Source organism: Argopecten irradians, chromosome 4 (assembly GCF_041381155.1).
Source record: "Argopecten irradians isolate NY chromosome 4, Ai_NY, whole genome shotgun sequence".
NCBI lineage: Eukaryota > Metazoa > Mollusca > Bivalvia > Pectinida > Pectinidae > Argopecten > Argopecten irradians.
This window is the reverse complement of record NC_091137.1, coordinates 16,337,721-16,459,616: the sequence shown is the minus strand read 5'-3', so window position 1 is coordinate 16,459,616 and position 121,896 is coordinate 16,337,721. Positions and strand designations below refer to the sequence as shown.

Genomic DNA, 121,896 nt, shown 5'->3' with positions numbered 1-121,896 from the left:
TAATTAGTTATGCAATATAACAGACTAGTAAGCCACTAAAACTTTTTTGAAGTTTTCTCAGTTTTAATGGGTACATAATCCAGTGATTCTGCCTGTGTCTGGGACTACAAAAGTCCATAGCCAATTATGGGCAAAAGCCCCTAACACAGGCGAATCCTAGATTCGCACCCAATAAAACTGGAAAAAGAGAGTAAAGCTTGCCTTAGTATCATCATGATCGTGATTTAACAAAAAAGATTCATATAATAAGAGGATTTTTTTTTAAGTTATGTTCAAGTACACCTAAAATGTGATATATAGGCATACATAAATTACTAGTTTAAACTGGGACTTAAACCTTAAAAGTACTTCTCCATTTAGACTGGCATCACATATCTCAGCTGTAAATTAAAACAGATAGATTTGATTTATATCTTGACATTTTATTGTCATCATTCTCCAATCTACATTTGCTTGCCTTGGTACAATGAAGGGTGCCTTTATACCAATTATAACAGTTAACCAATGGATGAAACATAGAATTTACAAACATCAAGACAGATATCTGGACCTGAGGGGCGAAAATAACTGTCCACCCTGAAACTATTAAGTTACTGTAGTGTTAACATAACACATAGTGGTAACCCTGACAATGTTACTATAAAGGTACCATTCTATTAACACATAGTGGTAGCCCTGACAATGTTACTATAAAGGTACCATACTGTTAACACATAGTGGTAGCCCTGACAATGTTACTATAAAGGTACCATACTCTTAACATATAGTGGTAGCCCTGACAATGTTACTATAAAGGTACCGTACTCTTAACATATAGTGGTAACCCTCACAATGTTACTATAAAGGTACCATACTGTTAACATATAGTGGTAACCCTGACAATGTTACTATAAAGGTACCGTACTCTTAACATATAGTGGTAACCCTGACAATGTTACTATAAAGGTACCATAATGTTAACACATAGTGGTAACCCTGACAATGTTACTATAAAGGTACCATACTGTTAACACATAGAAGTAACCCTGACAATGTTACTATAAAGGTACCATACTGTTAACACATAGAAGTAACCCTGACAATGTTACTATAAAGGTACCGTACTCTTAACATATAGTGGTAACCCTGACAATGTTACTATAAAGGTACCATACTGTTAACATATAGTGGTAACCCTGACAATGTTACTATAAAGGTACCATACTGTTAACATATAGTGGTAACCCTGACAATGTTACTATAAAGGTACCATACTGTTAACATATAGTGGTAACCCTGACAATGTTACTATAAAGGTACCATACTGTTAACATATAGAAGTAACCCTGACAATGTTACTATAAAGGTACCGTACTCTTAACATATAGTGGTAACCCTGACAATGTTACTATAAAGGTACCGTACTGTTAACACATATTGGTAACCCTGACAATGTTACTATAAAGGTACCATACTGTTAACACATATTGGTAACCCTGACAATGTTACTATAAAGGTACCATAATGTTAACACATATTGGTAACCCTGACAATGTTACTATAAAGGTACCATAATGTTAACATATAGTGGTAACCCTGACAATGTTACTATAAAGGTACCATAATGTTAACACATAGTGGTAACCCTGACAATGTTACTATAAAGGTACCATACTGTACAATAGGTACCCTGACAATGTTACTAAAGGTACCTACTGTTAACACATATTGGTAACCCTGACAATGTTACTATAAAGGTACCATACTGTTAACACATATTGGTAACCCTGACAATGTTACTATAAAGGTACCATAATGTTAACACATATTGGTAACCCTGACAATGTTACTATAAAGGTACCATAATGTTAACATATAGTGGTAACCCTGACAATGTTACTATAAAGGTACCGTACTGTTAACATATAGTGGTAACCCTGACAATGTTACTATAAAGGTACCGTACTGTTAACACATAGTGGTAACCCTGACAATGTTACTATAAAGGTACCTACTGTTAACATATATGGTAACCCTGACAATGTTACTATAAAGGTACCATACTGTTAACACATATTGGTAACCCTGACAATGTTACTATAAAGGTACCATAATGTTAACACATATTGGTAACCCTGACAATGTTACTATAAAGGTACCATAATGTTAACACATATTGGTAACCCTGACAATGTTACTATAAAGGTACCATATTGTTAACATATAGTGGTAACCCTGACAATGTTACTATAAAGGTACCATACTGTTAACATATAGTGGTAACCCTGACAATGTTACTATAAAGGTACCATACTGTTAACATATAGTGGTAACCCTGACAATGTTACTATAAAGGTACCATACTGTTAACATATAGTGGTAACCCTGACAATGTTACTATAGAGGTACCATACTGTTAACAATAGTGGTAACCCTGACAATGTTACTATAAAGGTACCATACTGTTAACACATAGAAGTAACCCTGACAATGTTACTATAAAGGTACCATACTGTTAACACATAGTGGTAACCCTGACAATGTTACTATAAAGGTACCATACTGTTAACACATAGTGGTAACCCTGACAATGTTACTATAAAGGTACCATACTGTTAACATATAGTGGTAACCCTGACAATGTTACTATAAAGGTACCGTACTCTTAACATATAGTGGTAACCCTGACAATGTTACTATAAAGGTACCATACTGTTAACACATAGTGGTAACCCTGACAATGTTACTATAAAGGTACCATACTGTTAACACATAGTGGTAACCCTGACAATGTTACTATAAAGGTACCATACTCTTAACATATAGTGGTAGCCCTGACAATGTTACTATAAAGGTACCATACTCTTAACATATAGTGGTAACCCTGACAATGTTACTATAAAGGTACCATACTGTTAACATATAGTGGTAACCCTGACAATGTTACTATAAAGGTACCGTACTCTTAACATATAGTGGTAACCCTGACAATGTTACTATAAAGGTACCATAATGTTAACACATAGTGGTAACCCTGACAATGTTACTATAAAGGTACCATACTGTTAACACATAGAAGTAACCCTGACAATGTTACTATAAAGGTACCGTACTCTTAACATATAGTGGTAGCCCTGACAATGTTACTATAAAGGTACCATACTGTTAACATATAGTGGTAACCCTGACAATGTTACTATAAAGGTACCATACTGTTAACATATAGAAGTAACCCTGACAATGTTACTATAAAGGTACCGTACTCTTAACATATAGTGGTAACCCTGACAATGTTACTATAAAGGTACCGTACTGTTAACACATATTGGTAACCCTGACAATGTTACTATAAAGGTACCATACTGTTAACACATAGTGGTAACCCTGACAATGTTACTATAAAGGTACCATACTGTTAACACATAGTGGTAACCCTGACAATGTTACTATAAAGGTACCATACTGTTAACATATAGTGGTAACCCTGACAATGTTACTATAAAGGTACCATACTGTTAACATATAGTGGTAACCCTGACAATGTTACTATAAAGGTACCGTACTCTTAACATATAGTGGTAACCCTGACAATGTTACTATAAAGGTACCGTACTGTTAACACATATTGGTAACCCTGACAATGTTACTATAAAGGTACCATACTGTTAACACATATGGTAACCCTGACAATGTTACTATAAAGGTACCATATGTTAACACATATTGGTAACCCTGACAATGTTACTATAAAGGTACCATATGTTAACATATAGTGGTAACCCTGACAATGTTACTATAAAGGTACCGTACTGTTAACATATAGGAACCCTGATAATCCCTGACAATGTTACTATAAAGGTACCTACTGTTAACATATAGTGGTACCCTGACAATGTTACTATAAAGGTACCTACTGTTAACACATAGTGGTAACCCTGACAATGTTACTATAGAGGTACCATACTGTTAACATATAGTGGTAACCCTGACAATGTTACTATAAAGGTACCATACTGTTAACACATAGAAGTAACCCTGACAATGTTACTATAAAGGTACCATACTCTTAACATATAGTGGTAACCCTGACAATGTTACTATAAAGGTACCATAATGTTAACACATATCGGTAACCCTGACAATGTTACTATAAAGGTACCATACTGTTAACATATAGTGGTAACCCTGACAATGTTACTATAAAGGTACTGTACTGTTAACATATAGTGGTAACCCTGTCAATGTTACTATAGAGGTACCATACTGTTAACATATAGTGGTAACCCTGACAATGTTACTATAAAGGTACCATACTGTTAACACATAGAAGTAACCCTGACAATGTTACTATAAAGGTACCATACTGTTAACACATAGTGGTAACCCTGACAATGTTACTATAAAGGTACCATACTGTTAACATATAGTGGTAGCCCTGACAATGTTACTATAAAGGTACCATACTGTTAACACATAGAAGTAACCCTGACAATGTTACTATAAAGGTACTGTACTGTTAACATATAGTGGTAACCCTGACAATGTTACTATAAAGGTACTGTACTGTTAACACATAGTGGTAACCCTGACAATGTTACTATAAAGGTACTGTACTGTCAACACATAGTGGTAACCCTGACAATGTTACTATAAAGGTACCATACTGTTAACATATAGTGGTAACCCTGACAATGCTACTATAAAGGTACCATACTGTTAACACATATTGGTAACCCTGACAATGTTACTATAAAGGTACCGTACTGTTAACATATAGTGGTAACCCTGACAATTCTACTATACCCTGACAATGTTACTATAAAGATACCGTACTGTTAACATATAGTGGTAGCCCTGACAATGTTACTATAAAGGTACCATACTGTTAACATATAGTGGTAACCCTGACAATGTTACTATAAAGGTACCGTACTGTTAACATATAGTGGTAACCCTGACAATGTTACTATAAAGGTACCGTACTGTTAACATATAGTGGTAACCCTGACAATGTTACTATAAAGGTACCATACTGTTAACACATAGAAGTAACCCTGACAATGTTTCTATAAAGGTACCATACTGTAAACATATAGTGGTAACCCTGACTGTTAACACATAGTGGTAACCCTGACAATGTTACTATAAAGGTACTGTACTGTCAACACATAGTGGTAACCCTGACAATGTTACTATAAAGGTACCATACTGTTAACATATAGTGGTAACCCTGACAATGCTACTATAAAGGTACCATACTGTTAACACATATTGGTAACCCTGACAATGTTACTATAAAGGTACCGTACTGTTAACATATAGTGGTAACCCTGACAATTCTACTATACCCTGACAATGTTACTATAAAGATACCGTACTGTTAACATATAGTGGTAGCCCTGACAATGTTACTATAAAGGTACCATACTGTTAACATATAGTGGTAACCCTGACAATGTTACTATAAAGGTACCATACTGTTAACACATAGAAGTAACCCTGACAATGTTTCTATAAAGGTACCATACTGTAAACATATAGTGGTAACCCTGACAATGTTACCATATAGGTACCATACTGTTAACATAAATATTAAGTTGTAAAGCAGTTCAGTCGTTTTCTTCTCAAAGATTTTCACTTGAAAATTGCATTTTTATATCTAGTATTAAGATTTCATATATGTGCGGAAATTTGATAGAACTAAAGCTGAAATTTGAGAGAACTATAGAAGTTATGTTCAGAAAATATAACGCTGTTATGATAATTTTGTACATAGTAAAGAAGTTATCACTAGTTCTTATAAACATAAAATACCATGGTAAACAAACAATAAAACGACTGGTACAACATGATTCCAGGACAATTAATACCAACCCCGGGTATAAAAGGACAACAGCTTGGTGGCACAGGATTCCAAGGTAACTAGAAGGTCCACAATGATTTACATAATGACATGGAAACCTAACGATAGGTCAAGGTAACATAACAATAGGTCCAGGTAACACAATCGCAGGATTGAGAAGCCAAGTGATACGTTCGGGAAACTTAATGATGATAAACTCCGCAAAGTAGCTGCCACTACTCTCGCACTTAAAACAAGTCAGTATATACATAATAAATCACACCACTCACATCTCTGTCACACAACACTTAACAACTGTCAGCCCAGTACAGTATCACTGTACAATAACATCATGAACGCCATCAGAGAATGTCTTTATATATGGGACATTCAATGACAGGATTCATCTCCATTTAACACCAACCGACGTCCTAGCACAACTAGGACCCTCTACAAACACCATTGTCCATAATACCACTAACACCACTGGAGAATGTTCAACTAGGACATTCCATAACAGAAAATTGTCTTGTAAATTCCATTAGATCATGAATTCAATAAAATCAACATTTGTTTAAGCCAGCAATGGTCTTTAGTAATCCTCAGCGTCACATTATTGTCTTCAGTAAAACTTTGTATTGGTTTGAGGTGTCGGCTGAAACGAAGAATGAGAAGAATTAGGAACAAAGGCAGTGAGATAAAAGCTATCACATCCAATGTGACATATATCTACAATCACAGGCTGATTCTGTGAAGGGTCTCTAAAGTAGATACATATATCTCAATCAGAGCACAAATTTCTGGCAGGTCAGCACAATGCTTGACAAGTACTGATCACACTTATCTTTGACTACGGTTCAGATATCTCTTGCAGCTTGGCAGACTCATGTTTGATGATTTTTCTATAAAGAAATGCCTTACATTACTGAATTTTATTTTCAACAATAGAACTGTAAGCTTATGGTTAACTAATATTAATCCTGGGTAATCCTCCATGAAGACCATGGCAATGACCAATACTCAAATTTTATTTATACAGTATTACTTTTGACATTTTTTCTGGTAACCATGGCAACCAAAATGACATTTTTGTCATCCTTCAAAATCCCTAATAATAGTAATTTTAAGTTTAATCAGACAATATATAAATCGTAACCAATCAGAAGTCTCTGTTTTGTTTCCATGGTAACAAATACCTGGTGTTTAAACCATGTGATTACCAATTTGAACAAAATCAACAAAGACTAACAAGTTACATTGGCCATATCTAAAGCCTATATATGTATACTGACCTGGTTTCCATCACATGGCTTCAAAAATTTTCTATAGAATAAAAATTATCTACACATGGCTCCAAACATAAGTGTAAAGTTTCATTAAATTGATTCAGTAGTTAAGGAGAAATTGTCGAGACAAGATTAGTGGACACCAGACAAACCGAGTGTTTCCAGTAAACAATGCTCCTAACACCATGTTTCATAGTATAACACTTACATTTGATAGCTTCAACACAAAATCTTGACTGATCTACCAAATTCCCCACAACCTGAAAATACAATAAATCAAACATAGTACAGGACAAAATTGGCATAAATATCAACTTGAACAGAGTTGCATTATACTAATTTAAGGCACAAAATATCACATACATAAGAGTACGGTATGTGAATTTAAATACAAAATATCTGTATATCCTTAGACTAGATTTAGTGTTTCTGATTTTATAATTTCTATGACACATTGGCCAAATTTATATTGAAATGTATAAACAGCAAGACCGATAGAGTTGTATATCTGTTTTTCAGTATTATTGTAGCATTAAGTACAGCAAGGCCAAGCTAGTTGCAATCTGGTTTTCACAGTGGTATAATGTCATATCAGACTACAGAGTATAGAGAAGAACCTACCTCGTCCGTTACCAGGATGTAAATCTCGGATGGACCCTGGCAGTAAAGTTCAGCTATTTGCTCTGGCCCCACACTGTATAGTGCTGCCAATTTACAAGTCAATTCATGGCTACAGAGACTCTCCATGTAGAGGGCGTGGTACACTGAACAAGAAAATAAGATCATCACTACTTCATGGTACATTGAACAAGAACATAAGATTATCACTACTTCATGGTACACTTAACAAGAAAATAAGATCATCACTACTTCATGGTACACTGAACAAGAACATAAGATTATCACTACTTCATGGTACACTGAACAAGAAAATAAGATCATCACTACTTCATGGTACACTAAACAAGAAAATAAGATTATCACTACTTCATGGTACACTGAACAAAAACATAAGATCATCACTACTTCATGGTACACTAAACAAAAACATAAGATCATCACTACTTCATGGTACACTTAACAAGAAAATAAGATTATCACTACTTCATGGCACACTGAACAAGAACATAAGATCATCACTACTTCATGGTACACTGAACAAGAACATAAGATCATCACTACTTCATGGTACACTAAACAAAAACATAAGATCATCACTACTTCATGGTACACTTAACAAGAAAATAAGATTATCACTACATCATGGCACACTGAACAAGAAAATAAGATCATCACTACTTCATGGTACACTGAACAAGAAAATAAGATTATCACTACTTCATGGTACACTAAACAAAAACATAAGATCATCACTACTTCATGGTACACTGAACAAGAACATAAGATCATCACTACTTCATGGTACACTGAACAAGAAAATAAGATTATCACTACTTCATGGTACACTGAACAAGAACATAAGATCATCACTACTTCATGGTACACTGAACAAGAACATAAGATCATCACTACTTCATGGTACACTGAACAAGAACATTAGATTATCACTACTTCATGGCACACTGAACAAGAAAATAAGATTATCACTACTTCATGGTACACTAAACAAAAACATAAGATTATCACTACTTCATGGTACACTGAACAAAAACATAAGATTATCACTACTTCATGGCACACTGAACAAGAAAATAAGATTATCACTACTTCATGGTACACTGAACAAGAACATAAGATCATCACTACTTCATGGTACACTGAAAAAGGACATAAGATCATCACTACTTCATGGTACACTGAACAAGAACATAAGATTATCACTACTTCATGGCACACTGAACAAGAAAATAAGATTATCACTACTTCATGGTACACTAAACAAGAACATAAGATCATCACTACTTCATGGTACACTAAACAAGAACATAAGATTATCACTACTTCATGGTACAGTGAACAAGAACATAAGATTATCACTACTTCATGGTACACTGAACAAAAACATAAGATCATCACTACTTCATGGTACAATAACAAGAACATAAGATTATCACTACTTCATGGTACAGTGAACAAGAACATAAGATTATCACTACTTCATGGTACACTGAACAAGAAAATAAGATTATCACTACTTCATGGTACACTGAACAAGAACATAAGATTATCACTACTTCATGGCACAATGAACAAGAACATAAGATCATCACTACTTCATGGTACACTAAACAAAAACATAAGATCATCACTTCTTCATGGTACAGTGAACAAGAACATAAGATTATCACTACTTCATGGTACACTGAACAAAAACATAAGATCATCACTACTTCATGGTACAATAACAAGAACATAAGATTATCACTACTTCATGGTACAGTGAACAAGAACATAAGATTATCACTACTTCATGGTACACTGAACAAGAAAATAAGATTATCACCTCTTCATGGTACACTGAACAAGAAAATAAGATTATCACTACTTCATGGTACACTAAACAAGAAAATAAGATCATCACTACTTCATGGTACATTGAACAAGAAAATAAGATTATCACTACTTCATGGTACACTGAACAAGAACATAAGATTATCACTACTTCATGGTACACTAAACAAAAACATAAGATCATCACTACTTCATGGTACACTGAACAAGAACATAAGATTATCACTACTTCATGGTACACTGAACAAGAAAATAAGATTATCACTACTTCATGGCACACTGAACAAGAAAATAAGATTATCACTACTTCATGGCACACTGAACAAGAAAATAAGATTATCACTACTTCATGGTACACTAAACAAAAACATAAGATTATCACTACTTCATGGTACACTGAACAAAAACATAAGATTATCACTACTTCATGCCACACTGTAAAAGAAAATAAGATTATCACTACTTCATGGTACACTGAACAAGAAAATAAGATTATCACTACTTCATGGCACAGTGAACAAGAAAATAAGATTATCACTACTTCATGGTACACTGAACAAGAAAATAAGATTATCACTACTTCATGGTACACTAAACAAGAACATAAGATTATCACTACTTCATGGTACACTAAACAAGAAAATAAGATCATCACTACTTCATGGTACATTGAACAAGAAAATAAGATTATCACTACTTCATGGTACACTGAACAAGAAAATAAGATTATCACTACTTCATGGTACACCAAGCACAAAACAAAAGACACATGGATCTTAACAGTCACCAGAGTTCAATTTTTGCGTTTTAGTTGTATATAAAATGATAATTTGACATGTTAAATGTTAAATTACAGTTTGTATACAACAGTTATTTCCCTTTGCTCTGGAATTAACTTTATATATTATATGGATTAATTAAGTTTATATTTTTGTTGTTTGTTTGTTTTATTAAAGGTTTTTGAAATTTTTAGACTGATTTATGTAAGTGACTGTATTATTCTTATCATGTATGCAAATGTTACAGTACTATGTATAGATTATGCTAATGAGTAGTTTAGGGGTTGCGACTGACCAATCAGGATTATCCCCTAGAGGGGGTCACCGTTATTGACCATAGCTTGAGGCAGTGTTCCACGTAGGAGGTGGCTGTCATTTTTTCTAAGCACCCACCCACCATCCCCTGCGTCACCATTGTACTTTTTATGGATTCCATTTTCTGTCTTATGTTTATCTCATGTTCATTACTGTCTGTATTTTCTTTTTGTTATGGGCTACTCACTCTTTAGGCGTTTATGGTTTAGTTCCAGCTTTTAATATTTGGTAACTTATACATTAGTTTTTTAATTTTAATTCCCTGGCTTTTAATTCCAGGGGAATTTTTACCCCCAATAAATCAGTTACACATACATTATATTTTCAAGAATACTTTGAGTCAAGAAGTTTCTCTGGCTCCTAGTACAGAGTCAAACTTTTTCTCATGTCTTCTTTTACGCTAACACTAGAGTCAAGTTGCTTCTTCACACTTCTGGGGAGTCAAGCTTCTTCTCTATATATGCTTAGCCATCTCTTTTATACGTAAAGTCAAGTTGCTTCCCTGAAGTTCGGCAGGGTCAAGCTTCTTCTTTATGTAGTTCTATATTTAGAGTCAAGTCGCTTCTCTAAAGTTTCGACAGGGTCAAGCCTCTTCTCTATTTATTATTTTAGTTATGTAAGAGTATGTTATGTATATAGCTATGTATTGAGTGAGTAGCCCCTGATCGCCAAAATTTATGTTCACTTTAGTAATAAACAGGTAAACTGTTGATTGCGTTTTTGTTGTATATAAAATCATGCTAATATGATATGATATCTCTTGGTTGTTGAGAAGAACTTGTTTGAAGTTTTGACATATTTGAACCCTGTGAACTTCAATAAAGGTCAAGAACATTCATTCCAAGAAACATATATATAGAACCTCTTCATCCCTATCAGGTCTTTGGGCTTCATTGTAATTGACCAATAGATAGCCAGGCCTCATGCTCACACCAGGCTTCATATGTACCCATTCAATGTCAGAGCAAATGTATGAGCATACATTATACAAAATGCAAAGTCACATGCAGTACCCGGGTGATTATTGACAACTGGTGAACCATCAATTGAAAAAAAAGTCATTTAAGTTTAGCATATGACTGGCTTGTAGTTTAAGGTCATAGATTTGAACAAATAGGATATCTTATCATCCACACATGATACAATGTTAAAGGGACAATTCAGTCTAAGAGTACACCAGTACATAAAAATTTGCACATACATCAGAAACAAACCGGTTCTTATGGAAGTTAGATTAGTTGATTTTACTGTGATATGCCAGAAAAGCCCACTATAGTTCAAACCACTTACTGTCCGCCATTACACATAGTGGTCGGATGTCTAGTATGCCGAACACTGGCCCTTGTCAGTGTGGTAAAGAATTTTTGTCTAGAGCAACTCATATCGCTCTTACAGTAGTGTGTTTACCTTATTAAATGCTTGTTCTTGTCTAAAAAATAATTTCAACTCCTCAGCGGTTATGTATTGAATTTGTTTAACGTGCATGACTTTGGCTTGGGTATGGGTAAAGAGTACACATTGTACATGCTTAATCGTATTGATCAACGATTTGGAATTACAACGGTATCAATCAAAATACTTAATAATGTCATGAAATTTGTCAATATTTCTTGTTGCAATGTATGTTTCATAAGAAATGTAGAACAATCTATTTATGTCATATTTTGCTTCGTGGTTATGTAACAGAAATTAGCCTCACTGAATTGTCCCTTTAACAAATAGTCACTGAATATCTTTATATAGAAAAAGTTGTTTAAAACATATTAATAACCTTGTTTTTCATGACCTTAGATGAAGGTCAGGATTACATATTTAATAAACAAAGCAAATAGTCCTAAATCTCAGCATAAAGTTACAAGCCTTCACCTTAACATGCTCTATGCCTATTACCAGGTAATAATAATGATTAAGAAGTTCAAATTGAACATTGTTTAAAACACGATTTACAATACATGATACAACTGAAGGCAAAACAGAGATTTTATCTTGGGAGTCCTACCTATAAGTATTTGTATATAAAAGTGCAATAAAGACATCAAATAATTATGTCATGATTAAATGATCATATAGATATCTTTTCTACTTCAATTATAGCAATATTCTGTATTTACCTGAATCACTTTCTTGGCATACAAATATAGTCAATCTTGGTCGGACAGCTCTGGAATTTAAAAACAACACTCATAAATATAGGATTAGCTTTATATATGGTATAAATATTCATATACTTGTTATTATTTTTCAATTAAGATTTTAACAGTTTTTATTATTTCATCACATTCATGTAAATTGTGCTACTTACTTGTCTTGTAATGCGTTATTTAGCCGGATTCCATCAACAATCCCGCAAATTTGAATTAGATCATCCCGAGATAGCCGTAAAATGTCAGCCCCTTTAACAAACACAATTCATTTTTGAGATTAAAATCAATAATGAATATATATATATATATATAAACATAGATTTTTGAAGGAACAGACAAACAAAAATAAAAAATACAGACTACAAACAAATTGTAGATTAGTACAGTGAATCCTGAAAAAGTAAACGGACACACTCTGTGTTTCATCAATGACACACTGGACGAATGAGTTATTGACCACTTCACAAAGTCTGTGTCTAGTGACCTGCTGGTTACCATGGCAACAAAACCTTAAACATTTACACATGGTTTATAACATTTCTGTCTACGGTTCACAGGTTTAAGAGTTGTTCGGTTAAAATTGGTAGATGACAGACAGGACAGCTGCACACATCCAGACAAGGTAATTTCAGTATACTCCCCTTCCCAAAAAATTGTGCCATATCAAAATCTCAAATGTAAACCAGGTGGCAACAACAGAAGAATGTTTACATGAACAAAAACTGATATACATCAGACACTCTTGTTCAGCATGAAGAACTTTAGAGTAAAGTGTCAGTAATGTAATACAAAGTAGTCTCAGAGTATTACCTGAAAAGTTTTGGAATACACGGCTGTAGTTGAAAAATCTGTTAGCTTGTAGCCAAGCAGTCACTTGATTGGCTGTTGCCTCGGCAGAGAGCGCCCCCTGGAGGAGAGAAAATAATTAAAAGTAGCACGACAGTAATTCAATGGAATACTCTTATTTGACTGCAAATTAATTATATGTTATAATACCTGGTATATATGATATGAAGTCCCTGTTTATCACTAATACAGTCTGTTGTCAGTTCTGGCCAGCCTTCATATCACATGTACATGTATTATACCAATACACTTATAACTCAGATTCAGATTACATGAAGATTTATTATTCTCAATAACTTCTTTTTTTGAGGATTGACTGTATTACGTAATAAATTAAAAATTCTCAAAGAACTTTCATTTTTGAGGTTCTTATGTCAATTTTTTAATCACATTCATTCAAATGCATTACAAACTTCTTTTTTCAACTAAAATCAGTCATTAAAGTTTTTACAGAAGAGTACTGACCGGTGATGATAATGTGTCTATTGGACTGTCTGAAGAGTTACGATTATGAGATATCTGAACTAGGCCGTCCCCAGGGTTATCTCCGGTATGGTTAGGGGTAGAGTTGGTGGAGGCGGGACCAACCGTCCGTAATGGGGAATGACCAATGACTGTGACCGCCGGAGACCTGTAACATCGACGGAAGATATGTATAATAATGTAAATTAAGCATTTAATTGTTCATTAAAGACTATTTCAAACACTGTATCCTTGTGCTTTCTCTAAAGACAGCACTCCTCATGAAATTAATACACACAAATCATGTTGATCCCAGGTTGTGTTTCCTCTTCATAAGAAAGTCTATATCTCAGTTACATGTATCTCCACCATAAGTACAGATCACGTCTAATGTACTGTGTAGCACATTGAACTAGAGAAAGACAACATAGATCACACTTTTTAACTGTGTAACAGTTTAAAGAAATCAGCTTTGAGTATGTGATTAGTAGCTCAGAATAAATATGATCCAAACTTGAAAATGTAGATAGCTATCTAAAACTATTGAGTAACATCAAGATCAGAGAAACACTGAGCCAGAGAAATAGAACAGATATTGCATTTGACGTACCACATGGTCCCGTGTTAAGAAAAGTCTGAGCTAGAGAAAGTGAATTTGACTTACCGTGTTGCACTGAGTTCAGAGAAACTCTGAGCCAGACTTGAGAATGTGGATGGAGACTTCACCCCTATTGTTGCTGTGCTTGCTAACACCTGCTCCAGTGGAACCTAGAAATGTTACACAAAATCAGAAAAATATACTCTAGTGTCACAATCTCAAACTCTTTAGTCAGAGAATCCTTTGATTTAGGCATAACATTTTAAGTTGAAAAAAAATGCATTTAAAATTAATGTCTTTCCTTTGGTCAGCTGTTTAGGGAATCAAAACATGAGGTTTGAGTGCATGTTTATATAATTTATATAAAGGGAAGGTGAGGAGGATGTAACCTCTATTTGACAGTGTATATATTCTGGTAATGTAACATATAACTAACCTCTGTCAGCACTGTACACTCATAGGAAGGCTGGAACTTCTCCTGGAAATCAGAAACATGAAACAACATTTTACATGTACCATTAGTTTGTATAATCACATCACATCCTAGACAGGTAAATTACAGCTGGGAATCTCTTAACACTCATTTCCTGTATCCTAATCAATGAATTGCAAAGTCACCCAAAGTGTTACTTAGTTAAATATTTTCTAAATATATTAATGATTAGTCATCCGAAGTGTTACTTAGTTAAACATTTTCTAAATGTTTTTACCATAAACTAAACTGAAAATAGTACTTCCCCTTCAGTTAACAACCCTTCAAGTTTTTTTCACATTTTTCTTTCCTCAAGAATCTTAAAACTTTGACCCAAAACAAGTCACACATTGAAATGACAATCTTTAGGATTTATTTACCATTTTACCTAAATAAACTTAAGTACAATAGTTGTACTGAGAAAAAAAAATGGTAACTTTTTTTTCTTTAAAAACACAAATTGTCTAAACTTAATTAAACTGAGCATTGTTTTTTCCTTTTCTTTAGTATAAACTTTCTTTTGTTGCAGACAAGCAAATTCGTGGAGTTTCCATCCCCCGCTTTCAGGATATATTGTAGGTAAACATTATTGAGTTTAGGTTTAACTTTGGTTGAAACATGAAAAAATAAACTGAAGTCTTATTCGGAAGTAAGATGTGTAAAATAATGTCCGCTAAAAGTGACTATTAAACTTGGCTGAGCTCTTAAGGCATTTAACTTTGATATTAACTTTTTTTAAGAAAATCGGTTTACATTTGTTACAATTATTGCACAGGGAATTGCAGAAAATGACGTTTTTAGTACATCAAAGGGCCATAACTCCACTACATAATGTCAGCCAAATTTTGTTAATATTTATATGAGTTATTGCAGGGAAATGGGAGAAAATGACTTTTTTTATTAAATCAAAGGGCCATAACTCTGCTAATTAAGATCTACCAAAAGTGGGGACCGAACTTGGCTAAGCCCTTAAGGCATTTAACTTTGTTACCAAGTTTTAACGATATTAGATTTAACATTTGTTAGTTATTACACAGAAACTGCAGAAAAATAACATTTGTAGTAAATTAAAGGGCCATAACTCTGATAAAAAACATCCGTTGAAAGAGTTGATCGAACCTGGCAAGGCACTTAAGGCATTTAACTTGTTACCAAGTTTGAAGAAAATCAGTTGATATTTATTACAGTTATTGTACGGAAGTGGCATAAACTGACTTTTTTTATTTAAGCAAAGGGCCATAACTCCGCTAAATAAGGCACGTTGAAAGTCGCATTTGAACTTGGCCGAGTTCTTAAGGCATTTAACCTTGTTACTAAGTTTGAAGAAAATCGGTTTATGTTTGTTACACTTATTGCACGGAAATGGCAGAAAATGATGTTTTTAGTAATTCAAAGGGCCATAACTCCGCTAAATAGGGTCTATCGACAGTCGCCATCGAACTTGGCCAAGCCCTTAAGGCATTTAACCTTGTAACCTAGTTTGAAGAAAATCGGTTACATTTGTTACAGTTATTGCACGGAAACAAAGTGTGATAGACAGACGGACAGACCCAAATTAATATCCCCCGTTTCGGAGAAAGCGGGGGATAATAAAACAACTGAATTTCTTTACCATATTAACGTCATTAGCCCACACTAACAGACTAGTAATGAAATAATTATATAAAAAATATATTTCAATCAATTGTTAAATGGCAAAGAAAAGAATATGTAACAAACAGCATTACTCACCTTTTCTATTTCGGACATTTTTTCCATCTTCTCTCTGTCTCGTTTGTGTTTTCTGTCAGCACCTTTTGGCTGTAAATTGTAATGATGTAGATCAGGTACAATATTGAATTAACATTATTGGATTGTATCTTTTCAATCTAAAGTCTTTATTACATGGTGAACTGTTTTATATACACAATGAGCTTTATTCCAGAAGAAATAGAATAAACTTTACACGGATCATGTAACTAACCGATCGACCGAAAAGTACGTAACCACTTTTTATGCTCGCACACACAAATGTACCCATTCAATGTCAGAGCAGAGGTTGTGGGACAAACAATACAAAATGCAAAGAAATGTACGGTAGGTGGGCAGTGTGATTGACAGCTGGGGAGAAATGTAACTGTTTATACCTTAAAGACCTTGACTTGACACGATGCGCAGTGTAACAGTTTATTGTCATCGTCCTTGGCATAGGTCTCCACTTGGACTCTGAACGGTACTCCCTTCTCCCCTCCGTGTTTCTTGGCTGTGAACTCTGTACTAATACAATTCACACGGATGTACACCCCCGCTTCCTTTGTAGGATCCCATACCACCTCTGCTCCGTTGAGACGGGCAGTGCTCTGGGCACTGTCCATAAGGCCAGGCTCCATACAGTCCAAGTTCACTTCCATCAGGCCATAGGACAGGGGGATATCTTATAACAAAAAATGTAAAATATAATACCACACAAATGAAATGTGGTGAAATGTCTATACATTTAATATCCTTTAGTTACACAGCTACATTGTATATTAAGTTCACAGTAGCCAAGTGGTTAGGATGTCCTGAAATAGTGTCACAAGCCCTCAACTTAAATGACCCTGACTGTTAATAGGACATCAAACCAATGAAACCAAATATACAGATAAAGATTCCCAACTATGTATGTAGTATGTCTGTGTAAATGTGAGAATGTCTTCTGTTAGTATGCCTGTGTAAATGTGAGAATGTCTTCTGTTAGTATGCCTGTGTAAATGTGAGAATGTCTTCTGTTAGTATACCTGTGTAAATGTGAGAGTGTCTTCTGTTAGTATGCTTGTGTAAATGTGAGAGTGTCTTCTGTTAGTATGCCTGTGTAAATGTGAGAATGTCTTCTGTTAGTATGCCTGTGTAAATGTGAGAATGGCTTCTGTTAGCATGCCTGTGTAAATATGAGAATGTCTTCTGTTAGTATGCCTGTGTAAATGTGGAATGTCTTCTGTTAGTATGCCTGTGTAAATGTGAGAATGTCTTCTGTTAGTATACCTGTGTAAATGTGAGAATGTCTTCTGTTAGCATGCATGTGTAAATGTGAGAATGTCTTCTGTTAGCATGTCTGTGTAAATGTGAGAATGTCTTCTGTTAGTATACCTGTGTAAATGTGAGAATGTCTTCTGTTAGCATGTCTGTGTAAATGTGAGAATGTCTTCTGTTAGTATACCTGTGTAAATGTGAGAATGTCTTCTGTTAGTATACCTGTGTAAATGTGAGAATGTCTTCTGTTAGTATGCATGTGTAAATGTGAGAATGTCTTCTGTTAGTATGTCTGTGTAAATGTGAGAATGTCTTCTGTTAGTATACCTGTGTAAATGTGAGAATGTCTTCTGTTAGTATGCCTGTGTAAATGTGAGAATGTCTTCTGTTAGCATGCCTGTGTAAATGTGAGAATGTCTTCTGTTAGTATACCTGTGTAAATGTGAGAATGTCTTCTGTTAGTATACCTGTGTAAATGTGAGAATGTCTTCTGTTAGCATGCCTGTGTAAATGTGAGAATGTCTTCTGTTAGTATACCTGTGTAAATGTGAGAATGTCTTCTGTTAGCATGTCTGTGTAAATGTGGGAATGTCTTCTGTTAGTATACCTGTGTAAATGTGAGAATGTCTTCTGTTAGCATGCCTGTGTAAATGTGAGAATGTCTTCTGTTAGTATACCTGTGTAAATGTGAGAATGTCTTCTGTAAGTATACCTGTGTAAATGTGAGAATGTCTTCTGTTAGCATGCCTGTGTAAATGTGAGAATGTCTTCTGTTAGTATACCTGTGTAAATGTGAGAATGTCTTCTGTTAGTATACCTGTGTAAATGTGAGAATGTCTTCTGTTAGCATGTCTGTGTAAATGTGAGAATGTCTTCTGTTAGTATACCTGTGTAAATGTGAGAATGACTTCTGTTAGTATACCTGTGTAAATGTGAGAATGTCTTCTGTTAGTATGCTTGTGTAAATGTGAGAATGTCTTCTGTTAGTATGCCTGTGTAAATGTGAGAATGTCTTCTGTTAGTATACCTGTGTAAATGTGAGAATGTCTTCTGTTAGTATACCTGTGTAAATGTGAGAATGTCTTCTGTTAGCATGTCTGTGTAAATGTGAGAATGGCTTCAGTGAGTATACCTGTGTAACTGTGAGAGTGTCTTCTGTTAGAATGTCTGTGTTTAATATGAAAATGTTTTCTGTTAGCATGCCTGTGTAAATGTGAGAATGTCTTCTGTTAGCATGTCTGTGTAAATGTGAGAATGTCATCTGTTAGTATGTCTGTGTAAATGTATGAGATGTCTTCTGTTAGCATGCCTGTGTAAATGTGAGAGTGTCTTCTGTTAGTATACCTGTGTAAATGTGAGAATGTCTTCTGTTAGCATGCCTGTGTAAATGTATGAGATGTCTTCTGTTAGTATGCCTGTGTAAATGTGAGAATGTCTTTCTGTTAGCATGGCTGTGTAAATGTGAGAATGTCTTCAGTACGTCTGTGTAAATGTATGAGATGTCTTCTGTTAGCATGCCTGTGTAAATGAAAGAATGTCTTCTGTTAGTACGCCTGTGTAAATGTGAGAATGGCTTCTGTTAGCATGCCGGCGTAAACGTATGAGATGTCTTCTGTTAGTATGCCTATGTAAATGTGAGAATGTCTTCTGTTAGCATGGCTGTGTAAATGTGAGAAAGTCTTCTGTTAGTATACCTGTGTAAATGTGAGATAGTCTTCTGTTAGTATGCCTGTGTAAATGTGAGAATGTCTTCTGTTAGTATACCTGTGTAAATGTGAGAGTGTCATCTGTTAGTATGCCTGTGTAAATGTGAGAAAGTCTTCTGTTAGTATGCCTGTGTAAATGTGAAATGTCTTCTGTTAGTATGCCTGTGTAAATGTGAGAATTTGTTCTATTAGCATGTCTGTGTGAATATGAGAGTGTCTTCCGTTAGCATGTCTGTGTAAATGTGAGAATGTCTTCTGTTAGTATGCCTGTGTAAATGTGAGAATTTCTTCTGTTAGCATGTTTGTAAATGCGAATACACTGCCCTCCAAAAGTTCTGTTACACATGCATTTTTTATAGATAAATTTTAAAAAAAAAAGTTTCAATATTCATTTAGTTATCACATGAATATTTTATTGTCCAAATACAATTTTTCATGATAATGCAATAGCCCTGAGTTCATGTATTGCAATGAAATTGGAATATTTGTTAAAAATCAAAAATCTTGTTATTCTGTTAATATTTGGTATATCCTCCACGTGCTCTAAGTACTGCCTGTATGCGGTCAGGCATACTTCTGATCAATGTTCTACATCTTCTAGCAGGTATCTCATCGCATGCTAGCTTCAATGCAGCTTCCAGTTCCCCAAGGTTTCCGCACTTGTGCTTGTGGACTTCCATACCAAGATCTTTCCACAGGTTTTCAATTGGGTTCAGGTCAGGGGATTGTGGGGGCCATTCCAAAGACTGAATACTGTTTTCATCCTTCCATTCAGTTACTATACGGGCTCTGTGGCATGGGGCACCATCATTCTGGAAGAAAAAGTTATTGCCGTAGCCTAGCAGATGTGCTGATGGTATTGCACTGTTCTCTAAAATGTCAATGTACTTTATTCCGTTGAGATTTCCTTTCAAAGGAGGAATATATCCAGTCCCTCGGAAAGACATAGCGTCCCAAACCGTCACACCACCCCCACCAAACTTAACTGTAGGCACTACACACTCGTGATGTAATGTTCATTCACTCATCTTCTCACATACGTTCTGCCATCTGTTTGGAAGAGAGTGAATCTCGACTCATCAGTCCATAGAACTGTTGACCAGTCCACCCGGGTCCAATTTGCGTTATTCTGTGCAAATGCCAACCTCTTCTGACGATGAGTAACTGTTAAGAGTGGTTTTTTGGCAGCAACACAACCCTTTAACCCTGAATTGTGTAATCTTCTCCTCACTGTTGTATTGGATGCCACAACACCAGTTTGGATCCATTCAGTTCGAAGTTCAGGAACGGTCTCCCTACGATTTCTTAGACTGGCCCGGACTAGCAATCTGTAATACCGATCCGTAGAAATACGTGGCCGACCAGAACGTTCCCGATCCTCATAGTTACCCGTATCTTGGAATCTTTTAATAGCCCTGTGCACGTTCTGTCTGTAACAAAAGAGAAATGGTCAAACTTTAAACTGCATACCAAATAATGAATTGCAAAATCATCAAAGGTTTCAAGGTAAACTATGATCACTTACCTGCTAGTTCCAAGTATCCTTACAGTTTGTGCCGCCGGTACACCGTTGCGATGGTAAAAAACACACTGGAAACGGTCTTCTCTAGATAATCGCTGCATTTTGTTACATGAAATTTTTCATAATTAAATCATACTTTAAGAATAACAAAAAAGATGACACATGGTGAGCAGTGATTAATTTTGTCATTTAAAATTAAATTTCCATGGAAATACTGTCCATATGTGAGTTTGTTTTACTATTCTTAGGCATTTGATAGGTCTATATGAAATATGAAATAATTGAATTATTAATAAAAACCTGTTTTAGGACTTTATTAGGAAAAAAATTTGTGTTAAAACACCAAAGTAACATTATCCCCCTTTACGTCATTTAAAACAAATGACAAAAAAAATTCTATCCCCAATAATTTTGTCAAAAATGATTTTATACAGAATTAAGAGAGTTGTAACAGAACTTTTGGAGGGCAGTGTATGTCTTCTGTTAGCATGTCTGTGTAAATGTGAGCATGTCTTCTGTTAGTATGCCTGTGTAAATGTGAGAGTTTCTTCTGTTAGCATGTTTGTAAATGTGAATATGTCTTCTGTTAGTATGTCTGTGTAAATGTGGGTAAGTCTTCTGTTAGTATGCCTGTGTAAATATGAGAATGTTTTCTGTTAGTATACCTGTGTAAATGTGAGAATGTTTTCTGTTAGTATACCTGTGTAAATGTGAGAATGTTTTCTGTTAGCATGCCTGTGTAAATGTGAGAATGTTTTCTGTTAGTATGCTTGTGTAAATGTGAGAATGTTTTCTGTTAGTATACCTGTGTAAATGTGAGAGTGTCTTCTGTTAGTATGCCTGTGTAAATGTGAGAATGTTTTCTGTTAGTATACCTGTGTAAATGTGAGAATGTTTTCTGTTAGCATGCCTGTGTAAATGTGAGAATGTTTTCTGTTAGTATGCTTGTGTAAATGTGAGAATGTTTTCTGTTAGTATGCTTGTGTAAATGTGAGAATGTCTTCTGTTAGTATACCTGTGTAAATGTGAGAGTGTCTTCTGTTAGTATACCTGTGTAAATGTGAGAATGTCTTCTGTTAGCATGCCTGTGTAAATGTGGAATGTCTTCTGTTAGTATGCCTGTGTAAATGTGAGAATGTCTTCTGTTAGCATGCCCGTGAAAATGTGAGAGTGTCTTTTGTTAGCATGCCTGTGTAAATGTGAGAATGTCTTATGTTAGCATGCCTGTAAAAATGTGAGAGTGTCTTTTGTTAGCATGCCTGTGTAAATGTGAGAATGGCTTCTGTTAGTATGCCTGTGTAAATGTGAGAATGTCTTCTGTTAGTATGCCTGTGTAAATGTGAGAATGTCTTCTGTTAGTATACCTGTGTAAATGTGAGAATGTCTTCTGTTAGTATGCCTGTGTAAATGTGAGAATGTCTTCTGTTAGTATGCCTGTGTAAATGTGAGAATGTCTTCTGTTAGTATGCCTGTGTAAATGTGAGAATGTCTTCTGTTAGCATGTCTGTGTAAATGTGAGAATGTCTCCTGTTAGTATGCCTGTGTAAATGTGAGAATGTCTTCTGTAAGTATGCCTGTGTAAATGTGAGAATGTCTTCTGTTAGTATGCCTGTGTCAATGTGAGAGTGTCTTCTTCAGTATTTTTCTGTTTCCTTGTGATTGATATAGAGGCTAACACTGAACAGAAATCATAGTGTGAAAGACTGCTACAAAAAAAAACTTGCTGATTTGCAACATAAAGTGTTTAGAATAATGATAAAATCAAATTAACTGTCTATCAACAGCACTGATATAAAAATATTTCTAACAGTTTTAACACTAATAAGAGATGCTTACTCTACAGAAACTCCTATTACACTTGGCTATAGCCAATTTCGTTACTCAAAACTCAAATACTGTAGCTTAGATTAACTTAACTACCTATATCCATGATTCGTTCTCCAGGCCGTATCTGTTTCCAGGATTCCAACTGTTCCTTCTCCATGTATTGAAGACGACGTTCATGAAAACAAACTTTTACAACACTCTACAAATGCAAAATATTTCACAAGATAATTAAACAACAACATTTAATCAAAATACACCAGTAGTATCAGGCGAGGGAAATGACTAATTTTTGTCAAGTATAATTAGATTTACCTTTCCTCCAAAAGCATATGATATACTGTCATCATCCTATTTCTTTTTAAGCATAATCTATGTTGCTAATTTCTTTGTGATTGCACTTTTTGTTTACACATTACTCAGGTTGAAAGTTATTATACTGATCACAGTTTAACGACAGCATTGAATCCAGAAAAAAACAACCTGACAATATTTTGCTACATTTTACATCAAATACACATGTATAAGTACTTACCCGGAGACATTTTCCTTGCATGTCAGACAAGTCGCCTAGCTTCTTCAACTTGATCTCATAGGATTGACCTACAGGGGAAATAATCCATATGTACACAAAAGGAGACAAACAACCAATAAACACGCAAGGGAAGACAACTGAGACAACTAATTCGTACATAAGAGGAAACAATCAGTACACAAGGGACACAATTTTATACCACGTGTACTTCAGATAAAATACATTTCTACCCCTTGATACGTCAATTGATAACGGCATTTCGTCCCAGTATACATATACAGTTAGCTTTGTTGTGCCTTTGGGCGAGATGATTACGTACAAGAAAATAATTTAGACAGTTTTTAAACTATTCCGTCCCCTGAAATTCACTGTCAAAATTTGCAGGCAGCAATTTGAATGGCCATATCCAAAGGTCACCTGGAGAATAACTTATTAATTATTAATACCGTCTAAAGTACGTTAAATGTATTCAAGATTCATCGGCTGTTAATAAATTTCTTACAGAATTTGCCGTTTTTTCAAACATTCAAGGACAAACATCATTCGCTCGCAGATTAAACGTGGTTATCGTTACGACTTCTACATGGAAATGCATCAAATTACCCCTAAATCCCCTTTTCTAGCATATTTTGATATTCTAAATTGATTGTAAGCCATACCAAACTCGTTTAGAACAGAGTTTGCTAAATAGTAATGGTGTTTTAATCAGATTGATATATATACAATGATGTACAGTACATAAAGTTGACCCTTAGCAGAGTCAGGAGTCAAATCACCATTTCTCAGAAATCTGAAGAGTCAAAACATATGACAAATAGACACATGCTTCATACTCAAAGAGACAAATCTGATTTCTGAGAGTCAAAAACATACTCTTAAGGGTCTATTGGATGCCCTGATATAAATCAGAATCACATTTCATACAACATTACACAATGTCTTTGATAAGAATGTAGATTCAATATCTATTCATATTATAAAAATGGTAACCATACATCAATCAATATTTTTGTGATTTGTTTAATCATGTAACGTGTAATGAATAAAATACTAAATAACCTCACCTTGATTAAGGTAAGTGAGTGTTTCCTCGTTAATCTTAACTGCTGGAGAGGTGGCCGCCCCAAGGATGTACTGGAATCTAGAATTATACAAAATTATCATCTTCATCATATATATCTAACACATCAATCAATATGGTATGTTCATTTTACTTTTTACTAAGTACAAAAAGACTGAAAATACAGTCAAACCTTTCTATAAAGACAACCCAAGGGAGAGAGGAAAATGCTCTTCATAGCAGGTGGTCACTGACACAGGTTTTACTAGCTGTGCTGCTTTGTTCTTCAATTTAACTTAACATTTAACAATTTCACAACCAGAAATATGATTCTTCCATTTTGTTTAATCTTGACAAGCAAAGAGAGTTTACTGCCATTTTACTAATTTACAGAGTATTTGATGAATGTTTTAAATTTTCATACCCATTGTCCAGATTTTCTTGTTTGAAGACAGGAAGTGCCAGCAGGGCTTCACTGAAGACAAATAAAATAATTGTATCATGGTTCTCAATAGTCAATTCTTTGATGAAACATTTTTTATAAAACAAAATTTTCATGTCAATTTTTCAGTGGGAGACTCATGCTATTAATTCCTACTTTTCCCAAAGTAATTCAAAATACCTACAGAGAGGGCTGGCTGATATATTTGTATGGCCTTATTGTCTGGCTACATTTCATACCCTTATTTTAAGGCAAGTAACAGAAGCAACTGTGTTTATTGACGACTGTAGAACAAGCCCCAAGTCAAATTATCTTTACACAATACATATAAAGATGATGAATGATGTGAGGTGGGGAAACTCGAGAGAAACTAGGTATGATATTTACCTCATATTATATGTCCCTGTCCCCAGTTCTGTACCAAGCCCTGAGAGGGAGCCATCAAAATCTGCGGCCAGTGTATCATTGATGTCCCAGCTCGTGATTGGATGTGACATTTTTGTTCGTTTACCGCCCTGTGTACCAGGGCTATCTCGTTCTACTGTTGTCCAGGTGAAAGACATTTGGTCTGTATCACCAAAGCGACAGCTGCTGAAAGGTAAAGACAAATATGTTAAGACAATCTACTAGTGTAACTGACACAAGTAGTAAAACCTAAGATTTTAGTTTTATTTTCAACTCCTACTAGTAAGCATGGCAAGTATCTCACAAGTACAATAAAAGAAAATAACCACTAAATTGTTAAGTGTGTACAGATATGACTACAAATGTCATTCATGCCATTATTTTAACTGGTATCTGAGAAAATACAAAGTCGTAAATGGAATACAAATGTGCATGTTTACATACACAGGTGCTCTTTTATCTTTGTATGACTTTTAGAAATTTAAATGGATATATGTGAATATCTAAAATTTCATTTTTTTAAAATATAAGGCTTATACAATCCATTGATGATTGTTTTCATTTCGTGAATTAAATTTGAAGAATTCAAACATGCAATATAACATTACTAAAATATTTACTAAATGTTTTTAGTATTCTGAATAAAATGCAGACCAACTAGATCCACTGTCAAGTAATTTATTAAAGTCAAGCTATTTCAGAAAATACAAGAGAGTATTTTGACTTCAATGTTGTCAAGAATTTCTCACCTTACCTCAAGTTATTAATCAGCTCTCTTTCTCCTGGCTATCCTTTGTACCTGAATCCACAAATAAAACACAATAAAGTGGACCAAATCAGTACACACATGCTTACTTTGCAATACAGGTTTTAAGATACCAAAATGAAGTGAACATGGATGAAGTTATTATCCTACCATCCAGTTAATGTGAAATCATAGTTTGGTGTGTTTTTTGTCCCAGTTGCATCACAAGCACCAGACGGTGTGATTAATCAAAGGTAAATCATACTTCACCCATGTTGTTTTGGTATCTTGAAACCCCCATATAAGGATGTCTTAGTGTCTATAAACTTGTAAGGATCATTGTTATCAAAGCAAGAAATTTGAGAATGATTTGCATTTTGTGGATAGCATAGGATATTATGGTGACAATATTGAATCAGTTCTTGTAAAACAATGAAAAATAAGGCTATATAAATATTTTTCTTGAATTTACTGCTGAGCAGATTTATCAATTACACTGTATTAGGCCAAAAAAATTATATGTCTGTATAGAGTTACATTGGCAAAAAAAAGAACGTTGGTTGGTCGGGAATTTCTTTTTTTTAGTGTCTTTAACTCTAAATAATGGCCGGAACTCAGGAGTTTGAGATCGAAATCCCAACTTTTATTTTTTTTCTTTTTCACAGAAAAGTGGAAAAAAATTAGGGTCAGGGGTAAAAAATTAGGGTTGGTAAGGTAACCCTTAACAGACATATATTTTGCTTGGCCTTACATATTGTAATTTATCATTTAATTCCTAATTGAATGCCTCATATCAGAAGTGTCACCAATGGATCATCAATAACAAATCTATCATTGTGTCATTTCTGCATTACAATTTATAAGCATACTATAAAACTTAGGTAGGGAATACATTTCACAGCATAATCATTCAGAATCTGCATAACAAAACGTGAATAGAAAAAGTCATTATAATATATAATGTAGACTGAGATATATTTTCAAACATTAACTATCGTTTCATTCAAAGATTTCCTGCTTTAATTTATTACAGATCTCTATGTTATTTATATAGTAATGATAATTCAATATGTCACTCACCTCATCTAATTTATCTTCCATTTCAGTATTTTTTCTTCTTTTGAATAACCTGAAAATATTTTTGCCATCATTAAAACGCTTGTAACACAAATGTGAACTCATTCTCTGAACAACAAAATAGAAAATTTGTTTCCTTTTGCACTTATAATCTGGTAATAATTGCACTTTCATGATCTCAAACCTCTATAATGAAACATCAAGCAGGTGATATTCGCTGGTTATCACAACTGTTTTAAGTAAGATTGATAAAGATGATTGTGAATCCAAAACAACAATTTTATTATTAGTTTTCTTCCAAAAACAAATCACATAATTTTGAATTAATCCTAACACACATCTACGATATTTCCAAACTAAATTGCAAATTAAATATTTAATTTTTTCATGATGATAGATCAATTAATATCAATTTTTTAAATTAAATTGACCCAAAATCTCTGCAAAATATTGAGTAGAACTTCCTGAGACTTATCTAGCTTTCAAGAGCAATGTTTAAAATACAATAGCAAAAATAAAAATCTGTATTTAGAAATCTGCATGATTAATAATGAGTATAATAATACAAAACTTGAAAGATCAGATTTTTATTATCTATTCCTGTTAAGATATTGATGAATCACGATATACCCAAAGTATATCGCATGCTACCATATATGGATAGCTTGGTTTAATTATGCACTAAAGATTGAAAGGTGTAAAAAGCACAGCTCATGAATTATCTCCCCTTTGCAGCAATTATGGAACAACAAAGAGTACACCCACACTTCACGAAAGAACTGGATGTGTGACATCAATATGAATAGGAATGAATATAATTAAAATTTTGATAATTAATCATCATAGGGAATCACTTGGAGTGAGCGAAAAACCCTACGCATGTGAGACCATGCCATGCCAAGTGCTCGATCTCCATGTTTCTTGACAAGCCCAGCCTGAACAGGTCAACACAAACATTGATCGTGTTGGCAATAATAACTACTGTTTCACCTAGGATCACCTCAAAACATTTAACATCATGCACATATACAAAGGTATCTTAATCATAATACAAACAATACATCCATATTCGTAAACAAAATATCTTACCACAAAAAATATGAAGCTGTTTTGTTACCAGAAACTAGTTCGTGTAATTTACGACATTGGAATCCTTCATTTTTTAATTAATTTAGATGTCACGAAAGAAAAACAACATAGCAGTTGAACTACGTATATGTATATATATACTCTGTAATTATGGCTCTTTATTGCACTATTTATATAATGATGTATTAATTTTACGACGAAAAAATGAAACGGAAACACTTTGTGTGAGGTAACTATTAAAACCAACCTTTAAAATCCGGAATATTTTTTCGTAAAGTATCAAAAATCAAATATTTTAATTATTACTTCATTATTTCAGTACTATTGGTCCCTTACTGCTGACTTGTCTTCATTATACTAGAGGTACCGTAATCCCGACTGTCGACTAACGTCCGTCTACTAGTAGTCCCGTACAGTATACTCCTGACTATCAGGCCAACGTTAACGTCGTCAGTACTCCCGACTGCCGGTTAACGTCCGTCAGTACTAGTGGTTCCGTAACCCCGACTGTCGGTTAACGTCCGTCAGTACTAGTGGTTCCGTAACCCCGACTGCCGGTTAACGTCCGTCAGTACTAGTGGTTCCGTAACCCCGACTGTGGTTTAACGTCGTCAGTACTAGTGGTTCCGTTACCCCGACTGTCGGTTAACGTCGTCAGTACTAGTGGTTCCGTAACCCCGACTGTGGTTTAACGTCGTCAGTACTAGTGGTTCCGTAACCCCGACTGTCGGTTAACGTCGTCAGTACTAGTGGTTCCGTAACCCCGACTGTCGGTTAACGTCGTCAGTATTAGTGGTCCCGGCTCCCGACTGTCGGTTAACGTCGTCAGTACTAGTGGTCCCGGCTCCCGACTGAGAGTTCACGTCGTCAGTACTAGTGGTCCCTTACTCTCGACTGCCGGTTAACGTCCGTCAGTACTAGATGTGCCATAACCCCGACTGTCGGTTGACGTCTTCAGTACTATCTAGAGGTCCCGTGCTCCCGACTGTCGCGTAACGTCGTCATTACTAGTGGTCCCATATTCGACTGTCGGTTGATGTCGACAGTACTAGTGGTCCCGTGCTCCCGACTGTCGGGTATCGTCATTACTAGTGGTCCCGTGCTCCAGATTGTCGGGTTCCGGCAGTACTAGTGGTCCCGTGCTCCCGACTGTCGGGTACCGTCAGTACTAGTGGTCCCGTGCTCCCGATTGTCGGGTACCGTCAGTACTAGAGGTCCCGTGCTCTCGACTGTCGGGTAACGTCGTCATTACTAGTGGTCCCATATTCGACTGTCGGGTGATGTCGTCAGTACTAGTGGTCCCGTGCTCCCGACTGTCGGGTACCGTCAGTACTAGAGGTCCCGTGCTCCCGACTGTCGGGTACCGTCAGTACTAGTGGTCCCGTGCTCACGATTGTCGGGTACAGGCAGAACTAATGGTCCCATATTCGATTGTCGGGTGATGTCGTCAGTACTAGTTAGTGGTCACATTCTCCCGACTGTCAGGTAATGTCGACAGAGGCTCAGTACTATAGTGGTCCCGTACTCCCTTCTGTCGGGTACCGTCAGTACTGTACTAGCTAGTGGTCCCGTACTCCCGACTGTCGGGTACCGTCAGTACTGTACTAGCTAGTGGTCCCGTACTCCCGACTGGCGGGTAACTTCGTGGTTAGAACAATAGTATTGCGTTCACACGCAATAGTTATTGATTTCACACGCAATAGATGCGTTCGTACGCACGTTGAAACCCAACATTGTTTTGCGTTCGCACGCAATATTTAGTGCCCCATTGCGTTCGCACGCAAGTTATGTAACTTATATACATATATTATATGTCCCTTCCCAGCCACCTGCCTATGGCTATCAACAAATTCTACACAAACATCATTAGTTTAATTCAATTACTGACACAATATTTTAACAAAATTGAAGTTTTCCAACTAAACCATATTTCGAATTATTGATATCATTTTGGGCCTAAAATTTGGCAGCTAACATAGAGAGATTGGGAAAAAAATTTGATGATATTCATGATCAATAGAAATGTTGATATTATATTCATGGTGAAAGAAAAAGGTATTTCTATTTTGAAAAAAAAAGATAAAAAAAAAGATAATAAATTACACATTTTTATTTTTATTTTAACGTATCATGCATTTGGACTGGGACTTATTTTCAACTTTTGGTAACATGATGTTGCCGATGATACCCGAATGGAGGAGTCAAATGACGTCATACAAAACCAAAACATTGGCAGTGCAAGTATCCCGTTTGTAACCATTGCTTTCATTGGCTGAGAACATGATGTCAACAAATAGATTGGCGAATCTTTATTTTCGTAGACATGTTTTGCTCTCTCCTCTATCGATTGCAAAGTTTTACAAACACGCAAGTGATTGTAGAAAGTAATAAATGCACTAATTTATTAGTGTGAATCATCTTAGATGAGACCGTTAATTTCGCGTACCTGTCAAGGGCAAGAAATTACGTCACAACAATTGACCAATCAGATGCGGGTTTACTCAGCTAGCAGGGATGGCCATTCGTGTTATTATTTTTCTTTTGTTCAATGAATTGATTCTGAGTGAAAATTGACGACATTCGACGTCTAGATGCATTATCGGTATGAATCATTACAACAATTTCAATCATCACAACCATAGCAGATCAGAGGTGAGTTTTTCAGCACAAAATCACTCGCATTAACGGCATAAAGCCAGGGAACCAGTGTTGTTATTTTCTTCCTTTCGGCTGTCATCTCTCTCAGCTGATCGGCTGGAGGCATTTTGACAGGAAGATGCCAGTTAGCAGGCAGTCTACATCGTTTTGTGTCTCTTCACATATAAGAGCAATAATTTTTAGACAAGGTGGCATACTACTGCTGATTTAATTTCCGTATTATTTTCAAATCAATCTATCGAAATGAGTTTGTTCTTGCGCATACTAAACGGCACAAGTTCTGTAATAAGCCTATTGTGTACATAGGCACATGGCATGGCCATAACAAAGAGAGAGATTATAATTGACGGAAATTCAGATATTGATATTTTTTTCGTAAATTACCCATCAACGTTTCTTTGTAGTTCTGAAATTCACATTATGTCTAAGGGTAATAAGAACAGATTATGTTACATTAATGTTTTAATTAATTACTGCTAATTATTCCAAGAGATCTAGAAATAGTCAAGGGATGTCAATGTTCTTTGCTAGGAAAGTTTAATAAAATTAAAAATAGTTTTTCTCTATGGATGAAATAAAATATGTACACCAACCTTTGTATTACATTAAATGGATTTCTTTAAAATATTAATTCATATTTCATTGGAAAATAAAACAGTAATATCTAAAGACTGCTGTCCATAATGTCATTCGGCATAAAGAGGTTGAAAATTCTTGTAATAGGGCTATAAGCCTAGCATCTAAAGCAATGGTGAACTAATATACAGATCAAATCAACATATATACATAATTAACTTTTACAATGAAAATTAATTGTTTTGATTTTAGATCTATGCATATGATAAAACTTTGATGATCATCAATTGCCATGTACCAGAAACAAAAAAAAATAAAAGTGATTAAAGTGGAAATATTTACGGGTCTGCGAACAGCATGCTAATACGTACCCTATATATAAGGCGGAGAATTTGATGCTAAACTTACAGTTAATATTAGCCTTTCCAGCTTCTATTGTTCTGCAGACATTGCCTTTTGGGTTATAATATGATGCGGATGTTGTGTTCTGTTAACTCTTATATGTATACATTGTTTTTTGTACATCCATCGTATTTACCGAAAGCAATTCACTTACCATAAATATCTAGCCCCGTAACTATGATAACTCTCACTGATACTTAAGCTTGTGGATAACTATGTGTTGATTTTTTTTTCAGTCCATACCAGTCACACCTATCACAGATGATGATGCTACAATAAATAAAAAGCTACCCAAGGAGTTATTATTGAGGTAACTGGTATAAAATAAACAAATATAACAATTCAATCTTTGTACTTTAGGAGTAGACATACTAATAGATCTGTAATTTGACCTGATGAAGTCATGGGCCCTGGCCTAATTTCAGTAAGCACAAAAACGGTCGTCAAATAAAATGCAGACCTAAAGAGGTACTTTCTGCCTGCTGTAATTGACCCTGCCACCTTTGATATTTCTTTTTCTCTAATCACCTAAGTACTTGCATATTTTAAGGTATGTGGCAGATAAATAGGTCAATCAGTTAAATTAAATCAACACCGCTGTTACATTAATTACTGATATAGATTACAAATATCAATTAAGTTATATTTTGACTGTAAATAAATGATAGAATTAAATGCTTAACCAAATTTGATCTGGAAATATTGAATCACTTTGAACACAGTATTTCTATAGAAATATCAAAATTAAACTGCAATTGATGCGTGATCCCATGTTTATTTTTCTTTCAGGATATTTTCATTTCTAGATGTTGTGTCATTATGTCGCTGTGCCCAGGTAGCAAGGGTAAGGGATCAACATTACATACATATTAATATATTCAAAGTAAGGGTCAAAATGACTTTGATGTATTGACTGTAAGTAATAACATTTTCAAGCTGTTGTTTTGTATTGAACAGAAATGTGTATTATCACCAATATAATGCAATGATGATACATAGCATTTAAAATGTATTCTTTCATAAAATTGTGTTTAATTAAGTGTATTATAACCATGGTTTGCATGTATCCATCAATTAACTGTTCGCTAGTCTAATGGTAATGAGATACATTGTAATACATGCATTTGAAGTTAAAACCTTGCTATAATATATAGGGCTTTCGAGATCTCAAACGAAGTGGGTAAATTTCAGTTTACCATTGATTAGTCGCACCTTCCAGTGATTTTGACATCATGTTTTGAGGTGAACTTTGTGACGTCACAATCATCAGAAGGTGGGACTAATCGACAGTAAATTACGCTTTACCAATCTAGTTTTGGGATCCTGAAACCTGCGTATCTAATGAAGATCAAACAATTATAAGGTGTGTTGTTTATGACAGTTTTGGAATGTCCTTGCTCTGGATGGCAGTAATTGGCAGAGAGTGGACTTGTTTGAGTTCCAGAGAGATATTGTGGTATGTAGTTGTTTTGTTGTATTGTCAAAGTTTGCATTTATTTAATGTTTTAATAAACTTTGATAATGAACTTGACATCATTGAAAATAACACAAACAATATTCAAATTTGATGAAATTGTATGGATTATGGATTTTTATTGATGAGATTGGAAATACTTTTGAACTATCATTTTCATATGGGTGCCAATCTATTGGAGCGCTTCATTAGATGGTTCCATACCAATTCAGCACAAGCAGTACAAATCCAATAAAGAAACATACAGAGATTGTTTTATAATGCAATCTATTTGTTTTATAATGAAATCTATTCACTTGCATTGTTTTTAGGGTTTGGTGGTCGAAAATATATCTAAGCGCTGTGGAGGATTTCTGAAGTCATTGAGTCTTCGTGGATGTCAGAGCATCACAGATGCTGCACTAAGGTAATATCATTTGGACAGGTATTGGAGTGTGGAATGTACTGAAAATGGGGCTTTTTAACGCAGATTATTGATGTCCTTTCTACTAAAAATAATTCTAGTCAAATTCCCAAATTGACAGGTTTTATAAATAAGAAAAAATGGTCTCATCTCCAATTGGTAGATTTAGATTTCAACATATTTTATTAGTAACAAAGGGATCAGACAACAGGCAAGCCTATATAAGTCTTGTGGCACCTGGAGGTTATTTACATACATAGATGGACAATATTATAGGATTATTGTAAATGAATATATACATGTAAACAATCCCATACATACCCCTCTCTCTCACACATACACACACTTACACACACTCTCACACATACACACACTTACACACACTCTCACACATACACACACTTACACACACTCTCACACATACACACACTTACACATAGTGTAGCCTTACTCAGATTCATGGATTAATGATAAAAGTTTAAATTACATCAAGAAGATTAGCATACGATATTCATAAATAAGTATATTTATTTTAAGTATATAACAAAATAACAAATTTAACAGGATAGCTAGGATTAATTGAATCTTTTAGTGGCATAGATATAATTATTCACATTAGAAAGGATGAATTGATTTTCGTGAATAGTTAATTGGATATCACCAGATGTCAATAGTTTAGAAGAGATATGATTTAAGTGATTAGCAATGTCAACAATAGAGTGTCTGGAGTCAGTAAAAAGAGCACAGAAGAAAAAATAATGGTCAGCATTTTCACAAGCAGCGCCACAGGAACAAGCAGGGTCTTCAATAAGGTGGTCTTTATATTTGTCAAAGTTTAGATTGCTTCCATTAATACATAATTGACATCGTATTATATTAAGTTTTCTTAAATTATTAGAGGTGAAGTTAACAGCATTACTATTAGAGTGTGTTTGAGTTTTATCTAAATTCTTTTTAAAAGTACTATGAGTAGGGAAAGAGGTAATAAAATAATTGGTAGAGCAAAAGCCTGAAAATAAATCAACATGGAAACATAAAGTAAGTATGATTTGAATAATTTTTGTCTCTCTTATACATTTATAATTAGTTTGAGTGGTAATGTTATTTGCCCCATAAAAATGACTCTAAAAATAAAAAAAATTGGAAACCAGAAGGTCATTATCATTATCTTATGAATTCTCTGGAAATATTTCATATGAAGGGTATATTGTTGTTAGTATTGGGATTCGGGTAAAATTTTATGATCGATCATCAATTTTGTGTAACCAATCAGGCGATCGATCATCAATTAGAATAAATTCTATTTTTCTTTGGTGTATAAACAAGTCTTTTCGTACAAACTTTCTTCTACAGACTCACATGTTGACACGCTCTCGGGTTGCTTATGTTTTCACAAATAAAATCATACTCCTGTGAATGTTTACATTACTTACGTAGTGCTTATGCTCTCTTCAATTCATTTAGACAGTTTATATTTGAAATGATATGAGCAATAACACACACAAGGAATTGGTTGCAACAAGTTTTTATGACATTTCTTTTCTGTTTTACTGATCGGCTAACTATTCTCTTTCGTTTGTCATGATGTCAGACTATTCTGATAAAACTCAATTACAGATTTCTTACTCGATTATTTAGTCAAACACTCCAAACCAACTATACTCCACGAAATTAAAATCGGAACACCCCTAATTCATGTCAATATGTTTCTTATGCTTTGACTCAATTCCTAGGCTATATATTTACATCTTCATTTATTCATATCTAATATATTTTTCTTCCAGGACATTTGCTCAGCAGTGTAGAAATATAGAGGAACTGAATCTCAACAACTGTAAGGAGATCACAGACTTGTACGTATCCAAAGTTCAACATACATGTTCAGGGCAAAGACTAGAATTGTCATTCAAGTTTCAAAGAATCTAGTAGTTTAAATAAAGGTTAACGATAATAGGAAATGGTGTTTTAATTGATGACAGATTCTTCCACAAGTTACACAATGAAAGTGTATAGCTGTATATAAATTTCCAATGAAAAGATTGAACTATAACCTTCAATTGCAGATTACATGCACATGTAACCCACTTCTATTAGGGAAGGTTACTCCATTTCTGTTAAAGTGAATAGTCGGGCAAAGAAAACCAGTCTAAATGCATTCATTGGCCTTCCAAAAATTCTCACATATTAATACGATGGTCAAGTTCTGCTTAGTTTCCCAGTTCTGACCATTAAAGTAAAGAAAAGTTGAAAGCATTGAAAGCGAGGCTGTGTGGAAATGTAACCACTGACATAGTGAGCCGGGAGGACGTTTTAGAATTCCCATACTTTAAATTAATTTCTTCGTACGCAGACAGATTTTGACGAGAGATTTTATTTTTCCATTTCATAAGAAATTATACTGGATACATTCACACCATTTTTACCGACTTTAGCCATCCTTGCCCGACTGTTCACTTTAAATCTCCATTGAAGCTACAAGTAGTTATGAGAGCCACTATTCCATGTTTTACTCGCTGTATTTGGTATTATTAGCACTCTTGTACGTTATCCCATTAGACTGTACATTGATGGGAGATTTCGTTTCCTACAGGACTTGTGAAAACCTAGGAAAGTATAGCCACAAGTTACATAGACTGGACATCAGCTCATGTCCCCAGATCACAAACTCTGCTCTCAAGGCTGTCAGGTAAGAGGTCAAAGTTCAAGGTTATTTGTCAGCAAAATTGTGTCGTGTGAAGTTATGACTGCATGGCTTAGAAGATTGTTATATATTCATTATAATCCTTTTTTTTAGGTCACCTGAGACGAAGTCTCAAGTGACCTATTCTAATGGCCTTTTGTCCGTCGTCGTGCGTCGTGCGTCGTCCGTCGTGCGTCGTATGTCCTTAAACAATTTACATTTTCGACTTCTTCTCCAAAACTGCTGAAGCAATTTCAATGAAATTTTGCACAAACCTTCTAAGGCATAAGGCCAATCAAAATTGTGAATTATATGGTCCCCACCCCCCAGGGGGCTGTGGGAGGGGCCAAAAGGGGTAAAATTGAGTAAAATTTCAAAAATCTTCTTCTCTACTCACAGATGTGGTAGAATCAAATACTCTTCATAGATAGAAAGGTCTTAAGGTCCTTTACAAAAATTGTGAATTATATGACCCTGGGGTCTCTAGTTTCCCCCTGGGGAGGGGGTTAAGTTTACTATACTTTATATTGAGAAAACACTTTTTTGCGCATTATTTGGTCATTTGTAATAGGAAATGAGTCAAATGTTGTCAGAATTATCAGTATGAGATGGCCATTTAATCCTATTAACAAATTTTCTATGACTGACCCCCAGGGGCCTTAGGGGCGGGGTCAAAAGGGGTCAAATAGGCTAAAACTTCAAAAATCTTCTTCTGAAATTCTGGAAATGGTAAAATCAAATACTTTTCATAAATAGAAAGGTCTTAAGGTCCTTTACAAAAATTGTGAATTATATGACCCTGGGGTCTCACGTTTCCCCCTGGGGAGGGGGTCAAGTTTACTATAGTTTATATAGGGAAAACACATTTATGAGCATTTTTTGCTCAATTTTCATTGGAAACGAGTCAAACTTGGTTAAAATTATTAGCCTGAGATAGCATTTTAATATCATATCCACATTGGTTCTGGCCGACCCCCTGGGGGCAGAGGGGCGGGGCTAAAAAAGGGTCAAATAGGCTAAAACTTCAAAAATCTTCTTCTGAAATTCTGGAAATGGTAGAAACAAATACTTTTCATAAATAGAAAGGTCCTAAGGTCCTTTACAAAAATTGTGAATTATGTGACCCTGGGGTCTCACATTTCCCCCTGGGGAGGGGGTCAAGTTTACTATAGTTTATATAGGGAAAACATTTATGAGCATTTTTTGCTCAATTTTCATTTGAAACGAGTCAAACTTGGTTAGAATTATTAGCCTGAGATAGCATTTTAATATCATATCCATATTGGTCCAGGCCGACCCCCTGGGGGCAGAGGGGCGGGGCCAAAAAAGGGTCAAATAGGCTAAAACTTCAAAAATCTTCTAAAATTCTGGATATAGTAGAATCAAATAATTATAGATGGAAAGGTCTTCAGGTGTTTTATAAAAACTGTGAATTATATGACCTTGGGGTCTTACGTTACCCCCTGGGGAGGGCCAAGTTTTTTTTAGTTTATATAGGAAAAACATATTTGTGAACATTATTTGCCCAATTTTCGTAGGAAATTAGTCAAACTTGATTAGAATTATTAGCCTAAGATATAGCATTTTAACATCCATATCCGTCCTTGATGACCCCCTGGGGGACCAGAGGGGCAGGACCAAACAGGGTCAAATTGATTAAAATTTCAAAAAATACCTCTAAGTTCACAGGTTTGATGGAAGCAAATACTCTTCATAGTCTAAAAAGGTCAAATTTATAAATCACTGACCAACTTCAAGGCCCAGCAATAGAGCATATAGTGTTTGTTTTATTATTTGTTTCATTATATATTCTAACTCAGGTGACCGTTAAGGCCCATGGGCCTCTTGTTTAAAGTAGTATTGTGAAGTGATGTGGAGACCATTTTGTAAATAGATATCTGAGTTATGATGTTGACCATTAGTCAAGTTTAAATAGGGATTGGATTTCGTTTTTATGTTAACCATGCTTGTATGGAGCAATTCCTCTAAGAATATATTCTATGGGGCGCGTTATATTCTTAGAGGAATTGCTCCATACAAGCATGGTTAACATAAAAACGAAATCCAATCCCTATATTTACACTCACACGACTTTTTATTAATATTTTATGCAATAAAATTGTCATTTGAAAGTGACGTAATTATTCAATAAAAGTCGGTCAAAAGTGGGAGGAGCTTACTCAATTGAACAGCGAATGATGACGCTTCACGTAAGGTAGAATTATTCATCCGCGACGACAAAAAAGTTCAATATTTTAGTGTAAAATAAACATGACAAACAAAGTAAATTTCAGAGATAATTTTATTTAATCAGGTCAGAACTTTAAATAGGTATTCAATTTTGCTTAAAGTTCATATATAGCGTAATAACATAAAGTATTTGTTCACGGCCACAAGTATGAACTCGGTGACCGTTATTGTGCAGCGAGGCGAGGCTGACGCACGCATACACACTGGAGTTTTCCGAAGTTGTCAAAACACCAGTGTTCAAGTAGCTAAATTTGTTTGAGATTGTCGTCTGACTTGACGATATTACATCCTTCGGAGCCATGTGATTATATAATCTACACTTAGATCCATCGCCATCTATGGAACAACTTCACTTGTATTTATTTGTGGTGACGCGTAACTGTCAACACGTGGATTACTAGCGGTGCATGTTTTATAATACACATGATTAAATTCTCAAAGAACAAAGACAAGAGGATATGTTTATAACTGACCTCAGCTCTATCAGAGGGTCTCACGCCCGTCCACCCCAAAGACTCGATCGTAGGACGAACATAGGCACATAGGTAATGTTTACATTTGACACCCATCATTTTTTACAAAAATGAAAGCACGTCGGCCCGGTCGGGATATTTTTCCGTTTCTTTATACAATTGTTAATTTAAAAATTGTTTGAATCATATATAAATATAATACATGTATATATTGTTTAGATTTTTCCAAAATTCTTTGAAAAACAACAATATACACGTAATGTTGCGTCAAAATGTAAACAAAGCCATGTGTTTCTTTTTTTTTAAAGTAGTCCTTTTACGTTGCACAGAACATTTTCATACGCAAGTTCAAAGTTCAATGTTACCATGCAGTTATGGTAAACAAAATCGGCTAGTATTAGAGTATAGTGACCAAGCCTAGCAAGTGTAAATATAGGTCAACAATCCAGCTCTTGGACATTTTGTAGAGGGAGGGTGTGGGTAACATATAAACTCTTCAATCTCCACATAAATATTTACACAGATGCTTTAATCTCAACATCTGTACAAAAGGTCTTATTTGTGTATGATGTGATAACCCATAATGTTTGTGTGGTATTAGTATCTCCAGTTGTGATGGATTGTAATTCTCTGTAATCTTCCTGCTGAAATGATGTTAGTCTGATATTGTCTGTTTACGTCATTCTGTCACTAATAGTAACAATAGCTCTGCACAAACTTTATCAGGTATCACATGGTATGTGAATTAGTCCCCCGGTATCAAACAGATCAGTGATTTATTATGTTTCCTGTTTCAGTGATGGCTGTCACAATTTGAACATCATCAATTTGTCCTGGTGTAGAGAGGTCACGAATGATGGAATTGAGGCTCTGGCTAAGGGCTGTACAGTATTGCACACCTTCATAGGCAAAGGTTTACCACAGGTAGGTGTTGGTATCCAGGTATTCCAGATAAAAATGATACAATATTCCACAGGTGTTTACAACCTCACCTTTGTACATCTTCACAGTTTGAACTTCTGTTATTGAGAACTTGTAAAATGTTGGTACCAGTAGAAATATGTATCTCCACTATAAATGTTTGACTGTTGCGAATTCGTAAGTCACTCAGAAATGGTTATAGCATTTTGATATTAGGTACTCAAAGGTGATATTTCATAATAACATGGGAATATGAAATGAGAATATGCTGCTGGGTGTGTTATTTTCAACACTGTTTTCCTTTACACTATTACATGAACCTTTGGATTGAAAGGCTACACATATTGTGTATGATCTGTGTTTGTAATTGATTGTCCCATTGTTACAAAACAACAATTGTTAGTTCACAAATACAAGACTATGTGTCCCATTTATAGCTGTAAAGGTTCTCTAGTTTTTTGATAAAAAGGATGTTGATAGTGGTTCATGGAACAAGTTCTGAAAATCTGAACAGTGATGCTGACATATGAATTATATGTTGTGATCGCCCCCTTTTATGTACAATTTGCAGATAACTGTACATGGAAAATTTAGTAGTGCTCTGAATGAAATATTACAAATAATGGATAGGTTCATTGTTTAATTTTGAATTCTTTACTGATCATGACTTGATTATTGATATCATTTCATGGATATAACATCAAGTTTCAATTTTTTTCCAGGTGACAGATGTTGGAATCTCCCATATAGCAAGGAATTGTAAAAACCTGAAAAAAATCAATCTTCATAGTTGTTCAGTAAGTAAATTAGATACATGCTCAAGATAATGTGTTTACGAACAGAGCTAAGTACTTTGTATTAAATCTCTTAATATGCATATACTTGAAAACTGTCAAATAAACCTTCATCCATTTCAAGTGTAGACAGATGTATGGATAAATACATTATCTCTTTAAAGTACTTTGATATCTTTTCACTTTTAACTTTTAACTTTTATAGTACACCAAGTGTTGAATCAACACAGACCTGTACATTATCAGTGTTTTGACTATGCCATGCTATTCTGAGAATGATTCTGAAAATTGTGTTTTTGCTAATTTAAAAGTAGTCTCTGTATGGGATTGTTCAAAGATTGCATTAATATGTATACATCCCTTTGGATGATTTAGACACACGTTCACTAATTTAGATACATGTACAGTGATCTTAAATAGATCATCTTCAAAACCTTACCAGTATTCATTTGTATAAGATGTGCTGATTAACTTTTTAATGTTTCCAGAATATAACAGATGAGGCTATACAGGAGATAGGGGATCACTGTCATCAACTTCTGTTTCTATGTATATCTAACTGTCTAAGGTTAACTGACGCGGCACTGGTCTCCCTTGGTCAGGGCTGTCACAACCTAAGGTATTTATAATAATGTCTGCTCTTATATATCATCTGTCTGTGGCTAATGAGACTGGACAGTAACTATAATAATATATAATATAAATATAACATTATAACATAAGGATATATTAATAATTGTACTAGTGTTAAGAGCTTGTCTTGTTGCATAAACAGTTGACCACCCCATATAATTGACTCAGGTTGAGATATTCCTATGGATATTAAAGAGTCTTGAAGATTTTTTCAGTCAGAGTACCAAAAATTCTTTATCAAAACTGACATGCACTTTATTTACATACGAATAAGAACTCTGGTAAATCTATGATCCTATCCAGGTATATAGAGAATACACGGTTAGTATCTTACAATACAAAGTTTATTTTGGTGCAAGACTTAGAAAAGCCAAGATGACGAGGCTTTGCCAAGTCATCTCAAATTTCAGTGTCAAGATTTTTGATATCGTAAAATTGACATCTTTGTGATGAGACGTCATTTTTTAGCAGGACTGAATGACGTTTCATTCACCAGAAGATTTTTAGAAAATGTTCCGTTAGATGTGGAACAAATTTGTGTGATTGTATTGGTAGATAAAGCATCTTGTATTGACGAATAAAGCACAAGTTTATCCGGCAGTAGTTATCTGTCAGTGTGTTTTATTGCCATAGTATTTAGAGTTCCCTTGGTTGTTTACAGGACATTGGAGGTAGCATGTTGTTCCCACTTCACAGACAATGGTTTCCAGGCTCTGGCCAAGGTAAGTCTTGTGTTTGTCTAGATGTGGTGTTCAGAAAATTAGATTTTAAAGACTTGCTTTTAGGCATAACCATGAAAGCTCATAGACAGATGTTTATAGAAGTAAAAAGTAATTGTCATCACCTATAAGGAAGCATTGATAAGCATACATGATACCTGTAGAATTGTGTTTCACTTGGGGTAGATAACTCACTGTAAGATTACACATGCTATAAAGGGAGACAACTCAGATTAATCTGCAAGTTGGCATTTGGAATAAGAAAACAAACCTGTAGAACAAAGAATGTGTCTGAACTGAGAGTTAAGATATAGTATTCTGAAGTTCTTAGACACTTCTCTGTGATTTTATTATGTTTTTTTTTCAGAATTGCAATAGTTTAGAAAAGATGGACTTGGAAGAATGTATACAAGTAAGTCAAAGCGTTCACTGAAATAATAATGAAGTCTTCAAGAAAAAATAATTTATGAAAAATACAGAACTAATATAAATAATGTGCAATATTGAAAGTAATATGCTATTCACATGTGATTAATACAGCATCTGTAAATCACTTTGTAAATGTGTTCTGCCTTTACCTCTCGTAGGAGGAGTTTGTGGCCATGTTTTCTGGTCTGTTTACACATCTATGCAGATCGTGAACTTTTGTATCCTGAATTTTATCAAGAACTAGTAGCCGGTATGTGTGTTGTATCAGTTAGTCCCACTGATCCTGTTTGCTTATAGATTACAGACTCTACACTGAATTACCTGTCCAACTACTGTCCCAAAATCAGCGCATTGGTAAGTATAATATCTTAATATCAGTGTATTGTTAAGTATTATATCTAAAATCAGCACATTGGTAAATATGATATCTAAAATCAGTGCATTGGGTAGTTTATTATATGATATCTCAAATTCAGAGCAGTGTTAAGTACGGTTAATGTGAATTAAAACTTCTTAAGGTTTTGTATGTTTCATGATCAGCACAAAAATCATAATAAATTGTCCTAAAAATAATACAATGTTTAGTATATATATAATATCTCAAAAAGTGATGTAGAATTATAATGATGATCTATGAAAGACTTGAGGCCCTCTCTACTAATATTAAAGGCTGTGTATATTTTGATGTTCCAGAGTCTGTCTCACTGCGAGCTGATTACAGACGAAGGGATCCGTCACATTGGGACAGGGACATGTGCCACGGAGTATCTCCACATTCTAGAGCTAGACAACTGCCCACTCATAACAGACGCATCACTAGAACACTTGATGGGCTGCCAGGGACTGGAGCGTATTGAGCTGTATGATTGTCAGCTGATCACGCGCGCCGGTATCCGTAGACTCCGAGTAAGTCATTCTTATAGGCATAAGTATATATATAAATTTGTAGATAGTTCTGGTTATGACTGTTTCTCTAAATGTTCTTATGTAGAACTCAAGGGATTAAGTTTGGCTTATTGTGCAGAGGACTTTTTACTCCATGCATAATATTTTGTGTATTTATCTTGTGTTACGCCACTAAACATGTACACTTGCAAATCATGAAATTTAAACACTTGCAGATATATCCATGTTTAATTAACCTGTATCTTGAAATATTTGTAAAAAATACAGAAAGATTACGGTAAGAATAAAATTAACTACTGGTTACCATTCTGCAATCATGAAAAGGTAAGGGGGATATTTGTTTTTACAGTTGATAGTGATGTTTTATGAAATTGATAGTTTTGAACAATGGAAAGATTTGGTTATCCATCTTTTTTGGTCAATAAATTAAAACATTAGATACTTGGCCCATAGAAAGAAAAGGTTTTGTTCCTCAATTGTGTTCTAATTCTTATACTGCTACAGTTCAAATGTTTTACTCAGATATCTATGTGACTGGTTTTGGGATCAAAAGATTATTTCATAGGTGTATAATCTATGTATGTCTGGAACAGGTAAAAATTCCATTGATTATTGTTTTGCAGACAAGGTTACCAAACATCAAAGTACATGCGTACTTTGCACCAGTGACCCCACCACCATCAGTTGGAAATGGTCGGCAACGATACTGCAAGTGTTGTGTGATTCTCTGACGACACCGACCCAAGGGATAACCTTGAAATGACCTTAGGACAGAGACAAATGCAAGGTATGACAAACTCGTTAGCTGGTACAGGTGTAGTAGACACTTGCAGATGTAGCATTGAGGACAACAAAAGAAATTCAAACATCTATATATCTACACTGTACTAGCAGAGAGTTGTCTGGAAAATTTTGGAATTTCTTGCAAGTATCCTGATCGCTCCTAGAGCTGAAGTTGATGTCGAGTCGGGGTGGACAGCCCGGGGCCATCAATATGGTTGGTGATGTCACGAAATTGGACAAGCTTCGCTGGTTATATATCAAGTCTGTTGCTTACGACAAGATCATATTCACATGCAAAGTTTTCCTACTAAGCTGGTGTAATATATAACCACTGAATTCGTGATTAATTTGCAATTTTGTCCAAACTAGCGATTCTTATGATGTGTTGTTACAATATTACTATGGGAAAATGTGAGTGTAAAAGTGTCCAGTTTTACATATCAATACAACATCCATCACACAACATTCATCATTGGCTTACAGTAGGAACCAAAACAACATCCAACATGTGATCATGCTTTAGGGAACAAAAGACTTGGAAATAATTACATTACCCATTGGATTTTTTTTTTTTTCAAAGAAATAATTCAATTGATTATGTATGAAAACTAATGTTACAGAAGGTAACAAGGCACTATAAACCACTTTATTTTAATGAGATACAGGTGTTAGTGTGAGAGATCAAACTCAAATTCATATGCTACGTGAATGATTGTATCAAAAATGACTACCGTAAAACATACAGTTGAACTGGTTTAAATTGAAGTCTTTGGGAAATGGGAAATCTTTACAAATTATCAAGATTTCAATGTAACCAAAGTAAAAAGACAAATACTACATTCAATCAGGAATAATTCATTTTAAATTAAGCAGTGTTTCAATACAAATGTACAATGTATAACCAATTTGAAATTATGTTTGTGTTTCCACTGTATATGAAAAAAAGTGAGAATCATGCTTTCATCATCTTCGCTAGCTAAGGCTTCTGATTATGTATGTGGAGTGTAAAGTAATCGGAAGCCTTAGCTAGGGAAGATGATGAAAGCACGATTCTCAGTTAGAGCCCCTGATGGCGAACTTATGTACAATGTGTTTGTGATTATGCTGAAAATATGGATCATAGATGGGAAATGTTCTGTACATTTAAATAGAGTGGTTTAAATGGAGGGAGTAATATCTGGTAGAGATTGTCCTAGTAGTGATGGCTACGTTTTAACTGTTACTGATATTGTGTTAGTCAAATGTGATACGCTTTGTGTTAGGAACTAATTTCCATATAATGTGATTTTAAATTGATAACTGTGAATATGATTACAATTTATTACATAAGTAATATGTAATGAGATATGACCTATAAGACAGGTTATATCTATAAATCTGTGTGTATGGTTTTACTGTTATAATTGATAGTAAGTGTTTTATATTGAAATACTGCTTTTCCTGATATTACATGAGAAAGGAAACTTTCCCCCTTGTTGGATGATCACCCTTGATCAAATCTGCACTTCACCTACCAGTCGGTCTGGTTTTAAAGTTGAACATTGATGCCAAATGGTCATCTTTTATAATTCTTTGCAATGAATTTCAGTCACAAACCTATTTTGGACATGTCTAGTTTTAAAGAATGTGAACTAATGCCCAGACAATCATATCTGGGTGAAGGTTCTGTTAGAGAAAGTATTCAAAGTAAATGTACCTGATGCTTACTTCTTCAGTATTTCATATCACACAAAATTTTTGTGGTAGTATATCTGACAGAGGTGGAGTTGAACTGTGAGTGGTGAGATTTTTTTTCTGAAAACTTAATACTGGAGAATTATGAATGTATTTTATCTGGGTATTTAGTGAAAAACTGTTATAGACAATAGAAATATGTGAAAAGTGTTTCCAATATAAAGGTAAACTGTTATAGATATCAGAAATATGTGAAAAGTGTTTCTTATTTAAAGGTAAACTGTTATAGATATCAGAAATATGTGAAAAGTGTTTCTTATTTAAAGGTAAACTGTTATAGACAACAGAAATATGTGAAAAGTTTTTTTATTTAAAGGTAAACTGCTATAGATAACAGAAATATGTGAAAAGTGTTTTTTTATTTAAAGGTAAACTGTTATAGACAACAGAAATATGTGAAAAGTGTTTCTTATTTAAAGGTAAACTGTTATAGACAACAGAAATATGTGAAAAGTGTTTTTTATTTAAAGGTAAACTGTTATAGATAACAGAAATATGTGAAAAGTGTTTCTTATTTAAAGGTAAACTGTTATAGACAACAGAAATATGTGAAAAGTGTTTCTTATTTAAAGGTAAACTGTTATAGACAACAGAAATATGTGAAAAGTGTTTTTTATTTAAAGGTAAACTGCTATAGATAACAGAAATATGTGAAAAGTGTTTTTTATTTAAAGGTAAACTGCTATAGATAACAGAAATATGTGAAAAGTGTTTCTTATTTAAAGGTAAACTGTTATAGACAACAGAAATATGTGAAGTGTTTCTTATTTAAAGGCATGTACAGTGAGCCAACAATAATCCAAATGGCGACAGTCCTGATTACTCACAATCCAGACAAAAATTGCCTGGAACCAATTTGATTATTAAATAAATAGATTGTACTCACTTTTCTATCATATGTTGTATCTGAATGATTTTAGTTTAACTACGACTATCAAAAATGCATGCGTATCAATTAAGAAAATATGCCTTTTAAGTATCTTTTTATATAATACATGGAGTGATATTATTGAAAAGTTAATTGGAATGGTATAGTAAATTCACAAAGGGGCCAAACTAAATGAAAATGCAAAGATCAGTTATAAAACTGTTTTTATTGAAAAATCTTTATTGAATGGTCTATAAATATCTTATTAAAACAATGCATGTTAAACATCATAAATGAGTAAAGAGACGTGACAGTGAGACTGATACAATGACTTGTTGATGTAGGTCTAGGTATTTTTTTTCCCACTCCTGTCCAGAGTTACTCCCCCTCTTTACTACAGAAAGACACAAGAAATCAAGATCTGTCAATTCCTGGTATCAATCTTTACTGTGTAGCCCCCACAGTATGATAGGCTACACATTTCTGTTGATGTCACATGCTTGTCTGTGCTTAATTTGATCATTATTAGATAGTTGTTTTAATAATCAATTTGAAAAGTTACTAAGAAAAAGAAAAAAGTTGACAAACTTTTGATTAGTATTAGAGAGTTCAGTTGAAGAATGAAGAAAATTTTTTGTTTATTTTCTGTCCTTTTAACATTGTTCGAATGTTGGCGTATGTGTGGTTGTTATAGGTTGAGTAAAGTATTCCATTGTGTAAGATTTGTATTTCATAACGTTGTTTTTTAAGAGATAATGAATATTTCTTTTTACAAATACGATTTTTGTTGAAAACAAAGATATTGATTGTTAGGATTTGTGACAGCAACACAATAGGCAGAGTTATATTCTGATTTGTTTTAATTTCACTAGAGAAATGTTCACCTTTGGACTAGGTACATTGTGGCAGACATAAATGTGATAATTACATGTAGACCTTGTTAGACACACACAAAAAATTCACAATAACCCTGGTATGTAAGAGAAACAATATTGACATTGTTACTAATGTTAATGATAATAAGATTGATGTAGTTACATATATACCTAAATCTTCTGTATTTGCATATTACAGAGTTATCACAAAACAATGATGTCAGAATGGATATCTAACCACAAGGGAGATAACTCTGTAATGGATATCTAACCACAAGGGAGATAACTCTGTAATGGATATCTAACCACAAGGGAGATAACTCTGTAATGGATATCTAACCACAAGGGAGATAACTCTGTAATGGTTATCTAACCAAAAGGGAGATAACTCTGTAATATGTAAAGGCAGAATAGATGATAATGGACCAAGGTACACAAAACTCACCTGTTTGGTTTGTATACAAGTACACACGAAACAATTGCTGGTATGATTGACCTAGTTACATGATTGACACAGTCACATGTGTTACAGTTACACAATGGACACAGCTACATATGGAAGTTGCATCATTATGTGAATCATAGGATTGAATTGGCTACATGACATTGTTTGAATATATGAGTTGTACACATGAGATATTATAATATAACATAAATTTCATTTATCTTGATTCATTGACAGGGCTACAAATATTGTTAAAAACAATATTTGTAGCCCTAGTTTTCTTTTGGCGCTAAGACCAGAATTGGACATTCTGACAATATCTACTGCAGACATATGATTTGACAGAATCTCCGGTTCTGATATCAGAACCAGAAAAAAGATAACACAGACTGTTTTTTTTTTTTTTCTGTGAATAAACAGAAAATTGGATTTCATTAAAGATATTCCAGTCCCCATATGATGATTGAACATTTGGGTAGCAGTGTTGATATGTTGTGTGTATGCTGGTTCCTTGGTCAGAATACCTTGATGCTCTATCAGATTTGATACAACAGAGTGGGATTCTGACAATGTGTCTCATGCTTTCCCTCATGACCAGTATTCTGTACGTCTTTGTTACTTATATCTATGTATCATCTGCTTCTATTCTATGTTGTAAGCAGATACATATTTAGTCCTCCAATCCTTAGTCTACTTCTCTATGACCTATAACTCCATGACTTTTTGACCTCTTTGTTATCTTTCTCATTTCTGTTTCTCCTTTGCTCAATCTTTCTCTAATATCTGAGGTCCAATTTTCTCTAAACAGAAATACAGAAATCAAACTCATTCAAATAATGTTACATATATCTTTACATTGTATATCATTGAAACTATGAAAGAAAATGTTACCAGTTTAAGAGTTTGCACCTCTCGGAAAATACAAAGAAAACAAAAGCAGAAGAATTCATCAGAAAACTGTTTGAATCGTGTGAAATGTATGGTAACATCATTGCTGGTCTGAATACAATGTATATGTTGTGTGTTTCTGTACCCAACACCTGTATATTGTTTGGATGATGTCATTAGTTTGTTAACCTCGTGGCATTATATTGTTAAAGATCTTTTTAAAAGCATGTGCATATACCTACATGTGATATGTTGTCTTGTCTGGAGTGCACTATAGCTATGACTTTCCAGACAATGATAGAAGCCTGTCTGGATCTACTTCATGGACAAATACAGTATGTGAGTTTGGCTCTCAAGTACCCATATGTTGGCCAAGGTTGTCTATATATCGTAGCCTTCAGAACAGATCAAAGTGAAATTCCCATAAAGATACAATCAATATTAACAGTGCATGGTAAAACAAATCCACTATGCTGACATCTATATTTCATATATTTTAATATAAAATTGATAATGTGGTCTGTTACACAACATGGAATGGTGTCAACGGAGGTCAGAATTAACTTTGAATTGTTAACACTGGCGTTCTGTGGTAGAGAACAGTGGCTATGAGCTTAGTTTTGTAGATTTAACGTATTGTACAGCTATAGTCTTTCAGGTCAAACAGGACAAGTTTTATTTTTGTACAAACCTGTTACATTTGTGATAGGATACCTTTCTAGGTATGATAACGGTGATAGTGATGATACTGACCATTAACCCGACAGGAAATGCTGATAGAGGTACATTGATATTATTAATGCACCATTCTCCTAAAACAATCAACAAAATGTCAGTGTATGCTAGTCTTAACCATATCAAATAGGAAATTGTCATGGTGACATCAAGCAAATGATAGTTCTTTTGGTGTCAGGAGGGACCAGGCATTCACATGAGCTTTGTTCCACCATCCTGAAACACTGTTCATATAAAATATTACATATGGTACATTATATGTATGTATGTGTATTGTGTATGATTGTATTTAGTAACAAGCTTCTGTGATTATGGGAGATTCAGTCATTATACAAACATTTGACAATATTCCCGACTGACTCTAGAGTTCCTATATGATGATGCCAAGTGGTCATATAATATAATTTCACTGGTCAATATTGTCATCTTTCTATGGCTACCAGTGATGTGTCTGTATCCATGGTGACATAATGTCAAGATTCCATGGTAACCAGTAATGTATCTGTACCCATGGTGATGTGATGTTCCGTTTCCATGGTTACTAGTGATGTGTCTGTGTTTCCATGGTGACATGATGTCAAGATTCCACGGTTACCAGTAATGTATTTGTACCCATGGTGATGTGATGTTCCGTTTCCATGGTTTCTAGTAATGTATATGTACCCATGGTGATGTGATGTTCCATTTCCATGGTTATTAGTAATGTATCTGTACCCATGGTGATGTGATGTTCCGTTTCCATGGTTACCAGTGATGTGTCTGTATCCATGATGACCTAAAATATGTTTGATTGAAGAAACGCTTGCTATGTGCTGTATCTCTTTTGGTTATACCAATCAATCAATCATTGTAGATCTAAAGTTATCTGCCCTTGTATATGTTAGCATTTTGCATGTTTATTTATTATCTGATCAAGTTTTATAAATAAAACGACATAATCCAATTTCTGTGTTGTTGATTTGTTCTGATTAGGGGTTTGATTTTAACTATAATGTTTTGTTCTTGCAGTCTTTCTCCATAAAGTAAATAAGGCCAAATCATATGGCAATACATCCAGGCTTTAAATATATAAATTATCCTACATGTATATAAAAGTCGGAATAGAAAAATAATGAACATCGATGTTGCAGATAAGGTTTAAATTTTTTATTTGAAACCCATGCGGGCCAAATTCGTTGAACTTTCCATGGATGTAAATACATGTACATTTGTATATGGACGTTGATCAACTAAGGTACCTCGGATGCAGTGGATGACTCCAGTGCTGATCAGGGTACCTTGGATACAGTGGATGACTCCAGTGCTGGTCAGGGTACCTTGGATACAGTAGATGACTCCAGTGCTTGTCAGGGTACCATGGATACAGTGGATGACTCCAGTGCTGGTCAGGGTACCTTGGATACAGTGGATGACTCCAGTGCTGGTCAGAGTACCTTGGATACAGTGGATGACTCCAGTGCTGGTCAGGGTACCTTGGATACAGTGGATGACTCCAGTGCTGGTCAGGGTACCTTGGATACAGTGGATGACTCCAGTGCTGGTCAGGGTACCTTGGATACAGTGGATGACTCTAGTACTGGTCAGGGTACCTTGGATACAGTGGATGACTCCAGTACTGGTCAGGGTACCTTGGATACAGTGGATGACTCCAGTGCTGGTCAGATTCTGATTTACGTAGATCCTCCTACAAATTCTTTATCACTTTTAATTAACTATAGGTAGACTTGTGTCTAAAAGGCACCGATTTATGTCCATCTGTCTGTTGTGACTTTGTGAAAAGTGTCTGGTTATCAAAGCACGTTTCCTTGCTCCTCCTTCTGCTCCAGCATGAAGCAGTTGTACGCCAATCAGTTTTCAAATACCGTATTTTCCGGAGTATAATCTTCTACTATTCCCCCTGGAATGTGGCCTATATTCCAGTGCGACTTATACGTGGACAAAAACTACAGGCAGATGATGTTTTGAATAAAAAAAAAGTCCTAATTCACATGTGAAAGCGTAGTCTCACATCAAAATAATCGTGAAATGGCGTCAAAAGATATACCAGGTAATATACATTGGAAATATATTAACGATGAATATAATTACGAATCGGATGCATGTTGTATTCGTACAACTGGTCAACCTTGCTGACTGGGTACATCGCTACATCACGCAAACTCTATAGGTAAGTACGATATCCGGCTTCCATGCCTGGTTGTTTAGCTGTTATTTACCCCTGCATCCTCTATACTCTAGAGGTTACACATATGTACTTTCACTGCCGTGATATCCACAGGGGGCCAACTCAATGAAAATGGATATTGTCATACATTTTTTGTGTTTGGTGGATGGACTGATGAGTATATATGACAGTCATGTGAATTTTTTTCGGAAAATGTGGGATTTGAAAAATTATTAAAAAATCGGGATATTTACTATAAAACAGAGATCTGTTTTATAGTAAATATCCCGATTTTTTAATAATTTTCCAAATCTCGTATTTTTTTTTAAAAAATCACATGACTGTCATATATACTCATCAGTCCATCCACCAAATAAAAAAAAAATGTATGACAACATCCATTTTCATTGAGTTGGCCCCCTGTGAATTTTGCTATGAAATAATATTGACATTTTCAGGGTGGGTATCACAATAGTGAAAGTATCGGGAATGACCGCTGGTACACATGTTCCTAACGCCCAGATACACTGGGGATACACTTAGACAATCGCCTTTCCAAGAAGAAGCCAAGCACAAACACCCCTCAATACATTCAGCCAAGTGATGGTTCTAACATTTTCGGATTTGTATTTACCTTTGAAAAACTAGTATCCCATCTACTCTTTCCAGTGCTCCAACAAACGTCCTCTATTCTCCTAAGACTTTACAAATGTATACCATGCACCCTGTAGGATACACCATATTGAGTCAGGGTACTAGTAGATCCTGTCTTTCCTGAACCTCGGGAATGTTTTTGTTACCTCTTACACAGGGAGTCGACTCTATGAAAATGGATGTTGCCATACATTGTTTGTATTTGGTGAATGGAGTGATGAGTATATATGACAGTGATGTGATTTTTTTCAGAAGATATGAGATATGAGATTTGAAAATTTTTTAAAATCATGATATATTCCGATTTTTTTAATAATTTTTCAAATCTCGTATTTTGGGGAAAAATCACATGACTGTCATACTTATCAGTCCATCCACCTAGTACAAAAAAATGTATGACAACATCCATTTTCATTGAGTCGGCCCCCTGTTACCTCTTACTGAACTGAACAGCTCTGGTGGTTCTGCAACCCCTTCGATCAACTTTATATATAGGCCTAAGGGCAAAAGGCATCAAACCGACAAAACATCGGTCTTCTACCGGTAACTCTCGGATATAGTATAATATACATATACTTGTTTTGGCGAAATCAAATAGCGCAAAACTGATTTTAATCACAGGGATATGAGAATTAGTTACAGGTTATACAATTATGGACCCACCTGAGTGCCCAAAGACCATGCATTGTTAGAAGTTTTAGGGTATAGATAAATAAAATCGGTAAAAATTGCCCTCTTCATTGTACTATGAATTAAATACTAAACGATACACAGTAAAACAAATAGCGCAATCCTATTTTACCGCAAAATCTGGCGAGAAAATATTTTTACCATTAAGATGTGTACGTTTGAAGTAATAGAAGCCACAAATTGTCCACAAATTGACGACCATAATATATGTAATATCAAATGTTTAAAGGTCTGAAATAACCTTTGGTCTTGACAGTGTTACGACAAACAAATTGCCACAATAATAAAACGCTTTTATACATTTTGTACTATATACTAATTTTTTTGATTATGTGACTATTATTTTCAAACTAAAAACACTTTGACCATAATCTGTGTGGTCTTTTCGAACCATATAACTACAATAACCATTTTGAGTTACAATGTTTATAATTGACGAGAACAACCATAGCTTTAGCCTATGCCCAAAGATATATACTGATAGAAATAACTGAATCTTGTGCGAGGAGCAGATTTATTCGTGTGGATCATCATCACAGTAACTGAACATAGAACGGTGCCATTTGCTTCCGCGACAATAAATTCCCTCTCCGATATCGTCGCGAGTCTCCAACGTTGTCGCGAGAGGTTCTCCGCTCCATTACGCCCTTTATTTGATACAGCTGGATAGCTCTAAATACATATCGCAGATTTAATTACATTGTATAGATCGCCTCGTTTGAACTGAAAGTACAGTACTGCATACTATCCGTCTCTAGGACTGTAAGAATATTAATGCGATGGTCAAGAGCTCTGTCCGAATCCCCTACAAACTGTCAATATACAAATATTTAAAGATGCTCCATCGCTGACAAATGGTATTTTTTCACTATCAAAACAGGAGCAGACGATTTAGTATTTTTCTTCAGTTACAAAAGTTACTTAATTACTTAACACCATTACCACCATTGAAAAGTTTTGAGCATCTGATTTTACTTTAAATAGTTATAATAGTTAAAAATATGAAATTTAATTAATTAAAATTCCGTGTCACTATATCCTATATGGAAGGAAGTACTGATTGCGCATGCACCAAAGGTGAAATGAATTATTTCATATTATTTTTTTTTCTGTATTAATTAGACATATATATATTCATGATTAAACACCAATTATTGTTCAACTGGTGAATATCATTTATGCTTTGTCGGCGGTGGAGCATCTTTAACTGAATGCGGTAATTATAAATATCATTTGATAATAATGTACAAAGCAAAGCAATAATAAATAAACAAATAAATAAAATAAATAAATAAAAACAGAAATACACACACGCAGATTTTGCTATGATTTTAAATATTTTCAGTGGATACGTGTAAGTAAAATCGAGACGAGGTGGCATTATAGACACTGGCATAACTAGAATAGCGAAATCAAATATAAACGTCACACAAAATAGAATCCATTGGTGGTATAATCATACCATTACGAAGAAAGTGTTAAGATGTATCTGTCGGTGTGTAGCTGTCGTATATATATATATGTTTATTCTCATTCCTGGTAATTTACAGCATTATTGATCGGACCGAGGATTAATAAATCCTTTCTTTGTATAAATCCTTGGTCGGACCACAGGGGTTTGACGTTCTGTCAATAATATATAGTATGTACATGTATATACATATATTTATACTATATTTCATTGGCAGAACGTCAAACTCCTGTGGTCGGACTACCAAATAATCTGGTCATATGTCTCACTCGTGAGGATCCGCGGGAAATAAATACTAATAGAATTGTCATCTTACCCCTGCACCTTGCAATATGATATGGAATAAGATGGAAACTACAATGGTACATGCATAAATATTATCCTAATCTTTGACCTGAAAGAGGTATGTAAGAAATTGGTGATTTTGGAAATTGTTTTAAGAATAATTTCTTTTAGATTCTAATTGGCCTATCTGATTATAATATCGACGACAGGTAACAGGTATAAGTTCTAAGTTCCTCGGTTATTCTTTCATCTGACAAACGGTGAGATAGTTTTCAGTATGCTATTTATGCATACACTATCATTCATTCTTTATGGATATCTTGGTGAATTTTAGTTTTTACCAGAGATTTCAAATAATTTGCAATGAAAAAAAAAAGAAATAAACACATTTCTCAACACAGGAAAATAGAAACAAGTACCTTCCAGGGACACTAATTAATGTAAATCTATCCCCTTGTTGAAAACCCTGGGTGAATTTAGAAAATGAATGAATCAGTATGAAAAAAATGTTAGTGAATTTTCTATTAAAAGCTTATAATTAGCACTTCCATAAGTTTGTATATTGTCCAAACTTTTAGTTACTATTTACTTGGTGCCAGGTGTTTATAAAAATTCTGTTAGCATACACATATAAACAAGCGTTTGGAGCAAATTGTATATTTGATGCATATATCGAGATATTTGAATTATTAACAAACACAATACCTTTCAAGATAAGTTGTATGTATACTTTTAAAATATACATACCTTTAACGTGCCCTTAATGACACTACTAAATTAAGAAATGAACAGTAAAGCTAACTATGCAATAAAAAACTTATCACATTGTCCGCTGCAAAACAAATGCGTACCATGCTATGGCAATGGTGTACTTTGTCGGGAATCATTGAAAACATTAATGTTGCAAATGAGTAATAATTGCGAAAACGCTTCGAAGTGTTGTTTCGCTTTTATGATATATAGAATTTAGTACAGATGAGAGCAACATTGCAGATTGATCGAAGTGGGTGGGTTTGCTTTCTCTCCGAGATCTCGTTCCAAACGTTATTTGAGCGTGACTCAGACGACAGCCATATTGGAAAATAGATTCAGTGCAGGGTGTGATATCAATGAAGATTACTTAGACTATTCGTGTTCCTTACAGCCAATTGGCTTATAAATGCAACAATGAATTGGGGAAGCGAGTTATGGGTAAGTCCTTCTACAAATAATGGTATTATGTAAAGCGTTTGCGAAAAATGAGTATGTTTACATTGAATGAGGAAGCGATAGTTTTTCTTCGGTCAAGTTGTCAACTTCCGATGTCTGGTGACGACCGTGTTCTTTCGGGACGATATCTTACACATACTTAAAATATACACATGGCTTAACATAGCGACATCAATTGACGTTTATATGCATTATAAGATACAATATAGCAAAGAAAATAACCTCATGAATTACAGATCCAATGTCATCTGGTCAGTGCATGTCTGGTTTGGGTTTTCTTCTGACCGGGGTACTTCCTGTGTCCAGTGATAACCGATTATGACAGGGTATACGGTACATTTCAGTATTAGCCTAGCGTGGTTTCAGTCTTCTGGTTATCTTTTCTATTGTTGTAATAACATTATTATGCTGAAATCGCAACGAGGAAGTCATTTCCAATAGTTTGACAAATAAAAATGCCCTGTTTATGACAAATTATGTCACTCTAAGAGTGAGTCTAAAGTCTGCAGTCAGTATGCTTGTACAGTACCATGTCATAAGTATGGAAACAATGACATTTTGCCCATTTCATTCAAAACAGCTTTTTCATCTTTGATTTGTTGTGGTTTGCTATTCAGTATTGAATAACAAAGAAAGTTCACCTTATTAATTGTTGAAGAAAAGAAAACATTCTGATCTTTCTTTTGATATTAAAATTATTTTGCCTATGTTCTAGTTTTCAAACTGCATATAATAATGCAACGAATAATTTTTATCAAGTCATTTTCTTCTTTAACCTTACAAAATCATTTAACCTTTATAGCCGATAGCAATTTCTTTGCTATTGAATGTGATACCAATTTCATTGTTATCAGATGGGCCTAACATACCTCATCAAAATGAAATATGTGAAAAAAAACACTCGACCAATGAAGAAAACTTTATTGTTTGCCTACTAATTGAATGGTACTGTACGTACTTGTTGCTACTTACAAAACACATGTACAGACACTCATGTGTCACATACCAAATGATAAATTAATATTACAAATGTGTAATAATATCCTGTTTTATATTCAGATGAGGAATAATAATTTGATATTTATTTCATAGATAATATTCTTTAATATTTTATTGTTAGCAGATAAAGAGAATACAACCAATTATTCAGTCATTTCTTTAAAATAAACGGTATTCACACATTTGTATCAATCTTGCAAAGTTACTAAATGAAGTGGGTTATATGCATGATGGGTATGACCAAATGTGATTGGGACAGGTCTGTATTTTGTAAATCCTGTTATATCGCCAAAATGTTAGCAAATTTGTATACCAGGTACTTTTCTAAGATTTTAATTATATAATAAGTGTATACATGTATTGTATAGTTATTCTTTATACAAAGTCTAGATCTAGATTATATTCTAAAACTATTTTCATATATTATGTGCATTTAAGAAATTAAGATGTCCCATCGGTTGATTGACATATCTCTCATACATCAGCCCAGGTATTATCTCATGACCAATGCCGCCCCCTCCCCTAAATTTTAATTCAGAATTCAGAATCTCAATCATTATACCAGGAGCATACTGTTGATGTCAGGCATAGGGCAGTTGTAATCATGCAATTATGATTGTTTGTTAGTTTAAATTTCTCAAGGGTAATAATAATTAATAATAGAGTCAAGGGTCACTGACTCCTGAGATTTTGATCCTACTGGATGCCCGTTATCAATTACAGTGAAATTTTACAGTGTAATACTGGGGTTTCAAGATACCGTAACAATGTGGGTAAAGTACTGTTGATTAATATAATCCTTTCTTCCGGTGATTATAATGTCTCAAAATTTATATAAAAATTGATGTTGTTTCGAGATATTGAATTCCCTGTAATATAATTACGGTACATTTGATTACTTTTCAATTATAATTATCCCCATGAAAGTTTTAATGGGCAATTTACTCTGGTAATAATTTTATTCGGTAGCTAGCACTTAGTCTAGATTTATTGAAAACCATCTTAGTCTGCTCTGCTATGTATGTAAGATAAAGGTAAATGGATATTACTTCTAGATCTCTGCCTTCCTTGACTGTGATATCATTGTAATTATCACTCTGCTTCAAGAGTTTGGCGCTTCCATTATTCATATTTATATTGTTGTCCATATTTTAATAAATATCTATAAATATGTTTCCCATATATATGACAGTAAAACATGAGTTGAACATAATAATATCCATATGCATGAGCGGAAGTAAAGTAATTATGATACATTTGTATTACAACAGGAAAGTATATGTCCTCATCATGTTTCCATCAGGAAGTGTGTGTGGTTAGACAGACAAATCAATGATATTGTGTGCATTAGACTAGTAGTATGTACTGCTACAGTCTGTCATGAATAGACTTGTGAAATCACAACAAGTCAAAGGGGATTTCCATTAGAAATTCACTTTAAGACTGTGTCATTATAAATCTGATCTTTTCAAGGAACACTGATCACTGAATAAGAATAGTTCTCTCTACTTACCATATATAATATTGGCATACACTTGGTTGTTGAAGGAGGTCTTGACATATTTTATACTTACACAGAGAGACATTTTTACAATCATGTTTACCCAGTTATTGCTATACATTGTCAAGGTCAACAACCATTTTCATGTTGACCCTAAAGCTTTATGCATTTGCTTGACCTTTTAATTTCTTAGAAAGTTTTATTTTGCAGTATCTCCATTGATTAAAAGAAAAATTAATTTAGATTTAAATTTTATGTCTAATGGGCATATTTGGTTAATTGATTAGTTCTAAATTTTGAAATTGACAAAACATAAATTAATGTTTATAACGTTAACATTTCCTTTTTTGTTAGAGAATCTTGATATTTCAATACCAGTATTTTGTCTACCGGTACTTTTGAGACATTTTTTCTCTACATATTACATTACTTGATAAAGTAATTGGGGAAAAAAGATTAAAGTGAATTCTTCTCCTCAGTTTCTGTTGACTTATTGTTTTAATCATCAATATATTATTATGTATATCATCTATGTAATTAAGACTTGTGTAGCTCAGATTCTTTTTACCATGCATGTATATATTGTTTTACAATGATTAAATATGACATACAGCAGGTTAAAAAAATTCCACAAGCTTGTTACCAGATTGCGATCATTATCCTATGTTTATGTTATGCAGGGCCCAGTAAGGACAGGTGTTAGTTAAATCTGTACAGCTGTGATATCACAGATAGTCCCCCGCTTTAGACAGGAATTTTGTAACAGATCCCAGACTATGTACAATGTAGATGCTCCACAGCTGTTTTGATAAAGTTCAGTAGCTGAAGATATACTCTCTGTATACAGTCTGTAGATAAACGATAGCCTTTTCCATCCTCCATATTCCATTTTACTTTCATGAGTAAAATCACATTTTGGAAAAAAGGAAATTGTACATTGGATCTGAAAATGAATGCCTTCAGAAGACGGTCACCATTATGGCATGATTAAATTTGTCTCGAAAGAGTAAATTGGGTATACTTCTAGAGCGTGAAGACATCTGTCTGCTGTTATATATTTGATATATATTTTTATCATCCTAGTGACATGTTTTTGGTACTTTGTTAGACAAGTCTTGGATTTATGGTAATGCTTTTCATTTTGAAATCACAAAAAAAAATGACAATCAATCAATGACCACTTTATGTCTGTATTGATGCATGCTCATCAAAATTGGAAATGAGTGTTTCAGAGTCGCCTGAAGAAATCTTACAAAATTGGCTATCTTATTATGGATTTCTGAGAATTAGGTCCCGAGTCATAATATAATCTTGTTTGTTCTTCTCAGTTACAAATCCAATAACTTGAATAAGGTACATAGATTTGTGTACATTATCCATCCAATAGATAGTTCTCTATTAGTAATTAATTAATTATAGTACTGTATATGTATTAGGTGCTTTGACTAGGATATGGTCATGAACTCTAATTCTAATAATGATACTCTGCTTATTCAGATTGTTTAAAGGCATTTCTGTCTTACATTTACTCAAAATTAGCAAGCATATTTTAGACAAATATATTCAAAATTAGCGAACATATTTTAGACAAATATATTCGCAGTAAATACTACAGATGTGTATATGTGTATCACATTTTCACTGGCAGAGGAAATCTAGACTAAATAACTCTTTAAGTCTGGTTCCTTATCTAGAATCCTATGTATGCCAATGTAGCTGGTGCTTGATATTACCAATAGGTCGACTGATTCCTTGGTGTGTACCCACTTGGTGTATTTGAAAATCTACATTAGCTTCTGTAAATTTCTATAAAAACCACACCTAAAATCTTGCATCCATTAATTCTAACATTGAGGGAGCAGTTTCAGTTTGACTGTCATAATTCAGTCCAGATGTTGTGTCGTCACTTGTCACAAGAAAGGCATATCAGCTCACTAATTACTGGCATTGGGTGTAAGGAAAAACTTGAAGGAGTTACATATTTGTCATAGCTCTATTGGCGAGAAACAAAGTAGGGGTCATACATATGTATGCTAGACTGAAGACAAAGTCTGAGCTAGCACTGAGACAGTTCAGGCAACACTTGTCATTTTGTATACCATGTGTAAAACAAAGATTGAGGGTTATACAAGTACACAGAGTTTGTACTCAGAACATTCAGGGATCATATGTATGAATGATATATATATACTTATACAGTGATAAGTGTTTTAATGAACATACTTTTAAAATGTAATTGGTGCCTTTAAATCTTACTTTTGTCCTTTATGCACATTTCAAAAGGGAAAAGTATAAAGATTATTGCGCCATTCGACTTTTAAAATTATTTCTTATAACTGTAACAGGGTGCAGGATTTACAATATATTTAATACCTGCCTCTGCTAGGGATCGAACTCGGGACCTCTGGATTACTAGTCTGACGCTCAACCGATCTAGCTAAAGAGAAGTTCTCTCTAGCCGAGCGATATATTGCGGCTAGTATTGACCAGGGTTACATACTCCCCCTCCAGGAATGAACTCGTCCGCGAGTTTCCAGGGGTCACAACGATTCCTTCGCAGGTATCGTGAAGTATCATTCCCGAGTCCCTACATGGGCGCCAATGTAACAGGGTGCAGGATTTACAATATATTTAATACCTGCCTCTGCTAGGGATCGAACTCGGGACCTCTGGATTACTAGTTTGACGCTCAACCGATCTAGCTAAAGAGAAGTTCTCTCTAGCCGAGCGATATATTGCGGCTAGTATTGACCAGGGTTACATAACCACTAATGGTGTAGGAATTGTTGTTTATAGATATTACAGTAATGTATACATCATCTTGTCAGATAGCAATGTCAGTCAAACTGTTCTGCATATATAACTATAGTGCATAATTATAGAAAATTACAAAAATCAGACAACAAAGCCTTGGGTTATCAATTTGGAACTCTATCCGCATTCTCTGTAACTGATTTGTAGTAATAATTAAATCAGGCTTTGTTGATTATCATATGCAACATGGTAATGGTATATATGGTAATTTATTTACATCAATCGTAAAAGATGTTTAGTTGAAACAAGACGTAGATATAGACTTTGGTGCATCATTTAATAAATGACATTTATAGTCCCCACTACTTGCCTATACTATGATGTAACTCTGTGTGTATGATGTAACTCTGAGTGTATTATGTAACTCTGAGTGTATGATGTAACGCTGAGTGTATGATGTAACTCTGAGTGTATGATGTAACTCTGAGTGTATGATGGGAGTGTTTGATGTAACTCTGAGTGTATGATGTAACTCTGAGTGTATGATGTAACTCTGAGTGTATGATGTAACTCTGAGTGTATGATGTAACTCTGAGTGTATGATGTAACTCTGAATGTATGATGTAACTCTGAGTGTATGATGTAACTCTGAGTGTTTGATGTAACACTGAGTGTATGATGTAACTCTGAGTGTATGATGTAACTCTGAGTGTATGATGTAACTCTGAGTGTATGATGTAACTCTGAGTGTATGGTGTAACACTGAGTGTATGATGTAACTCTGAGTGTATGATGTAACTCTGAGTGTATGATGTAACTCTGAGTGTATGGTGTAACTCTGAGTGTATGATGTAACTCTGAGTGTATGATGTAACTCTGAGTGTATGATGTAACTCTGAGTGTATGGTGTAACACTGAGTGTATGATGTAACTCTGAGTGTATGATGTAACTCTGAGTGTATGATGTAACTCTGAGTGTATGATGTAACTCTGAGTGTATGGTGTAACTCTGAGTGTATGATGTAACTCTGAGTGTATGGTGTAACACTGAGTGTATGATGTAACTCTGAGTGTATGATGTAGCACTGAGTGTATGGTGTAACACTGAGTGTATAATGTAACTCTTGAGTGTATGATGTAACTCTGTGTGTATGATGTAACTCTGAGTGTCCGTAACTATATTGATTGTGATATTCTAATGTTGTTGTTCATGTTTTTCAGGATCAATATGACACCGTAGCAGAACACACACAGAAGGGCATTGACTTTTGTGAGAAGTATCAACATTTTCTTAAAGAGAGATGTTCTATAGAATTTGAATACGCTAATAAACTCAAGTAAGTTTTCCCTTTAGACATTCACCACATATACATCATCATGTAGATTGATAACAACATGTATATACAATTGTTTCAATTCAAAAGCATTTTAAGTTGCATTAATGGGCTAAGTAAATTGAAGTTTAATTCACAGAAAAAAATAATTGAATTTAATTTTTTTTCTTGTCTGAACAATTATGAAATGCAGATCTAAAAGGTAAATCAAATTGCCAGAAAATCCTACCACCACCAAAAATAGTAAACAATATAGAAATAATGTAGTTCAGCAACTAAACTTTGAATTTATTACTGTATATAAAATGATGTACCTGGAATGCAAAAATGTGATGATCTTATCAAATGTTTAATAAATTGTGAAATATATTCTTTTCATGTACTGGTAATAATAATTGAAAAAAAAGATAAACCTAGTACACAGAACATGCTGGTGATGAACTCAGTGCTATTCATCATAATATGATAGTGGTATTGTGTAACAAACAAATGTAATTGTCATTTAATACATCCCACTGTTACAAATATACATTTTATGAACAATGTGTGTATCAGCTTTAAATAACATATATTCTTGCAGAAAATTAGTCAAGAATTATCAACCAAGGAAGAAGGATGAAGAAGAATACCAGTAAGTGTATATGATTCATGATGAGTGTGTTAGATTATAAACAAATGTAGCTGTAGAAGCTCTATATATACAAACAGAGTATCAGTAACAGCTGTGTAAGGAGCACTCCTGTACTCTCTTGTTTTTAATCAATCCTCAAAACACAAAGATTATTGACCCCCTAAATTTATATACAAAACTAAACTTACATAGAGTAAAACAGCCTGTTTATACATACATTTCAGAAACATCATAAATCTTATGAAAAGAGATCATGAGAAAAAAAATATAGAAATTCCACAAATATTTCAAAAGATATTGGCTGCTAGAGAACTGATATAGAAAAGTGCCGAATATTATATTCACAGCTTTATGTACTCTGGGGATAATCTGACTTTTGTTATTATATATTTATATTACAGTCATTAGATTTAGGACACACTAATAGGGGTTATCTGTTACGCAGGTACACATGGGCTAATGGATTCCTGGACATGATCAAAGAACTCCATGACCTGGCCGGACAACATGAAGTCATCGCTGAAAACACACAGAGCTCCGTCATCAAAGAGCTCCAGTCTCTTGTGGCTGAACTTAAAGCTGACCGTAAAAAGGTACACATCAGTACCGTACTAGATAGGAATAGCTTATCTCTTGGTATCAGAGTCAGTCGCAGGTGATAAAACCCCATTAAAGGTAGTTTTTAACAAATCCATATATAAACCAAATTTCAAACAGACAGAAGTTGATTGTCCTGAAAACTCATACTCTGAACTCTAAATATCAAATTTGAATATTGGGGAACAGATTTGATTATTGACATTTATAAGAAAATAGAATCCAACATTTCTGTTGCAATCCTGACAGATTGGGATGGGGACACAAGTGATCGGATTATCAAGGGCCCACTAGTACTGTATATGAAGAGTTGATCTGTCGGTATGAATGGTGCTCTATAGGCCTTTATCAGCTGTGCTGTACATGTGTACTGTTTGTTGTCAGATCCAATTTCACTCAGTGCCAGTATTGGCTGGGCATATCATCTGGTTATCACCGAAATTGTTTTAAATGTGATAGCTTAAACTTACAGGATACTCGATATCTAATGCGAAAGATATCCTTTTACCTATTTGAGTCTTCAATTAAATCTAAAAACTATTAAACATTTATTATTCCATTTCCATGTTTCATTTACAATTACACATCAAAACAATATTTGTCTATTTTCAAGTAGCATCAATACACACTGTGACATGGTATAGGGTAGGCAAATTCTCTGTAGAGACTGACATATTTGATTCTTGTACTGATTAATCTACAATGAGACATGTCTAATCTGACATATTGTCTAATCTGACCAAAATAGTCACTCCTCCATGGTGTCAGATTAGACAGGTTCCACTGTATTGATAATGTAAAAACTAAAGAAACGCTTTCTATTTTTAGCTCGCCTATTCGAAGAATAGGGGGAGCTAATGTTGTCACCCTGGCGTCAGCGTTGGCGTCCCATTTCACGTTAAAGTTTTTGAGCAAGTTTCTGTTTCGTCAATTGTTTAAGCTTAAGTCATCATAAATGTTTATGATTTTATTTTCCTAATGTGTATGGATGAAGAACGTGATAATGTAACCAATTTCTGGCCCTTTAGGTTTTTTTTGAGTCTGTTAATTTGTCATATTTCCATGTTTAAATAGTAAATACTTGAACATCAACTTCTTCTGAATAGGCGAGCTTTGCTGTTCTCCAACAGCTCTTGTTTTTAATGTGTAAAAGTTTTGATTTCATTCTCAAAAAAAAAACCACCCAAAAACAAATAGATTTATAAACATGCAAATTTAATAGAAATAGTTAAACAAAGGTTTAAAAGATAGCAAAACACACATACAGTGTTCTCCCCAGGATTTTTTCACTGCGCAATGGTAATTTTTTCCCGTTGCAAACTGCGCGGCACAGCGCGAATTTTTTTTTTGTGCCGCAATTTAATTTTAATGGCCTAGTGTTATAATAAAAATTAAAATAACAAAAAATATTAACATTTTATCTCACTGTCACATTTACTGAATTCAGATTTATTGCATTTAAAAATTATATAAATTTTTAAATTAAGATTATTTTAATGTGTTTCACAGTTCTAGATAATTACGGGATTATGCCCCCAATTCCATCACTATTTGTGTAGTTACTGTATGGCACCGTAAATGTAACATTGAGATCTAGATTAAAAAAAAATATTGATAAAACACTGCATAAAAATTTAAGTCTTTTCTAACACATATCTGTACAATTTTATGACATGTTTCTTATCATCCAATTATGCTTAAAATTTACAAATTACAAATTTTGGAATTTTTTTCAAATCCGGATTTCTTATACCCATCGATCTGGCTCCATTATTACAATTACCTAACACCAAAATGGCGGCCATTTCGGTTGCAAAGTTTGTGGCATCTTTCAGCGGTATATGCCTATTTTGACATTAAAAACGTGAGTAAATCATTTACAATTGCAAGCAGTGTTTGTTTTTGGGATGATGCTCACTAGCTATAATCAAAACATCTGTTGAAAAGGTGTCAGTTTGTTTCCTAAACTGCCGATGTGCTGCCTACTTCTGTTACGTTGCGTAGCTCACATGATTGAAAGTGATTTGATCAGTGATTTCTCCTCTCTCTAGCTGACCTATATCCCCAGACTGCTAAATAGAACAAGTGAGGTCTTGGTTAGGGAGTAGTCACACCTCTTGTGTTTACTTATCAATGCAATTTAACAGTACAATATGGCAGGGCACCCCTGCGGATCACAAGTAATCAACACTGTCACGGTCGTAAAAATGGACCCAACCACATGGCATAGCGGCATGACAGACATCGTAAATTTATAAGAGTACTACTTGTCAGGTAGCAGGAGGGATTTATTATGAGGTTTATATTCAGTAGACCTACTTAGAGAAAATGGGGGTCTGATTTATTGATGTGCAACGGGAGGCTGAAAGTGCGCTACGGATGATATTTCCGTGCAACGGCTCAAAATTTCCACGTAACAGGACCGTTACGCGGAAAGGGCCTGGGGAGAACACTGACATAGACTTAATTTGATTTTTCTCTCTCTATCCACAGTATTTATTAGATGGATCCAAAGTACAGGACCAGTTGAAAGTATCAAAGGCACAGCTAGAAAAGGTTTGGACATTTTACAGGAAAAAGTGTGAAAACTGACTTAAAGAGACAGAAACAGTTTGTCATCATATCAAATGATTACCTCAGATGGAACACAATTCGATGTGATCATAAGTTATAAGATAATGTTTTAGTGCTTGGTAAAGTCTTCAATATTAATGAAAATAAACCTGTTTAATCCTTTATCATGAATTAATTAATAATATTAAAGGTCAAGTATATGAAACTCGTTACCTTAAGTATAGAATATTAAGTTAAACTCAAGCATGTATTTCATCACCTAAACTTTCGTATTCTCTACACTTCGACTGTGGTTTGTTTTACTAAGACCCTCCAAAAATATTTTGTTGAGTAATAGTTGTCAAAGAGACCGAACATTAATGCTCAATTTTACTTTATAAATGTGAATGCTATATTGTATGTGAGTTGTGTTTTGTTTATAGAGTAGACGACAGTATGAAAAATCCTTTAAAGAATCAGAAAAGGCCCTGGAAGCCTACCGCAAGGCGGACGCCGATATTAATTTATCTCGTGCCGAGGTGGAAAAGGTGAGTACAGAAACTGCATAAAGGAATGAGCAAGTATGATCCAAGGAGGTTTGAAATAGGGCTGCAACGATACACCTGTACACCGATACGATACGTATCACGATACATGCCTCTCGATTCGATTATTTTCGGTACAATAATTCTGTTTTGTGCCATCTTGCGTTTTCAACATTTTTTTACATCTGGATTTTAAAATGTACAACTAAAGCATTAATAAATTATACCTAAAAGAGAATTTTTTTATGTTTGATGTAAACAAACAAAAATTTCTCTAGTCATTTAAAAAAGGTAAAAAAAATAAAATAAATAAATGAATAAAAGACAGATAAGTATATGAAGCCATCTAACTGTAACAAAAAAAATAATAAGTTCATATATTTGTATCCTTGAAATATTTCTAAAGCAATAATATACTTATTTAAATCAGAGATTTAAATAGTATATTCAAGTATCTCTTTAAATTGGTTGAACAGGGTTCAAAATTATAGATAATTATCATTTTATTGTGAGCATTTTCTCAAAACAACTAGCTATATGCATAAAATACTAATAAATATCTTTTGACCTACCAATTAAATTATTACATTGAATTATGTTTAAGAGAAAAAAATTCTTTGTGTTCATAAAGTTTCAATACAAAATGTTTTTATACTAGTAAAATTTATTGACATTTGAGTAGTAAGCCATATAACATTAATAAAATTCAATTTAAATCCAGAATTGTTATACCTATCCGACTCCTTTATTACAATTACCAAATGCCAAAATGGCGGCCATTACAATTGCAAATTTTATGACTTCTATCAGACAATGTAGGCCTATTTAACACTTAAAACGTGAGTAAATCATTAACAAATGTGAAAAGTGTTTGCTATTGATGTGATTCTTACTAGCTGTAGTCATTACATTTATTGTAAGGGCTTTAAATATTAGTAGCTTGTTTCCAAATCGGCCGTGTCCAGCTGGTCGACTTCTGCAACAGACACACGTGAGTAGTGACACTAGCTCACTACCAGGCTTAATAGGCTCAGACTAGCTAGCTTTACTTCACGCAGCTCTTGTGTACTTCCGGTTTACTTCAAAGTGAAAACATCGATGATATTCAGACTTTAGTGTACATTTCTTTACATTTTTGAGCTATGACAGCATTAAAGACGGTATTATTTTTTGCTTTTGAAAGATCTCGATCCACAAATATTAGGAGTAACGAATATTCGTATCCGATTTTTCTCAATAATTCGTGAATACTTGAGTACTCGGATACTCGTTACATCCCTAGCTTAGACTGTTAATCAAAACAGGCGCGGAGATGGTCAGAGAGTGTTTACACCTCTTTTGGGTCTGATCCCAGTGTCTGATAATCTTGATACAGATTTATTGCTTCAAGTGTGAGTCTAAAGACTGCATCGTATCGAACCGAAACGGCAAGGCTGTATCGTAAAATCGTATCGACATACAAATATCACGATTCAATGTGTATCGCGATGAATCGTTTCAGCTCTAGTTTGAAACACTTTCATGCATCATCAGCGCATATTAACATTGAACTGAACTCTTATTTTCTGTCATAGACAAAAATAATAGGGGTGAAGCATAAAAACTCCTGTAGGAATTTGGTATGATTTGTTTCGTTTTACAAACAAAAGCTTAATATGCTTTTGTTTCTGTATGCTCTCTCAAAAACCAAACATAGAAAGAAACAGTCCAGAACAACAAACATTGGCTGATAACTGCAGTATGTAATCACAGATTTGAAATGTGTATAATTATAGATCTGATTTATTGGTGTCTTTGTTTATCTGTAAAGTATCATGCAGTAGAAGATAGGCAGTAATTTTAAAGATGTGAGACTTTGATTTTCAGCAAGCGAAATATAAACAGTATCTTGAGACGGTATGTAAAACTTTGTGTTTATATGAGACAGGCAACTCGGTCTAAACTTCAATATTAGATAATATAGGTGGATATCTGGAACAAGATCTTAATTTACTAGAGAGCCATTCTATAGCTTCGAAAACTTTATGATAGTAAAACAATACTTGGTTGATGTCAGTAAAAAAGAGAATGTCTGATACAACAAATGAAGCAGTGTGTAGACACAAGACAGACAATACATCACCTGTAGATATGGTTGAGTTGACCTGTTGGAGGGCACTGTACACAGCTTTTTCAGTGCCTTTACATATAAGCTTCATAATACCACTGAGCATATATATAATATCAGTCTAAATATACCCATCTCTACCGTCTACCTTCATCATTACTCTCCAGTCTTAACATCTCAGAATAAAGGAATATACATGTATTTACTAGTAGGGTATACTGTGACGTGACTGTGGTTCAAAATATTAGCAGTCATATATTAGGGATCTATTAAAACTATTATGTAGTAGTCAGAGGCATGCCATTTAATTTTGTGTATCTAGCGTAGGAACAACAATTTCTTCGATATGATGTTCCAGACTGTATTAAAATATACAGAGGTTACCGTTTTGTACTTTGTTTTATATCTATCCGATTGAGTCAGAAATTGATAAACAGGAAGCATTATGTCAAATCTGACATGTCCACAGACAATCCTAACAAAACAAGAACTGAAGTAACTAGAGAGATGTTATAGTTTCTGGAAACATCCAAACCCATGTATATGTTATCTACTGAGAATGCTTTGAGAGGCTTTGTAGGAGTCAGCATTTGTTAGTTGGTGATTTTGTACAGTCAAACCAGTTTTAAGTGACCTTCCAATTGAAGTTCAAAATAAGGTTGCACAAGACAGGTGGTCGCTTTAGACAGGGTCAATAACGAAAATAATTACGTACCAGATGCATGGTTAATCGTAAAATACTCCATCGGGACGCATAATTACGTCATGATTTACATGTGAAAATGGAATGTTTTACTCGCCGATGTATCAAAGTTATACATCAGAATAATCTAGGTAAAAGTGTCTATAAGAAATGATATCAACTGGAAATATGATAAAGATCAATATGATTACGTACCAGTGGCATGAGCAATCTCAAAATGCTTTAATTCACGGAAAACCAGTCGACTGAAGCGTAGCTGTTTACAATGACAACAAATGCCAGACTCGATTTGGCTTCAGATTTCTGCGGGATCGTTATCAAGAAAAAAGTTATATAATTATCAAAACATATGAAATAATGATACACAATTTATTTTTATTATTTAAATATTATGTACGTTTAATAAATGTATGTAGACTGTGTTAAAACGATGTTATGAATGACTGCTAAAATTGCACACGTGTGACACATATGTTGGCAAACAGGTTATTTCCCGGAATTCTATAAAATCAGTTTCCTGTGTTTTCAATGAAAAATTGGCAATCAAGTTTATACGCATATATTTCATATAATATAGGATACAATAGCGATCTTATAATCATCATTCTGTCGTAAAACATCACCTAATCGATCTCTGCAGAGACATACACTTGCTCAATGCAGTTAAACTCTTGTTGACTACGCTTGGCCCAATGCATTGTATCAAGTGTCTGATTGACTTAAACACTGTTCACAACAAAATCACACGAAATCGTGCGAGATTTCATTCATAAACTTCCGGTTACAATTTCAAAATAGTCGCTTGAGACAGGTTATGAACACGTTATGGTGTGAATTTTTATGGTCGTTAGTCGCATTAGGCAGGTGGTCGTTGAATACAGGTCATTTATATACATTGTAGTAAATATCATTGGGAGGAATAATGAAGGTCGCATAAGACAGGTAGTCGCTGAATACAGGAGGTCGTTAAGACAGGTTTGACTGTATTCCCACTTGCAGTAGGCCTGATTACTATACACAGTGTATCACTGCAAATGTCATTACAAGCAATATACTTTGTCTGGCCTATGGGTGTAACTATATACTGGAAATTGGGTGCTTGCTGTAAAACAAAATCTGTTCTATGTTCTTGGTAAACTCATGTTACAAATCTGAAATGAGAAAGCTGCCATGGAAACTAACATTTAATTTGGCCTAACTGACAATAATTGTTTAAGATACAGATTTGTTGGCAAAATGCAATCTGTCTTTTAAAGAAGCCAGTGGTTTTGAAACATTTTCACAGAGCTTGAGATGAATTTGTAGACAGCAAAGAAAGTATGACTAAATTTAAGGGAATGTCTGCTGTTACCAGAGCTTACATACAGCAGCCTACTAACTAGTATTTAGTCTCTTTATTGGAACTTTGTATACATAGCCTTGTGGTGTAAACTTGCTGAGCCCTTTTGTTTGACTTGTTTGAATAGCCATAAAGACATGTGTCATACTGTTTATATCTCTCGAAGTATTAATTCATTTTGTATTTCTTATACATGTAGCTGCAATAGTAAGAAACTTTGCAAATGCTATACATATTTCTATCAAAGATATAATTACTAGTCATTTAGGTATGCATTGTATATGAATACTAGTATTACTATATTAGTTCTGTACATTATTTCTTAAAATTACTGAAAAAAACATGTGAATGATTAAATGATATACCAGTCTATTTGGTCACACTTCTCTTAACTAGTAGTAATTTGTATGATGACAGTGACTGTTTTGTAAAACCATATAAAGAGCAGATGAATGTAACTGTATTTTCAGAGTCTTCAACCACTAATCCTGGCAATATTCATTTCTCAATTCCTTAGAAATATGACAAAGAAAAGAAAAATCCTCTACTGTTTGGAGACTTAAGCTTATCATTTAAGAATTTGTTTTGATTATGATTACACTTTGTTTCAAAATATACCCCAAATCTTGTATTTTTTATTAATTCCTCATTTTATTTGCAGCATCGGAACCAAATGATGTTAAAAGGGCAACAATGTGAGAAATGTAAAAATGATTACGCTTCACAACTCCAACAGACAAACACACAACAACGTGACCACTTTACTGTACTGATGCCTCAAGTCTTTCAGGTAAGTATCATGTCCGTCTCACACGATAACAAGACCGTCTCACAATACAACATGGCCGCACACAAGCCTTATATGTATTTTTAAAGGCTTGGTAACATTCTCTCTAGATATTTATAGTGTAGGCAGAAAAAAATATTTGAACAGAGTTGTGGGCTGAATGATTCAATAACACAAAAATGCTGTTAGTCTGAATTATTCTGTCGTTATATTGTCTTTTATATAGGCTTTGGGTAGATGAATGTCAGAACTCTGTTCTGTTATGAACTGTGGGAAATTAGCGATTGGCACGTGAATAGCAACCTAAAATTATTTTTGAAATACTCTGGCTACTTTCTGGGCATTTGGTTATACTAATAATTAATGCATGTTATAATTAAAGATTTGTTCTGCTTAATGAACAGCAACTGCAAACGATGGATGAAAATCGGATAAATCGACAGAAAGAATTCTTCAAGCAGTGTGCAAACATAGAGCGTAATGTGGTACCGATCATCAACACCTGTATAGACGGCATGGAAAAGGCTGCTGCCTCAATAGATCCTAAACAGGTAAGATGGTGCTACATCACTAAAATGTATGATCACTGTACATATTACCTAAAGAAAAGCTCTAGTTGTGTACAGGTACAGGCCTTTCAAATAATGTACAGGTAAATACGACTACCTGTTTGAGTACAGGTAACTAGTTAATGGAACACAGGTAAATACCACTACCTGTTTGAGTACAGGTAACTAGTTAATGGTATACAGGTAAATACCACTACCTGTTTGAGTACAGGTAACTAGTTAATGGTATACAGGTAAATACCACTACCTGTTTGAGTACAGGTAACTAGTTAATGGTATACAGGTAAATACCACTACCTGTTTGAGTACAGGTAACTAGTTAGTGGTATACAGGTAAATACCACTACCTGTTTGAGTACAGGTAACTAGTTAATGGTATACAGGTAAATACCACTACCTGTTTGAGTACAGGTAACTAGTTAATGGTATACAGGTAAATACCACTACCTGTTTGAGTACAGGTAACTAGTTAGTGGTATACAGGTAAATACCACTACCTGTTTGAGTACAGGTAACTAGTTAATGGTATACAGGTAAATACTGCTATCTGTTTGATTACAGGTAACTAGTTAATGGTATACAGGTAAATACTGCTATCCGTTTGAGTACAGTTAACTAGTTAATGGTATACCGGTAAATACCACTACCTGTTTGAGTACAGGTAACTAGTTAATGGTATACAGGTAAATACCACTACCTGTTTGAGTACAGGTAACTAGCTGATGGTGTACAAGTAAATAGTAAATAGGTATGTAACACTGGTAGATAATTGCTGCATTATACATTTTGGCTGGAGATGTCTTCTATTGGGCTCGTTTTAGTGTTAGATTAGTAGATCAGAGGTCGTGACCCCCCAGTGGATTAGATGTATCACCAGGGTAACATATATATACCTGAATGTTACAGGTCCTATTTTCATAACAGAAAATGTTAAAGATTCTTGTTGGATCATTTCATTGTTCATTTAATATGAATTCCAACCTTTTGTGTTTGACAGGACTCCAAACTTGTGGTGGATAAATACAAGTCTGGCTTCTCAATGCCTGACGACATTCCGTTTGATGATCTGAGCAGTAGTCCGTTCCCGGAGTCTAACAGTAATCATAGCACACCTATCGGCACCACTAGGTCAAACACCATCTCTGGACGAAGCAAAACCAAACAGAAGCGGGTTGGCATCATGAATCTATTCAGCGGCTCAAAGGTAAAATTATACAGTTATTAGACAGTAATAATGTCTTTTCATTTTGTATTTACTGGATAGTTATCATTTTGTATTTACCAGATAATTATCATTTTCCTTGTTGTCTGTTATTCAAAACCAGAAATATATAACAGACTCTTGAAACACTTTGATGATCAAAACTTGACAGATTCTTATTTTAATATTAAAAAGTCAGATTTAGAATTGTTTAAATGTGAATATGAATTGCTGGCTTTGTAGAGTGATGCAGTGGATAGTGATTATAATGTGTACTTGTTGCTTCAGATATCTAACTAGTGTTGTCTTGAAATGTAGAGAGTAGATCCTTCATTTTGTCAGAATATTTAACGGAAGTACACATTCATGCTTCTTCATCTGTTAATTCAAATAAATAATACCATTAGAGAAAACATTTCATTATTAAACACTACATTTTTTGTTTCATGAATGAAAGTATTTAGATAACATTATTAGAAGTTGTTGATTCATCACAACAATCATATACTAAGTCTGGGATTAAAAATCACTGCTAGTTTTGTGGAGTTCTGGTCGGGATTAACCCCACTGACAAAGTCTGATCATGTGCACATCATCAAAGTTACTTGGTATTGTTCTGTACCCTGGTTGCTGTTGTTGGTATGATACATACATCCCCATGTTGTTTTTATCATGTAGCTTCAGTCATCTTCCTTGTTGTCACTTAAGTGTTAATATGTACATTTTATTTTCCTGCTTGAAATAGGAATGAAAACTTTTTTGCGCTGCTATAAAGAATTTATCGGATTGTCCATACACAACTGTATTTCTTTGTTCAACTTTGATTATAATTTCAAAGTGTTATTTATTGCCTAATTAATGTAAAACTTCCAGCACTGAACAAGTTAGTACATGTGAAGGACTGAGTTCTGAGTGATAACTATTTGTAAACTGGAGAGTAAACCTCCCAACATCATCAGTTGAATGAACTATCTCTGCAGCAAATATGTGACACAGAAACAAATTCACCACATCATGACCATATCTTATCATGTCATACAGCTGTATGTCGGCTGTCAGAAGATATGTAAAAACTATGAGTTTTACAATGACTAAATAACGTCATGATAAATATGAGATGTGTCGTGTTTGCCTTTCAGACGTCGGTAACCAAAGTAAGTGTTCACCTAGTGGTGGCAGTGTCGGGCGTATGTGGTCTAACTTAACCCTAGCTAGTTATTACCTGTAATTACAACCTCGCTAGGACCAACAAATCCTGTCCTAAGAGTTATCTGTTCCTGTGATAATGTATTGATTGTAATAATAGTTTATATCATCACACAGGGGTTTCCTTATCTTTCAGGAGAGGCGGTACAATTGCAATTTCAGGTGGTACTTTTCTATACTATCGGTATGTTATATATCTAATGTTATTTATCCCAAATCAGGCAGTACGACAGCCAGGTTTACCCCACAAAAAGTATGGGGTACCACCTGATATTGAAACCTCTGAGCACATTACACCATCACAAAGTAACGACCTAGCTACATCATCACAAAGTAATTAATATATAAAGACATAGCTACATCATCATAAAGTAACGACATAGCTACATCATCACAAAGTTATGACAGAGCTACATCATCACAAAGTAACGACCTAGCTACATCATCACAAAGTAACGACCTAGCTACATCATCACAAAGTAACGACCTAGCTACATCATCACAAAGTAACGACCTAGCTACATCATCACAAAGTATAGCTACATCATCACAAAGTAACGACCTAGCTACATCATCACAAAGTAACGACCTAGCTACATCATCACAAAGTAACGACCTAGCTACATTATCACAAAGTAACGACCTAGCTACATTATCACAAAGTATAGCTACATTATCACAAAGTAACGACCTAGCTACATTATCACAAAGTAACGACCTTGCTACATTATCACAAAGTAACGACCTAGCTACATTATCACAAAGTATAGCTACATTATCACAAAGTAACGACCTAGCTACATTATCACAAAGTAACGACCTAGCTACATCATCACAAAGTATAGCTACATCATCACAAAGTAACGACCTAGCTACATCATCACAAAGTAACGACCTAGCTACATCATCACAAAGTAACGACCTAGCTACATCATCACAAAGTATAGCTACATCATCACAAAGTAACGACCTAGCTACATTATCACAAAGTAACGACCTTGCTACATTATCACAAAGTAACGACCTAGCTACATCATCACAAAGTATAGCTACATCATCACAAAGTAACGACCTAGCTACATTATCACAAAGTAACGACCTAGCTACATCATCACAAAGTATAGCTACATTATCACAAAGTAACGACCTAGCTACATCATCACAAAGTATAGCTACATCATCACAAAGTAACGACCTAGCTACATTATCACAAAGTAACGACCTAGCTACATCATCACAAAGTATAGCTACATTATCACAAAGTACCGACCTAGCTACATTATCACAAAGTATAGCTACATTATCACAAAGTAACGACCTTGCTACATTATCACAAAGTAACGACCTTGCTACATTATCACAAAGTAACGACCTAGCTACATCATCACAAAGTATAGCTACATCATCACAAAGTAACGACCTAGCTACATCATCACAAAGTAACGACCTAGCTACATCATCACAAAGTATAGCTACATTATCACAAAGTAACGACCTAGCTACATCATCACAAAGTATAGCTACATTATCACAAAGTAACGACCTAGCTACATTATCACAAAGTAACGACCTAGCTACATCATCACAAAGTATAGCTACATTATCACAAAGTAACGACCTAGCTACATCATCACAAAGTATAGCTACATCATCACAAAGTATAGCTACATCATCACAAAGTAACGACCTAGCTACATCATCACAAAGTAACGACCTAGCTACATCATCACAAAGTATAGCTACATCATCACAAAGTAACGACCTAGCTACATTATCACAAAGTAACGACCTAGCTACATCATCACAAAGTATAGCTACATCATCACAAAGTATAGCTACATCATCACAAAGTATAGCTACATTATCACAAAGTAACGACCTAGCTACATCATCACAAAGTATAGCTACATTATCACAAAGTAACAACCTAGCTACATTATCACAAAGTATAGCTACATTATCACAAAGTAACGACCTAGCTACATTATCACAAAGTAACGACCTAGCTACATCATCACAAAGTAACGACCTAGCTACATTATCACAAAGTAACGACCTAGCTACATTATCACAAAGTAACGACCTAGCTACATCATCACAAAGTATAGCTACATCATCACAAAGTAACGACCTAGCTACATCATCACAAAGTAACGACCTAGCTACATTATCACAAAGTAACGACCTAGCTACATCATCACAAAGTATAGCTACATTATCACAAAGTAACGACCTAGCTACATCATCACAAAGTATAGCTACATTATCACAAAGTACCGACCTAGCTACATCATCACAAAGTATAGCTACATTATCACAAAGTATAGCTACATTATCACAAAGTAACGACCTAGCTACATTATCACAAAGTAACGACCTAGCTACATCATCACAAAGTATAGCTACATCATCACAAAGTATAGCTACATCATCACAAAGTATAGCTACATCATCACAAAGTATAGCTACATCATCACAAAGTATAGCTACATCATCACAAAGTATAGCTACATCATCACAAAGTATAGCTACATCATCACAAAGTATAGCTACATCATCACAAAGTATAGCTACATTATCACAAAGTATAGCTACATCATCACAAAGTATAGCTACATCATCACAAAGTATAGCTACATCATCACAAAGTATAGCTACATTATCACAAAGTATAGCTACATCATCACAAAGTATAGCTACATCATCACAAAGTATAGCTACATTATCACAAAGTATAGCTACATTATCACAAAGTAACGACCTAGCTACATTATCACAAAGTATAGCTAATCGATCCAAAGTATGCTACATCATCACAAAGTATAGCTACATCATCACAAAGTATAGCTACATCATCACAAAGTAACAACCTAGCTACATCATCACAAAGTAACGACCTAGCTACATCATCACAAAGTAACGACCTAGCTACATCATCACAAAGTAACGACCTAGCTACATTATCACAAAGTAACGACCTAGCTACATTATCACAAAGTATAGCTACATTATCACAAAGTAACGACCTAGCTACATCATCACAAAGTATAGCTACACATCATCACAAAGTAACGACCTAGCTACATCATCACAAAGTAACGACTAGCTACATCATCACAAAGTATAGCTACATCATCACAAAGTATAGCTACATTATCACAAAGTATAGCTACATCATCACAAAGTATAGCTACATCATCACAAAGTATAGCTACATCATCACAAAGTATAGCTACATCATCACAAAGTATAGCTACATCATCACAAAGTATAGCTACATCATCACAAAGTATAGCTACATCATCACAAAGTATAGCTACATCACAAGTAGCTACATTATCACAAAGTAACGACCTAGCTACATCATCACAAAGTATAGCTACATTATCACAAAGTATAGCTACATCATCACAAAGTATAGCTACATTATCACAAAGTAACGACCTAGCTACATCATCACAAAGTAACGACCTAGCTACATCATCACAAAGTATAGCTACATCATCACAAAGTATAGCTACATTATCACAAAGTAACGACCTAGCTACATCATCACAAAGTAACGACCTAGCTACATCATCACAAAGTATAGCTACATCATCACAAAGTATAGCTACATTATCACAAAGTATACGACCTAGCTACATTATCACAAAGTATAGCTACATTATCACAAAGTAACAACCTAGCTACATTATCACAAAGTATAGCTACATTATCACAAAGTAACGACCTAGCTACATCATCACAAAGTATAGCTACATCATCACAAAGTATAGCTACATTATCACAAAGTAACGACCTTGCTACATTATCACAAAGTAACGACCTAGCTACATCATCACAAAGTATAGCTACATCATCACAAAGTATAGCTACATCATCACAAAGTATAGCTACATTATCACAAAGTATAGCTACATCATCACAAAGTAACGACCTAGCTACATTATCACAAAGTATAGCTACATCATCACAAAGTATAGCTACATCATCACAAAGTATAGCTACATCATCACAAAGTATAGCTACATCATCACAAAGTATAGCTACATCATCACAAAGTATAGCTACATCATCACAAAGTATAGCTACATTATCACAAAGTAACGACCTAGCTACATCATCACAAAGTATAGCTACATCATCACAAAGTATAGCTACATTATCACAAAGTATAGCTACATCATCACAAAGTATAGCTACATCATCACAAAGTATAGCTACATCATCACAAAGTATAGCTACATCATCACAAAGTATAGCTACATCATCACAAAGTATAGCTACATTATCACAAAGTAACAACCTAGCTACATCATCACAAAGTATAGCTACATCATCACAAAGTATAGCTACATCATCACAAAGTATAGCTACATTATCACAAAGTATAGCTACATCATCACAAAGTATAGCTACATCATCACAAAGTATAGCTACATCATCACAAAGTATAGCTACATCATCACAAAGTATAGCTACATTATCACAAAGTAACGACCTAGCTACATCATCACAAAGTATAGCTACATCATCACAAAGTATAGCTACATTATCACAAAGTAACGACCTAGCTACATCATCACAAAGTATAGCTACATTATCACAAAGTAACGACCTAAGCTACATCATCACAAAGTATAGCTACATTATCACAAAGTAACGACCTAGCTACATCATCACAAAGTAACGACCTAGCTACATCATCACAAAGTAACGACCTAGCTACATCATCACAAAGTATAGCTACATCATCACAAAGTAACGACCTAGCTACATCATCACAAAGTAACGACCTAGCTACATCATCACAAAGTAACAACATAGGTACATCATCACAAAGAACATCACCATGAACAGATAACTCTGTAAGAAAAATCAATGATTTACTATCTACTGAATACATTTAAGGGTGTATGTTACCTTACTTTAAACCATTGCCACAAAATTATGATTTAATTTCCATGAATTTTATATTGCTTTATTGAAATTTTCCGTTGATATTGGTCAACTGTATGTAAATATATATGACCATTAATAGTAACCAATGTTTCGATAAAAAATCTGTTAATGCATTTGTACAATTTTATTTAAATTAGAAAGTAAGAAAGAGAAAAAGACAATCTGTTTAAATATTTAGGTAACATTTCCTACATATACTCAGTCTGACTCAACCCATCTCTGGGTTACTTGTAAGTATCCTCACAGGCACAGGGGGTTGTAAGGTAACATTGTGGCCCCATGTTGTTCCTACAGAACCTGTGATAGCGAGGTCACACTTGTTTATATGTACACTAGAACTTTGTTTACAAGTCTTACACCAATATTGAGAGAATCAACTGAACCTGTATTGAAAGCAAAGCTACAGAAAGGAATTATCCAGAAGTATGTTCACAATAGAATGGTTAACTTGTAACTTCCTTGCTTTAACTTCCACCCTGTTTTATTTTGACTATTTAAGAAGTAGTTAATTAGAGTCTCAGAAAATGGGAAAACAAATCATCGGAGTCCAGTTCCTGATGCATCTGGAAACAGATTGCTAATGAAGATCAGCCACAGTGAAGTAGACTCCTAAGTATACATAGGCCTGGTCATGATCAGATGTCCGTAGTGTGCCATTGTTCTTGGTAACTTGGTAGACTATCTGGTGTACAAGACCTGTCAGATCCACAAATCTGCCACTGTAGTCTGAAGACTAAAACCATCATGACACTATCAAACCCTATGATGAGCTTTAACATCACCCTTATCTATGCCGGACACTTTTTGCAAGCTTAACTGCAATATTCGCACTTCAACCCAATGCTTTTCTACCACGTTAAACTTAATGATTAGTCACCATACATATCGTTGGAGGCCAAACAAAATGTGTCGCAATGGTCCTAAGGATCGATGTTACACCTTGCTCCAAAGTCAACCCTAGAGATGTTTCATCATGGTCCTCAGGACATGCTCATAAAGTCTAGGCCTTCATGCTCCAGCTGCTGTTAAAAGAAGAAATGCAACAGAAATCAGATCTCGGCCAAGCTTAACCATAATTTTGGGGATTTTGCACTTGAGCTAATGTGTTTTGAAGACATGGTTTAATTAGATATTTTAGACTATGATTAGTTCAACAACTTTAATACTGTAGACCCCACTCAGTACTGATGAGGTATGCATGTGAAACTTCAGTACATGGAAATTTTATTATATATAGCATTTCTGTATATAGAGTACAATGTATGAGAGATAACATTGATTTCTAAATGTATCACTATCTGTATAGACAAATCTTTAGGCTCATCATATAATACATTTCTTCATTCACTTTGACACTACAGGCCCACTAGTCCTCTTTACTATAGACTATTAACCCTGAATTACAGCTGTTTATCATCATCTATCATTCCGTCACCTGGGGATGATCATCTATTATCCACTGTTGTGTACTCAGATCTCATTTCTCTGCACTACTTTCTGACTCATTAAATAATTACAGTGTCATCAATTTACTAACAAGTTGTTCATTTTAGCTTAGTTTTCTTAGAAAAATATCAAAGTTTGGAACTTATCAAAAAGAAGACTTGTTTGCTGGCTTGTATATGCTAATCCTGAACCTGTGTTCCCCTGATCTGAAATGTTGTAGTGCATGGCAAGACAAAGGTCATATTATCTTTCTTTCATAAAAAAAAAATTTATAGGGTTATTAGTCTGTGGGTAGTAAAGGTTATAAAGATAGTAACTTTCACCTATAATGACTTAAAATTATAATCAAAGATTAATTTGAAAATTGTTATCTTCTATGGCTACTTCTGATATTTATCTGAATAAATATGTAAAGTAATTATATTGTTAAATATTTGTGTCTCAGTATGACATCTTAAATTCACATTATAGTGACTAGGAATATATTCATAAAGAATAACAGCATGTAGCTTGTGTCCCTATCCTGCCCCAGTTAGCTTATCTGCCAAAGTTATCCTATATTTATGAATAAATATCATAAATGACTGTTGCAGTAACGCTGTGTTTAATTGCTCCTTTAGTTTATATCTAGATTATCTGAATGTTTAACTCATTAAACCTTCCTATGAGTCCTTCAGCTTTGATTCCAATGTATATGAGGCTTTACATGACTATGGTCAACTCCTGTCTAAGAGTTTGACCAGTATGTCGATGCCAATAACCATGACCCTATGTGTGCTAAGAACTGACCATAAACTCTATCAAACCCTTGTAACTCCAAACCCCACAACTACTCTTACCACCATGCAAGCAAACAAGTCTTCTCAGATGTCCAAACACTACACCAAATAGACTGATATTAGTGTCCAGTACTGACCACTGGGCAGTAGGACTGGGTCGGGACTAACCTCTGTATGCTTTCTCTTGTATCCTGCCCTGGCAGATCATAGGCCTACTGGTATGTATAGTTACAACAGATTCGGTGTGTAGTGGTGTCTGCCATGTTTGCACGTCAGAATGACAACATTTCTTTATCCCTACCATCTCTGGTCATTTAAATGTGGTCAACTGCATGTTTTCCTATCTTATAAAAGTGGTTTGCATGAATGTGCATGATTAGAACCAATTCTTTGCATGTTGTAACAGTCTTAGATACAAACTGTTTGGTACTACTAGCTTGTATCAGGTAAATAATCTTTTTTTCATTGAAAATTAAAGAGGTTTTGTTTCCTTATTTCCTTTTCTCACGCAAAGTGTTTCTTATTTGTAAAGTATAGATTACAAGATCACAGTTAGTCTCTGTGGTGTCTATGTCTGTCGTCACTGTAAACAATAAAAAAGTACATACTAGGTTTGATAAATTTTAGGCCATCTTATACGTGATCACGGGCGTCAAATGGATAAACTTATATCAATCGCTTTGTTTAACACATGATCAGAGACCCGAAATTGGGCATGCAGCAGCATGCTTGGATGAATGAGAAGTTTTGATTCTTAATTAGTGTCGGTGTTACAGAAAGAATGCAGCATGATCCCAGTTTTTATGAACAATCCTAAACTTAAGGGTCTTCAAATTCTTCATAGAAAAGCATTATATGTTAATTAAGGTAAAAATCATAAAGGAACCTTACTTACATTTTGGGATGCTTTCCTTTGGAAAGTTCAAGAATTCCTTAGGTGAAGTTTAGGAATGTTGGTAATACTAAACCATGGTGTTCAATATACAAAAAAGTGAATTAAAAAAAAATGATAATAATAATAAATCAAGTGATGTGTATTGGGATAACACAGGTGAGCTGTAATAGGCCCAAAGGACCTCTTGTTTTGGTTTCTGAATACAAGTGAACATGGTTTGTATGCGGATTTGCCTATTCATAGTTGTGTTTACTTTACCATATTGGTAGTTGGCTATCGTTTCTAAAGTTTTTAATGAGGAAATAAATATCACATTTGGTAAAAAGTCAATTTTAGATACATCTTGCATTATAGAAATACTTTGATTCTTCCATGCTTGATGTGAACCCTTTTTTATTTTGTGTAATTGATAGCGTTATGTAGGTACCATTTGTTCTGTGACTGCTATGGTTACCTCTTATTCTTCTGAAATATCATTTAGCAGATGAACCTTTGATTTGAATTACCTTTGGATGGACTTTGAAATATATATTTATGGGAGGTCTTCTACAGAAAGCTTTGATTTCTTTTTTTTTTGTATCCAGTGGCAATGTTCTTCACATGCCATACACACTCACTGTTTTAACACTTCGATAAAATTCAGAATTAACTTGCATATTAATTGATTAATTACTAATTTCCTCTGCAGCCTTTTCTGAACACCAGATTCCATGTAACAGAACAATGACTGATATTCACCTATACTTGAAACTATTTTACCGGTTTTGTTTGTTATTTCAGACTGATGAATCGAGAGAAGATTTTAGTGACCTGCCACCAAACCAGAGAAGAAAAGCTTTGCTGAAAAAAATTGATGGCTTCAAGAAGGATATAGCACGTGAAACTGCAGAGAGGTATATATTTATAAAAACTGTTAATTAACTGAAAATTGCTGCAAACCAACTTATCTTCACAGCAAATTTTGTGTTTTTATACCCAATCACTTGTTCACATCAATTTAAAGTAAATGAATTTAGTGAAATTTACAGTTAAAATTTGCTCTGACTTGTGCTTTAAGTTGAATTGTGATTTCAATTTCAATCACATTTGTGAACTGTAAGTTGGTCTGCAGTGTAATCTAAGTAATTGTGAGTAGGATAAAACACTGACTGTGGATCCATTCATATGTTTTTGCGATACTTAATGGTTGGTATGAGGCTTACACTAGTACTACGGTCGTTATATTTGAGATCAGTTTTAATTGAGACTAATGAATACACTGCTTCAAAGACGAATTTCATAAAGCTAAAAATATAAGTGTTCTGATTAATACAGGGGTTATGAGATTCCAAAACGATATATAAATAATCTATAATTTAAAGCTAATTAGTCCCACCTTTGGGTGATTGTGACATCACAAAAATCAAAAAATTATTTCTCAATTACCGAAAGGTGTGTCAATCAATTGAACTTGTTCTTGAGCAACATCGTTTTGGTATCTTAAAACCGACATACTAATAAGTCCAGATATCAAATGGAGGTCTAATATATAACATGTGTGTGTATAACATGTTGAACATATACCTTTGTACATTGTAGGGAAGGAATGCTGAAGATGAAAGAGGTCTATGCCAAGAATCCTGCCCTTGGTGACCCTCATACTTTGGACAAAAAGATAGAGGAAAATGCTCAGAAGCTAGACAGTCTTAATTCAGAGCTAAGAAAATTTCAGGTGATTGATTCTCAAATGTTTGACTTTGCAAATACGATTGGAGATGAGGTTTGGATATCTTGATATGATGTAGCATAAGATTGCTTCAAATGGAGGAAAAAAAGATCAGTTCAAGCTGAATCATTAACTTCAAATGGAGGAAAAAAAAAGATCAGTTCAAGCTAAATTTGTATTATACTTTGCCCTGTATTTTGTGCACAGTAAAGCAGGTATGTCATATCATGGTTGAAAAGTGTGGTTTTTGTCATATTTTCAAAGAAATGTATAGAGACAGAGATAAAATTGGATTCAGTTAATAAAATTATCAAAGATTTCAATGATTAGGTGACTTTTTCTTGTTGAATGTTACTGTTATAACTACATTTCTAAATTACGCATGCGAAAACGCTGCAGACTGGTATAGCTGAACACATATGGAACACTTAGGAAATATACAAGACAGTGGATACACATTCTTAAAATATAATTTCTTTATTTGAAAGTAATATCCATGACAACAGTACGAGCCTGACGTCAAATTGAATACGACGTTCCGTTATAACGAAACCGATTCGTCTTGTAAGCCTCGTTTGAGGGTTTCAAGTTCTAAGACACTTATCCGTCATGCTTAACAATTCATGCTTAGAACGTGATTGGTTCACAGCAAATTCTCGGTTCACAGAGTATAAACCAGAATGTTCTTCATCAAAACTTTAATTTCGCTGTTCACAATTTAAGCGTTTTTAATTGGCTATATAATCTGAATAGGGTGAATTATAATGCTAAACGTGAATTGAATTTATTCTTTATACACTGTTTTTCAATTCAAACCTATTAATTTTTGCTCAGATTCTACTGAAAATTTAGCAATGATTTAAGAACTATGTTGTTTAGTATACCGGTTAGCGTTTTCGCATGCGTAATTTGGAAAATATAGTTTTAACAGTAACGTTCAACAAGAAAAAGTCACTTAAATATTGAAATCTGTGATAATTTTATGATCTAAATTCAGTTTTAGCTCTGTGTCTCGTTTAGATATATATCTATATGAATATATAAAAAAAATCACACTTTTTTTACAATGATATGACATACCCGCTTTACTGTGCGCGAAATACAGGACAAAGTATAATACAATAAAACATAAATTTTGCCTCTACGTATTGGTGAAACAATCTAGTGTTCCGTGGGCAACTTGTATATTTGGATTATTGGCCGTGAGTTGAACACTAAGTAAATATTTATCACATACGTTCCCCCAGACGACATTTTTCTGTGTTAAAGAAGCGTTTCCACGAGCGTAAATAGTGTAGCCCGCTTTGTAACGATTAGCCTCGGTGATAAAGGAATAAAACTATTTCCGATAAAGATTTTTTGGTGATAAAATTGAAAAAAAATGGTGGCGATATCAGAGTGGCATGTTTAATGGTATTGTTTACAGAATTACCTAGCAGACGCAGAAGGTAAACAGCGTATAAGTGGATCAGATGACTCGATATCCCACAGCACGTCCGAGGGCAGTGTCCAGAATTCCAATGTGGTGTCGGCGCCGGGCACACCACAGGCCCAGCATGCTGTCTACGAGTATGTATCCTCTGTTTCTCACACTCTCATCAGTCATGTTTTCTATATTTTGTCAATATTATTTTTGGCTTGTGTTGTCTATATATGACGATGTAATTGTATTTCCAGGGTTTACGACCCCCACATCAGGTTAGTTTAGCCGTGCATGTGTGTAAACCTATAGGCATTGTATTGTGTAGTTTGTGTTCACCTGGTCATTCTCCTACCCAATCACTGGACAGTGGTCAGCTTGATATACATATGCAAATTAGCAATTGATATTGATGGGATTGGGTGATGCTATTCATAGCTAGTTGTAGTATGGTGTTATACATTGAAGCCTTTCCTTTTTCTGTATTCACAGTATACCAAATATAAGTTCCATTAGAAGTAGTTATTTGGATTAGTATTCTCTACTCCAAAGTCTTACCTCATGGTAAATAATGAGGCTTAGTATACTCTACTCCAAAGTCTTACCTCATGGTAAATAATGAGGCTTAGTATACTCTACTCCAAAGTCTTACCTCATGGTAAATAATGAGGCTTAGTATACTCTACTCCAAAGTCTTACCTCATGGTAAATAATGAGGCTTAGTATACTCTACTCCAAAGTCTTACTTCATGGTAAATAATGAGGCTTAGTATACTTTACTCCAAAGTCTTACCTCATGGTAAATAATGAGGCTTAGTATACTCTACTCCAAAGTCTTACCTCATGGTAAATAATGAGGCTTAGTATACTCTACTCCAAAGTCTTACCTCATGGTAAATAATGAGGCTTAGTATACTCTACTCCAAAGTCTTACTCATGTAAATAATGAGGCTTAGTATACTCTACTCCAAAGTCTTACCTCATGGTAAATAATGAGGCTTAGTATACTCTACTCCAAAGTCTTACCTCATGGTAAATAATGAGGCTTAGTATACTCTACTCCAAAGTCTTACCTCATGGTAAATAATGAGGCTTAGTATACTCTACTCCAAAGTCTTACCTCATGGTAAATAATGAGGCTTAGTATACTCTACTCCAAAGTCTTACCTCATGGTAAATAATGAGGCTTAGTATACTCTACTCCAAAGTCTTACCTCATGGTAAATAATGAGGCTTAGTATACTCTCTACTCCAAAGTCTTACCTCATGGTAAATAATGAGGCTTAGTATACTCTACTCCAAAGTCTTACCTCATGGTAAATAATGAGGCTTAGTATACTCTACTCCAAAGTCTTACCTCATGGTAAATAATGAGGCTTAGTATACTTTACTCCAAAGTCTTACCTCATGGTAAATAATGAGGCTTAGTATACTCTACTCCAAAGTCTTACCTCATGGTAAATAATGAGGCTTAGTATACTCTACTCCAAAGTCTTACCTCATGGTAAATAATGAGGCTTAGTATACTCTACTCCAAAGTCTTACCTCATGGTAAATAATGAGGCTTAGTATACTTTACTCCAAAGTCTTACCTCATGGTAAATAATGAGGCTTAGTATACTCTACTCCAAAGTCTTACCTCATGGTAAATAATGAGGCTTAGTATACTCTACTCCAAAGTCTTACCTCATGGTAAATAATGAGGCTTAGTATACTCTACTCCAAAGTCTTACCTCATGGTAAATAATGAGGCTTAGTATACTCTTACTCCAAAGTCTTACCTCATGGTAAATAATGAGGCTTAGTATACTCTACTCCAAAGTCTTACCTCATGGTAAATAATGAGGCTTAGTATACTCTACTCCAAAGTCTTACCTCATGGTAAATAATGAGGCTTAGTATACTCTACTCCAAAGTCTTACCTCATGGTAAATAATGAGGCTTAGTATACTCTACTCCAAAGTCTTACCTCATGGTAAATAATGAGGCTTAGTATACTTTACTCCAAAGTCTTACCTCATGGTAAATAATGAGGCTTAGTATACTCTACTCCAAAGTCTTACCTCATGGTAAATAATGAGGCTTAGTATACTCTACTCCAAAGTCTTACCTCATGGTAAATAATGAGGCTTAGTATACTTTACTCCAAAGTCTTACCTCATGGTAAATAATGAGGCTTAGTATACTCTACTCCAAAGTCTTACCTCATGGTAAATAATGAGGCTTAGTATACTCTACTCCAAAGTCTTACCTCATGGTAAATAATGAGGCTTAGTATACTCTACTCCAAAGTCTTACCTCATGGTAAATAATGAGGCTTAGTATACTCTACTCCAAAGTCTTACCTCATGGTAAATAATGAGGCTTAGTATACTCTTACTCCAAAGTCTTACCTCATGGTAAATAATGAGGCTTAGTATACTTTACTCCAAAGTCTTACCTCATGGTAAATAATGAGGCTTAGTATACTCTACTCCAAAGTCTTACCTCATGGTAAATAATGAGGCTTAGTATACTCTACTCCAAAGTCTTACCTCATGGTAAATAATGAGGCTTAGTATACTTACTCCAAAGTCTTACCTCATGGTAAATAATGAGGCTTAGTATACTTACTCTCAAAGTCTTACCTCATGGTAAATAATGAGGCTTAGTATACTCTACTCCAAAGTCTTACCTCATGGTAAATAATGAGGCTTAGTATACTCTACTCCAAAGTCTTACCTCATGGTAAATAATGAGGCTTAGTATACTCTACTCCAAAGTCTTACCTCATGGTAAATAATGAGGCTTAGTATACTTACTCCAAAGTCTTACCTCATGGTAAATAATGAGGCTTAGTATACTCTACTCCAAAGTCTTACCTCATGGTAAATAATGAGGCTTAGTATACTCTACTCCAAAGTCTTACCTCATGGTAAATAATGAGGCTTAGTATACTCTACTCCAAAGTCTTACCTCATGGTAAATAATGAGGCTTAGTATACTCTACTCCAAAGTCTTACCTCATGGTAAATAATGAGGCTTAGTATACTTTACTCCAAAGTCTTACTCATGGTAAATAATGAGGCTTAGTATACTCTACTCCAAAGTCTTACCTCATGGTAAATAATGAGGCTTAGTATACTCTACTCCAAAGTCTTACCTCATGGTAAATAATGAGGCTTAGTATACTCTACTCCAAAGTCTTACCTCATGGTAAATAATGAGGCTTAGTATACTCTACTCCAAAGTCTTACTCATGGTAAATAATGAGGCTTAGTATACTCTACTCCAAAGTCTTACCTCATGGTAAATAATGAGGCTTAGTATACTTTACTCCAAAGTCTTACCTCATGGTAAATAATGAGGCTTAGTATACTCTACTCCAAAGTCTTACCTCATGGTAAATAATGAGGCTTAGTATACTTACTCCAAAGTCTTACTCATGGTAAATAATGAGGCTTAGTATACTTACTCCAAAGTCTTACCTCATGGTAAATAATGAGGCTTAGTATACTCTACTCCAAAGTCTTACCTCATGGTAAATAATGAGGCTTAGTATACTCTACTCCAAAGTCTTACCTCATGGTAAATAATGAGGCTTAGTATACTCTACTCCAAAGTCTTACCTCATGGTAAATAATGAGGCTTAGTATACTCTACTCCAAAGTCTTACCTCATGGTAAATAATGAGGCTTAGTATACTCTACTCCAAAGTCTTACCTCATGGTAAATAATGAGGCTTAGTATACTCTACTCCAAAGTCTTACCTCATGGTAAATAATGAGGCTTAGTATACTCTACTCCAAAGTCTTACCTCATGGTAAATAATGAGGCTTAGTATACTCTAACTCCAAAGTCTTACCTCATGGTAAATAATGAGGCTTAGTATACTCTACTCCAAAGTCTTACCTCATGGTAAATAATGAGGCTTAGTATACTCTACTCCAAAGTCTTACCTCATGGTAAATAATGAGGCTTAGTATACTCTACTCCAAAGTCTTACCTCATGGTAAATAATGAGGCTTAGTATACTCTACTCCAAAGTCTTACCTCATGGTAAATAATGAGGCTTAGTATACTCTACTCCAAAGTCTTACCTCATGGTAAATAATGAGGCTTAGTATACTCTACTCCAAAGTCTTACCTCATGGTAAATAATGAGGCTTAGTATACTCTACTCCAAAGTCTTACCTCATGGTAAATAATGAGGCTTAGTATACTCTACTCCAAAGTCTTACCTCATGGTAAATAATGAGGCTTAGTATACTTTACTCCAAAGTCTTACCTCATGGTAAATAATGAGGCTTAGTATACTCTACTCCAAAGTCTTACCTCATGGTAAATAATGAGGCTTAGTATACTCTACTCCAAAGTCTTACCTCATGGTAAATAATGAGGCTTAGTATACTCTACTCCAAAGTCTTACCTCATGGTAAATAATGAGGCTTAGTATACTTTACTCCAAAGTCTTACCTCATGGTAAATAATGAGGCTTAGTATACTCTACTCCAAAGTCTTACCTCATGGTAAATAATGAGGCTTAGTATACTCTACTCCAAAGTCTTACCTCATGGTAAATAATGAGGCTTGGTATACTCTACTCCAAAGTCTTATCTCATGGTAAATAATGAGGCTTCACTGTGTGATAAGATTGCCCTGGGATGTGAATGTGGAAGGGAAAATAGCTAGGTAAATAATGAAATATTTTAATCTGACTTTGGATAACAGTCTGCAAATTTAAGCACTAGTCCAATGCCCATGACTAGTAATTTCATGGCCGGACTATTGCTAATTGTAATGAACTAGTCCAATTGGACTAGTGGCTTCCCGCCAAATTAAAATCTTTTTAAAATACTATAATCTGCAGTGGTCAATTGCATTTTCAACACATTTTGAGTGCATTCAGACTGTACTTTGGGGGAAAAAACGAATAGTGTTTAAATAGCCGGACTAGTAAAATTTTGAAGTTTACTAGTCCAAAAGACTAGTAGTAAAAAAGTTAATGTCACAGACTGGGATAATTACTTAATTCATTAAATTAAATATTGAATTGATAAGATTATAACGGAAATATTAAGGGAAATTAAGTGAATGTCATTCTCGATATTCCAGGGGTAGCTATCACTGTCATTATATCCACAATTTGAATATGTCATAGTGAAACTGAAGGCAGCTCAGGAGAGCAAAACTGACCAATGACAGGTCTGTAGAGACTTCCTTTTAAAGATTACAAAGAGCAACATCAGACTTCAAAACACAGTGTGCAGTTATTTGAACCTTTTGATGTACATCAAAGGATAGAGAGCCTTCGGTTTTGCTATGGCATGGTTCAGAGGTGTATAGTACAACAGTGATAGTAACCCTTGGAATATAGAGGATGAATAAATATATATCAGTTGAGTTTTTACATATTACTGAAATCCAAAGACTGATACCTATATAATCTATATATAACGTTAACCCTCTCAAGTACTTAAATCCCAATTCCAATTTTTCTCAGTAGTAAACCTGATCCATATCCTGAAATACAACTCTATATATATGGAACCATGATACATTCATCCTTCTTTATCCTCTTCTTCTTTCATTCTGCTTTTCCTTATGTGTGTTTTCCCCAGTTTGAATTATTTATATGTTGTAAGCCAACTGCTCCATCTTAAAAAAAAATCAAAAGGGTGATGTTTGTCATACTTGTCAAAAGTTTAAAGTGATCCAAAGTGATCTTACACATTTTCCCACAGTACCTCAAATGGAACATTATAAGACTGTTCCAAACGTGTGACTTTGGTTTGTGATCATGTGAGACTGTTCCAAACATGTGACTTAGGTTTATGATCATGTGACTTGTACAATTTTGTGATCATGTGTACATGTGTGGTTAGTGTTTACTCCAGTGAGAATGATGTGTCTTGTTTTCTAGGACAGTTTATCTCTGATGTATATATGACCTGTCATCAGCATGTATTGTGGTTGTTGTGAGGGAGTGGCAAGTGCCTTGTAGTTAAATTTAATTTTTGTCAAAGTCTTTGAGAATACTCATAGATTTATTACAACAAATTTCTCATGGATTGATAAATCAATGTTATACTCAGTATAATTACACAATATATATTATTGTCACCTGTTTTAATCCTTGAACTTTTCTAGAGATAAAATGTTGCTTAGATATTCATTACAGTGTGTGTATGATTATTTATTAGTTATTAGTTTCTGTGATGTACACCTGTGCAGACTTGTTTCTCAGCTTTATACACTTGACACAAACTCCACTTTCTTTTGTTCAACTTTTACAAATTCATATTGTACCACTTCATTACATTTCTATTTTATTTTTGCTTTTAGAGCTACTGACAAAACTCTTTAACTTCAAAACATTTTTCACTATTACTTATTTTGAAAACTCTCCAACTCTCATTTTTTTTCTTTTGTAAAACTGCTTTAACTTCTCACCATTTTGAAAGCAGCATTATTTTGATTTTCATTTGTAAAACTGCACGATTTGTTTTAATTTGTTTATTTCCAGTGATGATGAATTTGACGATTATCCTGTTCCCCCCAGGTTGGTTTGGTTTTTCTGATTGATATATGTGGCGATACCTACAATATATAAATCTCTTACAATGATATCTCTCTCTCCCTCTCTTACTAATATAAACACCAGCCAGCTGGCTGGGTGTCAGTCAGGTAACTTGTAGCTAGATCATTATTAGATACAGGCTTTTACACATCTGCTTCTTCAAGGATTGGATATTGATCATAATTTAGATCCCATAACAGGTTGTAATTGAAAGTTATCAATAATCCTACACTACTCGCTCTAATGATCACGAATGATATCTCGTTTGTTCACTTTAATTTGCCATTTAACATGATAATTCATCCTTTATACAAACCTCCAAGAGCCTCTATGCAAGTACAAATAACCAGAAGATTTGATAAACATGTTACAAACCTTAGGTAACTACACTGCTGGCTCAGTGCCCCGTGGCCTGACCAATCATGTCTACAAATGTCATATATTTCACAAGTACTTTATCAAACAATGACACTCAGAACATTTCAAAGTCTGCTAGGGTGTATTGATTGTTCATATGAAATAAAAGGCTGCTAGCTGAATTCTCTATAAAGTTATATTTAATGTAGTACAATCCATCCGTTCTGTAGAAACTTCAAAGTGATTAATAAAAATGAATATAAACTACCATTTATCGGTTCGATGGTTCTGCAGTTTTCTCAGTCTATGCTCTAGAATAGAATCAATTGTCTTGGTCTCTTCTCAATCTCTGAAGCATCTTTAGGTATAGGGATATGGACAAGGACTACAGGTTATTTAAATTTTTTGTTTGAGCTAGGAATGTTATGATTATTTTGCATTTAACAAAATAACTATTGGTTGAGTAGTTTGAATCCAGTGTTTTGTTAAGCTCACCTTCCATGGCATATGATCTGTCTGTCTGCTACTGTCGTCAGAGACCCATGGAAGATTACGCCATGCTACGCTAGCCTATGGGTTAGCTCAGCAAAAAAATCTAGTTTCGATGATGTAACTCTATAAATAGAAGCCAATCAACAAAACCTTTCAAAATAAGAAGTTGGAGGAGGGTAGTGATTAGTTGAATGGTTGCATCGGTGATGACCTGTTGCTGAGACAAACAAATTACTGACAACAAATTATATGTCAATAGTCAGAAACTTTATAGCACTGTGATTGTGTCTCCGATGTTAAAAATAACCCTAATTGGAATAACGTGTAATGTGTGTGTCAATAAACTCAATAGAGTTTACAGCAGTAATCAACACCATTATATATATATATAATAAATTTGAAGAAAAATCGTTCCGGACGAAATCTATAAGAAATAAATTTGGTGCCTTCCATAAAGTGTATGCAAGCTTAAATCTCATTGGCTAAAAAAGCAGACTGGAAAATATGACGGAACCAATCAGTTGGAATCTGTCAAAACAAAATCTTTTGGCTGAGCTGACCCACAGGTGATACGTGCAGTGTAGTAAAATAAATCTTGGGTCTCTGACAATGGTTTCCTTCTTTCTTTTATGATTTGTAAATTACTTTATTCTAAGAAAGATTTGTTTTGCAATCAAGATTTCCTATAATTCTAATAAGGATCCTGCTTCAATGGTAGGTTCCTACTAATGTGAGAAATAACCAGGTGAAAAGCATCCGTCTGTGTAGCCTTTGATTTCTGTTTTCACTCACACTATGTTTTAACTAACTGATGATTTGTTTGTTGGAGATGACCTTACTCACATACCATAATGTCACTACTAAATTCAGAATAGTTTTTAAAGAAAATGTTTTATTTCACAATGTATAGTTATCATTGTTGAGTCACAACAATAATCAGGAAATATTACTGTTAATATACATGTTTGGGCTACTTTAAACGTAGTGTTCACTTAATTCTATGATAGAATTATTTTTGTATGACTAACTCGTCAAAATCTAGTCTTAAAAAATAAACCAGAATATGTATGTTAACAGTTAATATATACCTGTATGTTATACTGAGAATTGAAATTTACCTTGATAATATAACTATGATCATATCACTTTTATTTCCAGTTTTTATATGACTAGTCAATATGTTTTATGTTTGATGTTAACTTAGAACATAACCATTCACAGCTTCATATATATACTGGCTATACCAATATTTTTACAGCTATATAAATTAGTTATCAAACTATCATTATCATTTTCACAGCTTCATCTTTATAGCTAGAGACACTGTATTGTCAACACTGCATTGGATACGCAGCATGAGTTTTACATTTGAGTTATTTACAATATTGCCTGACTTGTATTGTGGGCCCTTGTGTCCTGCCACACCAAACCCTGTACCCTTGCCCATATATCTGTTATATCTGTATTGATAATTCAGTCTAGTATTATTTGTCTCCCTGGGTAAATTTGTCATCTTTTCCTTTAGCTTTGGTCATACTTGATATTTAAACCCATTTTAACAAACCAAAGATTTTAAATCTTTATTTAATTCTGAAAGTAAAATGAATGATAATGTTATTTGAATTACTTCTTTCATGGAACCATCATATCTTCATAAGTGAATAATAAATATAATGCTGTAAGAATGTTATAAGTTCAAGTATTTATGTAAGGACTGAACATTATCAATAGTATGTTGATGAAAAGTTAATGGTTAAATTGTTGAATCAAATTAAATTATATCCTGTTTCCGAGTACTTGACCCTTCTTGATCAATCTCATTCTAGAGACTACACACGTGATATAAAACATTGTATACAATAGTGTAGATCTGAGAAGTGAGGAAATGAGGTATTTCCTGCCCTAAGTGTAAAGGCTTCACTAAATAGACTACATGTATATATATATATATATATATCTTATAGAGAGTTCAATTTTATCTTACTCATGAGAATTTTTATATACATCATATCATTTCATTTGCATGTACATAGTTAAAGCCAGTATACATTTAGCCTAGTACATGGTATTAAAGGTTTTAGTGGGTTATTGATTTTGTTCGATATTAATTTTGGATATCATCACTGTTATGATAATAATGCATGAAGTATAAGGTTTCCATGATACCAAAGAGTAATTGGGGAAAATGACAACCTCATTATTATATATATTTGTAAATAAATTGCTATCAGTATTGATTAATCTATTATAGAGAAACACATATAATTGGATACTGGATGAGAAGGATGACATTTTAGTAGATTCTTTGACCTGTATAGTAGAGGCTTATAGTTGGATTGCTAAAATTGGGATTAAAAAGGCTGGGGTTAAAGTGTTAGGGATAAAGGACTTGGACTAGAATCAAAGAAGTTTGGCTCAGGTAAAAGTGGTGGAGACAGGGGGTTAAGAGACTGGAGCTGGGGTTATTAAAGAGACTGCATCTGGAACAGTTAGTGGTTAGAACTCGGGTTAAAGAGACCTCATCTGGAACAGCTAATGGTTAGAACTGGGGTTAAAGAGTCTCCATCTGGAACAGTTAGAGGTTAGAACTGGGGTTAAAGAGTCTCCATCTGGAACAGTTAGTGGTTAGAACTGGGGTTAAAGAGACTGCATCTGGAACAGTTAGTGGTTAGAACTGGGGTTAAAGAGACTGCATCTGGAACAGTTAGTGGTTAGAACTGGGGTTAAAGAGTCTCCATCTGGAACAGTTAGAGGTTAGAACTGGGGTTAAAGAGACTCCATCTGGAACAGTTAGTGGTTAGAACTGGGGTTAAAGAGACTGCATCTGGAACAGTTAGTGGTTAGAACTGGGGTTAAAGAGACTGCATCTGGAACAGTTAGTGGTTAGAACTGGGGTTAAAGAGACTGCATCTGGAACAGTAAGTGGTTAGAACTGGGGTTAAAGAGACTGCATCTGGAACAGTTAGAGGTTAGAACTGGGGTTAAAGAATCTCCATCTGGAACAGTTAGTGGTTAGAACTGGGGTTAAAGAGACTGCATCTGGAACAGTTAGTGGTTAGAACTGGGGTTAAAGAGACTGCATCTGGAACAGTTAGTGGTTAGAACTGGGGTTAAAGAGTCTCCATCTGGAACAGTTAGTGGTTAGAACTGGGGTTAAAGAGACTGCATCTGGAACAGTTAGTGGTTAGAACTGGGGTTAAAGAGACTGCATCTGGAACAGTTAGTGGTTAGAACTGGGGTTAAAGAGACTGCATCTGGAACAGTTAGTGGTTAGAACTGGGGTTAAAGAGACTGCATCTGGAACAGTTAGTGGTTAGAACTGGGGTTAAAGAGACTGCATCTGGAACAGTTAGGGTTAGAACTGGGGTTAAAGAGACTCATCTGGAACAGTTAGTGGTTAGAACTGGGGTTAAAGAGACTGCATCTGGAACAGTTAGTGGTTAGAACTGGGGTTAAAGAGACTGCATCTGGAACAGTTAGTGGTTAGAACTGGGGTTAAAGAGACCCATCTGGAACAGTTAGTGGTTAGAACTGGGGTTAAAGAGACTGCATCTGGAACAGTTAGTGGTTAGAACTGGGGTTAAAGAGACTCATCTGGAACAGTTAGTGGTTAGAACTGGGGTTAAAGAGTCTCATCTGGAACAGTTAGTGGTTAGAACTGGGGTTAAAGAGACTCATCTGGACAGTTAGTGGTTAGAACTGGGGTTAAAGAGACTGCATCTGGAACAGTTAGTGGTTAGAACTGGGGTTAAAGAGACTGCATCTGGAACAGTTAGTGGTTAGAACTGGGGTTAAAGAGATCTCCATCTGGAACAGTTAGTGGTTAGAACTGGGGTTAAAGAGACTGCATCTGGAACAGTTAGTGGTTAGAACTGGGGTTAAAGAGACTGCATCTGGAACAGTTAGTGGTTAGAACTGGGGTTAAAGAGACTGCATCTGGAACAGTTAGTGGTTAGAACTGGGGTTAAAGAGTCTCCATCTGGAACAGTTAGTGGTTAGAACTGGGGTTAAAGAGACTGCATCTGGAACAGTTAGTGGTTAGAACTGGGGTTAAAGAGACTGCATCTGGAACAGTTAGTGGTTAGAACTGGGGTTAAAGAGTCTCCATCTGGAACAGTTAGTGGTTAGAACTGGGGTTAAAGAGACTGCATCTGGAACAGTTAGTGGTTAGAACTGGGGTTAAAGAGACTGCATCTGGAACAGTTAGTGGTTAGAACTGGGGTTAAAGAGTCTCCATCTGGAACAGTTAGTGGTTAGAACTGGGGTTAAAGAGTCTCCATCTGGAACAGTTAGTGGTTAGAACTGGGGTTAAAGAGACTGCATCTGGAACAGTTAGTGGTTAGAACTGGGGTTAAAGAGACTGCATCTGGAACAGTTAGTGGTTAGAACTGGGGTTAAAGAGACTGCATCTGGAACAGTTAGTGGTTAGAACTGGGGTTAAAGAGACTCATCTGGAACAGTTAGTGGTTAGAACTGGGGTTAAAGAGACTGCATCTGGAACAGTTAGTGGTTAGAACTGGGGTTAAAGAGACTGCATCTGGAACAGTTAGTGGTTAGAACTGGGGTTAAAGAGTCTCCATCTGGAACAGTTAGTGGTTAGAACTGGGGTTAAAGAGACTGCATCTGGAACAGTTAGTGGTTAGAACTGGGGTTAAAGAGACTGCATCTGGAACAGTTAGTGGTTAGAACTGGGGTTAAAGAGACTGCATCTGGAACAGTTAGTGGTTAGAACTGGGGTTAAAGAGACTGCATCTGGAACAGTTAGTGGTTAGAACTGGGGTTAAAGAGACTCCATCTGGAACAGTTAGTGGTTAGAACTGGGGTTAAAGAGACTGCATCTGGAACAGTTAGTGGTTAGAACTGGGGTTAAAGAGACTGCATCTGGAACAGTTAGTGGTTAGAACTGGGGTTAAAGAGACTGCATCTGGAACAGTTAGTGGTTAGAACTGGGGTTAAAGAGACTCCATCTGGAACAGTTAGTGGTTAGAACTGGGGTTAAAGAGACTGCATCTGGAACAGTTAGTGGCTAGAACTCGGGTTAAAGAGACTGCATCTGGAACAGTTAGTGGTTAGAACTGGGGTTAAAGAGTCTCCATCTGGAACAGTTAGTGGTTAGAACTGGGGTTAAAGAGACTCATCTGGAACAGTTAGTGGTTAGAACTGGGGTTAAAGAGACTGCATCTGGAACAGTTAGTGGTTAGAACTGGGGTTAAAGAGACTGCATCTGGAACAGTTAGTGGTTAGAACTGGGGTTAAAGAGACTCATCTGGAACATTGGTAACTGGTTAAGACCATCTGGAACAGTTAGTGGTTAGAACTGGGGTTAAAGAGACTGCATCTGGAACAGTTAGTGGTTAGAACTGGGGTTAAAGAGACTGCATCTGGAACAGTTAGTGGTTAGAACTGGGGTTAAAGAGACTGCATCTGGAACAGTTAGTGGTTAGAACTGGGTTAAAGAGACTCATCTGGAACAGTTAGTGGTTAGAACTGGGGTTAAAGAGTCTCCATCTGGAACAGTTAGTGGTTAGAACTGGGGTTAAGAGACTCCATCTGGAACAGTTAGTGGTTAGAACTGGGGTTAAAGAGTCTCCATCTGGAACAGTTAGTGGTTAGAACTGGGGTTAAAGAGACTGCATCTGGAACAGTTAGTGGTTAGAACTGGGGTTAAAGAGTCTCCATCTGGAACAGTTAGTGGTTAGAACTGGGGTTAAAGAGACTGCATCTGGAACAGTTAGTGGTTAGAACTGGGGTTAAAGAGACTGCATCTGGAACAGTTAGTGGTTAGAACTGGGGTTAAAGAGACTGCATCTGGAACAGGTAGTGGTTAGAACTTGGGTTAAAGAGACTGCATCTGGAACAGTTAGTGGTTAGAACTGGGGTTAAAGAGACTGCATCTGGAACAGTTAGTGGTTAGAACTCGGGTTGAAGAGTTAGAACTGGGGTTAAAGAGACTGCATCTGGAACAGTTAGTGGTTAGAACTGGGGTTAAAGAGACTGCATCTGGAACAGTTAGTGGTTAGAACTGGGGTTAAAGAGACTCCATCTGGAACAGTTAGTGGTTAGAACTGGGGTTAAAGAGACTGCATCTGGAACAGTTAGTGGTTAGAACTGGGGTTAAAGAGACTGCATCTGGAACAGTTTGTGATTAGAACTGGGGTTAAGGAGACTCCATCTGGAACAGTTAGTGGTTAGAACTGGGGTTAAGGAGACTGCATCTGGAACAGTTAGTGGTTAGAAACTGGGGTTAAAGAGACTGCATCTGGAACAGTTAGTGGTTAGAACTGGGGTTAAAGAGACTGCATCTGGAACAGTTAGTGGTTAGAACTGGGGTTAAAGAGACTGCATCTGGAACAGTTAGTGGTTAGAACTGGGGTTAAAGAGACTGCATCTGGAACAGTTAGTGGTTAGAACTGGGGTTAAAGAGACTGCATCTGGAACAGTTAGTGGTTAGAACTGGGGTTAAAGAGACTGCATCTGGAACAGTTAGTGGTTAGAACTGGGGTTAAAGAGACTGCATCTGGAACAGTTAGTGGTTAGAACTGGGGTTAAAGAGACTGCATCTGGAACAGGTAGTGGTTAGAACTTGGGTTAAAGAGACTGCATCTGGAACAGTTAGTGGTTAGAACTGGGGTTAAAGAGACTGCATCTGGAACAGTTAGTGGTTAGAACTAAGCTGGGATTGTAGGGGATTGGAGTGTGGCTGTGGATTATAGATTCTTGAACTGAGATTAAATATGCTGGGCACTAACTAAAAGGGCGGCGACTGGGATTGCAGAGGCTAAAGCTGAAATTAAAGATTGAGATTGTTAGGGATGGAACTGACCGAAGGGTATTAGACTGGACTTGTAGAGGCTGGGGTGGATTAATGGACTGGCATGATATACACAGGCTGAGATTATAAAGATTGGAGTCAAAGATGGTAGGACTGGGATTATACTCTATCAAGCTGGTATTTTAGAGGCATGGACTGGGATAAAATCACCATTTGTTGTAGATGTTTTCCCCCTTAAAAGTGATATTAGAAGTTAAGCAATAGGAAGCTTAAGAACATATTTCTTCTATGACTATTATGAGGTAACAGAGGCCAATTGATTTCAGCTCCATTCCTGACGAGGACATGATGCCTGAGCCTATAGAACAGGAGCCAGTGGAACCCATAGAACAGGAGGAGTTTGAGGAGGAGGCATTCCAGGTGATAGGCACCTGTCGGGCCGTCTACAAGTTTGATGGTAAGTCGGGTGTAAGTGGTAAGTGGTTTATTTTACCCCCACAACAAAATTAGCTTGTCTGTCTGTCTGTCTGTCTGTCTAACTGTCTGAAAAATTGGACAGATTATAAACAAAAGATATATTACCAATTCCTCAAATTGGAAAGATTTTCAAAGAACAAAATATTGTAATTCTACATCCTTCAGAAAATTGAAATAAATTTTGGTATCCTGTTTTGTGATGCAAAGATAACAAAAATAAACTGACCGCCTTTACAGTATGTCAACAGTATAAAGCACATTATGTATTAATGTTTAACTCATGATCTTACAGCTGATAATGGAAGCTCTGTGTCTATGGAGGAAGGTGAAGAAATGGCAGTGATTGAGCAAGATCAAGGCGACGGCTGGACTAGGGTTCGAAGGAAAGACGATACCGAAGGATTTGTACCTACTTCATATATACAGTGTCATTTCTATGACCAAGACGAAGTTTGAGGTCATTCTGGTAGTGGAAGTCGTGCGTGGGACAACACGACATAATAACATTGGAACTCATGTAATGGTCAACACAACAAGAGGAAAAGTCATATATGGTCATGTGCAAGGAATAGATCCTTGGTCAGGCAACCTGAAACTGTCATGATTTCAAAAGACATTGTCTTTGTACGCTTTGGCCTTAAAGTGACATTACCATGGTATTAATCCACCATTTCTATGATGTGGATTCTGAGCTAGAAGACGTGTGTATTATGTGTAATTGTTTCTTTGTGAGACAATAAGACTAGATATGACCTGTTATATTTTAACCCAGTATTATATTAATATTGATGGTTCACAGCCTTAGAGACCAGAAGGACGGTTATGATGATTCGACCGAGCTATCGATGCTGTGGAAGTGATAAGTTCAGCTAGGAGTATAGAGAGGGACGGTTATATTTCGTAACTGGTAATATTCTACACCAAAGGGACATAACTGTTGGTAATACTAACACACAGAAACTTTTTTTTTGCCAAACCTTATAGTATAAATTTGTACTATAATTGTGGTTTATAAAGCTGCCAGCTTTTGATGTGTGTTCATGTGTTTACAGTGGAATGAGCAGATTTTCATCAGAAAAAAATGATTACTCAATATAATCTACATTTACTGGTCCTTTGCATTTAATGTGTAATGATTTAATTGTTCAATCATTATCGAGTCTCCACAATGGATGAAACATTGCAAAATCATAAAAATGGATGGATGTTCAAAATCGGTAGAGTGTATGCAAGATAGCAGAATTCTCAAAATGGATGGAAGATTTCAATGTTCGCAGAGTGGATGGAGGATTTTAAAACTGTCAGCATGAATGGAAGATGATTATATCACCAGTATAATAGTTATTGTACTTTTACTTGATCAAAGAAAAAGTGTTGACTATTTTATATAGAGATTTTGTTCTCATACGTTTTGTATGGCTATAGATTAGATAAGAATTAAATGATCTTTCGTATTCATTTAGGTTAAGGTTTTAGTGTATGTTTCGAGTTAAACTCAAGACAAGATTGATTATCACATGTATACTTTAGTCCTTGTGGTGTACTGCTATTTGAATGTATGTACAACAGATTTTATTCATCTAGTATAAGTTTAACCGGATTAATAATATCTGTCCATAAATTGGTCGCTATACTTTTTACAGTAAAAGTTCATAGAATCACTTTTCCTTTACAATATTTTCGAGATTTTTTTTTCTCTGTGCATAATAACTGGATATACCTAAACAATTCTCTACTTAAAAATCTAACATTGGAGTACCTGAGTTATCAATGAGAGGTATATAAAGTATTAAAACAAGCTAAGCCAGAGATAAATTCCTGTTCCGCTTTAGGATGTTCTATGCTTCATTTCTATGTTTCATAAAGATAATATCTTTTTATCAGAATTTGTTTTATCAAACTCAATGAATGGGATAATAACACAGAACATCTTGAATGTCTGAATCAGATTTTGGTTTTGTTGAGATGTATTATTATTATATGTTTTAGTTTTATGCAACAAAACTTTTAAACAGAATTTTCAAAACCTTCATCAAGTCTTCCCTTTTAACAATTCTACTTTGGAGGAGTATATTCTGTCTTTTTATATCATTGTAAAATGACCAGAACCGCTTTTAATGTGATTTCTAAGCTTATTAAGCTTAAAATCTTATCAAGTTTTTCACTTTAAATAATACAAGTTAAAGAATATTTCATTAAAACTTCAGATAGGGTTATAATGGTGCTGATATTTACTGGCAGGTAATCACCTATAATTAGAAATATAATTGTCACGAGACTTTATATTGATTCTATATTACTTAAAACAGTGTAATCCTATCACGCGGAATGTAAGATCAATTATTAGCACAATGCATTTGAGAATATCGAAATGTTGAAATGTAAACTTCACCAGTACTTGAGGATAATTTTCACCATTAATTATAAAATGTTTCTATGTGAATCATGCAGTATTACAATCATATACGAAATCACAATTGTAAATTTCATTTGTTGAGCATATTTATTACCTATAGCCTCAATGAATTACAGGATTATTTAGTAAAAATCACTTATAAAGATAATATACAGTTTTCATAGTGGTATGTACGTTGGAGCGTTTTAGATCTGGGACAATTCATGGAGAATACATATATATCTAAACATGTCTTGGTACAGAAATGTTTGATATTATTAATTGAATAAATAGAATCACTTACTCATTCCAATTTCTCTATAATATCTTATTGCATGGATAGTATGTCCAGAATGTCCTGAAACTATATACATATATCTTAAATATTCCACACACAGTTGACATTTAAAAAAAAAAAAAAAAAGGTATTTATTATAGAAAGCCCTGTATGTTTATATAACCATATTACCACGTTTTATTGGGTTAATTTATTTACAGAAAAAAAAGATCATTGTTTACAATCTTTTAAAGTGACAATTACCGCCCAGAATAACAATCAAAACTCAAAATGTTTTAGATTTTCCTATTTATCTGCACTGCTTTGGTCAGCAATTTAGTTTTCACTGTTGTAAATGAATAGTAAAGTCATACATTGGTACACAGAATCTGACATTCACTCATATTTATTGGATGGTACTAGTAGAAATTATGAGTGTAATTTTCATCAAAAGTTTTGATTGTTTATGAATAGATGCAAAAGTCTTTGTGAGAGTTTTTATTAATAATGCTTTGTCCTTATGAAAATATATTTGAATTCAAACTTTTGTATAAGTAATTAGTATAAATAGAATCTAAACATCATGAAAGTTTTTGATTTTTTTTCCCACATGACTCTGGTAGTATGATTGATTTCTTTAACATACCTCTAGCATCACCTTTAATTCATATTTTGAGATGTTATTTTCGTTAGATGTCACAAAGTATTTACTTCTGTAACTAAACCTCAATTTTACAATCAGCACTAATCAAGAATATCCTGATAACCTTGTATAATTTATAAAAAAATATTTCATATACCAGATATGCTTGCTTTATCTTTTAGATAATTTGATAAAAATGTCCTTATGTATAAAAAGCATATCATGATACGAAAAAACTATCATGTTTATTGAATCACAAATCGGCATAAATTGGCATGATTAAAAGCTTAAAATTCATTTCACAGTGACATATTCCATCTTCAATGATTGACTAGAGTTTTTCAACTAAAATTTCAGTTTTAACTTTTCGTTAATATATGAGAAAAGTTTTTTTTCTTCTGTTAATCCTTCAATTAAAGGGAAATAACTCTCGCAAAGACAAAAGATCATCTATTCAAAAAAATTGAAACTGGAACATTGGCACAAATCCTCAAAGCAGTCCATCCTCATGCAGAAGGAGATTGTAAAATGTGATATTGTGTTTTAGAGATCTTCACTGTACTAATTAAATGTAATGAGAATGGGACAAGTGCCTTTAGAGAGTACAGTGATGTGTGTAGGTGTGATCGCCCTTCCTCTTCATGTTCTTCTCATCCACTCAAAATATTCTTCATCAGCTCTCTCCATCAGGCTTACGTATATTGTAATGAATTCCTATTTAAGTACGACCCTCACTTTTTTCCACCATGAATTATGGTTCATCCACTTTCTCCACCACTACATTGTCAATCTAGCTCCTTCCTCTTATCTTACATGGCATATTAGATATGAAAATGAAATGCCCCTCATCAGTTGTGCAATAAATTTATACATTTATAACTATCACCTTATTAGTATATTCTTTAGATGTAGTTTATATATACATATGTAGATATCTCTCCTTGTTAGTATGGTAGCTTATAATCCAGTACTAATTGTTGGCTATGTCAACATCTCATGTCTAGGACTCTCACACTGACTGACAACTTATTGGTTCATTTATAGTGTGTGTGTCTTATATATAAACAGGTTTTAAAGCCAGTAGAAAAGGAATTTCATAAACTGACAATGTACCTGCAGGATATTTGTATAAAGTACATGGTATTGTAATACCCCTACATAAATAAATATTGAGTGAACTGCCCTTGTGAGTAGATTTTAGATTGAACATCATTAATTGCTTTAAGAGAGTAAAAAGTATGATGTTACACTCTCTCAAATTCATGTACATGAAGTTACAATCAAAACATATTTCCAAAGGCAGATAACTCTATAGTATAGAATTCAGAGTACTGTTTTAGGATTCTAAGCAATCTGTTAGTCAGTTGATGCCAGTATCAAAAGTACATATATTCACATTAGTTATTACATTTAGTCTAACAAATTAAACTGTCTTACCTAATGAAAATGTAAGGTTATATTGTAACAGAACAAAGATTGATGTAAATAGGTTCATTTAATGTCGGTTAATTACCAGATGGACAGTACTGGACTTCAGATGATTATGTAAGATATAGAAGATTAAGTATTGATAAGGCTTTGTCTCTACATTTTATTGTAGTACACTAAATTAGCATTGTTCTCCTAACAGATACCCTAAAGAATCATTTAGTATATATAGAGTCATTTATCAGAAAGGATAGGACTTATGCAGTACTATCAGGATGTGATACAGGTCCACAACACTAAAAGTATAAACATCCTATACTTCTGTGTGTCATTATTGGATTAACAACTAATCAAAGATCCACTTTCGGTATAACTTATTTCCCTGAAATCTACAATGGGGTTAATGATATCCACTCAAATCAGACTGACTTTGATGTTTGATGGAGGACCCTGGTAATACTATATAGAACTCCAATCCTTTCTATAAATCTTCCTGATGTACTTTACTTCGTTCATTCTAATGGATATTATATGATTATATACGTGGTGTAAATTTGTGTACATTTTTTTACAAGAAATGTAGATTACGGGATAGTCTGCCGTATAAGATTAGTGTATAGTGCTTTTTGTATCGCAAGCATGGTAGTATATACTTAGTATATATATATATATAATTATATAAATTGCAGTTGAGTTAGCAGACCTATAGAATGCAATATATTATTCTACTATGCTCATTTTCAATGGCTGGTACTCTTTATGTGATGTGAATCCTTATTGTTAACCCATTACTTCACCAACAAAGCTGTCGATGTCGACGACACAATTTAGTCATGTGATTTTATCTGATGCTTGTTTTATTGATTTGAGTTGATGGGAGGTTTGAGCTGGTTATGATTGTTGGGTGGATTAGAATGAGTGACAATTACTCAGGCTTTGATTCAAGCACTTTACAGATAAGAAACAAATGTGTAATTTATATGGATTTTTAGATTTCCTGAAATATGTATTTGGCAATTTTATGTTTCTTATACAAAATCTCACTTATAAACATTGAAGTTTTTGATGTCTTACCATAATTCAGTGATACTGATTGAATTGAAAGTTACTCAATCTCCATGTAAGATATTTTAAAGTTATCAAATGATAGCTAACATGTTGGCACTTAATAAAGAAATGATGTGATTTTAAAATTTTATATTCGAACAAGAAGCAGAACTGATATACAAAAATGTACATATTTTAAGAAATTAATTGGCATGAGTTCATTGTCTCAGATTTAATGACACACAATCCTAATGTTAGAATCACAGTCCGTGTGATATACAAGTGCGAGTGAATATTTCACATCAGTATGTATGTGTATGAATGGAGAGTGAAAACACGTGATAAATGCCTATTGTTTCTGTGTGAGAGTGGTGAGCGACATATTCGCTGTCCTGTCAGCATTTTTGATATTCATTAACACGTACTTAATGTATGAATGTGACCTATTTATACTCTGTGTATTTTAACTGGTGATTATGGCGAGGTGGGACCTGAGTTATAGAGCCTACGTTTTACTACCCTATTATCTGTGTAGTGTCATTGTCAACGCTTTCCATGTGATTGTGTCTCTTGTGATAAAACTCTCTGATTCAACTATTATATGTTAATGAGATAATCGTTATAATACCCAGCTGAAGACAGATACTATTTACTGTACTGTGTATACTTATTAATCTGTTAATCCAGGAAAATCAGATGAGTGACTAAGGGCATGCTGATTGTATTGTGTACAACCGATAATGAGAGTGAACATTGGTACAGATCACCTTGTAGAATCATGAACACTCAGTCGTTTAACATCTAACTTGTGAACATGAACACATGGTTATAATTTGCTTTTTGAACAGGTAGGCAACAGTCCAGTTATAATTACCATGTCCTGTTAAATATGGGCTGCTTTACTTGTTTGCTGAACTGAGCCAGATGTTCATAACAGTAATCATTAGGATATTTACAAAATCAAGATGATGGTGTCATCTCGTTTATAATGGATCATATCCGGATATTACTATTGTTTGAGCCAATTCAGTCTAATCTAATAGTGTAAGTCTTACCCACGCTTTGATTTATGGCCAAAGAAAAGCTTGTTCTTAACATCGTTCATCTGTGTTCACTAATGTTCACTTCATTGATGGTTTTCATTCATCGATTGGTACTTTAGTGGTGGTCAGCATTACTGAAGTTTGTTCATTGAAATATCATTGATCAGCAATGTTCTAAATAACCTGGGAACTGTAACGCCACGACAAAGTCTGGTAACATCAGTGTTATCAGCTATAGCGTCTGTGTATTGGCTAATTTGGCTTACCACATTCTTGCTATAAGAGCGCGATGCTTATGTCTTTTAAAGTACAATGATTGGGGTCGTGCCAAACGGAGACATAAATTCTTGTATTTATTTCATAACATTTATATTACATGCCCTTATTAAACTCCAAATTTGCAATGCAAACGGTACAGTTTGAATGTAAAGATAATAAAAGTCATTCTGCTATATACAGGTACGAGTTTAGTTGTTTTGTAGTCTTCTTGTGGTTATGAAAAAGACTGATAAGTACTTTAAAAAAACTTCCACAATAAACGGAGTGTCCGCAAACGTCCCTAGAAGGTAGTGCCCTGAAAAGGCATACTCTTAATTAGTGAATGATGTATCTTTTAACAAAGTTTCTTGAAAAATGATGTAAAAATAGCAAAGTTGACAATGAACGGGTTGAAGTCTGTTGTTATTCGGCTGTTTTGGGCACATACCATACTTCTTTAAAACGTCATTCTCGACGTATTTATTAGCCTTAAAGTCACTCGTCGTCATTTATCTTGAAGCTTTTCAAAAAGGTATCATGTTATTAATTCCCTATGAAACATCCGTCTTACAAGTTGCTGATGATTGTCTTCTCTATGCTGTCTACTCAAGGCATAGCATCTGAACATCCTCCAAAAAGGTCAGCGAAAACTTACTGTACCTACCTCTATTCATGTTAGGATCCATACGCTGCAGGTAATACGTGGTTAGATTCTCGGACCTCTCATGTTTCAGCATATCACTACTGTAACGTGGATATAACGACAGTAATAGTAACCTCTGGAGTTTATCGAGGATGGCGACTAGCCGGATCTGTTGGATTACGGAAAAGTTTGACTTGTATCTGATGTTTGAAGGGTGATTATTAGTTTTCAAACGAAAACTGAAATATGATAAACTATAGACTATATTTTGTACTTGGGACATGTCATTGATAAAATAGACTGTCTCGTACAACCGTCCTTCTGATAGGCACTGGTGCTAGGAGGCCATTTACCCTAGAAATCCAGCCGCTTCGTTATTCAAGGACTCGTAAGTGAATACTAGAACACTGTACAGATGTTGAATCCTTCTAGGCAATTCTAGGAACCCCGTAGAGCTATTTCGCCATAATACGACTTCTGGATGATGCTGACGATGCCGTTTAACTGGTTTCATCCTTCTAGGATTTGTGAGTAATGCCACTGTCGACATTCTACTTATCAATACACCGGTAAATGGGCTGATCGTATTTTGGAATTTCAAAAAATGAGGCCAATATGGAATGTCTTATGATATGAAAACGTACTCTGATTTAAAGATTAACGTGTAAAACACAATTGGGAATAAAAACGTATTGCGGCAAATCGTTAGATATGAAGTTGAAAACGCATAAATCGTAGCTTTACACAATTTTCAACATCAAGGCGGTCAAGTAGTATTGGAATAGACCTTCAGTAACTGTTTGGGATTTTCCATTTTTGGGACGGACTTCTACTGTTTTCTTGACTTTACCATCGGTATCAAGAAACTGTCTGTAAGCTCAATTTTTACGGGTCATTAAAACTGTCGGCAAGCAATGTTTCAGCAACTTATGTACAGCTAATTGATTTACGAATCGGCATCACCATGAATGATGAATTTGAATGTCATTCGTGTACACCAGCCTGTGGTTCTTTTAATGGAAAGAACTGTTCCTTGGTCTTGTTTTGACCTCTGACATGCTTTTCTCCTTCAATGAACCATGTCGTGCCCTAGGTCTTGTGTCTGGCTCGTCCAGTGATATTGCTGATGGCGAACCTATTTTCATGTCTGGCATTGACCGCTTTTTCTTCAGTACTCGCTTCCTGGTCTGTATGTTTTGCTCTTTATATACTTCACTTGAGTCAACATCAGGATGCTCGTTTTCGATTCTCCCTATTTTACGCACTCGGGAAGTTGCGCTTTCCGATGAAGTCTTCCCGATGGTGTTCTCTTTGCTTTCTGCTTCGCCATCATCAGTCTGAACTGTAGCCCTGACTTCGTCTTCTGATTTACTGGATTTTTTGACGGAAGATTTCTTGTTTGACCTACTTAAAGGATTTTTATCCTCGGGATTTAACGATCTAGATTCATCTTTTAGATTTGCGTGCGCATCTTTGTTGACGCTGAATTTCCTGTCTCGTTCAGATGTTACATTGATAGTGCCTTTTGTACCAGCATAACTTTCATCAGTACTAGATTTCGGAGATCTCGAAACTTTTTCTTTCTTTGTTACGTTCTGTAAAATATCTTTTTGCAACTCATCCGCACTGCATTTCCGTGCAAATGTTGACAACCTTGATAAACTCTCGGCATTAGACTGTACCCAAACGTCACTCATAGCCCTCTGTAGTAACTTCCGGTGGTTGATATCCGAGGAGGTTTTCCTTGGTCTGCGGACAGAAGAGATAAATTCGGGATCCCCTACCCATAAATCTGTGACCTCTGGCTGATCGGAAGCGCTCGATAGCTTTCTGGTACGTCCAGTGGGTGGAGATGTTCCCATTATGGAAGCACGACCATGTTGGCCATGTTTAGCACTTCCTGTAGTCCCTAAAACGGGTATATCTTCATATTCGAGTGACTTCCGTCGGCCCGACCGATGTCGCTGCCCAAGGTCCGAGTCTGTTCATAAAAAGATGAATGAAATGAATTTATGATATAAAAATATACAATGGCTCCCGCGCATTTCCACTTATTTTCGTTCTCGCAAACCTATTTCATTACTATAATATTCCTGAGTTGTCCATGTACTTTGCGTTAATACTAAATAGATATAATTCTTAATATCTTATAAGATGAGTTCCTCATTAAATTTTAGCTGCATGGAAAAACGTTCTAATGCATTGAAGGTTTAATAGTTGAATTGTTTCCCTTTGATGTGAAATCATGTCTGTACATTTATAACACAAAGGATTAAAAAATGAAATATGCTTGTAGTTAACGAAACTGGAATGGACTTGCATTTGAGATACAAATAATGACGAGAAAGACAAAATTATACTTTTAATATTGGATATTTGGTATCTCCTTTGGAGTTACGTATATAGTTTGCTGTAATGATTACTAATGTACCAATGACATTATCTGATAATATTCTTTACGCGCGAATAGTTAAACACACACACATTGTATTTTGTGTACCGATTATAACGATAAGTGTAGTTTATGTAGACATAAGGATACCTACAGTGTTATCGTGATGTTTACTGTTTTTTGGACCATTAACGTGTGAGACTCGTGACAAATACTGAAATTAAGACTTGTTACCAGAGGGTACTAACATCACTATACTATTATAGATGTTATATTTATACATGGTTTAATGGTTGGTACTTTGTGTATTTATTTGGTTAATATATTCACACGAATCACTTGCAATAATATTTGATCTTAATGTCTATAGAGATGGCGCTAACATGACTCATGGGACAATTGGTTTTTACGAGTCTTTAGTGGAAAACCACACAACGTTTATCTCATTGTTACATAAATAATACTTTTTATGAGTCCCGCCCATAACTCACTATACGGTTTAAGATAAATTGTTGGAAAACTGTCCAAATGAAATAGGCCTATTCCTCTAGAGAATTATCGTGGATGTGTTTGAATAACTGTCATGGTATGAAAAAAAATTAACGAATGGAAACTAGCTATAAACATCAAAATTTGTCTGCGATATAAAAATAATTAAGAAAAAATCAATCGAACCATGTCGGTACAAATAAGCTGTTTTTCTTTCATACCTACACGAGTAATACTGGCTGGTCTAGGGCAATACACTCATGTCGCCTAAGGCTGTATTGCATGGCTACCCATGCAATAAAGCCTCGTGACGTCACGGCGTCAACAAAATCTCTATTTCCTCGGTAAAATTTTAACATTTTTTTCACAAAATTGACTGGTTTTACTATAAAAGATGCAAGCAACGGAATTTGTGTTGAAAATATCACGTAATTTTTCATGTATGGAAATTGACTTCCAGTCGTGGATTTCTTCGAATTTATTTCAAAATGGCGGGATATTATAGTTGTAAAATTGCAGTAAAACGTCGTGGTATGAAAGAAAAATACTCTTTCATAAGTGGATATGAAGGATAGGGATATTCTACCCTCGGGATCACAAAATGTTGCAAAACCCTCGGCAAGCCTCGGGTTTTACTACATTTTGTGACCCTCGGGTAGAATATCCCTATCCTTCATATCCACATATGAAAGAGTCTTATAGTATACAAAGATCACTGTACAATGTGACTGGATCCACACGTTACAGGAGAGTAAGCAGTATCTGCTTAATCGACAACTGCTCTAAAAATCTAGGTAAAATCTGGGTCAATCACAATAACAGCTATTTTTGGATGAGAGTTTGATGGCGGCCACTTCACAACTCGCAGAGCACGCTGAAACGTCCGAAGTTATAGTTTTCCCATGCAGTTAACATTATAAGGCCTGGACTATTGGTCAACTGAGATATATCATTTGTCACTACGTTTTGCCATATTACTTAGTGTAGAAAAGAAGGTTACATCTGACAATAGAAATAGCTGTGTAATGTTACTAAAGTAATTTGTTCGATTATCCCTCTGGTTACCTAGTTTTTAGGTCAACCGAGACGAAGTCTCCTAGTGATCTAATCTAATCGCCTTTTTTCCGTCGTCGTCCGTCGTCTGTCGTCCGTCGTGCGACGGTAAACATTTTATATTTTCGACTTCTACAAAACCGCTGAAGGGGGTTGTGGGAGGGGCCAAAAGGAGTAAAATTGACTAAAATTTCAAAAAATTTCTTCTCCATTCACAGATGTGGTAGAATCGAACACTTTTCATGAATAGAAAGGTCTCAAGGCCGTCTACAAAAACTTTGAATGATATGACCCTGGGGTCTCTGGTTTTTCCCTGGGGAGGGGGTTAAGTTTGCTTTAGTTTATATTGGGAAAACACATTTTTGAGCATCATTTGGTCATTTGTAAAAGGAGATTAGTCAAACGTTGTAAGAGTTATCCCAATGAAATGGCTATCACGTCTACAAAAATTGTGAATGATATGACCCTGGGGTCTCGGGTTTTTCCCTAAGGAGGGGGTTAAGTTTGCTTTAGTTTTTATTGGGAAAACACAATTTTGAGCATCATTTGGTCACTTGTAAAAGGAGATTAGTCAAACGTTGTAAGAGTTATCCCAATAAAATGGCCATTGAATCAAATGTTCCATGACTGACCCCCGGGGGCCTTAGGGGAGGGGCAAAAAGGGTTCAAATTAGCTAAAACTTCAAAAAATTTCTTCTGAAATACTGGACATGATACAATCAGATACTCTTCATAGATGGAAAGTTCACAAGGTCCTTTACAAAAATTGTGAATTATATGACTCGGGTGTCAAGTTTCTCCCTGGGGAGGGGGTCAAGGTTACTGTTGTTTAGTAGCTTATATAGGAAAAACACATTTATCATCATTATTTGCTTAGTTTTCATGGTAAATTAGTCAAACTGTGGTAGAATTAATAACCTGAAATAGCATTTTAATGACATATCCATATTGGTCTTGGCCAACGCCCAGGGGCCAGAGGGCGGGGCCAAAAGGGGTCAAAATGACTAAATTTCAAAAATCTTCTGAATTCACAGATTGATGGAACCAGATACTCTTCATAAATTGAAAGTTCTAAGGCTCTTTACAAGAATTGTGCATTTCATGGACCTGGGGTCTCAGGTTTACACATTTTTGAGCATTATTTGATCATTTGTAATAGGAAATTAGTCAAATGTTATCAGAATTATCCCAATGAAATGGCCATTGAATCCCATTAACAAATTTTCCATAACTGACTCCCAGGGGCCTAAGGGGCGGGATCAAAAGGCGCCAAATAGGCTTAAACTTCAAAAATTTTCTTCCGAAATTCTGGAAATGGTAGAATCAAATACTCTCATAGATGGAAAGGTCTTAAGGTCCTTTACAAAAATTGTGAATTATATGACCCTGTCCTCACGTTCATGCCTAGGGAGAGGGTCAAGTTAACTATAGTTTATATAAAGAAAACATTTATGAACATTTTTTGCTTAATTTTCATAGGAATGTGTCAACTTGGTTAAAATTATTAGCCTGAGATAGTATTTTAACATCATTTCCATATTCGTCCTGGCCGACCCCCTGGGGGCAGAGGATGGGGCCAAAAAGGGGTCAAATAGGCTAAAACTTCAAAAATTTACCTTCTAAAATTCTGGAAATAGTAGAATCAAATACTTTTTTTAGATGGAAGGGTCTTAAGGTGTTATATAAAAAGTGTGAATTAAATGACCACGGGGTCTTCACAAAGAGTCAAGTTTACTTTAGCTAAAACCACATTTATGAACATTATGTGCTGAATTTTCATAGGAAATGAGACAAAGTTGGTGATAATTATTAGCCTGAGATATAGCCTTTTAACATCCATATCGGTCCTCGCTGACCCCCTGCGGGACCGAAGGGGCGGTGCCAAATAGGGTCAAAACTAAAATTTCAAAAAATCTTCTTTTGAGTTCTCAGGTTTGATGGAAGCAAATACTCTTCATAGATTAAAAAGTCAAATCTATGAAATCACTGACTGACTTTAAGGACCAGTTTGTAGTGTTTATATGTCTTTGTTTCATTATATATCCGAACTCAGGTGACCGTTAAGGCCTATGGGCCTCTTGTTGTTATTACTGACAACGCGTGAAGTGATTTATCAAGCATATTAAAGCAGTATCCTAGTTTTACATATAATACATATTTCGTGTTTTTATCCCTCCCCCCCTTTCTGTTCCTTGTGAAAAAGAATTAAATTGATATAAGATCAAATTTCCCTCATGAAATGCATACCTCCATTACCTTTCTTTGACGTGGATGATCCTTGCTTTGCTGTCGTTTGACCAAATTTAGGTAGGATTGTGATTGGGTAAGGATTGACGAATACCTCTTCCTCTTCTTCTATGTCGGGATCCTCAGCAAGAAGGTCGTTACTCACTGGAATGGTCCATAAACAAATTTGAATATAAGATATGAGGCTTATATAACAACAATCACCAAAGAAAACTAACAGTGCAGTGTTACCATCATTCAATATATTTTGTAATAATCTAATTTCATATGTTAGACTCATTTCTATTGGTAAGATCTTTGAGGTTATATTTCCATAGACCGAAATAAATGTTTTTCAAGTATTTTGACGTCATATATACAAAACGGTTTCGCGGGGAATTTTAAAAGCGACACAGTCATTGGCCAAACTGAATTATTGGATAAGATATCACTGCACCAAAACTCAATTTATTTTTATTGTAAAAGTAAGGAAAATCACGGAAATTTCTGCCTAATGATAACCTGAGTGAGTTTTCCGGATTAGATTATAAGCATTTTTCTCGATATCTTTTTGGATTATGAAATCGCTTCTATAAAAACAGATTGTCCGTCCGTTTTTTGTCTATGACGTCCGTTTTTGTCTATGACATCATTATCCCAAAAGATATTAAGAATAATGCTTACAGACTTCAGGAAAGTGAAAGGAAATCCGGCGTGCAGGTTCTTGTTGGTCAATTACATAGCCATTAGTGGAAAATGTTTTTGTTGTCGTTAGACATTGCTTGCGACGAAAGTGTAAATGTCAAATGTCCTATTGCAACTTAGTAACATGGACCATAACTATTGTATCTTTCATGTTTATCGCTCATTGTAAGCTTCTCTTGGTCGTATTATTCAATCGTTTCAATGTTGTGAGTAGCTGGAAATCAGTAGAAATGTGTTTGATTCAATATTTCTCTCACGTAAGCAATATAGACTAGTACGAATCGAGGAGATTGGAAAGGTGTGTCACAACACTTAGATGGTAAAACGAAATAATGTCAGCATTTACGGCTGTTACGCTTGTAGTTCTAAAGTAGTGTACATAATATATACAGAAAAAAAACTAGATAACAATTGACTGGTTAATGTGCAATTGGAGATGTAGAATGATTATCTAAATGAATATTGATGCTAGATAAAGGTCAGTATAAGTTTTCTACAGTGCATTTAGTTATCTAACGTTTTTCCATTTCAGACTTGAAGTCTCTGAAACACATTTTTGTTATCCATACCATCAGTGACCCTTTAAATTACAAGTGGCCTGAAAGCCAGGTACGTAATGTGTTTTAATTATTGTAATCTATATACGAGGTACACAAAGACTGGTGTTGTTGTGCTAGAACCTGTTGTGTAGCTTTTACTTATCCAATCACTTCGTGACATTGACATATACACACAAGTCAAATTTAAATATGTAAACAATGAGTTATTGTTGTTTATAAAACTTTCTTTAATAAACCGAGCATATAATATATAAAATATTCGTGACAATTTACCCCCAGTAATACGCTGGGTGGGTTTCTATCACTGACCTATATAACTCTGATTTATAGATTATTTCTTTTCAATTACTCTTGATCTTTTCCACTTTTGCCTTCATCCGTCTCATAACATCAATGTTTATTTATTTAATACCGAGTGTGTTTTTTTTTAGTCCTTTACATTATGTGTTCTGACATTTATATATATATATCTTTTTAAGTATTAATACTTTTGATACATCCGTGACGAGCCTTTAAACAGAGGGCCCAGCTATAATAGGTGAATATGGGAAATAAACATTTCTTACAATCCTAAATTAACTATTATTGTATCTTTTGAATTTTCAGAAAAACAAATTGTGTCATAACCATTTTGAAATACATATTACACACATACATCTCATTCTCCCACCACCTATTTCAGTCTCCATGTTTTGTGTTACATATAATCATTTAAATGGCCCATTCGTTACTGTTGGTTAATAGATTAACGAACATGGTACCGCAGTCAATCTGTATCAAACGGATTCGAAATCGACGACATGTTATACTATTATAAGAGCACATCTGTTTTATAACACAAATACACTTTACCTTTGTACTGTTGGTAATTGTTAGCGAAATTTATTTAAATGTCAAATGTTTCATCATTCACACAATCTTTAATTTTTATTAATCCATACATGAAAGAAGACTAGTACATGTATTTATGAATAGATTTTTGTCCATCCGAATTCTGTATGTTACATGTTTGACTGAACCACAAAATCATGATTGCACAAAATTATCACATCCCAAAAGTAATTCTGCGTACACTGAGTTGTTTGTTGGAATATTTCACATCGACTTAAATAAGTTATACAATATTGTTTCACATTCTCGAGATACACTGTTGTATGTGGGCCTATACAAATGTATTTATTTTTCATTTTTTGTCTGCATGACAGATATGTGTCGCTGTCTGACATACTTCATTTATTGGTCAAGATATTCACTGTATAATTATGCATCAGGTACCGATATTTGCAGTCACGGAGTTTTCTGATACGAAGCCAAGTCTGCGAAGGCAATGAGACATGGAAATGCATATGATGGTCTGGTACATTTTACATTTCTTAAATGTGTTAAAACTATGTGTGTACAATCATAGAGACAATTCTAACTTTCATCAAACTCTGGAGGCAGGTAGTTATTCGGAATCAAGAATGAATATCCGAGCAAAAAGGTATATAGGTATCTTACCATCAGTTGACCATTAACGAAACAAAACAATGCAGTATTATTGTGTTTCGATGTATAATCATATCTCCGCCATGTTCCTATTGTTGGCAATTCGTTGTAGTTTGTGTTAGAAATGGCTTTTTGTAACTTAAATAACCTGTACTCAACCCTTTTGCATCAATAGAATATGTTTACACGTACCTCTATCTGGTGGTAGATAATCGACGTCATATATCAGCTGTTCCACGTGCAGGCGTTGTAGAATGTCCTTGACCTCTTGCTCGTCCTTTGAATATTGTCTAACGAATGCTTTCTTTTGGTGTTCAATATTTTTGGTTCTCTTCTCGTGCGCCACGCGCTCTAAAGAGTTCTTCTGAACGAAGTCCCGCATATTGTTTGCGTCTAGTTGTCCTGGTACCCCGTGCATTCTGATGCTTAACCTACTCACGGATATAACCACTGTATTAGTGCGCGTTAGCCTATTCTCAAATTAATGTCTTTACAGTACACTTAATCTATAAAGGAACCATTATATGATCAGATTTTGTATTTCACGGTTTTAGGAAAATGTTCTGTCTGGGTTGATAAAATGTTGTACAAATCATAAAATAAATTTATCCAGGTTTCACACACTATATAAGGCGAACTTGTGATGACTTAATTGCTTAAAACAAAACAAGTTTGACTGCCGTGTATCTAGACACAATTCTCTGCAATCATAGGTGAATGAACTTTAAAAAGCGACATAGGTTTCCAATCTGAAATCAAAATTAATGAAGAAACCACACATGATTGACAGGAGTAAACATCCATTTCCGATTCATGTGGAATACGATAACACATTTAGTGTTGGTTTACAATCACCCCCGTCAGGTAAAAACACGTTAACAAAGTGGTTTGGCCTTTTCCTATTAAATGTCAGCAAATCTCTATCACAGATCCTCGTCAAACACCATTTCCCTCATTGACGATAAAGTATGATGTAGTTAGGTCTGAGCGCGTGCCAACCACTGGCGCGACTAACGTGCAACATCCGAACTTAAAGCATATCTAATCACATGCATACCACGTATGTAATATGTCACGAGAGTTTTTGGTATTCTTCATACGAAATCTTTCTCTTTAGGAGAGCTTTGTAAGTTATGAAGATAACACAACATCATTCATGAAACCCTATTGTAGATGGTGTGGCGGAGTTTAAAGCTTTGTTGATAACATCCATTTTCACGTCATAATATAATAAATACGTCCGCAACTATTTGTTATTACTTCACACAAGCTGATCAAGTAGCACAATGCGTGAATCGGCGAGTGTTTGAAGAAGTTTCAGGAAACAATGATTGCCTTACAGGTATTTTATTACCTGGACAAGTCTATACCGCTTTTGTACTTTACATCAAATCATGTGCTGTTAGTAACTACTTAACGTAAGTCCTATTACAATTCCTCCACATCTCACGGCATCAAAGTTATTCATCCAGGGGAAAATAAAATCTTACTGCATTTAAAAGGCCCATAGTATCACATCCGCGGTTCAGGAAGCCTGGTCAGTTTTCACGAGGGGGAAGTAACTTATGGACGTCCAATGGTCATTTATCACATAGCAGACTGTGGTACACAAGGGAAGAATTCGAAGAATTGGCAAGTGAAATAAATTGTTGAAAGGAATATCCCAGTAAGCTGCTAATATTTTACAGATGAATATGTATGTATGAGAATTAGAAACTGATTTATAATGTAAGTTTTATGAACAAAGACGCCATATTGCTACATAATCAGATAGAGTTGGGAGTAGAATCAGGTCGGCCAGAGTCACATAAAGGTCCGCTGATAACGCCTAAACACGCCAGACTTACCATTAAAAGGGAGGGGACACATCAGTGATATCAACTGTTTGGCAGGCGCTACGACTCTGCAACATTAAAATCTAATCAAACGTGTTCGTCGTTATAACATGTATAGCCAGGTAGGATGGTTTACGTGTTCTTATTGGCATGGTGCGATCAGGTTTTGTCATTGCTAGGTAGTAAACTATGATGATGTCACTACTTAATTCTAGTTACCTTGTCTGATTTGCTAGGCATGCATGTTCTACTGTTTATGAACCTCTAGGTATTAGACGAAACGTAACAGTAGCAATGAAATGTGAAATATGTTATGATGTGTTGGAATATAAAAGAAATATGTTAATAATAATAAAATTCAAATAAAAATATAACACACTTTATAAATACATTATCCTATAAATATGTTTCTCAATGAAAAAACTCATGTGATAAACTCCATAGCGCTCAGTTACTTAACTCTTTTATTTACACATTCCAATGTGAACACCTACATCACTTCTCATTGGTCATCTCAAAACTTCGATTCCAATTGGTTGCATATGGGTTTCGACTTCGGACTACTTTTCATAGAACATTTTTGTTTAAATCGCATGTACAGCAAGTAACTGGTTGCTTAGGCGCTATATGTTTTAACAAAAATATTTGTATGACACATGATACAATAATATATAAGTGGTGGTTTGCCCTGAATGTAAACAACGACTGATCATCACGATATAAAGATAGAGAAAGTTCTCCAAAGAGTGACTGCTATTTATCATGTCTGTCATACTCTCATTAAAGCCCATGTCTCTTCGCGCTGACTCCAGTTTGATATTTTTATTTTGAATATATTTTTATTGTATCTAATATATACAGTGGAATAGGGCGCACGTTTTCAAACATATATAACCCCACACCAATATGATTTTACAACATCTATTCTGTAATATGTACAAGACGTCATTTAAATGTTTTTGGAATAGAAGTAGAATAAACCCGAGAAAACGATATACATTTATCAAATATATTCCGTCGCTTGATATTACAAAGTTGGCTCCATTGCAAGTATTGATAGTGACGTCATTATTTTGTGATCGCAATTCACGTCGTTTTCTACGAAAAGTATGACGTTACGCTCGCAAACACAAGGCGTCACTTTATACCTACCCACAATCACAGAAATTGAAGCAGCTAGTGGTCCATGTGCGAATTGTACCATTAAACAAGGAAGATATCTATGATAATAGCTATGAGGGCGGAATCTCTGATGTAATGTTTGATGATCTATTTATTAGCGAAATTACTGAGGACGAAATGTCTTGTTGTATTTCTTGTAAAAGTAAAAATAAGGCTATGATGATATTCTAAACGAATTCTAAAATATACCGCAAGCTTTCTTAAGCCATTATATTTTAATATTTAATACCATATTTGAAACGGGCTTCATTGAAAATAGCTAAAGTGGTTATAAATCCTATATACATTTGTACTGTATAAGCGTAAAGGAGACCAGGATTAATTGGATAATTAAAGAACAATAAGTCTTGTCTCTTGTCTTGGTAAAGTGTTTACTTTTACATATATAAATAACTACTATAGATGAAATGACTGATCAAATAATTACTATTGCACTTCTTTCCAGGCGGGATTAAGATAAAGTCATTCTACAACTAACAATAAGTTTATTCTTTATTTATGTCTCGCTTGGTAAAAATATTCTGTTCGTTTTTAGAAAGGCAATTTACTTCAGTTTGGAGACTTGGTTTATGGCAAAACATTAAATGTATCAATAAAACCTGATACTTTTGTGTTACCAATGTAATGAGTAGAATATGTAGAATATGGGGTTAGGAAAATATCATGAAAGTACGTACACCTAATCACGTGGTTTATGGTGAATTAGGGTGATTCACTCACTATATAGAGGCTAAACAGGATCATTATATTCTGGCAAAAAAAGATCACTACTGATAAACTTTCCAGCAATAGATATACAAGTTAATGTTAAAGATGTACACCTCTGAGA

General features: G+C 34.8%; 4 protein-coding genes and 2 long non-coding RNA genes across 14 annotated transcripts; 3 read left to right on the top strand and 3 right to left on the bottom strand.

Annotated features, from left to right (window-relative positions):
* The first annotated feature begins 1,282 nt into the window (after positions 1 to 1,282).
* LOC138320768 (uncharacterized) lies at positions 1,283 to 2,487 on the top strand. The gene is made up of 3 exons (XR_011208244.1): positions 1,283 to 1,395; positions 1,596 to 1,645; positions 2,434 to 2,487. It is a non-coding gene; the product is annotated as an uncharacterized lncRNA (long non-coding RNA).
* Positions 1,738 to 2,893, bottom strand: LOC138320769 (uncharacterized). Its single transcript, XR_011208245.1, has 2 exons — positions 2,039 to 2,893; positions 1,738 to 1,990 (listed from the first exon to the last, which is right to left on the bottom strand). It is a non-coding gene; the product is annotated as an uncharacterized lncRNA (long non-coding RNA).
* Positions 2,894 to 3,867: 974 nt separating this feature from the next.
* LOC138320767 (transcription factor CP2-like) lies at positions 3,868 to 28,649 on the bottom strand. Of its 2 annotated transcripts, none has more exons than XM_069263966.1 (19): positions 28,592 to 28,649; positions 27,506 to 27,554; positions 26,435 to 26,479; positions 25,663 to 25,863; positions 25,258 to 25,308; positions 24,838 to 24,914; positions 23,774 to 23,841; positions 23,335 to 23,440; positions 17,322 to 17,608; positions 16,927 to 16,995; positions 15,160 to 15,201; positions 14,790 to 14,893; positions 14,129 to 14,294; positions 13,628 to 13,724; positions 12,976 to 13,066; positions 12,785 to 12,834; positions 7,729 to 7,871; positions 7,316 to 7,367; positions 3,868 to 6,476 (listed from the first exon to the last, which is right to left on the bottom strand). In XM_069263966.1, exons 4-19 carry the CDS (start codon positions 25,836 to 25,838, stop codon positions 6,430 to 6,432), a joined length of 1,626 nt encoding a protein of 541 aa, XP_069120067.1. In that variant the 5' UTR covers positions 25,839 to 25,863; positions 26,435 to 26,479; positions 27,506 to 27,554; positions 28,592 to 28,649; the 3' UTR covers positions 3,868 to 6,429. The 2 variants fall into 2 exon arrangements, with proteins under 2 accessions (XP_069120067.1, XP_069120068.1); XM_069263967.1 differs by having other exon boundaries at positions 25,663 to 25,866; positions 28,592 to 28,641.
* Positions 28,650 to 31,064: 2,415 nt separating this feature from the next.
* Positions 31,065 to 51,180, top strand: LOC138320766 (F-box/LRR-repeat protein 2-like). 2 transcript variants are annotated; one of them, XR_011208243.1, is made up of 16 exons: positions 31,065 to 31,243; positions 32,464 to 32,537; positions 33,017 to 33,071; positions 33,609 to 33,683; positions 34,013 to 34,107; positions 35,889 to 35,957; positions 36,695 to 36,790; positions 40,305 to 40,431; positions 41,151 to 41,225; positions 41,711 to 41,841; positions 42,517 to 42,577; positions 42,942 to 42,986; positions 43,301 to 43,357; positions 43,697 to 43,909; positions 44,533 to 46,692; positions 46,795 to 51,180. XR_011208243.1 is itself a non-coding variant. In XM_069263965.1 (15 exons), the coding sequence occupies exons 1-15, from the start codon at positions 31,196 to 31,198 to the stop codon at positions 44,638 to 44,640; spliced, it is 1,329 nt and encodes a 442-aa protein (XP_069120066.1). In that variant the 5' UTR covers positions 31,065 to 31,195; the 3' UTR covers positions 44,641 to 51,180. The 2 variants fall into 2 exon arrangements, 1 of the variants encoding a protein (XP_069120066.1); XM_069263965.1 differs by having other exon boundaries at positions 44,533 to 51,180.
* Positions 51,181 to 56,553: 5,373 nt separating this feature from the next.
* LOC138320763 (formin-binding protein 1-like) lies at positions 56,554 to 108,694 on the top strand. 6 transcript variants are annotated; one of them, XM_069263956.1, is made up of 18 exons: positions 56,554 to 56,692; positions 63,186 to 63,301; positions 63,879 to 63,929; positions 64,375 to 64,522; positions 67,020 to 67,082; positions 67,523 to 67,627; positions 69,491 to 69,520; positions 72,435 to 72,563; positions 72,965 to 73,111; positions 74,127 to 74,333; positions 82,930 to 82,944; positions 84,402 to 84,514; positions 85,200 to 85,332; positions 86,753 to 86,895; positions 87,004 to 87,024; positions 93,252 to 93,287; positions 101,253 to 101,383; positions 101,696 to 108,694. In XM_069263956.1, the coding sequence occupies exons 1-18, from the start codon at positions 56,669 to 56,671 to the stop codon at positions 101,857 to 101,859; spliced, it is 1,776 nt and encodes a 591-aa protein (XP_069120057.1). In that variant the 5' UTR covers positions 56,554 to 56,668; the 3' UTR covers positions 101,860 to 108,694. The 6 variants fall into 6 exon arrangements, with proteins under 6 accessions (XP_069120057.1, XP_069120060.1, XP_069120058.1 ...); XM_069263959.1 differs by lacking the exon at positions 69,491 to 69,520; XM_069263957.1 differs by lacking the exon at positions 82,930 to 82,944.
* Positions 108,695 to 108,834: 140 nt separating this feature from the next.
* LOC138320765 (uncharacterized) lies at positions 108,835 to 119,990 on the bottom strand. 2 transcript variants are annotated; one of them, XM_069263963.1, is made up of 3 exons: positions 118,243 to 119,990; positions 115,319 to 115,462; positions 108,835 to 111,118 (listed from the first exon to the last, which is right to left on the bottom strand). In XM_069263963.1, exons 1-3 carry the CDS (start codon positions 118,466 to 118,468, stop codon positions 110,151 to 110,153), a joined length of 1,338 nt encoding a protein of 445 aa, XP_069120064.1. In that variant the 5' UTR covers positions 118,469 to 119,990; the 3' UTR covers positions 108,835 to 110,150. The 2 variants fall into 2 exon arrangements, with proteins under 2 accessions (XP_069120064.1, XP_069120065.1); XM_069263964.1 differs by having other exon boundaries at positions 115,328 to 115,462; positions 118,243 to 119,984.
* Positions 119,991 to 121,896: the final 1,906 nt, after the last annotated feature.

Excerpts from the sequence above, each read along its gene's own strand:
- LOC138320767 (XM_069263966.1), bottom strand. The coding sequence starts at position 25,838 with ATGTCTTTCACCTGGACAACAGTAGAACGAGATAGCCCTGGTACACAG. Across the intron at positions 24,915-25,257 it reads CAAGAAAATCTGGACAATGG|ATTCCAGTACATCCTTGGGG; the intron begins GTATGAAAATTT and ends GTATAATTCTAG. Across the intron at positions 7,872-12,784 it reads ATGCCAAGAAAGTGATTCAG|TGTACCACGCCCTCTACATG; the intron begins GTAAATACAGAA and ends TTTCTTGTTCAG.
- LOC138320766 (XM_069263965.1), top strand. The coding sequence starts at position 31,196 with ATGAATCATTACAACAATTTCAATCATCACAACCATAGCAGATCAGAG. Across the intron at positions 35,958-36,694 it reads TGTAAGGAGATCACAGACTT|GACTTGTGAAAACCTAGGAA; the intron begins GTACGTATCCAA and ends CGTTTCCTACAG. Across the intron at positions 42,578-42,941 it reads GTTTCCAGGCTCTGGCCAAG|AATTGCAATAGTTTAGAAAA; the intron begins GTAAGTCTTGTG and ends TTTTTTTTTCAG.
- LOC138320763 (XM_069263956.1), top strand. The coding sequence starts at position 56,669 with ATGAATTGGGGAAGCGAGTTATGG. Across the intron at positions 67,083-67,522 it reads CAAAGGCACAGCTAGAAAAG|AGTAGACGACAGTATGAAAA; the intron begins GTTTGGACATTT and ends TTTTGTTTATAG. Across the intron at positions 67,628-69,490 it reads CTCGTGCCGAGGTGGAAAAG|CAAGCGAAATATAAACAGTA; the intron begins GTGAGTACAGAA and ends TTTGATTTTCAG.
- LOC138320765 (XM_069263963.1), bottom strand. The coding sequence starts at position 118,468 with ATGCACGGGGTACCAGGACAACTAGACGCAAACAATATGCGGGACTTC. Across the intron at positions 115,463-118,242 it reads TTATCTACCACCAGATAGAG|TGAGTAACGACCTTCTTGCT; the intron begins GTACGTGTAAAC and ends GGACCATTCCAG. Across the intron at positions 111,119-115,318 it reads GTCAAAGAAAGGTAATGGAG|ACTCGGACCTTGGGCAGCGA; the intron begins GTATGCATTTCA and ends TTTTATGAACAG.